At 40.8% G+C, this 122,032-nt stretch overlaps 6 protein-coding genes across 8 annotated transcripts; 3 read left to right on the plus strand and 3 right to left on the minus strand.

Annotated features, from left to right (window-relative positions):
* Positions 1-19,137: 19,137 nt before the first annotated feature.
* Positions 19,138-33,509, plus strand: LOC106133206 (glucose dehydrogenase [FAD, quinone]). The gene is made up of 11 exons (XM_013332852.2): positions 19,138-19,287; positions 21,289-21,409; positions 22,635-22,780; positions 23,317-23,575; positions 24,133-24,292; positions 25,755-25,856; positions 27,190-27,425; positions 27,894-28,137; positions 28,329-28,593; positions 32,563-32,703; positions 33,144-33,509. Exons 1-11 carry the CDS (start codon positions 19,138-19,140, stop codon positions 33,231-33,233), a joined length of 1,914 nt encoding a protein of 637 aa, XP_013188306.1. The 3' UTR covers positions 33,234-33,509.
* Positions 33,510-38,444: 4,935 nt separating this feature from the next.
* On the minus strand, positions 38,445-53,474 carry LOC106133255 (microprocessor complex subunit DGCR8). Its single transcript, XM_013332918.2, has 11 exons — positions 53,259-53,474; positions 50,612-50,848; positions 50,049-50,174; positions 49,423-49,565; positions 48,112-48,914; positions 47,572-47,690; positions 47,089-47,208; positions 45,872-46,080; positions 45,529-45,666; positions 40,621-40,740; positions 38,445-39,759 (listed from the first exon to the last, which is right to left on the minus strand). The coding sequence occupies exons 2-11, from the start codon at positions 50,832-50,834 to the stop codon at positions 39,478-39,480; spliced, it is 2,283 nt and encodes a 760-aa protein (XP_013188372.1). The 5' UTR covers positions 50,835-50,848; positions 53,259-53,474; the 3' UTR covers positions 38,445-39,477.
* Positions 41,097-43,772, plus strand: LOC132903217 (uncharacterized). 3 transcript variants are annotated; one of them, XM_060950872.1, is made up of 3 exons: positions 41,097-41,401; positions 42,843-43,057; positions 43,178-43,772. In XM_060950872.1, exons 1-3 carry the CDS (start codon positions 41,097-41,099, stop codon positions 43,729-43,731), a joined length of 1,074 nt encoding a protein of 357 aa, XP_060806855.1. In that variant the 3' UTR covers positions 43,732-43,772. The 3 variants fall into 3 exon arrangements, 2 of the variants coding, with proteins under 2 accessions (XP_060806855.1, XP_060806854.1); XR_009657345.1 differs by lacking the exon at positions 41,097-41,401 and adding an exon at positions 42,252-42,386 and having other exon boundaries at positions 43,178-43,315; XM_060950871.1 differs by having other exon boundaries at positions 42,843-43,772.
* Positions 41,591-44,076, minus strand: LOC132903218 (uncharacterized). Its single transcript, XM_060950873.1, has 2 exons — positions 43,778-44,076; positions 41,591-42,549 (listed from the first exon to the last, which is right to left on the minus strand). Exons 1-2 carry the CDS (start codon positions 43,905-43,907, stop codon positions 41,591-41,593), a joined length of 1,089 nt encoding a protein of 362 aa, XP_060806856.1. The 5' UTR covers positions 43,908-44,076.
* Positions 53,475-53,801: 327 nt separating the features above from the next.
* On the minus strand, positions 53,802-61,865 carry LOC106133211 (BRCA1-associated protein). The gene is made up of 11 exons (XM_013332856.2): positions 61,532-61,865; positions 61,029-61,263; positions 60,749-60,916; positions 59,740-59,915; positions 59,373-59,537; positions 58,766-58,901; positions 57,874-57,965; positions 56,413-56,590; positions 56,066-56,215; positions 55,624-55,729; positions 53,802-54,942 (listed from the first exon to the last, which is right to left on the minus strand). The coding sequence occupies exons 1-11, from the start codon at positions 61,608-61,610 to the stop codon at positions 54,778-54,780; spliced, it is 1,650 nt and encodes a 549-aa protein (XP_013188310.1). The 5' UTR covers positions 61,611-61,865; the 3' UTR covers positions 53,802-54,777.
* A 581-nt stretch (positions 61,866-62,446) lies between these two features.
* Positions 62,447-120,922, plus strand: LOC106133247 (ubiquitin carboxyl-terminal hydrolase 32). Its single transcript, XM_060950621.1, has 31 exons — positions 62,447-62,624; positions 62,703-62,937; positions 63,008-63,326; positions 68,464-68,692; positions 77,414-77,688; positions 78,192-78,372; positions 79,405-79,593; positions 80,237-80,397; positions 83,211-83,351; positions 84,137-84,221; positions 84,631-84,770; positions 85,598-85,794; positions 89,138-89,258; positions 91,567-91,692; positions 92,923-93,071; positions 93,805-93,868; positions 95,267-95,456; positions 97,130-97,244; positions 98,062-98,225; positions 98,795-98,877; positions 103,932-104,206; positions 105,120-105,249; positions 106,345-106,406; positions 107,066-107,184; positions 108,406-108,554; positions 109,165-109,296; positions 110,271-110,456; positions 112,935-113,201; positions 114,649-114,819; positions 116,324-116,476; positions 117,931-120,922. The coding sequence occupies exons 1-31, from the start codon at positions 62,567-62,569 to the stop codon at positions 118,036-118,038; spliced, it is 4,974 nt and encodes a 1,657-aa protein (XP_060806604.1). The 5' UTR covers positions 62,447-62,566; the 3' UTR covers positions 118,039-120,922.
* The last annotated feature ends 1,110 nt before the right edge of the window (positions 120,923-122,032 follow it).

Raw genomic sequence — 122,032 nt, forward strand, 5'->3', positions numbered from 1 at the left:
TATGGACTAGCTGTGCCCGCGACTTCGTCCGTGTGGAATAGTTCTTTTGGGCATCATTGAAGCCCTCAAAATGAAGGATGAATATTTGCCCCCGTTATATTCACAATTTTCATTATATCTTCGTTCCTAAAACTTACAGCGTGATGTTATATAGCCTAAAGCCTTCCTCGATAAATGGTCTATTCAACACAAAAGGAATCAATTCGAACCAGTAGTTCCTGAGATTAGCGTCTTCAAACAAACAATCTCTTCAGCTTTATAATATTAGTATAGATGTAAGCAGCAAATATTAATGCAAAATTACGCAATACAGTATGTATATCGGGTAATCTAATTATTTGTCTGTCCCTTTCGCACTTATCGTCTCAATGTATCGCCGTCTCTTACCCTCTAATGGTGATCACAATCTATGTTGCATAAGGCCCCGTTCACACGAGTGACAAAAACTCAGTGCGAATCGAGTATTTAGGAAAAAGCTATGTGGGTTTCTGGGTGACCTGCACATTTTAATACTAGCTTATGTCCTAAAATGTGCTTCTATTACGTATTAATTATCGTATATTAACGTATCTTGATCAAATTAAGGACGTCCTGGTAAAGGGTCAGGTCAAAAGTACCCGAAACCGCCGAGCTTGCATGAAGAGAGTTATGAATGTGGATGAAGCGAAGGAAATATGCAGAGATCGTGGCATGTGGAAAGAAGTAGTCTCTGCCTACCCATCCGGGAAAGAGGTGTGATTTTATGTATGTATGTATGTATGTGCTTCTATGGGAATGTCCAGATAAAGGTGGAATACTTCCGAAGGTTTTGTCCTTGGACGGGTGAGTGCGTTGACTTGCAACCAATAGCTTCTTCACTAATTTCTATTATACATATATGAGCCATATCGCTGAATATGGCCTTTGTATCTTGTAACTATTGGCTCTATCTAACCCGCAAGAGATAAAAGTGTGATATAGGTATGTATGTTCTCTGAATTTTTCTACATACATACATACATATGGTGACGTCTATATCCCTTGCGGGGTAGACAGAGCCAACAGTCTTGAAAAGGCCACGTTCAGCTATTTGGGATAAAGATAGAATTGAGATTCAAATAGTGACAGGTTGCTAATCCATCGCCTAAAAAAGAATCCCAAGTTTGTAAGCCTATCCCTTAGTCGCCTTTTACGACATCCATGGTAAAGAGATGGAGTGGTCCTATTCTTTTTTAAAACCTTTCATTTTTATCTTGACGTCCTCGAAAAGCGACTAAGGGGAAGGCTTATAAACTTAACCTGTCACTATTTGAATCTGAATTCTATCATTAAGCCAAAAAGCTGAACGTGGCCTATCAGTCTTTTTAGACTGTTAGCTCTGTCTTCCCCGCAAGGGATATAGACGTGACTATATGTATGTATGTATGTCTGTTTTTACCGACCAATACGTTAGCATTAAGCACTTAAAATGATCTTGAAAACCTCTCACTACCGGACGTAAGGGTATGCTGTCGACCGTGGTCTACACATCAAAGGGTCTTTAAACACCTACATAGCCCTTATCACCTTGACACAGAGACTATTTTCGAGTGCCGATGGCACACACGTCGTGACGCATGCTGTATTTAAAGTATCACGTTTGTTGCAAAAACCAAGGCCGCGTTATAATAACTAAAATGATAACTATTCAGTTCATGCTAATGCATTATTGGTAATTGAAAATTATTTTACAATCTCTTGAGGGGTGGACAAAGCCAATTTTTATACATACATTTTAGGTTTTGTACTAAAGTTAAATGTCTCATTTCTCCCATTCCCGTGACGAATGTAAGAAAAATACGTAATTTTGACCCCGGTTTGTTAACTATATTCAAACGAAATTTCATCAAAATCGGTTCAGCCAGTTTAATCGTGAAAGCGTAGCAAACAGACAAACTTTCGACATCTATAGAACTAATACAGCTGATATGACTGTTGTTTTTTTTTCTTCTGTTAAAAAAAAAAGATCTTTTACAAACAGAAAAGAGTTTCGCAAAATGGTTCCGTGGATTTCAATCCCCCGACCTTCCGGCCACAAGGCAAACTTCTAAACCACTCAACCACGGAGGTATTTTCTACTTTCAATTCGACCTTTATCTTAACTCGTTTGACAATTCGTCTATGCTAATAATCTTATCGAAAAAACAAAATGCCGTGTGGTTCCCGGTACTAATTAATAGTAGACCACTCCATACACTATAGTAGTTAGGTACTTTGATGCTGTAAGTATAAACTGTAAGTCTGTGTCATGTTTGGAGAAAAACAAAGAAATTAGAATTTGAATTGAATTTGAATATCTTTCCTACGTATGTCGTAAAAGGTGACTAAGGGATTGGCATATATAAATGTGGGAGGCGCGACGGGCTAGCAATTTGAGCCATACAGCTGAACGTGGCCTTCGGTCCTTTCAAGACTGTTGACTCTATCTACCCCGCAATGAACAGAAATGGAGTAGGTACTATACTTTTTTCTATTGGTGCCGGGAACCACAAGGCACATTTCCGTAAAAACTTATGAATAATTAAAATTTTAAAAAATGTCCATAGTAAAATCTTGAATCTACAATACGTTACTTAATATTTTCAAACTAGCTGTGCCCGCGACTCTGTCTGCGTGGAATAGTTATTTTGGACATCATTGGAAACCCTCAAGGAGGAATAATTTTCCCTGTTTTTACTTTTCATCATTTCTTCGCTCCTTATAGTTGCGGCGTGATGAAAAATAACCTTCCTCGATAAATGGTCTATTAAACACAAAAAGAATTTTTCAATTCGAACCAGTAGTTCCTGAGGTTAGCGCGTTCAAACAAACAAACAAACAAACAAATTCTTCAGCTTTATAATAATAGTATAGATAAGTAACTACTTACATCGACATGGCGTGCCATCCATTGTCTACGACCCCGCCCAATCAACACCAAACGGTGCAATAAATAAATAAATAAATAAATAAATATATATGGGACAAATTACACTGATTGAGTTAGCCTCGAAGTAAGTTCGAAACTTGTGTTACGAGATACTAACTCAACGATACTATATTTTATAATAAATACTTATATAGATAAACATCCAAGACCCAGGACAATCAGAAAAAGTTCTTTTCTCATCATGCCTTGACCGGGATTCGAACCCGGGACCTCCGGTGTCACAGACAAGCGTACTACCGCTGAGCCACAGAGGCCGCAATACCATCAAGAACTGTCATTGAAATCATCAATAACATCATCAGCGTTACATCACCGGCTTTCTCGATAATATCGATATCGACAAAAGCAGTTACGACACTATTGAGTATGACAGATATAGAAATAAATTAAGTTTGGGTGTACATAGGTACGATTCAAATCTTTGTGGAGTTCATTAAGATTGGATTGGAGATTTTGATAAATGTGTCGTGGAGTTGTTAAAGGTGGCACTTATTTTCACGTCTGCAGACTTCACGTGGTTGACAGAGCTTTGAATGGTATCAAGAGGCGATTGTAATTGACTGTCTGCTAGGAAATCAATAAGAATAGAATAGAATAGATTTATTTTCAAAATTGGATACAAGGTATCCAAAGCGCATGTGTAGAAGAAGCGGCGGAACAAACTATTTGATCCGTCCACAACTTTTTGAGATAAGCGCATTCAAACAGACAGAGAAAATAGTAAGAATATATAATATGCAGTGATGCACCAATTGTAAATTCACGTCCGATGACAATGCTGCAGTGTAGTTTGTTCCGCTGGTTCTTCTACGCATGCGCTTTGGAAGCAGTAGTAGTTATAATTAGATTTAAGTGATGTGACGTCAATTAGTGATACTTTGTATCCAATTTTGGAAATAAATCTGTTCTATTTTATTCTATTTTATTCTATGTATTCAATAAACTTGAGATTAGGCGATGGCCAAGCAATCTATCTATCACTATTCGAATCTCAACTCTATCATTAAGCCATACAGCTGAATGTGGCTTTTAAGTCTTTTCAAGACTGTTGGCTCTGTCTATCGCAAGGGATATAGACGTGATTATATGTATGTACAAGAGGCCGCCCGCAACTTCGTCCGCATGGAATACCTAACAATCCCGCGTGAACTCCGGGATGAAAAGCCTACATATTATTCTAGGTGTTCAGCTACCTACATACCAAATTTCATCGTGATCGGTTCAGTAGTTTTTGCGTGACAGTGTAACAAACATCCATACTGACATACAAACTTTCGCATTTATAATACATATTAGTAGAATGTTATAAATATTGTCAATATTTTGCGGAACTAACTTCTACTAATTTACTGTCACAAAAAAAACATATAATATGTACATTTTATGTCGCAGTGATTGAGTGCTTTGAGTTCGCAAGATATAGCGGGTTCGAATTTGTGCATTAGTCATGCTGTCTGACTTCTTGTAAGTAATGTAGAAGGACGCCAATATAGTATTTTCCAAATTTAATAAAAAAAAAATAAAAAAAATTGTATTGCCGTAAATGCCGTGTTCCCGGCACCAATACAAAAAAGAATAGGACCACTCCATTTCTTTCCAATAGATGTCGTAAAAGGCGACTAAGGGATAGGCTTACATACTTGTGATTCTTTTTTTAGGCGATGGGCTAGCAACCTGTCACTATTTGGATCTCAATTCCATCATTAAGCCGAGCAGCTGGATGTGGCCATTCAGTCTTTTCGGGACTATTGGCTCTGTCTACCCCGTAAGAGATATAGACGTGACTATATGTATGTATGTATTATTATGGGACATTTCGACATCACTCAACAATTGTCATCATATTTTGTTTTCACTACATTGGTTGTCGTCAAATGTCAAATATTTTTAACTTCTTACAGTAATACTATAAAAAAAGAAATTCTAACCATAATACTGTAAATGCGAAATTAAGTTTGTTTGTTTGTTGTCTCTTCACGCGTTATCTACTGAACCATTATCCTTGAAATTTAATTTATATAATTAAAAGTCTAATGAAGGACATAGGACACCTTTCATCCCTGTTAAAACTACAGTTCCCGCGGGATTTGCGAAAAACTTGTAGGTAGGTACTCCTTTGTAGCTGCGAGTGAAAGTTAGTATATACATACATATAATCACGTCTATATCCCTTGCAGGGTAGATAGAGCCAACAGTCTTGAAAATAATGATACGTTCAGCTATTTTCTTTCTTCAGCTATTTTATTAGTCTGGAAAGACTGGTAGGCCACGTTCAGTTGTTAGGCTAAGTGATAAAATTGATATTCAAATAGTGACAGGTCGCTAGTCCATCGCCTAAAAGAGGAATCCCAAATTTATAAGCCTATCCGTTAGTCGCCTTTTTACGACATCCATGGGAATGGGACGGAGTGGTCCTATTCTTTTTTTATTGGTGCCGGAAACCACACGGCAGTTAATATGTATATAAATTGAAATTGATATTTTCGTTATGATATTAATACTCGTAATTAACTGACCCACTGCACTCTATACTAGAAAACATCAGTCATTTCGACAGTTTCAAGTGTCAGTGTTAATTAAACTGTTTTTGTAATTAATAAATAAGTATCAAAGCTTTATGTAACCGGACATAAGCCATTCGTAATTGACATAAAAGAAAAGTGTTATAATTTTTCAATAGGTACTTCTCATCGCTACTTCACTATTTTATATTATAAACGCGAAAGTAACTTTGCTGTTACGCGTTCACGCCGAAACAACTGATCTAATAAATACATACATACATACATAAAATCACGCCTCTTTCCCGGAAGAGTAGGCAGAGACTACATCTTTCCACTTGCCACGATCTCTTCAAACTTCCTTCGCTTCGTCCACATTCATAACTCGCTTCATGCAAGCTCGGCGGTTTCGGGTATTCTTGACCTGACCCTTTGCCAGGACGTCCTTAATTTGATCAAGATACGTTCGTCTAGGCCTTCCCACTAGGACCTTTCCCTCCACACTCTCCATGTATATCTGCTTAGTCAACCTGCTTTCATTCATCCTCTCCACATGACCGAACCATCTTAACATACCTTTTTCTAATTCTGGTACTACATCTTCTTTCACAACATAACATCTGATCTGATTTTGATGAAATTTTCAACAGATATATAGTTGAATCTGAGAAAGAACGTATTTTTTTATTACGACAAAGAGAAACCACGCAGCCGATGTCGCGGGCAAAAGCTAGTATTTACATGCACTAGACATTCGACACAATCGTAGACCTAGCGAGTAATTGCAACGCCATACTTACATACATATATAATCACGTCTTTATACCTTACGAGGTAAACAGAGCCAACAGTCTCGCAAAAACTAAAAGGCTACGCTCAGCTGCATTGCTCAATGATGGAATTGAGTATCAAATAAACGCCTAAAGGGTGAATCCCAAAACTTAGTCGTCTTTTACGACATCGATGGGAAAGATATGTATTTTTACTGTACATAAGTAATTGGTCACGCCGTCACATCAAATGTAGATATTGGAATCTGATATAAGCATCAATACCCTTCTCTCTTCAAGAGCGAGTGAACGGCGCAGGAAGTATCTTCTTAATGCCAAGGATGCTGTAAAACCGGCAAAACAATGTTATCACGACACAACAATATTGTTTTATATACATATAGTCACGTCTATATCTCTTGCCGGGTAGACAGAGCCAGCACTCTTGAAAAGACTGATAGGCCACGTTAATTTGGCTTAATGATAGAGTTGACATCCAATTGGTGACAGGTTGCCAGCCCATCGCCTAAAAAAGAATCCCAAGTTTGTAAGCCCATCCCTTAGTCGCCTTTTACGACATCCATGGGAAAGAGATGGAGTGGTCCTATTCTTTTTTGTATTGGTGCTGGCAACTACGGCTTATTAACGGCACATCATTAAAATCTAATTATAACTACTACCGCTTCCAATGCGCATGTGTAAAAGAAGCGGCGGAACAAACTACACTGCAGCATGAATGTAGATGAATTGAGAAATGTTTGCAGAGATCGTGGCAAGTGGTAAGACGTAGGTCTGCCTACCCCTTCGGGAAAGTGGAGTGATTATATGTAGATATATATTTACTTCTGTAATGTATGGTTATAATTTGGAGCACAACCTTGCTTTAGACATACAAATTACATACTATGTCCAGCCCAGCAGCCATATGTTGGAATATGAGTGACATATGTCATGTCAGGTCACAATTTTGACCTGTATTTGACAGGAAAATCAGTCACACGACTGCACTGACCTCAGACCGCTGACCGAGTTGAATCTGTGACCTTGTAACTTATTACCAACCGTTACAAATTGTTAAAAATGGCCGTGTGGTTCCTGGCACTAAAGAATAGTACCAATCCATCTCTTTCCCATGGATGTCATGAAACGCGACTAAGGTATAGGCTTATAAACTTGGAATTCTTGAAACTAATGAGTTGCGTTCGAGTTGATCATATTGCGTGTTTTATTTTAGAAAAATAAATAGTTTTATTTTAAAAATAGTTACACAAGTTATCCCTTAATTATGTGAACATTATTACTAAGCAGATATACAACGAGAGTGTGGAGGGAAAGTTCCGAGTGGGAAGACCTAGACGAACGCATCTTGATCAAATTAAGGACGTCCTGGCAAAAGGTCAGGTCAAGAGTGGCCGAAACCGCCGAGCTTGCATGAAGAGAGTTATGAATGTGGATGAAGCGAAGGAAGCATGCAGAGATCGTGGCAAGTGGAAAGATGTAGTCTCTGCCTACCACTCCGGGAAAGAGGCGTGATTTTATGTATGTAAGATGCATAACCACAGTACAATTTGTACCGTGTACGTCACGCTATTTATTCGGACACCTTAACAGTTCGACCATTGACGCTCTCATCATATATTCAGCAATCATATAACCCAAATTACAAATCATGTAATGGCATGTAACGGCATGTAACTCTCTAAATCTCAAGATGTAATTACACGAGGTATCTTTTATAGGGTTAGATACTGTTATTAAGTCTCATCAACTGAGATTACGTTACGGAAAATGTGTATAAAACTGAATGCCATTTTTATACATTGTTGTTAGATCATTACCATACATACATATGGTCACGTCTATATCCCTTGTGGGGTGACAGAGCCAACAGTCTCGAAAAGTCTGAAAGGCCACGTTCAGCTATACGGCTTAGTGACAGAATCGAGATTCAAATAGTGACAGGTTGATAGCCCATCGCCTAAAAAAATCCCAAGTTGGTAAGAAAGATTCAAATTCATTATTATGGGACACTTCATGTCACTTAATAACATAACTCTTTTGGTTTCACAACATTAGATGACTTAGATTTAAAATGTAAAATTTTTAAGAAATCTTTTCCCTTGCGGGGTAGACAGAGCCAACAGTCTCGAAAAGTCTGAAAGGCCACGTTCAGCTGTAAAGCTTCATGATGGAATTTGAATTCAAATAGTGACAGGTTGCAAGCTCATCGCCTTTAAAAAGAATCCCAAGTTTATAAGCCTATCTCTTAGTCGCCTTTCACGACATCCATTGGAAAGTTATGGAGTGGTTCTATTCAAAAGTACCGAAAACCACACGGCATTGAGAAAACAATCAAGATAATTTAGCAATAACATATCACAACTCATTATATATTCAAATATCCTTACAATCTCTATGCACTAGTTATGTAGGTACGTAGAGATCAAATCTTACATAAGGTCTATACAAGATGGTATCTATTAATGGGTTCTTCGTGCGTGGCAACCACGAGCAGACCCCGGGGTTCGAATCCACGACCGTCCATGCGGATCAGATCGCTTTTTGTTGCAAATTCAAAATTGGTTGCGAATTGACTTGAATTGAATTGTGGTGCAAGTCATGAACATACATACATACATATGGTCACGTTTATATCCCTTGCGGGGTAGACGGAGCCAACAGGTGTTGAAAAGACTGATAGGCCACGTTCAGCTGTTTAGCTTAATGATAGAATTGAGATTCAAATAGTGAGAGGTTGCTAACCCATCGTCTAAAAAAGAATCCCAAGTTTGTAAGCCTATCCCTTAGCCTTTCAACGACATCCATGGGAAAGAGATGGAGTGGCCCTATTCTTTTTTGTATTGGTGCCGGGAACCACACGGCACACCTTTTTTACAATTAATGACATATTATTTAATTGACATATATCAATTAAAAGGAAAAATAATCCTGGCCAGTAATTCTAGAAATAGGATTTAATATAAGTACGGATTGACCGCAAAGATTGTCAACCCATTACTTCCCATTATTTTTGACGCAACTTGTTGTCAAGAAAGAATTTTAAATCATTTTTCACAACTGGTTGAGAAACTCAGTTGCCATGGTCGATAAAAATTTTCTTGGTTGGCAACTAGTTGCTTACAAAGAAAAAAAAATCCTTATTCGTAACTAGTTGCCGATAAGGAATTGAAATGTCTTTTTCTCAACCGGTTGCGAAGTTTGGTTGCCATGACGGCCGAAAGGAATACTTACTATACTTATATATTGTTTTCGACATAGGTCCGCTCCACGCTACCTCCTGTGCCTTGCACCGCACGCTTTTGCATTTCATTATCTGTCAACAACCGGTAGGTACTATGTGTGTAAGAAATTAAGTAATTATTTATCTCAAACGGGAGCGAAGTCGCTAACATTTCACAATCGATAAATGACGTCGTTTGAAGTTTTTAAAAGCGAAATTTTTTAATTTCTTATTGTTATAGGTGAATAAAAATTTATTATTACGAGTATTATGAAATTATGGTCGTGTTTTGTAATAATAACGAAAAAAGAGATTGTTGCGTTCAGATAAGTGTATATATGTATATGTATATTGCCGGCTAGACAGAGTCAACAGTCTTGAAAAGACTAATACTCGTAGACCACGTTCGACAGTTAGGATTATTGATACAACTGAGATTTAAATAGTGACAGGTTGCTAGCCCATCGCCTAAAAGAAGAATCCCAAGTTTATAAGCCCATGTCCCTTAGTCGCCTTTTACGATATCCATGGGTACGAGATGGTAGTAGTCCTATTCTTTTTTTTTATTGTTACTGGAAAGCACACGGCACTTGTTTTGAACTTTTGTAAAATGAGAACCGCCTTTAATCGATATCCTCCTTTTTTGGAGTCGGTTGAATTACAAAACGTTATCTTATGAAGGTAATTTTATGAAGGTCTCAAAGGGTTATAACTCTAGCCGTAACCCGATGCCGAGTGCCGTGTGGTTCCCGGCACCAGTACAAAAAAGAATAGTACCACTCCATCTCTTCATTCCCATGGATGTCGTAAAAGGCGACTAAGAGATAGGCTTACAAACTTGGAATTCTTTTTTAGGCGATGAAATCTATCATTAAGCCAAATAACAGAGCGTGACCTATCAGTCTTTTTAAGACTGTTAGCTCTGTCTACCCCACAAGGGATATAGACGAGACCATAATGTAAGTATGTATGTACGTAACCCGATCCAGGCTAATGGCCGCCGAATCTATTTCAATGGCGGATGTAATGTATCTTTTATGGTGTGTTGTGAACGCTTTTACATCAATCTTCCGGTTTTCGAAACTGCTGTTTGTGTGTTTGTATGTTCATGGCGATTACGAGCCCTTCGCTAATTGAAATAGTTTCTTTTTATGAGGTAAAAGTGAACGGGTAATTGCAATTCGGTTCACAACCTGTCATTGCTTGAATCTCGATTCAATCAATAAAACATAACAGCTGAAAGTGGCCTATCAGTCTTTTTAAGACTGTTGGCTCTGTCTACCCTGCAAGGGATAAAGATATGATTATATGAATGGATGGATTGAATAGAATAGAATAGATTTATTTTCAAAATTGGATACAAGGTAATACTTATTGACGTCACATCACTTAAATCTATTAAAACTAATACCACTTCCAAAGCGCATGTGTAAAAGAAGCGGCGGAACAAAACACTGCAGCATTTTCACCGGACGTCAATTTACAAATATAGTTTTCTTAAATCTAAATCGTGGACGAATGCACATTGTCTACATTTAAAAAAAAACATGATTTTTTATTCTTCTAACCTACCGCTGCGTTAACTCAGTGAAAAATTACTGAGTAGGTACTTCAAGTCTGAAACAGTTAAAAAAATCATATAGGTTTTCACGCTGGGGGTGAGTAAGGTACGTTTCTTTACGTAAAAGTTTTATTTTTTTTAATAATCTTCCTGACGTCGGTGGTCGAATCGATAAGGTGCCCGGATAAAATGCGTGATGCCTAGAAAAGCACAGGTTCGAACCCCACCTCGGCCATGTACCAATGACTATTGTCGAAGTTATGTACATTAGTTGGAATACTAACCGACACTATTACAGTGAGGGAAAACATTGCGAGGAAACAGGCACATTCAGGTAACTGGATGTGTAACCATGATCGATCCAATACGGGTTAAGTTCTCCTGCAAAGGTTGCGGAGGTCAGATGGGACATACGTTTTTTTTTTTGTAATGTATTTTTGTCAGTATGCATGTGCACTTTATCGCACCACCAACTTAAAGTTTTCTCTGTTTGGTCAACTGGTTGACTGGTAGAGAATGCCAAACGGCATTAAGTCCGCCTTTTGTACATTTTTTTTGTTTTTGTGCAATAAAGTTTAAATAAATAAATAGATAAATGGGAGTCGCTTCGTGTAAAAACCCTGACTCACCCAATCTAGGATCCATGGTCAATGGCATACCCCGGGCTCTTCTCCAGAGTGGTGAGGATGCGACCGGGACTAAAGCCAGGAAGCAGAAAAATCTTCCTGATGTCAACCGAGCACCGCTCGGTCAACCAGGTACTTTTTAATTAAACGCGTTTTAATTTCAGCAGGCGTAGTATAGTTAAGTATACCTACTTATATCTAATTTATATGACTCCATATAAAGGGCCGACGCGCCCATGTCGTGTGGTAATCAGCGTAAATACCCAGTAATTGTCGGAAATCCGTCCCTCATTAGCTTTACCTACAAATTTATTGCTCAATTAATCTTATGTATGTATGGAATAGGTTAAATCCTTATGGCGTAATGATTGACAAGTAAAAATAGTATTTGTAGTGCCGTGTGGTTCCCGGCAATGCTTTACTTACTAAGTTTATAAGTTTATCCCTTAGTCGCTTTTAACAACATCCTTGGAAAAGAAATGGAGTGGTCCTATTATGTTTTCTATTGGTGCCGGGAACCACAAGGCAGCAATGCAAAAATGTTTCTTTCATTCTAATGTTATTTTTGAATATTGTTTTGTTAGTGTCTCGTTTTGTCAGTGGAAAAATAAAGACCGTATTTTCGCAATCTCTGTATTTTATTTATTCCTGCCTCTATATAGGGGCATTTCTGGAACAAGGAGAGCCGCGGGTCTGCCGGGCATACATACATAAAATTACGCCTCTTTCCCGGAGGGGTAAGCAGAGACTACCTCTTTCCACTTGCCACGATCTCTGCATACTTCCTTCGCTTCATTACATTCATAACTCTCTTCATGCAAGCTCGGCGGTTTCGGGTACTCTTGACCTGACCCTGTACCAGGACGTCCTTAATTTGATCAAGATACGTTCGTCTAGGTCTTCCCACTCCGACCTTTCCCTCCACACTTGTATATCTGCGTAGGAATACGAATCTAAATTCTACGAATCCATAACACATAGGTAATTTGAATGCTACTCTGCAAATCTGTTTATATCTTCGTTTGTGTGAATGTCTGTTTCTATTTATAGCCATAACCGTGTAACCAATTTACATTCGCGAAGTTCTGTTTGAACTTTCACATTCAATGACTTCTGTGCAATGATTGATCACATTTTTTACTTATTGTTTTCATGTTAATTTTAAATGTACATACATACATGTCATCACGTCTATATCCCTTGCTACGTAGACAAAGAATGACAGGCCACGTTCAGCTGTTTGGCTTAATGAGAGAATTGACATTCAAATAGTGACAGGTTGCTAGAACATCGCCTAAAAGAAAAATACCAAGTGTATACTCCTATCCCTTAGTCGCCAATTACGAAATATAGGAAAAAGATAGGGTGGTCCTCTTTTTTTTCTATTGGTGCCAAAAACCACACGGCACCAAGTATTTTTAGTATACCTAATAAAGTATACCTAAAAATACCTATTAAAACAAAAAAAAAACTCTGATTTTAATACTCTTCCTAAGCTCCTAAGTCTGTATGCCTTTGACCATGGATCTGAATGTGCAGCTTTCCTCACGATGTTTTTTCCTCACCGTAAGAGTATCGTTTCTATCAAACTAATTGACCTTATGTTAATGTTGTCTTAAATAGTTGTTGGTACTGGGCGGAATCGGGATTCGAACCTGTGCCTTTATGCGCATCACGCATTTTAACCGGGCACCTTACCGATTAGACCACCTACGCTGTAGTATTGTATGAATAGAAGTATTTGATATTGTATGAATAGAAGTCTCTATGACACAACGTGACTTAACACGATTCAGACATCAATTCCATCTAATTTTAATTTTAATTATAAATAAAATTTTAATTTTTTTCCCGACAGTGCCGTGTGGTTCCCTGCACCAATACAAAAAAGAATAGGACCACTCCATCTCTTTCCCATGGATGTCGTAAAAAGCGACTAAGGGATAGGCTTACAAACTTGGGATTCTTTTTTAGGCAATGACCTAGCAACCAGTCACTATTTGAATCTCAATTCTATCATAAAGCCAAATAGCTGAACATGGCCATTCAGTATTTTCAAGACTGCTCTGCTCTGCCCACCCCGCAAGCGATATAGACGTGGCCGTATGTATGTTTAACTATGAATATTCACAATTTGAGTAAGTCGAAACTGGTTCAAAATAACTTACCAGTGATTATATAAATCTATACCTACCTTACAAACTTGCTTACTTGTTTGCAAAACCATCGCCAATTTGTAACACATACAAAATAAAACTATGTTATATGTTAGTTACGAAATTCATATAGAACAACTTTCTATTGGTCCGTTATATTATGTGTAATTATATGTTTATCTAATAACTGAAATATATGTAGATATATATTAATTTTTAACTGTTATTATCCAAATCGCATGCGGTCTGACAAGATAATTTAAACTGAGGAAACCGACATTAGCACCGATTAGATAGATAAGCGTAAAAATTAATTAATTAATTTTATTAAGGCGATGGGCTAGCAACCTGTCACTATTTGAATCTCAATTCTATCGTAAAGCCAAACAGCTGAACGTGGCCTATCAGTATTTCCAAGACTGTTGGCTCTGTCTACCCCGCAAGGGATATAAACGTGGTTTTACGTTTCTTTTTTTGTTTTTTTTTTATGTCTACCTCGTGACTAATATAAACGTAACATTTCATTGCGCAAAATTGCGCCTAATTCTTAAATAATTACTTAAAAATACAGATTTCAAAGCAATGAACTCAGTAGTTCTTTACATCATGTGGGTACTTATGTCATGTACCTATCGCAAAAAATCGCCCACTCAATAATTAAATACTAGTTTCGCTCATGTGTTCTAATATAGGCGTTTACTTTCAAATAAACAGCAACATGTGCCGTGTGGTTCATGGCACTTAAGACAAGAACCACTATCTTTCCCATGGATGTCGTAAAAGGCAAAGGCTTATAAACTTGGGATTCCTCTTGTAGGCGATATCTAGCAACCTGTCGTTATTTGAATCTTAAACGTGGCCTTTTAGTCTTTTCAAGGCTGCTGGCTCTGTCTACTCCGCGATATAGACGTGACTATATGTATGTATGTACTTTCATCTTCCTCCTGGCTGGAGAAGAGCCCGGGGTATGCCTTTGACCATAGATCCTGGATTGGGTGAGTCAGGTTTTTACACGAAGCGACTCCCATCTGACTTCCGCAACCTTTGCAGGTCAACCTAACCCGTATTGGATTCATGGTTACACATCCAGTTGCCTGAATGTGCAGGTTTCGGTTACTCTTCCAGAACTTTTGGTATACAACCACTCCATCCCTTTACCAGGGATTCCGGGTAGTCATTCATTTACAAGGGATGTCGTATAAGGCGATGTTCTCAATAATACTAACAGACCACAATTGAAGGAATCAGTATTCAACAGGCTGTTTAGATAGATAGATAGATAAAAGCTTTATTCACCATCACAATAAATTTGTTGGACACATACATAATTAACAGTAATAAACAATGTGAATGTGCAATGTGCATGAATGTACCACAAACAATGACGGACAGTGAAAAGGTCAGCATGGTGTAGACACCGCGACGCTGATGATTCTGCCAGAACTGTAGATGAGCTCAGCGAAGCCACACGAAGAGGAGATAAATGTACTAGTTATAGAGCAAGTGTCCTATAAAGTTTGTTAATGGCTCAGCAAAAAAAGAAATATGTTTGAATAACGATCTTTGGGAAACACTGTATGCAGGACCTTAATAATCTATACTAATACTATAAAACTGAAGAGTTTGTTTGTTTGTCTAAACGCGCTAATCTCAGGAACTACTAGTCCGAAAAGAAAAATTTTGCGTTGAATAGACCATTAATCGAGGAAAGCTTTAGGCTATATAACATCACGCTGCAACTATAAGGAGCGAAGAAATACTGTAAAATGTGAAAAAAACGGGGAAACTTATTCACCCTTGAGAGCTTTAATGATGCCCAAAATAACTATTCCACGCGGACGAAGTCACGGGCAAAGCTAGTTAATTATAATTAACTAATTGTTATCTCGTGTGACGTGACTCCATCTTTAGTAGATAATAACAGGTTGTTGTCGACAGTAGCACGAAAAAATTAATACTAAGTTAGTTACATGTATTATGCATATGTCTTTGATAATGGTATGTTATTAAATTCATTACGTTAATTATATGTAATTAATTTCAGAGTAATGGGAAAACATTTAAGGTTGTAACATTTAATTTGTATTTTCATACGTACCTACTTTATAAAATAAAATTATAACATACCTAAATATAAAAACCCAATCACGTTTATATCCCTTGCGTGGTAGACAGAGCCAACGGTCTTGAAAAAACGGAGAAGCCACGTCCAGCTTAATGATGGAATTGAGATTCAAATAGTGACAGGTTGCTAGTCCATCGCCAACAAGAAGATCCCCAAATTTATTAGCCATTCCCTTAGTCTCCTTTTACGACATCCATGGGAAAGACATGAAGTGGTCCTATTGGAAAGTGCCGGGTACCACACGACTATAAATTGGATTTCTTTATGTACCACTAGAGGCCGCCCGCGACTTCGTCCGCATGGAAACCCTATCAATCCCGCGGGAACTCCGTGAAAAAAGTAGCCAATATGTTATTCTGGGTCTTCAGCTACCTACATACCAAATTTCATCGTAATCGGTTCAGTAGTATTTGCGTGAAAGAGTAACAAACATCCATACTGACATCCTGACATACTCACAAACTTTCGCATGTATAATATCAGTAGGATTCATTAAAAAGTTCAAGGCGATCATTGTTTTGTTGTTAAGTAATTAATAATTAAGTAATTAATTATAAACAAAGCGCTAACAATCAATTATTAAAGTTACGCAAGCGATAACACCAGCTTATCAATTAGATAACCTTGGGCATTGTATATATGAATATATCTCACAATGTAATGTGCTGAATGAATAGTATGAAACAAACGGTTGAAGTTGGAAATCGAAGGTTCCGTATCCTAACTAATGTATACTAATATTATAAAGCTGAAGAGTTTGTTTGTTTGTTTGAACGCGCTAATCTCAGGAACTACTGGTTCGAATTGAAAAATTATTTTTGTGTTGCATAGACCATTTATCGAGGAAGGCTTTAGGCTATATAACATCACGCTGCAACTATTAGGAGCGATGAAATAATGGAAAATATGGACATAAGGTTTTCATCCCGGTAAAAATTTTAATTCTCGTGGGATTTGCGAAAAAAAACTTGTATAATTTTGTTGGTGGCGCTAAATTTGCGCGATTAGGTGCGGTTAAAAGCTAGACATCGATAGATATTAACTTAAATTTATTTCATATGCATGCATATGCTGAGTGGAAACCCTTTTGGTCGTACATGTTTTTTTTTAATTTTTATTATTATAAACAATGTAATTTCATCTTTGGCGCCAATAAATACTTTTCTTTCTTCTTTCTTTCTTTCAATGTATGCCAAGTATCAATTTTTTTTCTGGTAACAAAAATCTTCCTTCTTGCTTTAAGAAGTTACCAGAATAAAATCTTTAATTTTTCGAGTCATTACAATAATCTCTATAAAGGACTGAGAGTATACTCGTAACAAATAACTGGCGTTTAGCTTACAACTACTAAAGAACCCTAATAAAAGATCTAGCCGATCCGTCCCACCGCATTCATTGTACACATTGTTAGAGCTTAAATTGTATGCTTTGAAGTAGGCCAAAGACACCGCTTAACCGATTTTAAAGAGGGGTTCTTATAAGACAACACACGTACAAAAAATATTTATTTAAGACTGACCATTGCCCACGACTTCGTACGCACGTTTCGGCGTCCTCGGAATTAAGACCATTGGCTCTCAGGTCATCTTTAGGGACGTCCAGCTGATGATCTGTTTGGCCTGCCTTCCACCTGGGCTCAGCGAGAGCGACAGTCCTTTTTCTTTAAAAAAAATAGTGAAAAAGGAATCACTGACTTAGGTACTTATAAGGTTTTATAAAGGTCTCAAAAATATGATACGTACGAGTATGATTCTTTATTCTTAAATCTAATAAATTTATCCAAAGAGAAAATGCTGCAGTGCAGTTTGTTACCGCTTCTTCTGCACTGACGCTTTGGAAGCGGCAGTGAACTTAGTTTAAAGTAATCTATTTGACTTCAACCAATGTTGTGAAACCAAAAGATATCACAATTATTAAGTGATATTAAGTGTCTCAAAATAATGAATAAAAATTTTGAATTCGAATTTGATCCATTCTTTGATAAATAGACCATGGCAATTGACCACACCTGGACCAGATAAGGCTTGGCCTTCAACCAGTAATTAGTTGTATCGGTTATTCCGCCCTGGGCTGTGTTGCGAGAGGTGACAGATCATATCTTAGGTCATGGTGTGAAGACATGTGACGCAATGAAGTTGTTAGTTAGATGAGGGCAAAGAGTGGAACTAAAAGGCAAGGATAAATTTGTGCGTGTGTGTGTGTGTGTGAAATAATTTTGCGAATTTTGCGAATAAACAAGCGTAATTAAGAATTTTTATACCGATAATCTGATTTATATTGTTATTTATGACTTTGGAAGGTATTTTTTTGTTTTTGTATTTTCTAATTTTTAAATAAAAAAACTGTTTTGTAAAAGAATGCAATTAAAACTAACTAAGAGAAATACTAATAATGATGAGATTCTTCTTTTAGACGATGGGCTAGCAACCTGTCACTATTCTAGAATTCATTACTCCATAGATTGGCTTGTCAGTCCCACAAGCGATATAGCCGTGAATATATTATGTATTTATGTATGTATTAATAAAAATCTTCAGGATTATACTCTATAGCTTTAGTGCTTATAATTTAAACATACGTTTCCGAAAGTTTGTTTGTTTGTTTATACGTATACAGGTATACATACATATATATTATGTATGTATGTATACGTACATATATACATATAATCACGTCTATATCCCTTGCGGGGTAGACAACGCCAACAGTCTTGAAGGGACTGATAGGCCACGATCAGCTGTTTGGCTTAATGCTAGAATTGAGATTCAAATAGTGACAGGTTGCTAGTCTATTGCTTAAAAGAAGAATCTTAAATTTATGAGCCTATCCCTCAGTCGCCTTTTACGACATCCATGGAAACGAGATGGAGTGCTCCTATTCTCTTTTTTTTTATTAGTGCCGGGAGCCACACGGCACTAATAAAATTGTAAAATAGATGTAATTTAATGCCGTGTGGTTGCCGGCACCGATACAAAAAAGAATAGGTACATATATATATTATAGGCTTGCAAACTTGGGATTCTTTTTCAGGCGATGGGCTAGCAACCTGTCACTATTTGAATCTCAATTGTATCATTAAGCCAAATAGCTGAACGTGGCCATTCAGTCTTTTCAAGACTGTTGGCTCTGTCTACCCCGCAAGGGATATAGACGTGACCATATATATGTATGTATGTATGTAATTTAAAATTGAACAATTTTGTCCTGCAGATGGCGTTGACGTGCGACTGTCCAATGTCGCAGCCGGGGCCCACCCTGGCGGCCACGTGCGGAGGGGGGGCGTTCATGCTGTTCATGGGACTCCTGGAGGTGTTCCTGAGGAGCCAGTGCGACTTGGAGGACCCCTGTGGAAGAGCACAGGTAACCGTTCTCCTTCACTCCTCTTGTTACACCTTGTTGAAGAAACTACACTGCGGCATTTTTACCGGACGACAATTTTTCAAATATTTCAAATCTAAATCGTGTATATTGCCGTGTGGTTCCAAGTACCAAAAAAAAAGAATAGGACCACTCCATCTCTTTATATCATGGATGTCGTAAAAGGCGACTAAGGGACTTACAAACTTGGGATTCTTTTTTTAAGCGATGTGCTAGCAACCTGTCACTATTTGAATCTCAATGCTATCATTAAGCCAAACCGCTGAACGTGGCCTATCAGTATTTTCAAGACTGTTGACTCTGTCTACCCCGCAAGGGATATAGACGTAATTATATGTATGTATGTATGTATCGTTTAAAAATGCATATTGTGTACATTTAAAAAAAATAGTGAATAAGAATATAAAATTAATGATTTCTATAACGACTTTCTCTGCCCTTTAGAAACTTCATGATGTAGGCAACGTCGGAGGCTGTCGTATGTCGTGAGGTTGTGACACGGCACGCACTATCATCATCAAATCATTATCATTGCGGATGCAAATCATCTGCTCTAAAGGAAACTCACTTTCATTACGAAATTCTCTCGAGTTGATATCATTTTGTGGTGCATAGTGTATGAAAGCGAAGTGAATTTGGGTAGGTTGACGTTGCTGTTGACTCTGCATAGGTACTAATATTACATACCATAATAGTCACGCCTATATCCCTTGTGGGGTAGACAGAGCCAGCTGTCTTGAAAGACTGATAGGCCACGTTCAGCTGTTAGGCTTAATAAATATTATCTTTCTGAAGATTTCCCGGTTCTTTCCCGTCTACGGAGGGTTAATGATGTTTAAGTTTTTTTATTTATTTATTTAGCGTTCAGATTACAAACAATAAAAATAAACTGCTTATGCGCACACAAATAAACGTGATACAGTTTATAATAAAAAACTATAACAATTCGCTTAGGTATTTGATTTTATTTAACAATATGGACAACACTTTTATGGCAGCTCAAGAAAATATGCCTTGATTATTTTGTGGTTGACGATCTACTTACATAAGGTTATTTTGGTCTTGCGATGATTATGCAGAATCATTTGCGGTCAAATTTTGACGTTTATAATTCGAACAAGATTAGAATTGGAACCTTGATAGTGCAGTGCGCGTGCGCAGACATTTAAGCACGCCAAGCGGCAAAGCAGTATCGTGTGAATAATAGAAAAGTTTCGAGTCACGACTCTAATGTAGCTTCTAAGTTTATTAACTATAAAAAAATTGACCTATTAAAAAAAAGTATGTATAATTTCTGTATTTACTGTTGTATTGACTGTTAGTGAACTGAATAAATAAATTAATAGATAGACCATCTAAGCATAGAAGTGTCGGAAAACACACTACACACTGATAAATACCTAAATTAAAAACACTATAACCTAATAACAATGCGCACGAGATCAAAGAAAATTATGAAATTATAAGACAAAAACAACAATAGCGTTAAATTCACATCCTGACTGGCTGATATAAATCAAGACATTCTGATACCGAGGAAATGATAATCTTCACAATGCATTTGAGTTTAGATTGTTGCAAAAACATGTAAGTACTTACATTGTAATGTGCTTTGTTGAAGACCGACTCAAGTGAAGGTAATTTGTCTTCATAATTAAATCTATTATTGTGACTCTAATTTATTTATATATTTACATACATACATACATATAATCACGTCTATATCCCTTGCGGGGTACACAGAGCCAACAATCTTGAAGTCTAAATACCCACGTTCAGCTATTTGGCTTAACGATAGAATTGGGATTCAAATAGTGGCAGGTTGTTAACCCATCGCCTAAAAAAGGATGCCAAATGTGTAAGCCTATCCCTTAGTCGACTTTTACGACATCCATGGGAAAGAGATGGAGTGGTCCTATTCTTTTTGGTATTGGTGCCGGGAACCACACGGCGCTAATCCAATTTATAATTTTTTCTTTCCAGTACCGTCGCCACATGGACTCGGTTTACGACTTCATAGTTGTGGGGGGAGGGTCTGCAGGCTCTGTCGTGGCCGCACGTCTGTCTGAAGTACCCGAGTGGAGGGTGCTGCTGTTAGAAGCAGGTGAGCCGTGAGAAGAAAAACATTTGTTTTTTTTAATCACTTTATGACTCCACGTAAAGTGGGTTTACTTTTCATCGAAGGAACAAGACAGATGCATTACATAATAGGTCTCCATTGACGAAAAGAAGACCATTTTCATATCCCAAAGTCAATAATAGAATGGATTTATTTTCAAAATTGGATACAAGGTATCACTTATCGAAGTTACATCACTTAAATCTAATTATAACTGCTACCGCTTCCAAAGCGCATGTGTAGAAGAAGCGGCGGAACAAACTTTCTCTACAGTCAGTCTTACATGACTAGGGAACCGTAAAAAAATGTGACTGGTCTTATTCCTGGAATAATAATATCTGACAACAGTTAGTAAACGTTAAAAAGCATCTGTAACGGGAGCGATGATTCGGGCTCGACCGCCACCAAAGGCAAGATCTTCCAGGCTTATGTCATGCATAGGGAACCGCGCGACAGACGATGTTGAGTCAGAGTTTGTATTTTATGGTTCAATCTATAAAATCTTTGCTTGCGCGATTTAGACTCTTCGCGACTATTGGCTGAGCGCGTCACAGTCTTCGCTATGATTGACGGATGGCGTGTGACGTAAGTGATGTCGCTACACATCTTAATATAAAGCAGCAAGTAATTAACGATCTTTCATCTGTGACGGTAAAACGTGAGAGATAATTTCAAGATCTATAGAATAACTACAATCTTTATTAGGACTAGTTTTACAATATTTATGAGCAGTTTAGTTATAGACACGAGATTCAGCAGCCACCAGAGGATAGCCAGCTACTTAATTTGGTCAGCCCTGTACTAGTCCAAAGGCGCGCGCGCACCTATATACGGCTCCCAGGCCGTGAAGAAGGGGCCGCTCCGTGTAGAGCGGCCGAGCCGAGGCCGAAGTGGAAGCGGCCGCTGCTTCAGGAATATGAGCGAGGGCAGCTCACACTCCTGGCAACGAAGCGGTAGGCGATGGCACCGTGTGGTTTTAGAGGGTTCAAGCCCCACATAACCCGTCCGGCTTCCCTTAGCCGGCCGGGTAGGCAAAGGTCTTTCCACACGTAAAAAAAAGGCTGGGAAGAGGGGCGCAGAAGAGACTACAGCGTCGCGACCTCACACAGCGAAACAAAGGGTTGCACCTGCATTGTGGTTCCTATTGTCTCAATAACAAAGCGCTAATTACATCAAACTGTTACATTTAACGCCCATTCCTCATTTTCAGGTTTCGACGAGCCAACAGGAACCCAGGTGCCGTCCATGTTCCTGAACTTCATCGGGTCCAGCATCGACTGGGGGTACACCACGCAGCCGGAGCCTGCCGCCTGCCTGAGTGAGACGGACAGGAAATGCTACTGGCCGAGGGGAAAGGTAAAAAGAACAACTCCCTATTGATTTTATATATTAGGAGTTCAGGACTGTTTTTAGTTTTTTCCCCAGCCATGCTAGATTACTAGATTTGCGGAAATCGACAGGAAATTCTACTGGCCGAGAGGAAGTAAGAGAACAACTCCTCATTGAATGTCAGGACTTTTTAATTGTTATGCTAGCCCTGCTGGATTCCTTGTTTTCCATCTCGCTCAGGTTAAAAGCAGCTCAGTTGAGTCATGTTGCAGTGTTTGAAAGATTTCTTCCAATGTTTTAATATCTTTTGCAATTCTGGGTCGGGCTTCGAAATTCGAAGGCCGCATATATACAAACACGTCTACATACCTTGCGGTGTAGACAACGCCGACAGTCTTGAAAAGTCTGAAAGGCCACGTTTAACTGTTCGGCTTAAGATGTAATTGAGATTCAAATAGTGACAGGTTGCTAGCCCATCGCCTACGAGAAGAATTTGAGACTCAGATATCGAACAATCACAAATAATCCAATTGATCCAATGTATATTTCTTGTTCTCCTGCAGGTTCTCGGAGGCACATCTGTCATGAACGGCATGATGTACATGCGAGGATCCCGGACTGACTACGACTCCTGGGCGGCGGCGGGTAACGAGGGCTGGTCCTACGACGATGTCCTGCCCTACTTCCTGAAGTCTGAGGACAACAAGCAACTGGACGAGATGGACCAGGGCTACCACGGCACAGGAGGCCCTCTGACCGTCTCCCAGTTCCCGTACCATCCGCCGCTGAGCTCTAGTATTGTGAAGGCTGGAGAAGAATTAGGTTGGTTAAGTGCACTGTAAGCCAAGTCTATATGTCCAAACACTAATCTATGTTTGTTTATATGTGTATGCTGTCAACGATAAGAAATTCTCAAATTTGGAAGTAAGAACATGCTATACTTTCCACCTCAAACCCTTCAATTTAATTGTTATGCTGACTGGTGTGATTCGGAATACATACATACATATCATCACGTCTATATCCCTTACGGGGTAGACATAGCCAACAGTCTTTAAAAGACTGAAAGGCCACGTTCAGCTATTTGGCTTTTTGATAGAATTGAGATTCAAATAGTGGCAGGTTACTAGCCCATCGCCTTAAGGAAGAATTCCAAGTTTATAAACCAATCCCTTAGTCGCCTTTTACGACATCCGTGGGGAAGAGATGGAGTAGTCCTATTCTTTTTTTCTATTGGTTCCGGGAACCACACAGCACATTGTGATTCGGAATCTTTGACAGTTTTGTTACTGATCTCTTGGTGTTAACTGATAATACTGAACATAGATATCTCCCACTAACTCTTCCTTGCAATGGGCTAAAAAGTCTTCGAATTGCAGGCTACCAAAGCCGTGACCTCAACGGCCAGCAGCACACGGGCTTCATGATAGCTCAGACCACCAACCGGAACGGCTCCAGATTGTCAGTCGCGAGGGCGTTCCTCCGACCCGCCAAGAACCGCCCCAATCTTCATATCATGCTGAATGCTACTGTTACCAGGTACACTATCATTACAGTCTGGTCAAGACTGCCAGCAAGAATGGGGGAGAATTATCCGTGGTGAAGGCTTTCTTCCGCCCCACCAAGAACCGTCCTTATCTTCATATCATGCTGAACGCTACCGTTACCAGGTACACTATCATTACGAGTACAGTCTGATTCAGGACTACGAACAAGAATGGGAGAGGATTATTCGTGGTGAGAGCTTTCTTGCGCCCCGCTAAAAACCGTCCTAATCTTCATATCATGCTGAACGCTACTGTTACCAGGTACACTATCATTACAGTCTGATGAGGACTACGAATAAGAATGGGAGAGGATTATTCTTGGTGAGAGCTTTCTTGCGCCCCGCCAAGAACCGCCCCAATCTTCATATCATGCTGAACGCTACTGTTACCAGGTACACTATCATTACAGTCTGATGAGGACTACGAATAAGAATGGGAGAGGATTATTCTTGGTGAGAGCTTTCTTGCGCCCCGCCAAGAACCGCCCCAATCTTCATATCATGCTGAACGCTACTGTTACCAGGTACACTATCATTACAGTCTGATGAGGACTACGAATAAGAATGGGAGAGGATTATTCTTGGTGAGAGCTTTCTTGCGCCCCGCCAAGAACCGCCCCAATCTTCATATCATGCTGAACGCTACTGTTACCAGGTACACTATCATTACAGTCTGGTCAGGACTGCCAGCAAGAATGGGAGAGGATTATTCTTGGTGAAAGCTTTCTTGCGCCCCGCCAAGAACCGCCCCAATCTTCATATCATGCTGAACGCTACTGTTACCAGGTACACTATCATTACAGTCTGATGAGGACTACGAATAAGAATGGGAGAGGATTATTCTTGGTGAGAGCTTTCTTGCGCCCCGCCAAGAACCGCCCCAATCTTCATATCATGCTGAACGCTACTGTTACCAGGTACACTATCATTACAGTCTGGTCAGGACTGCCAGCAAGAATGGGAGAGGATTATTCTTGGTGAAAGCTTTCTTCCGCCCCGCCAAGAACCGCCCCAATCTTCATATCATGCTGAACGCTACTGTTACCAGGTACACTATCATTACAGTCTGGTCAGGACTGCCAGCAAGAATGGGAGAGGATTATTCTTGGTGAAAGCTTTCTTCCGCCCCGCTAAGAACCGCCCCAATCTTCATATCATGCTGAACGCTACTGTAACCAGGTACACTATCATTACAGTCTGGTTAGACCAACAAGAATGGGAGAGGATTATTCGTGGTGAGAGCTTTCTTCCGCCCCGCCAAGAACCGTCCTAATCTTCACATGATGCTCAAGGCTTCTGTCACCAGTTATGTGGAGATTATCGTCGAATAGAGCCATAATAATCAGATTGATATTATTTCTATGAATAAAAATACAGCCGGTGTCTTTTCGAATATCGTTGTTTCATGTATCGAAGATATTCCCTTTCGACAATCATCTCTTTTCTCCGTTTCAGAGTCCTCATCAATCAGACCACTAGGCAAGCGTACGCGGTGGAGGTCCTGAACAGCTTCGGAGGAACCGAGACCATATTTGCCAATAACGAGATCATTGTGAGGTAAAGACCTTGGACAATCAGTCCACAATGATTGTAATTTTGTTTTTATTTGTTTATCACGTGTTTTATCCCTTACGAGGTGGACAAAGCCAAAATTCTCAAAAAGTCTAAAAGGTCAAGTGTAGCTGGTTTATTTATTACTAGCGACCCGCCCCGGCTTCGCACGGGAGCAAAATTATAAATGTTATTATACATAAAAACCTTCCTCTTAAATCACTCTACCTGTTACAAAAAACCGCATCAAAATTCGTTGCGTAATTTTAAAGATTTAAGCATACAGACAAACAGACTAAAATAGCGACTTTGTTTTATACTATATGTAGTGATTGTTTTGTAACGGTCTGAGGCCTAAGAATCATGTGGTCCGAAGGTAAGCAGCTAAATAACTGGCAATTATGAATACGCAAAGCGAAGAAAGAAACAAAATCCCCCAAAAACAATTCAAAACTGCAGGTTGCTGAACTCAGCACGCGAATCTTAACATCATACACCAAGCTCTTGGCATCATCAATACCCGGCCACTTAAGCACATCGTGGTTTGAATCGAAATGGTGGTCAAGAGACCACATGGAATGACTTTGGTACCATGGACCTCCTGGTGTATTTCACTTAATAGGAGACCACAACCACAGTAAAATTATGTACAGAGATCGAATATTCGGATGCATATTTTATTTACCTAAAGTTGGGGTGTTGGGTTAGTATGGAACGTACTTCTGTACCTCAAAAATTCCGGGATTCGGCATTGATACACTTAATGTTCTAATTATGTGAAAGTTGTTCAGTTTAATGGTCTGAATAACCTCAGAAAGTTTTTGTACTGACTAAAAAATCACGCGGTATAGGTAATTCTGGAATCCCGGTAGGTAGGTAATTTTTTAATAAATATGATCATCCATCACTTATGTTTATAAAGGTGTTTTTTAAAGAAATAAATATATTTTGAATTTTTGAATGGAGGGCGGTGCAGCTGGTGTGGGGTGCTACTTGCGTCCATGGCAATGACCCCATATGACCACCAGGCAATCAGTAATTTACCATTTAAACTCGTCTCTTCCAGCGCCGTGTGGTTCCCGGCACCAATACAAAAGAAGAATAGGACCACTCCATCTCTTTTCTATGGATGTCGTTAATGACTAAGGGATAAGCCTATAAAATTGCGATCCTTTTTTTAGGCGATGGGCTAGCAACCTGTCACTATTTGGATCTCAATGCCATCATTAAGCCGAGCAGCTGAACGTGGCCCTTCAGTCTTTTCGGGACTATTGGCTCTGTCTAATAAAGTATCCCGTAAGGGATATAGACGTGACTATATGTATGTATGTTCTTCCAGCGCCGGCGCAGTAGCATCTCCCCAGCTTCTTCAGCTCAGCGGCATCGGAGACCCCGAAGTTCTGTCCCGTGCTGGGGTCAAACTGGTCCACCGGCTGCCAGCAGTGGGCAGGAACCTCCACAACCACGTGGCCCACTTCCTTAACTTCCAAGTCAATGACAATAATACCGCAGCGCTCAACTGGGCGACGGCGATGGAGTACCTGTTGTTCAGGGACGGGCTCATGTCTGGCACTGGTAAGTTCTTCTAAAGTCAGCAGGCTTTTCACTATTCTTCCTTACCTTGTCCAACAGCTGAACGTGGGCTATCAGTCTTTTCAAGGCTGTTGGCGCTTTTTACCCCGCAAGGGATATAGACGTGATTATAATGTATGTATGTATGTCCTTACCTTGTCGACTCTAACAGACAAATATCGCCACCAATATAGCTTTGAAACATGCATCATACAGATCTTTTAGTGTGCAGAAGTAGGACAATCGTCTGAGAAGAGACACCACAAAGGCAAGCACTAACACTTATAGTCTAAAAGACCCCAAATCAACCTCTCCCTCGATTTGACTCGTAATTGGAAGTTGGTGGTGAGATGAACAGACAGCAAGACAAGGTGCTGTGTGGTTGCCGACACTTTTTAACAGAACTGTTCCATTTTATTTCCATGGAAGGTATTTTTTATAGTTACAGGTATTCCCATTCCCATATTGCAGGTATATCGGAAGTGACAGCGTTCATCAACACCAAATACGCGAACCCAGATGAAGATAACCCAGACATCCAGCTGTTCTTCGGAGGGTTCCTCGCTGACTGCGCCAAGACCGGCATGGTGGGGGAACGCCTGGACAATGGCTCCAGAACCATCCAGATCATCCCAACTGTGCTGCACCCCAAGAGCAGGGGGCGTCTGGAGATAGCTAGTGCTGATCCGAAGACATACCCCAATATTTATGCCAAGTGAGTGGGCATTCAATGCTTAGTGGTATCAATGGTTTTGGGAAATTCTTGACTTAACCTCCACAAAGATCATGCGCCCAGCTCATTTTAAGGAACCGCGTTTTCTACGTTTTAGACAACGCGATTTTAAACCTCATTATGTAGTAATTTTACCTTAGACGACACGCTAAATTATTTCATATCAATTCCAGCTACTTAACCCACCCGGACGACGTCAAAACCCTCATCGAAGGCATCAAATTTGCCATCAAGCTCTCAGAGACCAAAGCTCTGAAGAGGTACGGGGTAAAACTAGACAAGACGCCAGTGCCTGGGTGCGAGAAGATCAAGTTTGGGTGCGACGCTTACTGGGAGTGCGCCGTGAGGATGCAGACGGCTCCGGAGAACCACCAGGCTGGTTCTTGCAAGATGGGACCTAGAGGAGATCCCAATGCTGTAGTGGATAATTTGCTTCAGGTAAGGATGCTTACCCTTGTGAAATGTCTGGTATTCGATTTATCCTTGTGAAATGTCTGGTATTCGATTTTACAAGTTACAAATATCATAATAGGTGGTGATCTTCTCTGATCCATTGCATTACCAAATTTAGAAAAGAGCCTGTCATTTGTGCCGTTCAACAACATACATACATACATACATAAAATCACGCCTCTTTCCCGGAGGGGTAGGCAGAGACTACCTCTTTCCACTTGCCACGATCTCTGCATACTTCTTTCGCTTCGTCCACATTCATAACTCTCTTCATACAAGCTCGGCGGTTTCGGGTACTTTTGACCTGACCCTTTACCAGGACGTCCTTAATTTGATCAAGATACGTTCGTCTAGGTCTTCCCACTCCGACCCTTCCCTCCACACTCTCCTTGTATATCTGCTTAGTCAACCTGCTTTCATTCATCCTCTCCACATGACCGAACCATCTTAACATACCCTTTTCTATTCCTGTAACTACATCTTCTTTCACATCACAACATTCCCTTATCACGCTGTTCCTTATCCTGTCACTCAATTTCACACCCATCATACTCCTTAACGCTCTCATTTCCACTGCATTTATTCTGCTTTCATGCTTCTTTTGCCATACCCAACTTTCACTCCCATACATTAATGTCGGGACCAACACGCCCCTGTGCACAGCCAGTCGAGCCTTTTTGGATAGTTTCTGACTGCTCATAAAGGCATGCAAAGCTCCATTCACCATGTTCCCCGCGTTCACTCTCCTTTCAATATCACTATCATACTTGCCATCTGATGTAAACTTTGATCCTAGATATACAAACTCTTTCACTTGCTCCACTCTTTCTCCTCCAATCAAAATATTACATGCTGTCATTTCTTTCTCCATTTCAAAAACCAGTGTTTTAGTTTTACTTACGTTCACTTTCATTCCTTTCTCTTTTAAAGCTTCATGCATACAGTTTACCATCTCCTGTAACTCCTCCGCTGATGACGCCAGTATAACCTGATCGTCGGCATAGAGCAGACATTTGACGAGTAACTCATTCATCCTTAATCCACTTTTAGACTCTTTCAAATCTGTCAAGCAGCTATCCATAAATAGGTTGAACAGCCACGGTGACGCAACACATCCTTGCCTAACGCCTTTCTCAATCTTAAACCACTCAGTGTGCGCTCCGTTTATCCTGACACAAGCACTCGAATCCTCATATAAGGATTTCAGTGCTCGTATTAAGAGACTGCTCACCCCATGCATAGAAAGTGCTGACCACAATTCATTCCTCTCAACTCTGTCATAGGCCTTTTCCAGATCTACGAATGTGCAATAGACTTTTTGACTCTTGGCCAAAAACTTTTCGGCTATGCACCGCAAGGAAAAGACCTGATCAGTACATCCCATTCCCTTTCGAAATCCCGCTTGAGCATCCCATATTTTGTCATCAGTTTCATTCCTGACTCTATTAATCAATACCTTAGCATACAATTTGCCGACGACGCTAAGCAGGCTTATACCACGATAATTTTTGCAGTCCAGCTGTGACCCTTTTCCTTTGTAAAGTGGCACGATAACAGCCTTACACCAATCTTTTGGTACTCGGCCGCTTCTCCAACACAAATTGAAAAGGCAGTACAACTGACTAGCTACTACGCCTTTTCCTGCTTTAAGCATCTCGACCGACACTCTATCACACCCAGCAGCCTTTCCCGCTTTCATACTCTTAAGTGCTTCCACAATTTCGAACATTTCAATTTCGCCTTCCATCTCATTCTCTTTTTCTTCGCTATAGCAGAAATCTTTCTTATTTCCTTCCTTTTTTTCAAATAAACTTTCAAAATAGTCCTTCCATATCTTTAGTACACATTCTTCTCCTTTCACAACGCTACCATCCTGGCATCTGATCCTAGTCAGCTCTCTGGTTATAGTATTTCCTCGGGCTGACCTTACGGATTTCCAGAATACTTTCAGATTTGACTGAAAGTCTTCTGATAGCCTTTTATCAAAATCCTCTTTATACTCTTCTTTCTTTCTAATCACAGCTTTCTTAACCAAATCTTTCATTTTCTTATATTCCTTACGTGCTTCATTCACATCTTCATCTATAACCTCTTGCATTCTTAAGTTAGCTTTTGCTGCTAACAAATCCAGCCATGCTTTCTTCTTTAATCGCACAAGTTCTTGCACATCTTTACTCATCCACGCATTTTTGTGATTTTTTCCTTTCCTTCTTCTACTTACACCACACACTTCAACAGCTACTTTCACAATTCTTTCTTTAAATTCCTTCCATCCATCTTCAATATCGCTCATTTCCTCTAAATCTTCAAATTCATCCTTCAGTCTATTAATATACTTCTTACCTACATCCATATCTTGCAAATTTTCTACTTTTACTCTTTCCAAAGCGCTGGTTTGCTCCCTTACCCTGTGCCGCCAGCGATTGAAGATACCCCTTATCCGGGATATCACCAGTAAATGGTCCGAGTCAATGCCAGCACCGCGATATGCACGGGTATCCAGCACTTTGTTCTTCAATCTTTCATCTACAATCACAAAGTCTATCATACTTTTTAAAATACCTTCCACTCTTGTGTAGGTGTGGATCTCTTTATGTTGAAACATTGAGTTCGACACAAAAAGATCCCACTCTAGACAAATTTCTAATACACTTCTTCCATTATCATTCACCTTTTCGTCACCAAACGCACCAAGCACCTTCTCATATCCATCACGCTTTACACCCACCCATCCATTAAAATCACCTAACATAATAATCTTCTCATTTGGCTTGGTAACTTTCAACACTTCTCTTACACTATTCCAGAACTCCTCGTTTTCGCTTTTTGCTGATGTTGTACCCCTCGAACCCACATCCCAAGGTGCATAAACACCTAGAACGAAGATCCGAGTGATTCCAACTTTCAGCCTAATCCATAGAAGACGAGGGCTGACACACTCATACTCATTCACGCACTCAGCCATTCGTGCAGAAAGAATTAGACCGACCCCTTGACAGCCTCGGCTGGTACTGGAAATTCCAGACCAATACGCCGTGTAAGGGCCGTGCTGCGTCGCGTCGCATCCTTTCCGCTTCGTTTCATTCACGCACAACACATCCAAACGTCTTTCATCCATCATCTGGCATACTTCCTCAATCTTATCCTTCATTCCTCCTCTTACATTCATCGTCGCAAAGCGGCTTTCAGCAGACCGCATACCAACATTCAACGTTCAACAACATTCAGATATTTTACAATTTTTAGTCTTATAGGTTATGTCTCTTGTTCTGTTTCTTATGCGAATAAAAATCTCGTGTTTTCTCTGTGGGCCAACCTGTCCCTTCATCTAAGGGCTGGCGACATAATGTAACCACTTACAATAGATTTGCGACGCCCTGTAGAACTCCCGAATCTCTTGTCCTACAGGCTGTCATTATAATTGCTAAAAAAAATATACATACATACAGACAATCACGCCTTTTTCCCGGAGGGGTAGGCAGAGATTACCTCTTTCCACTTGCCACGATCTCTGCATACTTCCTTCGCCTCATCCACATAAGGTATATGTGAATGAAGCTTCGCTTCGCCAAAAAAATATTTCAGTTGTAAATGTTACAAAGACGCGCCGATCATGGATAAACCCTGCGATGTTTCTTCAGTTCGATAGTTTTATGTGTAATTAACTAACCATTTCGAAAATAATTATAAAAAAATAATAATAAAAACAAAAAAATATACGTCCATACCTGATTGGATAACCTATCATACATACATACCTACATAAAATCACACCTCTTTCCCGGAGGGGTAGGCAGAGACTACCCCTTTCCACTTGCCACGATCTCTGCATACTTCCTTCGCTTCATCCACATTCATAACTCTCTTCATGCAAGCTCGGCGGTTTCGGGTACTTTTGACCTGGCCCTTTACCAGGACGTCCTTAACCTATCATTAACAAACAATTCACACCAGGTGCAAGGCATCGACCGTCTCCGCGTGGCGGACGCCAGCGTGATGCCGGCGGTGACGTCGGGCAACACCAACGCGCCCACGATCATGATCGCGGAGCGGCTCGCCGACTTCGTCAAGCAGCGCTGGCTGGGATCCACTCATGTGAGTCAATCAAGTGTAGTTTTACCTAATTGTGAGTTCAGGCTACCAACCGAATATTACCACTTTTAAAAGTAGACTCCAACAACAAACTTTTGAAACTGTATTACTGAATAAATTCTTTTTTATAAGTTACGCCAATGAACGGAGGTTTATTTATTGGCGCGAAAATATTTGAGCCAATCAGAGCGCGCCATTTGAACCCGCGAGCTGATGAGCGGGATAGTAGGAGACATTTTCTATGGATTTTGTTTTCGGATTTTAAATTTAATGTAGATACTTGTAATAAGAAATTTTAATGAGTTTTATTCGGTTTAATTTGCCGACGATCGATACGATTTGCGCCGGCGAACAACGTTCATGAATAGACCTTTGGTGCCTGAATACTAAAGCTGCTACTTCAATATCTATAAAATATCTAACCGTGTAAAATCTTGTTCCAGGCTCCTTATCCGCTGGGCAGTCACGGAGGCATCTCTAATGTGCTGCAGGCCAGCGAGACACAGTACCTGCCTTGGCAACGGTGGACATGAAACTGCCAGCGCCATTAGAATAAATGATACAATAAGCTGAAGAGTTACCAGAGACAAGTTCTAAATTTAAAATTAAGTGTTACCATTCCACAGGAAATCGAAATTTGAATATTGAAGTTATGCATTTGCAGTGCATATTATGGCATATTAAAAAGCTCGTAATGTATGTACCTTTTATATATTTTTAATAATGAAAAACAAGGCAACGCATGCTTGTGGGTTTCTTGTTTAAAACAACTTAAATATTTTTTTGTTCAGTGTTCCCTGCATCAGTAAAACAATATTTTTTTTATATACGAAGACATTTTAGCTACTAACATTTATAAAGTGTTGACATACCTAAAAATCTTGCCATATTTTATAATGACCAATTCTTGCCATGGTAATCGAAATTCCTTACAATATAAGATTAGATTCATTTTGTACCAGTTACAGTATTTTTTCTAGTAATTAAGATTAAATCTAGAAAATCCACGCAAACAGTGTGCAATGTGACTTAATGTCGACTTATAACGACTACCGTTGTACATACTAGTATTTATGACTTATGTTTCCTACGTATTAAGAATGTTTTTATTAATTTAGATTTAGTATTCAAGATTGATTTGATAAAATGTCTGATAGGACATCATCCTCTTCTACTATATTATCCATCCATCCATCTTATCTGGGGCACGGCAGAGCCCCACCAAGTCGAGCAAAAAAAAATTTAATTATCAGAAAAAGAAAAAAAAATTACAACATACCTATAGTCAAATTTTACACACATGCATGTAGTATGCATTTCTTTCGATTATAATCCTTTTTTAAAATTGTTTAAAAATTTTATAATTATATTTATTCATTATGTAACCAAGGTGTTATCTGTGAGTGCATCAAGCTTTTCACCAAATCTCGATGTCGTAGAAGGCGAGTTGAGAACAAAAGCACTAACAATAAAGCAACATGGAAATATTGTATAAACGACCGGACTTTGAAGATGAAATTCGAGATTATTTTGAGAAGATGGATGGAATTTAGTTATATAAAAAAAACCTAACTACCACGTGATTAGTGGAAGAGAATCAGCAGCAGTTATTTATAAATAAAACTATTTAAATACTCCATAAGTAACTTTTATTTCACGTATATATGATAAAACATTTTCCTTTTAAACTTAAAACTAAATATGTTGTTCCCTTACCTGCAAAAGTCTAATACATATGTAGGAGTTCCCAATTTCACTATAAATGATTAAAAATTAATATTTTCTTATAAATAACATAGCAGAATATGACCCAATGGATTGCAAAATTTTAAATACTTTTTTCTTATACAAAGCGAAAATACAATCTACAAACAAATATGAACCTTTGAAAAAAGTCCATCGCAAAAGGTTCTTTCTTATTGAGTTTTCTATATTAGGTAAGTATTTACCTAAGTATAACTTATCAAACGAATGGACTTAATGTTTAATAAAAAAAAAACAAACTATTTCTGGCATAATCATTGATTCGGATAAATTTTCATACGTCAATAATGTCTTGCAAAAAGAATGGCAAATCAGACATTTTTGTTTCAATTTCGCGCTCATCATTTGAATCTTGTATATCGAACAATCGAACGTTTGACGCCATTTCCACTAGCGGGGTCTAGCTTGAACTACATCTGTGTTCTGAGACTTAGATCAAATTTACATAGAGACTAGACCTTCGGGAGTAACATTAGGTTTCTTATCTTAATATACCTATAAAAAGAGAAAGTTAATAATCAAAACGCACAGCCCAAACCGCTGGATCTAGAGATATTTCTAAGGGTTCACTAAGAGAGGATTTCCCGAAATTCCCGCGGGAACAGGAATTATGGTGATTTTTCGTTTTACGCAGGCATCCTTTAGTATTTCCATAAATTTACAGTCTAGCATCCTAACTATGTAAATAAAAAACTAATTAACGTATTATACGTACATATAATCACGTCGATATTCCTTGCAGAGTAGACAGTGCCAACAGTTTCGAAAAGACCAATAGGTCACGTTCAGCTGTTTGGCATAACAATATAATTGAGATTGAAATAGTGACAGGTTGCTAGCCCATCGCCTCAAAGAAGAATCCCAAGTTTATAAGCCTATCCCGAACATGATTCACATATTATAATTAACAATAAATTGTATTGAACCCTGAAGTATGTAGTTAGAAATAGTGGCCCTTGCCTCATTTCCTAATCTAAGTAAAAATTCACGACTATACAATTAAACTACTGGCATTAAAAATATGTTGGTTATTTACTCACTCAAACTTTTCCTCACAACTTTTCCTATTAATCAACACAAATCTTATCTAAAATAGCCGATTCCTTACTTTGAAACAACATCTATAAACACAATACATAAGAGGCGCAACTTTGTTAATAACCACAGAGTTAGGAATAATGTAAGACTGTAGAAGTGGTCAGTCCAGGTGAATGTGAGTTAACCTCTGAGCTGCCGAACCAGCGATCCGCATCTGGCGCGGGAAATCGAAATTTTTTCGAGCTAGAAAGGAGTATTTCCAACCTTATAGTAATGCATCTAATACTCAAAATAAAATAAAAAAAATGTGACAGGTAGGGCGAGCGCTGGTCAGAGCTTAAGCAGTTGAGGCCAGTGCACTGATCAGGGCTTAGACAGCAGAGAGAGACACCACAATCAGTCACCATTACGTTTACATCCTACATCTAAAACCTGAGTTTTATTGGACAAGTTTACAAGCAATAAATAGCATTGTTTATTGCATAGCAAGACGAGACAAAGATACTATTCCTATTGTATGAAATTATTCTGGTGTATTTAATTACACAAAGCGACTCCCGTCTGACTTCTGTGACCTTGTTTAGAAGAGGAACGTCAATGAGCTTGGATTTTGATTGCTTTCATTTGAATCTAAAAAGTAAACTACATAACTTTTGATATTTATTTAAACCTTAAAATATAATAAAGACCATTTATTATCTCTAATTCGCATTAGTTTAATTTTAATATATTTTCTTTATTAAATTTTTTTTTTAATAACGCCACATTATGGTGTTTCAATTGTTGATTCCTTATTAAAAAAAAAATACAGTCCAATTGAGAAAACTCCTCCTTTTTTTGAACTCGGTTAATAAAAAAGAAGAAAATTTAAAATTTAAGATATTTATAGATATTTTGTTTCGCGCTAAGCGGATTTTAAAAATAATATATACGTCTAAATAAACTATCAAATACTCTTCAATAGCATAGTCTGCATACAACCAAATTTTTCAAAAATATATCTATGCACATCGAAAGCTAAAAAAGCGAAAATTTTATCCACACAAGTTAAACTTAGATACTAAATTTAATATCTTAAGTACTAACATTACTAGCACATTATGATTTAATTAATTTTATATAAATTAATGCCATGTAAGCTAAATACTAAATTGACTCGTTTTTGTCACCAGAGCGGCGCCACTTTCGCTCTTACGATGCAAAAACTTGATGAACCTCAATATTTCATAAAGTAGATTTACAATTCAAAGTATACTAATCAATACAAAAATAATATTTCATTCTAGACACATGCAAAATATCATTTTATAAAAAAATAAATTTGTTAGTTATATATACTTAGAATCATCATAAAATATTTGCCGACGTACAACTCATATATACATCACATCTTATCACGTCTCTTTCCCGGAGGGGTAGAAAGAGACATCTTCAAGTTTTGTAATTGATTGTTGAATGCGTTTGACCTCAATCTTCCTGATGGTAAGCAAAAAGGGTGGTTGGTGGATGATTGTTCTGAGGTGTTTAGCAAGCTCGGATAATGCCTATAAACTCTTACTTTGAAAATCCCCAAGTTTTGAATATCAGGCACACGATCTGCGCATACTTCTATTGTTTCATTCACATTCATTCGTTTCATGTAATTTTTATAATTTTCATTTCACACATACATATTATCACGTCTATATCCCTTGCGAGTAGACAGAGCCAACAGTCATGAAAAGACTGATGGGCCACGTTCAACTGTTGGCTTAATGATAGAATTGAGAATCGAATAGTGACAGGTTGCTAGCCCATCGCCTAAAAGAAAAGTTAAGGTTATGAGCTTTAAACGTTTTCACTAACTTCCAAATAATATGACTAGGTCTAAATGCAAAGCATATGTCCAAATCAACAAGATTTACAAAATAAACTCTATAAAATAAAATACAAGACAATATCCCTTGCAGGGTAGACAGAGCCCGCAGACTTGAACACTGATAGGCCACGTTCAGCTGTTTGGCTCAATAATAGAATCCATTTTTAATTCCATATTTTTTATTTCCATACATTACATAAAATCACGTCTTATTTCCAGAAGGGGTAGGGAGAGACTACATCTTTTCACTTGCCACGATCTCTGCATACTTCTTTCGCTTCATCCACATTCATTACTCTCTTCATTCTCTCTTCTGACCATTTGCCAGGACGTCCTTAATTTGATCAAGATGCGTTAATATTTAATTGGTCTTCATACTTCAAGATATATAAACGCATAAACATATGTAATATTATAATATAAGGATAGCATTTTATTAAAACGAATTTTCGCGTTTTGTTTTTATTTTATTTGAATTATTTTTATTTATTTGTTATTTCGCCAAAGAAGAGAAATTACATTTAGTTTTTCTTTTTTTATCGTTGAGCATATAACGAAATCTTGAACGGCCAAAAGGGGTGACGAAAGAAAAACATACATATGTTCACGATTTAAATATTATGTGTATAGGTGTTATGTCATTTCGGAGGGATTAGAACGGGTAACACTAAGAAATCATATTCAAATGTACTACCTAACTTATTAATAAAATATTTATACGTTATAGAAAATTATATGAATTCACAGAAGCAGCTTATGATCACGTATAAGTATTGCTTAATTTTCTTACAATAGATAGGACCACGTGGTTACGATTTTAAAGACATTTTGTTTCTATACTTACCCTAACTTAGACTAGCCATATATGAAAAACATTAATATAAACTTGACTTTACACTTAAATTTATTTACACTGTAAATTATACAAGTTTTTATACCTTGCTGTTGTCGCGTTTCAGTTGCTGTCGTCATGACATATAAAAGTCATGACCACGTCCTACCACGACCGTAGAAAGATTTTGTGTAATTTACACTTATAAATTCTTATAACCCTTAAAAAACTAAATAGTTTTGAAATAAAAAATAAAATTTTGAATACTTTATTTTAGTTTGCAGCTATCACATTAATTTATAAAAAGTTTATTTTAACCTTACAAATACGACTGTTCCAAAGGTAGAAATTGGAATAATACAAGACAATAGAAATTCCATATTATACTTGAGATTATAGAAAATGAGTTGCCATCTTGCATCGTATGTAATTTTCTGCGCAGTTATAAAGCTGTCAAATAAATCTCAGAATTAAGATGCAATCTGAATACGTTATGGTGTTATTATCATCATCATCATCTAATTTTTTGAAAATGATTGACGTCACATTCGCCTCACCAGTACCTTGCCACTTCTATAGTCTCATATTGTTCCGAATTCTATGTTTTTAATCCATATCATAAATTAGATGTATAACTTATTTTTTCAATTTGATTTACTGAAATGTAAAATGACGTGAAAAAGTGTCTGTGAAGGCCTATTTGCTAAATAAAGTATTGATTTTGATTTTAATCATCATCGTTAAAGTATTCCCGGTTGCGTCGTCAATAAGATTCATTTATTCATAGAATACAATACATATCTCTTTAATACACAAAACCACGTGCTTATTTCAACCCATCTATCTTCTATCTATCTACCCATTAGCCCCGTTTATATTGTTAAATAATCTATTAAAAAGTAACATTTCATTTCTCTCGTTAAGGAAAAACATCGTGAGGAAAATTTACAAATGTAGATATATAGCGTATCCACCAGTACGCTACGTACGTTACAACAATAGTAATAAAATAAATAAATACGGATTGGGTTCCCTGCAAAGGTCGCGGAGATAATACAGGTGTCGCTTCGTGCAAAAACACTTACCAAATCAACGATTTATAGTCAAAATGCGCACGCGCATCTCTTCTCATGTGGACGCAACCGGGACTAAAGCCTGTCGAAAGTAAATACCAAATCCATTATAATGACGTCTATATCCCTTGCGGGGTAGACAAAGCCCACGGTATTATATCAATACCGTGTCATTATGAAGACGAGTACTCACTCTCTTCTTTCAACATTGGTCACAGCTCCACGTTGTTCAGATTCGACCCCGAATGCGTCGGCAGATCGTCCTTGACAACTAATGTTCCTATCGGCACCACCGCCTCGTCTCTCTCCCTTAGTTTTCTCATCTCGTGGCGTAATTTCTCCAGAACTGCGTAATTGGGTTCGTTGTGTCTCGCTCTGTCTTGGAGCAGAGTGATCTGTTGCTCCTCCAACTTCTTCTCTTTGCAGCTTTTGACGGAGCGCGAGCCGTAGAGGCGGAGTAGGGAACCCCAGGAGCGCACATGCGGGTGGAGCGCCTAAAATTTCATAAGTAGAATATTTTATGGGATTATTTTAGGGTAGCGCTAGGGTAGCGCAGAAGTACATATTGAAGTATAATGAATATAATATTGAATATTAAATCTTTCTTTCTCATCTTTTCTCAACGGTTTCTTCTGCAAAGTTACATAAGACAGGAGTCGTTATATACACAGTTTTAAAGCTATTAAGAAAAATCAGAAAATTGAGATACAATATGAAAACGTTATGGTCGCAATGATTGCCACTTCTATAGTCTTACTTAATTCCGAATTCTATAAAAAAATATAAAAACTTGACTTTATATTAACTTATGATACTTGCATCTATATTTCCAATTTCCACGAAATAGAGCAGTTTACCCGAATCCTTCGGATATACACGAAGAGAGTTATGAATGTGGGTGAAGCGAAAGAAGTATGCAGAGATCGTGACAAGGCGTACTCTCTGCCTACCCTTCCGGGAAAAGGCGTAATTTTATTTATCTAAACTAATATTATGAAGCTGAAGAGTTTGTTTGTTTGAACGCGCTAATCTCAGGAACTACTGCTGCTACTACACACACACACACTCATTATTACATTTGCAGCGTGATGTTATATAGCCTTAAACCTTCCTCCATAAATGGTCTATTCAACAAAGAAAGAATTTTTCAATTCGTACCAGTAGTTCCTGAGATTAGCGCGTTTAAACAAACAAACTACATACATACATATGTACATAAAATCACGCCTCTTTCTCGAAGGGGTAGGCAGAGACTACCTCTTTCCACTTGCCACGATCTCTGCATACAAACAAACTCTTCAGCTTTATAATATTAGTATTATATATATACAAATATTGCTCGTTATAAACATTACCTGCAGAATGGCCTGGGACGCCCTCTGCTTAGCCGTCTTCTTGTTCTTGCAGACCACGGTGGCGGTGTGCTTGCCCACCTTCATCGTCAGCTCGATGTTCTGGAACTCCAGTTTCTTCATCTGTGTGAAATAATAAATAGACTAGAACAGATTTATTTTCAAAATTGGATACAAAGTATCACTTATTGACGTCACATCACTTCGATCTAATTTTATCTACTACGGGCCTACGCAGACCGGGACGTCATGGCAAGGGATTTTGCCGTGAGTCAGCGCACACCGGCTGCTTAGATACCGCGGCATACCAGCATTTTACCACGGCATGCCACGGCGTGCCGCGGCATTCCAGCACTTTGCCACGGCATGCCCCGGCATGCCCCGGGGTGCCGCGGCATGACAAAGCACGCCTCAGCGACTCCTGCTGCCTGCAGTCTTCAGTTGCGTTTGATTGAGTGTTGGTGTGCCTCAGTTTTACAATGGTAGATTGGGATTTAGTGTTGATATCGATTATTGCAGATGAAGAAGAAAGTGCACAGGCTAATAATAGGAATAGAAGAAGATTTTGGGTTGATAATTTATGGAAAGAAAGGGAATCAAAGGGTGAATTCAATAATTTATTTAATGACTTAAAATACGACGTGCAAAAATTTTATGACTATCATAGAATGGATTATGAGAAATTTCAAGCACTGTTGAATATATGTCGACCATATATCGAAAAACAGAGGACCAATTTTCGCAACCCCATTGAAGCCGATCAAAGATTATCCTTGTGTTTGAGGTGGGCAGTTAAATGATTGTATAAGTTTAATATTTTCTTCTTTTATTTAATTAAAAAAACAATTTTTTTTGCCAAATACAATCATGAATTGTAGACACATAATAACGATTTTTATGTTTTTGCACTGATAAATCTTCTCACTGATAATTCCTGGATCTTTATTTCTTTTTACTTAATTTAGAGTACCTACTACTTTAGATTAGTTTCGTATTCAGAAACTGCAGTTTTGTAGCCAGACCCTGAAGCAGCTTCATAGCCAGGGCCCGAGGCGGTTTCATAACCAGACCGTGAAGCAGGTTCATAGCCAGAACCTGAGGCGGTTCCAAAGCCAGACCCCGAAGCTGCTTCATAACCAGAGCCTGAGGCAGTTCCAAAGCCAGACCCCGAAGCTGCTTCATAACCAGAGCCTGAGGCAGTTCCAAAGCCAGACCCCGAAGCTGCTTCATAACCGGAGCCTGAGGCGGTTCCAAAGTCAGACCCCGAAGCTGCTTCATAGCCAGATCTTGAGGTGGTTTCATAGCCAGATCTTGAGGTGGTTTCATAGCCAGATCCTGATACAGCTTCATAGCCCAAGCCTGCCGCGGTTCCACAGCCAGATCTTGAAGTAAAAGCGGTACGGCATGGTCGTTGATGTTGCAAATTGGTAGAGACATCTTCAGATGTTGGAGCTGGAGTTCCCTCTATGTAGTTTAATTCGGCGTCAGTTACCATATTAAATATTTGTCTCTTTATTCGGACCTGCTCTCTTTTTGGTAGCTTTTTTACTGTGGCAGCCATTGTTTGAAAGAACGAATCAATGGCGTCCACCTCCTTTTTCGATTCAATATATTTATTTAGTATTTCAGCAGTTGTTGTAGGTTCTGGTATTATTGAGGAATGGTGTGAATCATTGGTCATTCGCGAAACTGAACGTTCATCGCTATCAACGACAGCGGATTCTGCAAAAGAAGTCTGCGTATCCTCTGAAGAGGAGTCCAAATTCGAGGTTTGTTTTCTGTGCTGAATGAATTTTTTCAAAAACTCCAGCTCTTTTTCAAACTTGATAGGGCGTCGCTTTGTGTACGGGTCACCACTCTTTGTTTTTCTGTTATTCAGAGCTTTCCTAAAATTATTACGTATATTACTCCATATTTTCTGACATTCTTCACCTAAAACAAAACATAAGCAGGTAAAATGGTATAGAATCAGAATAAGTAGGTAATGGGAAAAGGCCTTAGATAGTGACTAGGTGACTAGGTTAGCACCAGCTATGTTTATGGGATTATATTGAGCTAATTTTTTTTCTAAGTAAAAATTACCACTGGCTTTACGGTGAAGGAAAATATCGTGAGGAATTCATAATTATATATAAATAAATATATCGTATTATTTAATTGACTTTGTTTAACTGTACCCTGTCTTTCACTCTGCCTCACTTACCCCTCTTTATATTATCTTTCAGATTTTTGATCACGGGAAGTAGCTTCAAGTCTCTAGGTTACAGCTATCGTATGGGGTTTAGTACAGTGCGCTCTATAGTACATGAAACTTGCCAAGTCATTTGGAATGTCCTAAGGCCTAGTGTTATGCCAAAACCAACAAGGGAAAAATGGACGCGAATCGCGATGGAATTTGATGAAAAATGGAATTTCCCGAACTGCATCGGTGCAATAGATGGTAAACATTTTAGGATAAGGGCACCTCGCAATAGTGGAAGTCTCTACATGAACTATAAAAAGTTTTTTAGTATCGTGCTACTAGCGGTTGTGGATGCAAATTATAAATTTGTGATTGCAGATGTAGGATCATATGGACGAAATAGTGATGGAGGTATAATGCAAAACTCAATATTTGGAAAAAAATTGACTTCTAATGCCCTCGATATTCCCCCAAAAAAACGTTTACCGAGGACAGATCTTGAGTTGCCCTATGTTTTTATAGCAGACGAGGCTTTTCCGTTAACCACAAACATTATGAGACCATTTAGTAGCGACCGATTGACAGATGAAGCAATGAAAATATACAATTATCGTTTGAGTAGAGCCAGGCGTATCGTCGAAAATGCATTTGGTATACTTCAAGAACGTTTCGAATTATGTCAAAAAGGAATTCAGGTTCAACCAAAATATATTGATAATATCATTTTAGCATGTACTTGCTTACACAATTTCATCATAGGTGGTACAAGCACAGAAAGTCAAAGTATAGCAAGTGTAAGCATTAATTTAGAAAACGATAATAATATGAACAATGCATTAGATGGTACGACAGTACGGGAGATGTTTAAAGATTACTTTAACTCTGATGAGGGCTCGATTCCATGGCAAAACGATATTGTAAATAGACATTAATACCGTGTGAAGTATTAAAATATAATTATATTGCAAAAATATTTACCTGTTTTATTCATTTCTGTCCCAATTATTCTCCACGCATTGTTCTTCATTTGAGTGTTCATATAATGTTTTGATGACATATTATATAAATAATCATAGGCTTGAACTAATGTTATTAATTTTTCCTCCATGTTGGAATAAAAAACGTAAAAAACTGGTCTCCGAAAAAAACACGTAGGTACACAGTCGTCAAAGACGCGGGCGCAAATGGATGGTCAATGGTGTGCATTCCCCGCTTCTCTACCCCCACCGCCGCACCCCGCAGTATATTACTACGAGCGCTGGAGTCCGTGTCATGCCGTTGCCTACCGCAGTATGCCGCGGCATCCCGCCACGGGAGCCTGTGACGAGCGCCGGAGTCCGTGTCATGCCGTTGCCTACCGCAGTATGCCGCGGCATCCCGCCACGGGAGCCTGTGACGAGCGCCGGAGTCCGTGTCATGCCGTTGCCTACCGCAGTATGCCGCGGCATCCCGCCACGGGAGCCTGTGACGAGCGCCGGAGTCCGTGTCATGCCGTTGCCTACCGCAGTATGCCGCGGCATCCCGCCACGGGAGCCTGTGACGAGCGCCGGAGTCCGTGTCATGCCGTTGCCTACCGCAGTATGCCGCGGCATCCCGCCACGGGAGCCTGTGACGAGCGCCGGAGTCCGTGTCATGCCGTTGCCTACCGCAGTATGCCGCGGCATCCCGCCACGGGAGCCTGTGACGAGCGCCGGAGTCCGTGTCATGCCGTTGCCTACCGCAGTATGCCGCGGCATCCCGCCACGGGAGCCTGTGACGAGCGCCGGAGTCCGTGTCATGCCGTTGCCTACCGCAGTATGCCGCGGCATCCCGCCACGGGAGCCTGTGACGAGCGCCGGAGTCCGTGTCATGCCGTTGCCTACCGCAGTATGCCGCGGCATCCCGCCACGGGAGCCTGTGACGAGCGCCGGAGTCCGTGTCATGCCGTTGCCTACCGCAGTATGCCGCGGCATCCCGCCACGGGAGCCTGTGACGAGCGCCGGAGTCCGTGTCATGCCGTTGCCTACCGCAGTATGCCGCGGCATCCCGCCACGGGAGCCTGTGACGAGCGCCGGAGTCCGTGTCATGCCGTTGCCTACCGCAGTATGCCGCGGCATCCCGCCACGGGAGCCTGTGACGAGCGCCGGAGTCCGTGTCATGCCGTTGCCTACCGCAGTATGCCGCGGCATCCCGCCACGGGAGCCTGTGACGAGCGCCGGAGTCCGTGTCATGCCGTTGCCTACCGCAGTATGCCGCGGCATCCCGCCACGGGAGCCTGTGGCGTGTCTTTTCGATTAAATCCCTTTCAATGCCACGGCATCATTTTAAAGCATAGCAATTTATGTCGTATTTCTGTAACAGTACGGTTGAATGTCCATTAGTAAAAATTAAAATCCCTTGCCATTCCGTCCCGGTCTGCGTAGGCCTTACAGCGGTTGTCCAAAGCGCATGTGTAGAACAAGCGGTGGAAATATATATATATATATATATATATATATATATATATATATATATACTGTTGATTCTGTCTACCCCGCAAGGTATATAGACGTGAATATATGTATATACATACATTTTTTTATAATTTTACAACTTTTAGTATGGCTGGCTGTAGGTTGACTAACAAGTCAATCAACGTTAAATTTATGTTGTGAATGATACTCTCGAGGTGTTTTTAAAAGTCTTTTGACTAGATGTTCTTCAGTATGGCGTGGGGGGAGGGCTCGCAGGTGTTACATACAGACACACACCTCGGTGGCGATGTGGCGGTCTCCGGCCCCGAAGTTGCGGAGGAGGCAGGTCCTCAGGATGGCGTGGGGGGAGGGCTCGCAGGTGGCCGCGCAGAACTCCGTGATGCGGGGGTCCTCGATGCCAACGCAGTCGAAGAACTGTGGAACAATTATTTGTTATTAAAATCTGGGAATATCTTAGTGAACAAACTGGGCTACGGATAGAGCGTTAGAGCATAAACGAATGTATGTACAAGATTCGTCACGCGTAACAACGACAAACATAGAAAAAAGTGAGAGTCGAGGAAAACATGACTGTTAAAGAGCCTTGCTGAGATATCAGGAAATCCTTTTAAAGACTTACCGAGAAATCAGGATCATTAGCCTGTTCTGCGGCTTTAGCATCTTTCGGAGGGGCATCAGCGTCTAATTCTTCTCTCATCTCAGGTATGAGGATGTGTATGGAAGCCCTGGCGGCCGCAGACTTCGCCTGTCGTTTACTGGAGCCCTGGCCAACGCCGTACTGCATGCCTCCGATGTATACCGTCGCTTGGTATGGGGTTGACGCGTTTTCTGAGAAGAAGAAATGGATATGATTATTTTTATGTTGAACTAACGATAGAGAACTCACTGAACTATAGAGAACTCACCGAGCTATAGAGAACTCACCGAGCTATAGAGAACTCACCGAACTATAGAGAACTCACCGAGCTATAGAGAACTCACCGAACTATAGAGAACTCACCGAGCTATAGAGAACTCACTGAGCTATAGAGAACTCACCGAGCTATAGAGAACTCACCGAGCTATAGAGAACTCACCGAGCTATAGAGAACTCACCGAACTATAGAGAACTCACCGAACTATAGAGAACTCACCGAGCTATAGAGAACTCACCGAGCTATAGAGAACTCACGGAGCTATAGAGAACTCACCGAGCTATAGAGAACTCACTGGTCTATAGAGAACTAACCGAGCTATAGAGAACTAACCGAGCTATAGAGAACTCACCGAGCTATAGAGAACTCACTGATCTATAGAGAACTAACCGAGCTATAGACAACTCGCTGAGCTATAGAGAACTCACCGAGCTATAGAGAACTCACCGAGCTATAGAGAACTCAGCGAGCTATAGAGAACTCACCGAGCTATAGACAACTCGCCGAGCTATAGAGAACTCACCGAGCTATAGAGAACTCACCGAGCTATAGAGAACTCAGCGAGCTATAGAGAACTCAGCGAGCTATAGAGAACTCAGCGAGCTATAGAGAACTCAGCGAGCTATAGAGAACTCACCGAGCTATAGAGAACTCACCGAGCTATAGAGAACTCACTGAGCTATAGAGAACTCACCGAGCTATAGAGAACTCACCGAGCTATAGAGAACTCACTGAGCTATAGAGAACTCACTGAGCTATAGAGAACTCACTGAGCTATAGAGAACTCACCGAGCTATAGAGAACTCACTGAACTATAGAGAACTCACTGAACTATAGAGAACTAACCGAGCTATAGACAACTCGCTGAGCTATAGAGAACTCACCGAGCAATAGAGAACTCACCGAGCTTTAGAGAACTCACCGAGCTGCTTGAACTCGTAGACGGGCTGCTTCTGCAGCGCGCGGCGCACGTACTCGTGGAACACGGACAAGTAGCTGCGCCCGTTCATGTTCATAACGCAATCACGCTTTGCCGTCTTGCCTGGAAACAAAAGCATATTGAAGCCACATCAAAATTAAAAAGGGGATGTTGAGATGGTTTGGACTTAAGTATCAAGAGAATGGATGAAGAGAGACTAACGAAAGGAATTTATAACGCAGAGCTGACTGTACAAATGGGATAAGGCTTGCCTTGTCGAACTTTCAAGGACCAAATTTCGTATGTCTTAAAAAAGGGAGATGTTAAGAGTACCCGTAATCGTCGAATATGCACAAAAAAGAGTAATGAGATTAGAGGAAGCGGGAGAGGTCTGTAAGGATCGTTGCAAGTGGATATCCATAGTCTCATATGCCTACCCCAATGGGAGATAAGCGTGATGATATATAAGCATCGGTTGTAACTCACCATTCTCCTGTCCGTTGGCCGGCTGTGCTGGTATGGTGATGAGCTTTGTGCCTTCCGGTAACGCCGGATATTGTAACGCCTTGCGAGCCTTCGTATACTTCCGCCGGTCAGCCCAACGTCTAAAAAAGCATTACAGATTTAGATCAGGACTTGTTGGTCGAAAAGCACATAGAAAAATATGTACTGATAAATTTTGTGGTGTGTGGTTCCCGGCACCAAGAGAAAATAGAATAGGATCACTCCATCTCTTTCTCACGGATGTCGTAAAAGGGATAGGCTTATAAACTCGGGATTCTTCTTTTAGCCGATAGGTTTGCAACCTGCCTCTATTTAAATCTCAATTCTATCATTAAGCCTGACAGCTGAACATAGCCTATCAGTCTTTTCAAGACTGTTGGCTCTGTCTACCCCGCAAGGGAAATAGACGTGATTACATGTATGTTTGTATGTATAGTTATTTGTAGATTTGACCAGAAATTATATAATCAGTTAAATGTTTAAAACAAAGTAAGACGAGCGAGAAATTCTATAAATACTCACTTAAAATGCATAATATTAACAGTCTTGAATTTGAATAGATTCTTGCAATAATCGTTCACTTGCTCGTGAGTCAATTGCTGAGTCTTCCAACTCGTGCTAACAGTTTCTACCCTCGGAGGCGGCATTACTATACCGCCAGGTAGGACCACTGGCTGTCTGTTCAGAGGTATCTCTTCTTCGTTCTCATCATCTTCTCCATTATTCTCCTTATCAGCTTCTTGTTCTTTCACTGCAGTATTTTCATTCTCATTTTGAGCATCTTCGTTCTTATTGTGATTTGTTACGTTATCATGTTGAACATTTCCATCTTTATTTTGGACTTCTTCGTCCTTATTTTGAACTTCGTTCTTAGTTTCAACTTCTTTATTCTTATTTTGAACATCATCAGTAATTTTATCTATACTTTGTTGATTGCTATCGTTCACACTACAATTTTCGTCTTCGTGTTTATCTTTTGGTATATCATTGTTCTGTTCACTTTGGACATCATCATTTACGCTTTTGTTACCTTTAGTTTCATCATTGTTGATTGACGTTTCCCCTTTTTTACTAAATGGACATTTTCCTACCTTCGCTTGACTTGATTCTTTGTCATTATCATCAGTTTTTGATTGACTATTAGTATTTTTGTCATTATTTTCTTTATTTTTCTTGGATTTGTTGTTCTTCTTAATGTTATTCACCCATGTACCGTTTTTTATTTGTTCCTCTATTTTTCTATCAATTTCCTTCTGCTTCTCCTCTTCTTTCAACGCTGTTCTATATGCTAAGCAAGGGATAGCGCTGATTGGTATGTCGTGTCTCTGTAAAAGCAATTGTTCTACCATTTAAGTCATTTATTCATTAATTTATTTAAAATTTAAGCACGTAAATGTACAACAAGTGAACTAAATGCCATAAGACATTATCTGCCGTTCGAACCTTTGGACCAAATTGAGATGGGTAAAACGTCGGACAATTTTTTCTAACATTTATTTCACAATGTCATAAAATTATTTCTTACAAATACACATTTCGATAATCTTACTAGTGCAAAAAAATAATAATTAAAAAACCCTCTACTAGAAAGATATCTTAGGAGTTCTGATGATAAAAGCTACAATTCAAATTAACAGGCACCACTTTAGTACTACCTGTTTTACACTAAGATTGTTGGTATACTCATAATACAATTGTAAAATAACCATCACCGCACAAACCAAGAGGGGTGTGCCCCAAGGTTCAACTCTAGGACCGATGTAATTTATAAATGGTTTTCTAACAACACAAATGTATTGTAAAATCTATAGAAGTCCGTAAGTATCAACATACCCTGGTGTTCCCCTTGCCCAGACTGTAAGGTTTGGACAGCGTGCAGACACGCGTGCCCCTGTGCATGTACACCGGCATGCCGCTGTAGTGGCGCACCATCATCCAGTCCAGAGGTAGGACTTCGAAGAGGTTGATACCCTTTTCTGATACATATGAAAATTGACAAGGTTTCTTAGGAAGGCGTCTACAAATTGTACATTTCAATATGATAGATAGATATATAAAATGTTTATTTGACAGTGATACAGACACAAAATAAATATAACAAAACAAATCCTTAAAACTAACACAGGTGTGCTGTAGCAAGTCGAAATGATCATAGCTTAGCGATCTTTTTGCATTGAAAGAGTACAAAAACGCTGATTTTCACTTAAAAACAAAAAATAAATATTACTAAATAAGTTGAATTGAAATATAATTAAGTGGCCTTCATGAGTGCTACTAGGAGCCACTTATATTTATTGTTGTAAAGTATAAAAGTGTTGTTTTTGCACATTAAAACTTTTCACATTCACTCAAAATTTCTGACAATAAATTTAATTACTGCCTACCCCTCCGGAAGAGAGGAGTGATTTTATGTATGTATGTATGTTTGTATATATTAAATGCTAACATCAAAACTATACCTTCAAGGACGATCTTCTGCCTGGTGACAAATGGTTTCTCCTTGGGCTTGGGGGCTCCCTTGAAGTTCTCCGGAAGGTTTTCTTCCAACATCTGCTCGATCTCCTCTTCGGGAACCTCGGTTGTGCCTGAGAGTAGAAATAGGAGAACTTAATATTGGTACAAATACAAATGTACTGTAATTTTTATACAAACTTTTTAATAACACAGGTTTTATGGTCTATTGTTTAACCGCCTTCAGAAAAGTTAGAAGTCAGGTTAGAAATTTGACATGTATATTTTTATGTATATTTGTCTGCGATTATCCCGCGTTTCGCTGACCGATTTTGATGTGATTTTCAGAAAGTGTATGACACAGTTAAGAGAAGCTTTTAGAAATTTAACCGACTTCATAAAAGTAGGATATCGACAGGAGGCGGTCCTCTATCGTTACGTTAAAAGTTATTTAATTCTCTGTTATGTTCAAATGTGTATAATATTTATATTAAAAATAAATACAATGAAAATTTTGGTAAAAACTTTTTTTTTGATATGTTACGAGAAGAATTCAATCAAATGACGTTACCCTCAGAGCTGTCGGAGTCCTCATCATTGCTGTCCTCATCATTGGAGTGCACCTCGTCCAGCACCTTGAACTCCCGGAGCCTCTCCAGCTCTTCCTGGTTCACGTAGTTGCCAAACTGCTCAAAAGCATTCCCCGTCTCTGTCGTGTCCACAGAGAAGTCTATCTCTGCATCTTTGTCTAACCGTGCCCGCTTCGTCGGTGGAAGTTCAGAGTCTTCACTCATTTTGCTTTTCCTACCTAAAAATATTTATTAGCTTAACATGTTTGGGATCTGGTGCATGGGTTAAAAGCTGCAAGAATATAATGTGTAAAAAGATCCATGGATGACAACAATATTATTTTATGGTCTTTCTAATTAATTTTAAATGGATGTAACAAGTGCCGTGTAGTGTCCAACACATAAGAATAGAATCACTTCATATATTTGGCAATAATGTCGTAAAAGGCGACTAGGAATAGGCTTATAAACCTGGGATACCTTGTGTAGGCAATGGGCTGGCAACTTGTCACTATTTTAATCTCAATTCCATCATAAAGCCTTATGAATGTGGCCTTACAGTCTTTTCAAGACTTCTGGCTTTTGTCTACCCCACAAGAGTTATAAAAGTCACTATGTGTAGGTATGTTCGGATGTACAAAACAATTTTTCCTTCTTTCTTTCAATAAGTACCAAACTAAGTAGATATAAAATAAATGGAGGAATAGTATCAAATTATTTAATTATTTTACAAAATAAAACACCGGGCTACCCGTTAACAATAATTTGTCTTTCTGGCCACAAAAGGCTAGGTACATACATTAGCCATAACTAAAAATTTTGTTTACAAATCATAGACCATAGAGAAAATTAAAAGGAAATTATAAAACAAGCCTAAAGACATTGTATTACTGATAGGCAAGGCCTCTGATTTGATTTCGAAAGTGGCTGAGGAGCTCTCCCCATTATTGACTTCAAATGACCTAGTTGAAATATCTCATAATCTATACTAATATTATAAAGCTGAAGAGTTTGTTTGAATGCGCTTATCTGAGGAACTACTCGGGTTTGAATTGAAAAGTTTTTGTGTTTAATAGACCATTTATCGAGGAAGGCTATAGGCTATTTATCATCAAGCTGCAACTATTTGGAGTGAAGATATAATGGAAAACGTGAAGAAAATGGGGGATGCTCAAAATAACTATTACAATTAGACAAAGTCGCGGGCACAGCTAGTGATATGATATATTAAATTGACGGCCTCAGTGGCTCAGCGGTAGTACGCTTGTCTGTGACACCGGAGGTCCCGGGTTCGAATCCCGGCCAGGTCATGATGAGAAAAGAACTTTCTCTGATTGGCCTGGGTCTTGGATGTTTATCTATGTAAGTATTTATTATAAAATATAGTATCGTTGAGTTAGTATCTCATAACAGTTCAGTGAAGCCCAGTTTCCAATCCATTTAAGGTTATTGTAGATTTATATAATCACATCTTTATAACTTACAGGGTAGACAGAGGCTATAGTCTCGCAGAACTGAAAGTTCACGTTCTGGTGTATCAAATCTAATGATGGAATTGACATTCCAATAGTGATTGCTTACTAGCCCATTATTTAAAAAGAATGAGATGGCAATAGGGAATGCAGTGTGATGAAAGACAAGGAGATAAGCTATATCTGGATACAAAGTTTTTCTGTTTGGTCAGCTGGTAGACTTGAAGAGAATGCCAAACAGCATTAAGTCCGCCCTTTGTAATTTTTCTTTGGGTAATAATGTTTTTATAAATAAATAAAAATAAAAATAAGATAGAAGCGATACACTTTTGATTATTATAGTATTGAAATGCAGTCAGTTTTACAAAGTAAAATAATGTATTTACTAATGTATAAAGGTAAAATTGTAATACATTTTTGTTTAGAAATATAATGAACATGTTAAGAAAATTTATTTATTACAAGACAAATTGTTGTTCCTAATTGTTGTTCTTTGTAACTTTTTTGTGATACATAAAATAAGAACTATCCTATAGTGTAACTATAAACTTAATACTCACTTGCAGATAAATACTTAGAAATACAGAAATTATCTATAAAATCTGTGTGTAATACATAAATAATTAGACATTATTTACATCAGGAAATAAGCAAAAAATTTAAACTTTATCATAACAAAATATTGATGGATTCCTCAAAGGTGTTTACCTCAAAGGCTCACAACAAAACTAAACCCAAAAGCCGAAGAAAGATCGTCCACAAATAGCGATAGCAATAAAATTCCAATGCTTTATAACAGTTGGATTTTATCCATCGCTCGCTGTAGACTTTCGTAAGGTGAATCACCGCATTATAGAAGCGCAATGTACCCGCGAGGACAGGGCAGAGTTGCCAAAGGCTAGAAGCTCTGACAATAGTGATACAGAGTCTAGTGTTTAGCAAAACTGCTGTAAGACACGAGATACGCCTGCAGTGGTGCACAGTCCAATGCTGAGTCTGGAAAGATAACTCTTAAATGTCACTTGCATCATGGTCTTATTCTCACTGTTTTCATTTGAAGTTTGCATAAAATTTTTAATTTATTTACCTGTGATAACATTTTAAATTATTTCATGGATGTACAAGATATAAAACCATGGCGCAAGCACGAAGTCTGCAGTTTATCGAGGTTACTTACGTGACCTATTTGCCTCCGTGAGTTTGATCAATACAGCAATTTCATCAGTTGTATTCGACAACTCACAATACCTATTTTCTCACATGAATTAGTTGCCTGTTACCAAAAGCCGCCCACCGCAAGGTTAATTCCACGGGAAAAAATAAATCAAAACCGACAAAAAAATGTAAGGATGATTCGTGGCTGTAATTTTTGTGAAGCATTCAAAATTCCAATTTAAAGTAGGATGTTATTTGGACGAAATGACACAGACGTTAACATCTACATGACATTTTTGACACTTGACAGATGAGTATATTTTTTATGAAATTAGGCGAGATAAATATGGAAAGATTGATCTTTGACCATGGATCCTGGATTGGGCGAGTCAGGCTTTTGAGCGAAGTAACTCCCATTAAATCTCTTCAACCTTTGCAGGGGCATCTAACCCGTATTAGATCGGTCATGGTTACCCATTATTGGCTGATGTGCACGTTTCCTCACAATGGTCACTCCCTAATAGTAAGAGTGAAAAACATGATTGAATGAAACAAGAGTTTGAGTTTATTTTCAGTTTCAGAATACAATAAGTTACAATACAATAATCCTAATAAACCAACATCAAATATAGATTGATTTTTCCTCCTGGCTTGTGTCTCGGTTGCATCCTCACCACTCTGGGGAAGAGCCCCTTTCGCCCTTGACCATGGATCCTAGATTATGTGACTTCGGTTTTAACACGATGCGACTTCCATCTGACCTCCGCAACCTTTGCAGCGACAGCGACAGCGACAACTCTTAAAAGATCGTACACATTTCGTTGCATGAATGTGCAAATTTCCCCACGACGTTTTCCCTCATCGTAATAGCAACTTCAATATCTATTGTAACCTTTTCTTAATCCTAAATGACATATCACAGTAACTTTAAGAATTGAAAAACAAATATTACTAATATATAAAATCACATCTTATATCTTAACCTTGTTTTTTCTAAAACCATGACATAAATTTACATAAATTAAAAAAAAACAACACAATACTGTTTCTTTAAGACTTATTATATATTATATAACCATTTAATTCGTTAAATTATTTTTTATTGATTGACTTTCGGCAGTATAAAAGTTAATGTTGGGACCACACCATCAGGTATCGTTACACTGAGACCCAAATTAATATGCCAGGCATCTCTCAGAGGCGTGGCCCTTAATGTTGGATCTAATCTTGTTTATAAGCATCAATATAAAATCAAGTCGGCAGTCCCCTTTCATTTCTTAGTCTTTACAACGAAAGACATCAAAATTAATGCCTTCCATACTGGAAGTGTTGACTCTTCCAAGATCCATTCCCTCATTATGATCCCCGGGTTCTTTCAGTCCAGGAACAGATGGTAACTTGCCGATGATATCACAACTTCCTGGATCCATTCTATATGGCCAGGGTCTTGGCGTGTTCTGTTCTGGGTCCCGTCCAGCCGATCCGTTCTATATGGCTGGTAACCAGGGTCTTCTGTCCTGGGTTACCCAGCTGCTGCAGGTCTACCGGCGCCTCCTGCGAGCGGGGCGGGCGGCGGGCGGCACGCTGAGCCCGGCGCCCGCCACCTCGTCCGCGGAGACCGCGCCCGCGGCCGCCGCCTGCTGCAGCTGGGATCGCGCTTCCACGAAGAACATCACGTCGCGAAGCTGCTCCTTCAGATCCGCGACCTGGTGGAGAAAAACAAGAGTATTTTTTGTACATACATACATATGGTCACGTCTATATCCCTTGCGGGGTAGACAGAGCCAACAGTCTTGAAAAGACTGAATGGCCACGTTCGGCTATTTGGCTTAATGATAGAATTGAGATTCAAATAGTGACAGGTAAGTTTTAAAACTTTAAAATATAAAACTAACAGACTTATTCATTAAAAAAATAAATCCTAATTAGTCACTTAAGAACGTCTTAACTAAAACGTTAATTAAGACTTGAGCAGTGTCTTAAATTTTGTTAAATCATAAAACCAGTTAAGTCGTGTCTTAGTCAAACATCTCTTATTTTGTTATAACCTGGCAACACCGTGGTAGTTTTTAAATTTAGTGGTAGCTATCTGGCTGTAGAAGTATTGTTTGTACAAAAAGAAAGAAATAATGCATGTCACTGACACTTTGTTTGACTACAATACTTAATTTTTTTACCAAACATTTATACAGGTAAGTAAGTTTCTTGGTTGCGTTTATTTTGAACATAATCTGATGAGTAGTAGCTAGCAACTCTCAATACCATCATTAAGCCGTACAGCGGAACGTGACCTTTCAGTCTTCAAGATTATTGACTCTGTCTGCCCCGTAAGGGACGAAGACGTGATTAATGTATATTTCAGAGTCAGCAAGCTGAAATATTCTCACCTCCCTGGTCAAAGCCTCCTCTCTGGACTGCCACTCGGACTGACTCCTGGCCAGAGCCGTAGATAGACTTCGCTGTTCTGACAGCTCCCCTTGAAGAGTTGACAGCCTGACACAAGAAATAATACATTATCTAAATATATAAAATAGGTCCTGATTACATCCTCACCACTCTGGAGAGGGTATGCCTTTAACCGTAGTTCCTGGATTGGGTGAGTCAGGTTTCTACACGAAGCGACTCCCATCTGACCTCCGCAACCTCTACAAAGGAACCTCACTCGTATTGGATCGTACATTCCGTTGCCTGAATGTGCAGATTTCCTCACGATATTTTCCCTCACCGTGAAACCAACGGTTAGTATTCAAACTAATGTAAATAACTTCAAAAATAGTTTTATTAAAAAGGCCTTCAAAAGACCAGCCAACAACAGGATGCTGTACTAACTTGGCAGTGAGATGCGTCATCTTCCTCTCCACCTGTTTGTTCCCCTTGCTGAGAGTAGACACCTCATCCTTCAGTCTCACGTTCTCTTCTTCAGCAGTCTTCGCTCGTGCGCTCAGCTCTGCCACTTCTGACGAATGCGCTTGCGCAATGCTGTTGAACGTAAAGTATGGCTTTATGATGGAATTGATGGATTCAATTAATGACAGGTTGCTAGCCCAAGGGGAATCCATCTATCCAGGAAGTTATATATATACATATATAACTTCCTATGAAATATCTTTAGGATGTCGTAAAAGTCGACTAAGGGATAAAACTCGGGATTCATACATGACTCCTGTTTTACATACCTAGCTATCTTGTCCTCGTAGAAGGCACGCTGACTGTCCAACTGCGCCGTCAGTATATAGGTGAACTCTAATTGTGCGGAGTCTAATTTCTCCCCGCAGGGCTCCGCGGCGGCGCCCTCGGACGCCACCAGCTTCCCGTCAGCCTTGTTCTGCACCAGACGGTGCACGAAGTTATCGCCTGATGCCACAAAAAATTATAAATACATACATATGTACATATAATTGCCGTGTGGTTCCCGGCACCATTACCAAAAAGAAGAGAAGGACCACTCTAACTCTTTCCCACGGATGTCGTAAAAGGCGACTAAGGGATGGGCTTATAAACTTTGGGATTCCTCTTTTAGGCGATGGGCTAGCAACCTGTCACTATTTGAATCACAATTCTATCACTAAGCCAAACAGCTGAGCGTGGCCTGTCAGTCTTTTCAAAGACTGGTGGCTCTGTCTACCCCGCTAGGGATATAGACGTGATCATATGTATGTATGTATGTACATAAATCTCAATTCTATCATTAAGATAGCACGTAATTATATGTATGATACATATAATTACGTGCTATCTTAATGATAGAATTGAGATTCAAATAGAGACAGGATTTTAGCCCATCGCCTACATGAAGAATCACACGTTGATTAGACTTTCTCTTAGACGCCATTTTCGACATCCATGGGAAAGAGAGAGAGTGGTCCTATTTCAAAGTGCTGGAACCACACGACGTCAAAATTATAATTAAACTAGAGGCCGCCCGCGACTTCGTCCGCATGGAAACCCTATCAATCCCGCGGGAACTCTGGGATAAAAAGTAGCCTATGTGTTATTCTGGGTCTTCAGCTACCTACATACCAAATTTCATGGTAATCGGTTCAGTAGTTTTTGCGTGAAAGAGTAACAAACATCCATACAAACTTTCGCCTTTATAATAGTAGTAGGATTAAGGCGTTGACCTTATTTTTTCGGGACAAATTACACAGATTGAGTTAGCCTCGAAGTAAGTTCGAGACTTGTGTAACGAGATACTAACTCAACGATACTATATTTTATAATAAATACTTATATACATAAACATCCAAGACTCAGGCCAATCAGAAAAAGTTCTATTCTCATCATGTCCTGGCCGGGATTCTAACCCGGGACCTCCGGTGTCACAGACAAGCGTACTACCGCTGCGTCAAACTTTGATTTTGACTGACATACATACATACATATGGTCATATCCCTTGTGGAGTAGACAGAGCATCGGCCACGTTCAGCTAATTGGCTTAATGATAGAATTGAGATCCATACAGTTACAGGTTGCTAGCCCATCGCCTAAAAAAACAATCCCAAGTTTGTAAGCCTATCCCTTAGTCGCCTTTTAAGACATCCATGGGAAAAAGATGGAGTTGTCCTATTCTTTTTCGTATTGGTGCCGGGAACCACACGGCACTGCTGGAAACCACACGGCGGTGATTTTGACTTACCCGCATAATCCCAGACTCGATTGGACCCTAACTGCAGAGCGTACGTGTGGTTTGAAGCCAGGAAGTGCTTAGCTGCGTGACCATTTTTATACCTGAAACAAGGGGATACTTCTTCAAACACTCCACGATGTCAGCTGCCGGCGTATCATGGCGTGAGCTGTTTTTATCGCGCGAAAAACTATTGCTGTCTCGCTTTTTATTATGTCGTGAAACGAGACAGCGATATTTATAAATAATCCAGGTGTTAATCGCGGTACTCTTTGCCTACCCCTCCGGGAAACAGGCGTGATTTTAATGTATGTATGTATGTATGTTAAACGAGCACGTAACATACCTACCTTTATTTTATCCTGGACGTTTCGAATCATGTTACAATGATCTGTGGTCATCGAGCGATTGAAACGACTGCTTCGCTTTGTGTAAAAACCTGACTTACTGACTTACCCAATCCAGGCTGCATGGTCAAATGCATACCCCGGGCTCCTCTCCAGAGTGATGAGGATACAACTGGAACTAAAGCCAGGAGAAAGAAGGTGGCCATAGACATTAAGGTTCATGCTGATGAGCACTTAAGTTTTATAAATGACCAGAACTAAATTTTTATGGTTTTAACTTGATTATTATATAGCTGAAGAGTTTGTTTGTTTGAACGCGCTAATCTCAGGAATAACTGGTTCGAATTGAAAAATTCTTTTTGCGTTGGATAGACTATTTATCGAGGTAGGCTTTAGGCTATACAACATCACGCTGCAACTATAAGGAGCAAAGAAATAATGGAATATGTGAAAAAAACGGGGAAAATTAGCCATCCTTGAGAGCTTCAATGATGCCCAAAATAACTATTCCACGCGGTTGAAGTCACGGGCACAGCTAGTAAATAATAAGATCTCACCTCCCACAGCCCACATGACCACAGATGAGACATATCCACAGCGAGCCTGACTCCGCCCCGTCCGGGAGGCCTTCAGCCACTCCGCTTAGATTCTGGATGTCTCGGGGCTCCTCGCCTTCACCTTCCTCTTCTTCTTCTGTCGGAAGAAGGAAAATTTAATTAAGAGGCTTCTGGTTTTGTGTAGAAATAAATATATGGGTGTCGCTTGTGTATAAAAAAATATTTAATATTATATTATTTTCTTCGGAAAAAAATTACGTTCAGTCATGATAGTGAACGTTGATTAAACGACTTGACGATGTACTTTAGTCATTCAATTGAACACTGTCATTCAATGAACGAACTAGTCATTCAATGAAATACAGATATGACCAAATGACTGTGACACATTACATCAATCCCAGTTTAATTAAGTTGCCTCCTTTACTACATGAGGATTCTGCCAGAACTAGGAAGTTGTAGTGTGGTGTTAGCAAGTAGTGTCAAGTTCGGGACTGTATCCATGTCGCTGGGTTATATCCGGCTCGAAGGACCACAAAAATTTACAGTCCCGGACTGAATTAGTTCTTAGTTTCTGTGTGTGTGTGTGTGTTGTCCCACCGCTCACCGTGAGCGCGGCAGTGCGCGCAGCTGGCGGCGCCGCGGGGCTCGGGCGTCTGCGCGGCGCGGCACACGGGGCACGCGGCGCCGCGCCAGCGCGCCAGGCACGCCGCGTGGAACGCGTGCGCGCATTGCACGCTCAGCACGCCCGCCACGCTCTCGTCCATGCGCTCTGCAACACAAATTCAATCCCACTTTGTATCCGGCTCGGAGGACCAAAAATATTTCTCCGGCTCGAAGGACCAACTACTTTTATCCATCTTTAATTCTATTGGCTCAGCTTTAGGATTTCTATGACCTGCTTTTACCAAGAAATGAATGTATCTTTTGATATCAATAAAATTAATTATCTAACTCCTTCTCATCACACATACCCAGGCACACAGGGCACGTGGGGAGCTCCGTGTGCTTGTTCGGCGGAGTCCCGTCGCGCGCCCACTCCACGCGGGAGACCCACGCCATGTGGCACACGGCATTGGGCTCCAAACTACTGTACGGAACCCCGTCGAATACTTCGTAGAACTCGCGCGCCGCTTGGCTTGTTCGAAATCTGAAAGAAGACATTATAACAAACATATATTGAATGTGGCCTTTCAGTATTTTCAAGATTGTTGGCTCTGTCTACCCCGCAAGGGATATAGACGTGATGATATTTATGTATGTATATATTAAAGAACAGTGGCGTGTGGTTCCCGGCACCAATACAAAAAAGAATAGGATCACTCCATCTCTTTCCCATGGATGTCGTAAAAGGCGACTTAGGGATAGGCTTACAAACTTGGGATTCTTTTTAAGGCGATGGGCTAGCAACCTGTCACTATTTGAATCTCAATTTTATCTTAAAGCCAAATAGCTGAATGTGGCCTATCAGTCTTTGCAAGACTGTTGGCTCTGTCTACCCCGCAAGGGATATACACCTGATTATATGTATGTATATTGAAGAAGGACATATCACAGGACATATGCCTTGTGGGTGAGACTCACAAGGAACCAGAAAAAATGGAAAGATCTGGAGTCTTGTGTCAACACGACAAAGGCCAAACCCTCCCTCAGTGAACTCCTACACTAAATAAGGATCTTACATTCTTAATTTCCAGACTTTAGACCTAGCTCTGATTTCATGTTTAAGAAACTGCAAAAATTGCATGAAAATATTGATGAATGTGGATGAAGCAAAAGAACTAAGTACCCCTAATGGAATGCAGCATTACGTATTATGGCAACAATCTATATTTACACATAAGTTTACAGAGAATAGATTCATGTTTGTTTGTCAATGAATGAATGTGTTTTTTTTTCTTGGACCCTGTATGAGATAAAGACGTGATTATAAGTATGTTTCAAGGAATAAACTCAAAAAATGACAACCAATTTTGTACTTACGACAGCAGAGCCATGTAGTGGTCTAGAGAACCATCCCTGAGCACGCGTACGTGGGCTATGTCTTGTTGGCAGGCCGCGGCGAATGCCAGTAGATCCGAAGCCCCCAGGGCTCCCGGCACGGCTAGGAGGCATAGCGTTTTCGCCTCCTCTGCTGCTTCTTTTAGTTCACTGTTAAGAAAAGTTGGACTTGTAGACAATTTTTACTTTACAAAATGAAAACAATCTTTAATTTATTTGCTGCCAGATATGGAAGTTTTAAAAATTACAAATGCATACTTACTTCTCCTTGTACAAGTGTAGCACACCCTTGGTGACCTCAACAAGGGGGTTTCCATAAAAGAAGCTGATGGTCTCGTCCTCTTCCGAGACGCTGCCTTCAGGAGGAGAGCGACGGGAACTGGTGGGAAGGATGCCCGGAACATTGGGACCTGTTAGCACACTTGCGTAAGTCTCCACGGTGATGGTCTTAGCTTCTCGGGCTCCGCGGTCCCTTCTCTTCTGTTCCTTTGCCGCTTCTATTGAATAAATACACATTTTATAATCAAATTACACATATGGATGGACATACAGTAAATTTCGATAGTTTTAATTAACACAAAAATAAATCACACTGTAAAAATTTAGTAAAGTTACAATGATACAAATTCAAGAACAATAAGTAATAATGAAGATAAATTGTTCTTTTTAGTTTCACTGAAATAAAGGAAACGATGGAACGTTTGGATTCTAGTTAATTAAATACTAGTGTTAATATAGTTTTTTCAAGACACTGTATTTGCTCACCTGAATCAGCTGGATTGTCACCCATCTCAGGTAGATCTTCGTCAATCTCGACTCGCAAAACGCACAGGGAGACAGACATTTAATTCGACAAGGATGAAAATTATTTATTTACATTACAATACAACAAAATATATTGACACCATAACATGAAATGCTTTTAAACAGAGTACCTAGTATCAAAATATCGCAATATTTGCAACGCAAAGAGAGTAATTGCCACTTTTGGCAACAGTAATTAATTTTCTCGAACGCAAATAAAAAATAAACAAAGTCTGATGGAAACTGGAAAATGTAGTACCTAATAGAAAATATCGGAACACGAACGAAACGAACAACAATGGATGAGCGGGATGGCAATATTCGAATCGTTCACATATGATAGAGATAGACGTCTCTTTGTTTTTTTTTTTCTTTTTCATAGGTCTTTTTTGTCTGTCATAGCTTTGTCGTCTGACAGTGACAGCTGATATATTTCATGATCATGTTGATGTTCAAAAATTCTGCAGTCAATAAATTGGTCATCACATCATATTTATTGCTTTTTAGTTTTAAATAATTAAAAAAGTTTTATTAATTAATGTAACGGTATTAATAAGAAAAGAGTATCTTTGATAGATAAACATAAATAGATGATAATTGTAGGCGGAAGTGTAGTTGTCAGCTGTAAGGTTTTGTTTGGATACACATTTTGCGTTTTAACTTAAAGTAAAAAATAAAAACGACGCCTCTTTCCTTGACGAGGTTTCCTCTTCTTTCCATTTACATACCTTTAACCGCTGCCCTTTACTAAAACGAAGCCTAGAACACGTTGTTCTGATTTAAAAACTATAACAACTTAATTAATTAAAATATTTAAGAAAATGTTTTTTGTAGGTACGCAAAATCGAACATAAATTGCAATAAAAAAAAAATAAACTTCAAATTCAAAATGGCTACAAATCATAATACGACGTGAACTGTCAGCTGTGTAGTAATTTTTGTTTCTTTGTGTTTTTTAAACTTAAAAATGTTATAATTTCGATGTAAATAACGAATATGGGTGCAAAAGACTCAAAACCTTGTTTTATATCTTATGAAGATGCAGAGAAACGAGGTACTTATGAGTGCAATAGTTAAAAGTGCGTTGTTAGATTAGGAGTATCTTTCAGCTAATGTGTCGTTTTATTTGCAGTGTCTGAGAGTGAATTGAGACGTATTCGCGAGGCGTTCAAAAGATGTGCTGGTGCGAACGGGACGGCCTTGAGCTTGGACGTGTTTGTCCATGAAGTGTTGTGCGACGGTGTGCCATACGAGGTGGCAGAATGGCTTTACCAGGCTTGTGGGGGCACTAAGCGAGGCATTGGCTTCCGAGACCTGCTGCGTGGTATCGTGGTACTGACTAAAGGCAGCCTTGAAGAGAAAATCAAGTAAGTTTCGGCACAAATTCCTATTTGATTTCTTATTGGATTGTTGTTCAAACTTATTGTTACTTTGTAGGTTTTTATGGACACTGTATGTAAACAATCAGAGTGATAATGGCACATATATATACAAGAAGGATTTCGCACGCGCCCTGCACCTGGAGAACACATCATTGCCAGTCACAGGGGCACAGAAGAGTGCCGAGATACTTCTTGGTCTATTTGGAACTGGAGAAAAAGTGACATTTGAGCAGTTCCGGTCCTGGTTACTGATACATAAAGATGCCACTGTTCTATCGAAATGGTTGTTGGCAGACAGAGGGCATGTGGCACAGGAACTGGAGACCCCAACATTCTATCAAAGTTTGGCAGGAGTCACCCACTTGGAAGAAAGGGTAAGTGTTTGTTGAATTTTCTTTATAACTTTCGATTCATTACAAACTAATTGTTTACATAAACATACCTAAAGTGTCTGGTGTAGACTTTATTATCAATATGTTATGAAAACTGAAAAAAAATTTTTGAATTTACTCTAAATGCTTTCATAAACTTTAATACATTAGTATTGGGGCCAATATGCCTTCTCTCTTCATTTTTTGCCAGGTTTAAGGCAACTTGTATAACATAGACCTGACCCTCCCTTGCTTTGTTACATGGCCATCTAAGGTGTCCGTCAATGGCTCATTCTGTAACCTAAGTAAGTTGCACAGATGTGGTCATTACAGATCACTCCTGACCATTTGAGTATCCTTATGGCAGATATATGAAATTGAGTTTAAAAATTTTATTTGGATGTCTAGAGTATTTAGAGATCTTTTTTTTAAAATATTTAATGGCAATATTATATCTAAAATGTTCGTTCCACATCTTCCTACAATCATGGAAAGCTATCAGTGTCCCATGCCATGCTATAATAAGAAGCAAAACCGCAATAGGTTATCCCGGTGATGTTAGTCCCAGTAACATCCTCACATACATACATATTGTCACGTCTATATCCCTTGCGGGGTAGACAGAGCCAACAGTCTTGAAAAGACTGAATGGCCACGTTCAGCTATTTGGCTTTATGATAGAATTGAGATTCAAATAGTGACAGGTTGCTAGCCCATCGCCTAAAAAAAAAGAATCCCAATTTTGTAAGCCTATCCCTTAGTCGCCTTTTACGACATCCATGGGAAAGAGATGGAGTGGTCCTATTCTTTTTTTCATTGGTGCCGGGAACCACACGGCACACCTCACCTCTCTGAAAATTATCCTAGGTGTGCCATGTTTACGTGTATTATAATGTTTGATATGCCAAATTAACTGATTAGATTGATATCTGATCAGGTCACCAGATTATCAAAGGAAAATCCAATGATTAAATTAAAAGTTATCTGCTTTATTTTGATATGTAAAATTTATTTATTGGTAAGTACTTTGACTTGGTCATGAAGCGCACCATACATTCCCATCTCAATATCATTCATAGCTGTGCCCGCAACTCCGTCCGCGCTGAATAGTTATTTTCTCGTTTTTTCACATTTTCCCTTATTTCTTCGCTCTTAATAGTTGCACCGTGATTTTATATAGCCTAAAGCCTTCTTATCTCCTTCTATAAATGGTCTATTTGACTTCTACTCAAAATTAAGTTAACTGCTTATTTAAATTGACTGAAAGGCCACATACAGCTTTTTGGCTTGATGATAGAATTGAGAAAGTGAATTCAAATAATGACAGGTTGCTAGCCCATTGCCTAAAAGAAGAATCCCAAGTGTATAAGCCTTTCCCTTAGTCGCCTTTTACGACATCAACAAAGAGGAGGAGTGGTACTATTATGTTTTCTATTGGTGCCGGGAACCACACGGCACATACGTTCTGTTTGCATACGTACATTAAACCCCGCTTTTTTTAAATTAACAAACATCTTAAATTTTTATCTTAGGTGTGTAGAGTTCATGTAGAAACTTTGATATCACAATATTAGTAGGTACAGGAATATAAAAGGGTATGTTAAGATGGTATGGTCATATGGAGAGGATGAATGGAAGCAGGTTGACTAAGCAGATATACAAGGAGAGTGTGGAGGGAAAGGTCGGAGTGGGAAGGCCTAGACAAAAGTATCATGATCAAATAAAGGACGTCCTGGAAAAGGGTCAGGTCAAGAGTACCCGAAACCGCCGAGCTTGCATGAATGTGGATGAAGCGAAGGAAGTATGCAGAGATCTTGGAAAGATGTAGTCTCTGCCTACCCCTCCGGGAAAAAGGCGTGATTTTATGTATGTATGTAGTTGATAGAAGTGTTAGACGCCGCGACTTCGTCCCTGACAAGACATCAAGCGTTGTCGGCGTTATTTCCGTCTATTCATAAAACCATGACCTTAGAGAGTTAGAACAATGAAGCACCCGATTTAGACTTCTACAATGACTTGGTTAAATATCATTTGTCTAGTAAATTAATTAATTTTTAATATAACTTGTTCTTTGTAATGTATAAAAGGATTAAAAAATTTACATGCATTTAATTTATGAAGAATCCCGAGCTTGTGAGCCTATCCCTTAGTCGCCTTTTACGACATCCATTGGATCGAGATGAGAGTGGTCCTATACTTTTTAAACTACACTGCAACAAGTATAAGTTTAGGAGTACTGAAAAGGACGTAGAGAAGGACTAAGTAGGACGTTGTAAGGAGTATCCCAAAAAATAAAATTTGCTTGACATTGGCGACAACGATTTTGTACGCGTAATGATGACATTTAGCTGGAGTTTGTTTTTGTGTCAAAAGCGATAGCTACTCGACATTTTCTACAAGATTGCAACGGTACTGTCTCACTTGAAACATGTTTAATTTAATTATCTATCGGTGTCGTAACTTGGCACACTTCTGGCCTTATCGAGATCCACCTGAATCGGAACTTTGCACCACTAGTTACAATGTTATAATTGACTAGCTGTGCCCGCGACTTCGTCCGCGTGGAATAGTTGTTTTGGGCATCATTGAAGCCCTCAAAGATGAATAATTTTCTCCGATTGTCGAAAAACACACAAACAAAGTATTTGCATTATTATAATTCGCAGTCACGTTTACCACGAGCGACAGTTCCAATATCTCTGTCTTGTCTGTCTGTCTGTACCTGTCGGGCTTAATGATAGTAGACGGAAGGACTTTTCCATTTTTGATGAACTATTTTTTAATACATAGTAACTACAAACAATCACGTCGTTTTCGCTTACGGAGCAGACAGAGAGAACAGTTTCGATACATCATATTCAGCTGTATGGCGTTAATAAATCCATCTATCAATATTATCACGTCTGTATCCTTTGCGGGGTAGACGGAGCCAGCAGTCTTGAAAGTCTGACAGGCTGTCATCAGCTGTTTGGTCTAATGATAGAATTAAGATTCAAATAGTGACAGGTTGCTAGCCCATCGCCTATAAGAAGAATCCCATGTTTTAAGCTTATCCCTTTGTCGCCTTTTACGACATCCATGGGAAAGAGATGGAGTAGTACTAATTTTTTTTTTATATTGGAACCGGAAACAACTCAGCTTTAAAAAAAAATTAATATAAATTCAAATTATCAAATTAGTTTTTAGTACCCCTATATAATATTGGCTTTCTAATCTAGAATATCTATAAGAAAAGATGGAGTGCCTCTTGTATTCTTGCAAATATACTTACATATAAGGAAAATAATAGAAGATAACAAATTATTACAACACATGTAAGTACTAGCATGCGTCATGTGTCTTAGAAATACGAAACATCACCAAACAATTGTTGTTTATTGCTGGTTTGCGGCATTTACTTATTGAAATTATGTTATGTACTCGAATATAATGTCAATAGAATAGAATAGATAATCACGTATAATCACGTCTATATCCCTTGCGGGGTAGACAGAGCCAACAGTCTTGAAAAGACTGCTAGGTCACGTTCAGCTGTTTCGCTTTATGCTGGAATTGAGATTCAAATAGTGACAGGTTGCTAGCCCATCGCCTAAAAGAAGAATCCCATGTTTATAAGCCTATCCCTTATTCGCCTTTTACGACATCCATGGGAACGAGATGGAGTGGTCCTATTCTTTTTTTTTATTGGTGCCGGGAACCACACGGCACATAGAATAGATTTATTAAAAAAAAAAAAAATCTATTCTATGTGCCGTGTGGTTCCCGGCATAGAAAAGATTTATTTTCAAAATTGGATACAAGGTATCACTTATTGACGTCACATCACTTGAATTCAATTGTAACTACTACCGCTTCCAAAGCGCATGTGTAGAAGAAGTGGCGGAATGAACTACACTGCAGCATTTCCATCGGACGTCATTATACAAATAATAGATCTCTTAAAGCTAAATCATGGACGAATGACAATTTACATAAACTCATGTACATATGTATGTACATTTTAAAACATTTATTTCACTCATGTAGCGAATTTATATGGGCTCCATATATTTCTTTACTAGCTGTGAGTGTGACTTCGTCCGCGTGGAATAGTTACTTTGGGCATCATTAAAGCCCTCAAAAGGTGAATAATTTTCCCCGTTTTTTTTTCGCATTTTCGAATATTTATTTGCTCCAAATAGTTGACGCGTGTTGTTATACGAGTATAAAGCCTTCCTCGATAAATGGTCTATTCAACACAAAAATAATTTTTCAATTTGAACCAGTAGTTCCTGAGATTATCGCGTTCAAACAAACAAACTCTTCAGCTTTATCATATTAGTATAGATTATGTGGGCGAATTTATGGAATCGCTGTATTTAAAAATACTGCTTGAACCATAATCGACTTATTTTGTTCTAAAGCTTAACAGGGCCTTTTATAAAATACTAGCGGCCCGCCCCGGCTTCGCACGGGTGGACATATTTTTGTGTTTTATATTTTGAAATAAATTTATTTCAAAACAAATTTATGCCTATGTCACTTTTGAAGGTCTATTCTATATCTGTGCCAAATTTTATCAAAATCGGACCAGTAGTTTTTGAGTTTATTCCACACAAACATACAAAAATACAAATCTTTCCTCTTTATTATTAGTGTGGATAGAATTTTAAGACTACTGGTTCTGTCTACCCCACAATGGATATAGACGTGATTGAATGAATTATTTTAAAACAAAGTCTGCACTATGTCTGTTTTTTTTTGTATTCGTAAACCTTTAACCTTATTTTGTTACGGATTTTATTTTTTATAGTAAGACTAGCTGTCCCGGCAAACGTTGTTTTGCCATATAAATAATACTTAAGTAATTTCTAGTTAAAAAAATTGTTAAGGATGGACAACCCTTATCACTAAGGGTTATCCCTTATCACTAAGGGTTATGAAAAATAGATGTTGGCCGATTCTTAGACCTACTGAATATGCTCACAAAATTTCATGAAAATCGGTCAAGCCGAAACGAACATTGTGACACGAGAATTTTATATTTAAGATTGATTCAAGAAGATGGTCTATATAACTTCAGCATTGCACTCGTGCGCAGCCGAGGCGGCTCGCTAGTTATCAAAAAAATTAATACATAAATGTGAAATCTTTTGCACAGGACATCATAGAGCTGGAGAAGTTCTTCTGGTCTCTCCGCAACAGCGCGCCCACTGGCCAACTGGACGCTGAGAGTCTGAGTCCTCTTCTATCACCTCCTCTGCCGAGATCTGCTGTCACCGGGTTCTTCCTGGCCTTCGACGAGAATCGAGATGACCATGTGGACTTCAAGGAGCTCTGCTGTGGCCTCAGCGCGGCCTGTCGTGGTCCGAGGACGGAGAGACTGAAGTGTGAGTACTAGGATACCATGGTAGTTAAAGAGTATGTAAGAGGGAGGTGCTGAAAGTCAGGATTTGAGTTAATTGACCAATGTACTGTGTGGACTCATCTCGCCTGAGAGACTGTAGTGTAAGTACCAGGCTAGCTTTTTACTTATATATACATACATATGGTCACGTCTATATCCCTTGCGGGGTAGACAGAGTTACCAATCCTGAAAAGACTGAATGGCCACGTTCAGCTATTTGGCTTAATGATAGAATTGAGATTCATATAGTGACAGGTTGCTAGCCCATCGCCTAAAAAAGAATCCCAAGTTTGTAAGCCTATCTCTCAGTCGCCTTTTACGACATCCATGGGAAAGAGATGGAGTGGTCCTATTCTTTTTTGTATTGGTGCCGGGAACCACACTGCACTTTTTACTTTAGAGAATAAAAGAAGGTGTTTAAAGCTCAAAGGGACGCTGAGAGTCTCAGTCCGCTTCTATCACCTCCTTGTGTGAGTGTGAGTACTAGGCTACCATGATTGTTAAGGAGTGACGTAAGAGGGAGGTGCTGAGCCAATGACACGTGATTGTAATTCGAGTACCAGGCTGGCATAGTTATTGAGAAGTTTCAAAGAAGGTGGTAAAAATCTTGTTTGGCTTTAACTCTACGTGAATATTGGTCTTAGACCGTTTCTATCACCGCGTTTACCAAGGTCTGCAGTCACCGGGTTCTTCCTGGCCTTCGACGAGAATCGAGATGACCATGTGGACTTCAAGGAGCTGTGCTGTGGCCTCAGCGCGGCCTGTCGTGGCCCGAGGACGGAGAGACTGAAGTGTGAGTACTAGGCTACCATGATTGTTAAAGAGTATGTAAGAGGGAGGTGCTGAAAGTCAGGATTTGAGTTAATTGACCAATGTACTGTGTGGACTCATCTCGCCTGAGAGACTGTAGTGTAAGTACCAGGCTAGCTTTTTACTTATATATACATACATATGGTCACGTCTATATCCCTTGCGGGGTAGACAGAGTTACCAATCCTGAAAAGACTGAATGGCCACGTTCAGCTATTTGGCTTAATGATAGAATTGAGATTCATATAGTGACAGGTTGCTAGCCCATCGCCTAAAAAAGAATCCCAAGTTTGTAAGCCTATCTCTCAGTCGCCTTTTACGACATCCATGGGAAAGAGATGGAGTGGTCCTATTCTTTTTTGTATTGGTGCCGGGAACCACACGGCACTTTTTACTTTAGAGAATAAAAGAAGGTGTTTAAAGCTCAAAGGGACGCTGAGAGTCTCAGTCCGCTTCTATCACCTCCTTGTGTGAGTGTGAGTACTAGGCTACCATGATTGTTAAGGAGTTACGTAAGAGGGAGGTGCTCAGTCAATGACACGTGGTTGTAATTCGAGTACCAGGCTAGCATAGTTATTGAGAAGTTTCAAAGAATGTGCTAAAAATCTTGTTCGGCTTTAACTCTACGTGAAGAATGGTCTTAGACCGTTTCTATCACCTCGTTTACCAAGGTCTGCTGTCATCGGGTTCTTTCTGGTCTTCGACGAGAATCGAGATGACCATGTGGACTTCAAGGAGCTGTGCTGTGGCCTCAGCGCGGCCGGTCGTGGCCCGAGAACGGAGAGACTGAAGTGTGAGTACTAGGCTACCATGATTGTTAAGGAGTTTATAAGACTGAGGCGCTGAAAGTCAGGATTTGGGTTAATTGACCAGTGTACTGTGTGGGCTCGCCTGAGAGACTGAAGTGTAAGTACCAGGCTAGCTTTTTACTTTAGAGAATAAAAGAAGGTGTTTAAAGCTCAAAGGGACGCTGAGAGTCTCAGTTCGCATCTATCACCTCCTTGTGTCAGTGTACTAGGCTACCATGATTGTTAAGGAGTAACGTAAGAGGGAGGTGCTGAGCCAATGACACGTGATTGTAATTCGAGTACCAGGCTGGCATAGTTATTGAGAAGTTTCAAAGAAGGTGGTAAAAATCTTGTTTGGCTTTAACTCTACGTGAATATTGGTCTTAGACCGTTTCTATCACCTCGTTTACCAAGATCTGCTGTCATCGGGTTCTTTCTGGTCTTCGACGAGAATCAGGATGACCATGTGGACTTCAAGGAGTTGTGCTGTGGTCTCAGCGCATAAAAGAGTGACCACAAAAGTATAATTTTGATTTTTTTTACACCAATACTCCGAAATTATCTGAATCAGTATCAAAATTAAACCAATTTATTAAACTATTTAATACTAGTTCAATCATAGCGATCAGTTTTGGCTGTTGATAAAGTGCTAATTATAGAAATATATTTTTAACCTATAACGTATCGGTCTTATCTGGAGGAAACGAGAAAATGGACCAAGTGGATGTATGATTGTATGTTTCACATACATATGGTCACGTCTATATCCCTTGCGGGGTAGACAGGGCCAACAGTCCCGAAAAGACTGAATGGCCACGTTCAGCTATTTGGCTTAACGATAGATGTATGTTTCACACTCAATTATAAATTATAAACTTTTGTCCGCAACTTCGCTTCACGAATTAAACGCCACTTACAAAAAGCGATGAATATATATATACGCGCCAACGACACGCGCGAATATGGGTTGCCTACAAAAGAATACAGGTCTTCCGCAAATCCCACGGGAGCTATAGTTTTGCCCGGGATTACAAATTATCCTTTGTCCTTCTCCAGACTCTTAATTATATACCTATACTTACGCAAAATTTCAAGAATATCGGTTCAGTAGATAACGCGTGAAGGGGTAACAAACAAACAAACAAACTCTCGAATTTATGATATTAGTACGGATTCACACGTCGAGCGTCTGTTATCGCAATTACGTAAAAAATGTTCGCTAGGAAAAGGTGTTTTTCAACAAAGTTCAAAGTCGCATAACATGTGTGAATTAATTATATGTATATACAAACACTCACACAATCCCAACATATAAATGAATGCGAAAGTGACTTGTACATTTTGTTTGTGTTCACAAACCTTTATAACATGTTACGCATTAGAAGTTTAGGACTCACTAATTTCATCACTATGCCAGACAGAGGTTCTTAATGGAACTGCTCGTAAAAGCCAGTATCTACGTTAATACGTATATACATACATATAATCACGTTTATATCCCTTGCGGGGTAGACAGAGCCGACATTGAAAAGACTGATAGGCCACGTTCAGCTATTTGGCTTTAAGATAGAATTGAGATTCAAATAGTGACAGGTTGCTAGCCCATCGCCTAAAATAAGAATCCCAAGTTTATAAGCCTACCCCTTAGTCGCCTTTTACGACATCCATGGGAGAGAGATGGAGTGGTCGTATTCTTTTTTTCCTATTGACGCCGGGAACCACACGGCGCTATATAGAAACAAGTATTTAGTAGCTAGTATTTAGCGCGCCGCGTGAATTTAGCGCCATCTACAAAAAGAGAAGAATTTAAATTAAACACCGTCTAACAAAAAAGCGACTAAAATAGCAACACCTAAAAAAATAATCTAATTTAACGCAACCTACGAAAACCGACGAATTTAGCGCCGCCTACAAAAGTTTACAGTGTTTTCAGATCTCAAAACTCACAGGAACTAAAGTTTTTACTGTGACGAAAGGTGCGCTATGTCCTTGTCCAGACTCTTAATTATACTTATACTAGCGACCCGCCCCGGCTTCGCACGGGTGCAAAATTATAAATGTTATTATACATAAAAACCTTCCTCTTGAATCACTCTACCTGTTACAAAAAACCGCATCAAAATCCGTTGCGTAATTTTAAAGATTTAAGCATACAGACAAACAGACTAAAATAGCGACTTTGTTTTATACTATGTAGTGATACGTAAATTTTCGAGAAGATTGGTTCAATAGTTAACCCGTGAAGTGGTAACAAACAAATAAACTAACATAATATTTGTTGTGATGTGAGCGATACCGCTGGCAAAAAGCTGGTGGTGTGTTTGTATCGTGTAAAGAAATAACATTTATTTGCATAAGGCCTCAAATCGTTGCATATTAATAGCGCGCAGGCGCACTTGACCGATTTTCATGAAAGATAACAGAATAAGAAGTTATTCAATGCACTAGAAATACAATATGTTACGGCTTAGAAAGCCGCGCGCTCTATCATTCATCAAGAGCAAACAATATCAGCCAATAACAGGGAGAAGTCTAAATCGCGCAAGCAAAGATTTTTCGGATTGGCGCATATACATCACCTAGCCCGGCGGAAGATCTTTCCTTTGGTGGCGGTCGGGGCCGGATCATCGCTCCGGAGACAGTGTAGACCTAGTGGTGATTGGAAGCATCACCTCCTTCATCACCAACTCCCAAAGTTCCATAAAGACCTTTCGAATGATTATGATTTCGAGTGAAATACGGACAAACACATGTACACTTTCATATTTATACTTTTAGATACATACATACATATAGTTGCGGGATAGACAGAGCCAACAGTCTCAAAAAGACTGAAAGACCACTTTTAGCTGGTATGGCTTCGTAATGGAATTGAGATTCAAATAATTATAGATTCATACGAAAATAGCTGTACGAGGCCTATCGGCCTTCAAGACTGTTCAAGGCACTGTCTACCCCGCAAGAGATATAAACGTGAATATATGTATATATATGTGTATGTAGTGCCTCCGTGCAATACGCGAATAGTCTGGGAATTTATTGGTCGTTTAGAGATAACGTATCGCGTGCTAATCGTCCGATAACTTTAATTGTTCTTACCGATGTTTGTAATTACAATTGTTTGTTGTTCGTACCAATTATGAAAATCAGATTCAACCGGCTTGAATAAAAGGTCATGTTCAATATTGGTACATACATACATACAGTCACGTTCATATCCCGGCGAAAGCGGAACTAACAGTCTTGAAAAGGCTTGGAAGGCCACGTTCAGCTGGCTATGGTAGAATAGAAAAAATAATTCTAAAATACATCGTTTGAGGATATAAAAACACATGACTTTAAATGAGTAATATATGTATATAACGATCCATCTCTTTCCCATGGATGTCGTAAAAGGCGACTAAGGGATAGGCTTATAAACTTGGGATTATTTTTTTAGGCAGGACAGGCAGACAGGCTAGCAACCTGTCACTACATATTTAAATCTCAAGTCTATCATTAAGCCAAACAGCAGTCTTTTTAAGATTGTTGGCTCTGTCTACCCCGCAAGGGATATGGACGTGATTATATGTATGTATGTATTATAAAATGTAATTGGAAGCAAGACTACGAATTTGAGAAAACGTGATGTATTGAAATTAATACTGCGAACTGATAGAGGTCATATTGCAATCAATGCTGCGAACCTGAGAGAACACGACGTATTGGAATCAAGACTACGAATTAGAGAAAACATGATGTATTGGAATTAATGCTGCGAACTGATGGAAATCAGCATCATCAAACGAGAGATATAGAATCAATACTAAGAACCTGATGAAACACGGGCATAGGAGGCGAAAACAAGATCTGGAAAATACGGCGGCGAACCAGAGTAAATGAAATCGGAATCTATGCTACGAGCTGGAAAAACACGACGCATTGGGGCTAATGCTGCAACTGGAAGTGTACAAGAAACACGTCACTTTAGAAACAACACTACAAACGAAACGTGTGACATCAATATCTCAAACTGGAAGTACTCACATTAGAAACAACGCGGCCAACTTCAGAGAAAGCCACAGGTTGAAGGCAAATTTGCATGACAAGAATAAAGATCTGAAACAGCCGACCGACCAACCACAAAAATAATCGAAACGGGGATAAAATTCCTACATAATAACGAAGGCCTAATGAAATCCTACACTACAAATTCTTTAGAATGGGCAGACATCGCGACTAATAACAAAAATCATCTCAGCAGCACGAGATTCCTACGAAATAAATGAAACTGATAACGAACCGTTAAAACAAGAATTAGAAAACAAGGAAGAAGGAAACACGCAACACATCAACGCTCTCCTCCGTCGCAATACCCGTCTTCCTTAATTCCTATATTGGCTATAGGCTGTATAGTCGGTCGATTGTGGTCGACTGGTTGCGGCTGGTCGGCCTTCCTCTCCCATCCCCGAGCGTGTCACTCCCTATAAAATCTGTGCCCCCTGGTGTATCCAGCTAGACTGGGTCAGGCTTTGCTTGGCTGGGTGTGGTACCAATGTTCATGTTCATGTTCATGTATTATAAAATGTAATTCATGAAATAATATTTGGCCGTGAACTTGTAAAATGTTTCCAAACAACTTGTCAAAACCGTGAAGGTGATGGGTTAGCAACCTGTCACTATTGAATCTCAATTCCATTATAAAACCGTACAGCTGAAAGTGACACTTCAGTATTTTCGAGACTGTGGGCTCTGCCTACCCCGTATGGGGTATAGACGTGATAATATGTGTGATAAAATCACAGACATTCAATGTCAGTTGAGATTCGTTCCTGACCTAGATAAATGTTATTGGGATATGTCCCCCCGAGGGAATTTGTTATTCCGAATCGGATAACGGGACTTGCGCCGGATAAATTTGTTTTATTCATGACTTGCAAGGACCATATACATTTATATACGCGGGTGAAGTCAGCCGTCGCCCACGTGTTCATACAATTTTCTTTTCTTTATCTATCTTCTTTTGTATAAAAGAGAGTACTGGCTGAAAAAGTGAAAAGTTAAAAGAACTTATTCGTAAAATACCTTTTACGACATCTACGATATCCATGGGAACGTGATGTCCTATTCTTTTTTTTATTGGTGCCGGGAACCGCACGGCGCCAAATAAGTGAAAACATACAAATAAAAACACTTGTATCTATTCCTTGTATTTTACATTCAAATAAAGAGTGATTTTTATCAGAGATCGGTACTGTAATGATAACAGCATTGCATCACAAGTTATAATTAAAATTAGCATTTTCCATTGTACTGATGATGGGTGGCCACACGTTTAAGATATACTCGGATGTTTTATATAAAAAAAAATATTATTCATATTCAAAGTTTTTATTCATTTATATTGGACATTTGAGCAACTCTAAATAATTTAATTATCATATCTTTTGGTTTTTCACAACATAGGTTGACGATAGCTTGAAACTAAGTTTACTGCCACTTCCAAAGCGTTAGTGCAGAAGAAGCGGTAACAAACTGCACTGCAGCATTTTCTTCAATAACTTCAATATCACAATTATCCAAATTTATATATATGTAGACGATAGAATGCATTGTTATGGTTAATTGGTTTATACGAAATTTGATAAAAACTTTACAATATAAAGAAGTTAAAGATTAATAGTATACAATTTGCAGAATTCTAAACCTTTCTGCTAGTATAGCACATATTCTACATGTTAAAGTTACTTGTCTAGTGATCCAAAGCAGTGATACAATTTTTGCGTCATTCAATTAAGAAAAAATATCTATCTTTAATGGAAATGTATTTATTTTTTTCGTACATAAGAAAGAATTTATTTCTTTCTTATTGGTTCATAGTTTTTTATATTAGTTCATACAAATGGGTTTGGCTGAAGCTAGCAACACGGAAACACTTTAACTTTAGACTTACAAATATTTTGAGTAACCCTTTAATGTAAAAATAAATGAAGCGAATAAAAAATATATATTATTCGTCTACGTTTCAATGTGGTTACCCTAAATGTAAGAGTATTTATGGAGTGACTGATGTTTACTCAGCAAATAATCTCGTCGGCTGATTATTATGGTGTTGTATTAGATCATACTTACTATTATTATTGTTAGCTCAGCGGCGATGTCAACGTTGATAAAAAGTAAGAGTATAGAGATGGTAATGTGGAACTGAAATAGGAGAGATGTTTTTGTTCGTTTTTGTTTTTTTTTTTTTTTTTACATATAATACTGATTTGAGTTAGCCTCGAAGTAAGTGCGAGACTTGTGTTACGAGATACTAACTCAACGATACTATATCTTATAATAATAAATACTTATATAGATAAACATCCAAGACCTAGGCCAATCAGAAAAAGTTCTTTTCTCATCATGCCCTGACCGGGATTCGAACCCGGGACCTCCCGTGTCACAGACAAGCGTACTTACCGCTGCGCCACAGAGGCCGTCAAAGATGTGAGGAAGAAGACTGTGGAGTCTTCCTCCTCTTCAGGCCATCGCTTAACGTGAGACTCTATCTTTCTGTGGAGAAAGATAGGGTCTCACGTCAAGAGATGGCCTTAATAAATCGAAGAATGGCTACCACGTTATCCAGTATAAAACTGGACATAAATTGTCGAATGGATTTCTGGAGAAATTGTTTACAAAATACCTATTAAATGTCCGCATTGAATCGGGTCTTGTAGAAAGCTTAAGTAGCATGTTGAATTAAAATCGTTAATTATAATAAATATGAATTGCGGTGAATTAGTTCACTGTCCACTGTTAAGAAGATTCTTTAATTCCCAGAGGTTTCATTCTTCTTCCTCCTTGGGTTAGTCCTGGTTACATTCTCCTCCTCCTCCTCATCCTCTCTAAAAAGAGGAGCCCGTCGCGCGCCTTTTACGACCATAATTTTGGGTTGGTTGAACGGAGAGGTGAGGATGCATCCGAGACTGAAGCCAGGAGGACCCTGGATTGGATGAGTCAGGTTTTAACACGAAGCGACTCCCATCTTACCTTAGCAACCTTGCCGCCATTTTAGTAATTTTCAAAGATAGTTTCCAAGAGGACGTTAGATAATTTATTTACACAATTTTATTTTTTCTTCGCAGTCTGCTTCAAGATCTTCGACCTGGACCGAGACGGGGTGCTCAACAAGAAGGAGCTTATAGACATGGTCGGAATTCTTTGTACCGTCGCGAACGAGAGCCTCAAGCAACAGGGCTCCAGGGCGTCCACCCCGGACGGAGACTCCGACGGGGACAAGACCTTCGACCCTGAAGTGGTGCTGCTGAACTTGAAGGAGAAGCTGATCTCTGTCAGCAAGGATGGGAAGCCTGTGTTTCAATTGGGCCCGGGTGCTGAGCAAGATATTGTTATTTTAAAGGTATTTTTGCTATGATCCAAACTATACTAATTATAAAGAGAAATGGTTTGTGTTTTATGTTTGTTTGTGAGGAATAGACTCAAGAACTACTCAAGCAATTTTGATGAAATTTGACACACAGATAGTAAACTATTTTACTGGGAATTCCGACCGGAGCGAAGCCCCGCGCTAACGTTAGTAAGTTATATTCGAACTGCAACACACGCAGCTGTTTCGCTTTTTATTATGAGGTGGAAAGAGACAGCGATAGTTTGTCGCGCGATAAAAACGGCATCGTGCGTCCCGTGCTACGATGGCAAGTCAGAGCTGTAACAAACTGTATGTATTCGGTACTGAGTAACGAAACGTTACTCTCGAATGTATTTCGTTAATCGCACGATTTCGTTCCTCGCAACGAGTACTCATTTTTATAGTAACGAATACATACGGGTTTGCTTTTTCTCGTTACTTTTACACCTCTACAAGTCAATCACCTGAATCTTATCCATCTTTACCTCCAACAGGACCCCCCGGAGAACGAAGGCGTGATCCCATCAGACACGGCCCTAGCCCTGGAGGACTTCCTGATCTGGAGCGTGGAGTCGGCGGACTCGCTGGTGACTCCGTTCCTGGAGCTGGTGTTCGAGGTGTGCCACATAGTGCTGGGCCTGAGGCCGCAGTGCAAGCATCGGGAGAGGGACATTGGTGAGTTTGTACGAGTGTTTTGTTGAATTGAATACCCAGGAGTACATACATACATACATACATAAAATCACACCTCTTTCCCGGAGGGGTAGGCAGAGGCTACCTCTTTCCACTTGCCACGATCTCTGCATACTTCCTTCGCTTCATCCACATTCATAACTCTCTTCATGCGGTTTCGGGTACTTTTGACCTGACCCTTTACCAGGACGTCCTTAATTTGATCAAGATACGTTCGTCTAGGTCTTCCCACTCCGACCTTTCCCTCCACACTCTCCTTGTATAGTACCTACTCCCGGGGATATTACGTTTTACGTGGGAATTTTGGCAATTGCGGCTTTAAGATTGTTGGCTCTGTCTACTCCGCAAGGGATATAGACGTAATTATATGTATGTATGTTTCATTAAATAATAGCATATTACTCTGATCACGCGCAAACAAATCGTAACAACGTTGAAGGTTTTCTAAATGAGACGTGTTTAATTAACGCTTTGTTCTATAAATGTTGCGTCACTTATTAGATAAAGGTGGTTGATGATCGATGATGTATTTGTTTCAACATACATACATATCTATATGCCCCGCAAGGGATATAGACGTGACCATATGTATGTTAAAAACCACGTCTTTATCTATTACTGGGTAGACAGAGTCTTCATCAACTTTTCTACTGTTAAGGAATATTTTAACATACATATCGTCCCTATCCCTTACGAGGTAGACAAAGCTAACAATCCCGAAAAGTCTGGAAGGCCACGCTCAGCAGTATCGCAGTGTTACAACAAGGTTAATCTTAGGTTCGAGGGCAGCTCACACTCCTGGCAACGAAGCGGTAGGCGATGGCACCGTGTGGTTTTAGTGGGTTCAAGCCCCACATAACCCGTCCGGCTTCCCGTAGCCGGCCGGGTAGACGAAAGTCTTTCCACACGTAAAAAAAAAGGTTAAGGTCTTAGGTTAAATATTTTATGGTTGGTGTAACCTTTGATATCATTGGAGTTTCAAGCTTACAAATTCAAATGCCGACTTATTTTCAGTTCTCGGCTGGCTCCGTCGCGAGGTTCAACGCGGTTACTCCGTGGGCCAGTTCTGGTACCTGGTGGGGGCAGAATGGTGGGGGAACTGGTTGGCTTACACCGCAGCCGGATCGGAAGGCTGCTGTCGAAGCCAACCTCGTTTGGACGAGGCTATCGTTTGCGATGAGAGCTTCACGAGTAATTCCACCGGTGAGTCCTGAATCGCGCTATTGAGATTTTCTCCTCAGGGTATATAGGTCAAAGTGGAGGTTTGTTACTTGGCACGTTGGATCGACGTGCTTACACTATTGGTAAAATGACAATTCGTTATTCTGCCATTTGGCTTGGTAGCCTCTTCACTGGAGAGGAACATTGGCTCCCCCTATAAATACGCTACTATCCAAGACTCCAGAAGTAGGTAAATGAATCAGGTAATGTTAATAAAGGTTAAGGAAGCCAACTTCGTTTGGACGAAGCTATATTATGCGATGAGAGCTTTACTAGTAATTCTAAGGGTGAGTCCTGAATCGCGCTATTGAGATTTTCTCCTCAGGGTATATAGGTCAAAGTTAATGTAGGTAAGGTAGCACGTTGGATCGACGTGCTTGCACTAATAACTAGACTTCATGGTTGCGTTTTCTCCTTTGAGAGAAGCGCGGGGTCTGCCTATGAAAGCCATGTAATTACCTGACTCGTCCCAGAGTGGATAAGTCGGTAACTATCATTATTAGGAAATAATGAAGTCAAACATTCAAGTGTTCTGAAGTTCCACATTTAGACAACTCTTTTTGATTTTATTTAGGTCACTTTTCCGATTTTGATATATTTCTTCTGAATTGTTTTTTTTCTACAGCCGTGTCGGTTACGGAATCAATGGGCTCTCTGCTATGGCGGGACACAGCTTCAGTGTGCTCCGCCAGCAGCAGCGGCGTCAGCAGCGCCGCCAACCACCGCAACGCTGCGCACCCCGGGCCCGTCGACAACAAGCGGCTGCTCGCCGAAGACACTCTCAAGGTGAGTGTGCTCAGCTCTGTGTGACGTCACCACCACCGCAACGCGGCGCACCCCGGGCCCGTCGACAACAAGCGGCTGCTCGCCGAAGACACTCTCAAGGTGAGTGTGCTCAGCTCTGTGTGACGTCACGACCACCGCAACGCGGCGCACCCCGGGCCCGTCGACAACAAGCGGCTGCTCGCCGAAGACACTCTCAAGGTGAGTGTGCTCAGCTCTGTGTGACGTCACGACCACCGCAACGCGGCGCACCCCGGGCCCGTCGACAACAAGCGGCTGCTCGCCGAAGACACTCTCAAGGTGAGTGTGCTCAGCTCTGTGTGACGTCACGACCACCGCAACGCGGCGCACCCCGGGCCCGTCGACAACAAGCGGCTGCTCGCCGAAGACACTCTCAAGGTGAGTGTGCTCAGCTCTGTGTGACGTCACCACCACCGCAACGCGGCGCACCCCGGGCCCGTCGACAACAAGCGGCTGCTCGCCGAAGACACTCTCAAGGTGAGTGTGCTCAGCTCTGTGTGACGTCACGACCACCGCAACGCGGCGCACCCCGGGCCCGTCGACAACAAGCGGCTGCTCGCCGAAGACACTCTCAAGGTGAGTGTGCTCAGCTCTGTGTGACGTCACCACCACCGCAACGCGGCGCACCCCGGGCCCGTCGACAACAAGCGGCTGCTCGCCGAAGACACTCTCAAGGTGAGTGTGCTCAGCTCTGTGTGACGTCACCACCACCGCAACGCGGCGCACCCCGGGCCCGTCGACAACAAGCGGCTGCTCGCCGAAGACACTCTCAAGGTGAGTGTGCTCAGCTCTGTGTGACGTCACGACCACCGCAACGCGGCGCACCCCGGGCCCGTCGACAACAAGCGGCTGCTCGCCGAAGACACTCTCAAGGTGAGTGTGCTCAGCTCTGTGTGACGTCACCACCACCGCAACGCGGCGCACCCCGGGCCCGTCGACAACAAGCGGCTGCTCGCCGAAGACACTCTCAAGGTGAGTGTGCTCAGCTCTGTGTGACGTCACGACCACCGCAACGCGGCGCACCCCGGGCCCGTCGACAACAAGCGGCTGCTCGCCGAAGACACTCTCAAGGTGAGTGTGCTCAGCTCTGTGTGACGTCACCACCACCGCAACGCGGCGCACCCCGGGCCCGTCGACAACAAGCGGCTGCTCGCCGAAGACACTCTCAAGGTGAGTGTGCTCAGCTCTGTGTGACGTCACCACCACCGCAACGCGGCGCACCCCGGGCCCGTCGACAACAAGCGGCTGCTCGCCGAAGACACTCTCAAGGTGAGTGTGCTCAGCTCTGTGTGACGTCACGACCACCGCAACGCGGCGCACCCCGGGCCCGTCGACAACAAGCGGCTGCTCGCCGAAGACACTCTCAAGGTGAGTGTGCTCAGCTCTGTGTGACGTCACGACCACCGCAACGCGGCGCACCCCGGGCCCGTCGACAACAAGCGGCTGCTCGCCGAAGACACTCTCAAGGTGAGTGTGCTCAGCTCTGTGTGACGTCACGACCACCGCAACGCGGCGCACCCCGGGCCCGTCGACAACAAGCGGCTGCTCGCCGAAGACACTCTCAAGGTGAGTGTGCTCAGCTCTGTGTGACGTCACGACCACCGCAACGCGGCGCACCCCGGGCCCGTCGACAACAAGCGGCTGCTCGCCGAAGACACTCTCAAGGTGAGTGTGCTCAGCTCTGTGTGACGTCACCACCACCGCAACGCGGCGCACCCCGGGCCCGTCGACAACAAGCGGCTGCTCGCCGAAGACACTCTCAAGGTGAGTGTGCTCAGCTCTGTGTGACGTCACGACCACCGCAACGCGGCGCACCCCGGGCCCGTCGACAACAAGCGGCTGCTCGCCGAAGACACTCTCAAGGTGAGTGTGCTCAGCTCTGTGTGACGTCACGACCACCGCAACGCGGCGCACCCCGGGCCCGTCGACAACAAGCGGCTGCTCGCCGAAGACACTCTCAAGGTGAGTGTGCTCAGCTCTGTGTGACGTCACCACCACCGCAACGCGGCGCACCCCGGGCCCGTCGACAACAAGCGGCTGCTCGCCGAAGACACTCTCAAGGTGAGTGTGCTCAGCTCTGTGTGACGTCACCACCACCGCAACGCGGCGCACCCCGGGCCCGTCGACAACAAGCGGCTGCTCGCCGAAGACACTCTCAAGGTGAGTGTGCTCAGCTCTGTGTGACGTCACCACCACCGCAACGCGGCGCACCCCGGGCCCGTCGACAACAAGCGGCTGCTCGCCGAAGACACTCTCAAGGTGAGTGTGCTCAGCTCTGTGTGACGTCACCACCACCGCAACGCGGCGCACCCCGGGCCCGTCGACAACAAGCGGCTGCTCGCCGAAGACACTCTCAAGGTGAGTGTGCTCAGCTCTGTGTGACGTCACGACCACCGCAACGCGGCGCACCCCGGGCCCGTCGACAACAAGCGGCTGCTCGCCGAAGACACTCTCAAGGTGAGTGTGCTCAGCTCTGTGTGACGTCACGACCACCGCAACGCGGCGCACCCCGGGCCCGTCATATATTATATACATCCTATTACACCTGATAATGAACAATAAGCAGTTTTTGGTTGAGGACTATGTTGAGTTTGGTTATGATTATGTATTATTAAATGCTCAAACAAAACTCTTTCGATTTGAAGCCTAAAAATAGTTTCATACGTTTTAAGATAACGTCATCTAATTTGGCGTCCTTTTTCAAGTTGCTCTGTCGTAACAAGAAATAAACCTTCCGGGAAGGGTATTTATTTTTTCGAGAGACATGTAATAATAATATGATTGACTCTCCCCAGGTTCGCACGCTGACAGGTGAAGGGGGTCACCTCCGGCGGGACGTGGCTCTGTCCCAGAGCCTGGACTTCGAGCTCATCCCGGACAAGCTGTGGCGCGCCCTCGCCAACTGGTACTCCGGCCCGCACCCGCTGCCCAGGCAGGTCCGTCACACACACAGCGACACGGCGCACACACAGTCACACTCGCACACACACTATACTCACCGCAGCCTGGACTTCGAGCTCATCCCGGACAAGCTGTGGCGCGCCCTCGCCAACTGGTACTCCGGCCCGCACCCGCTGCCCAGGCAGGTCCGTCACACACACAGCGACACGGCGCACACACAGTCACACTCGCACACACACTATACTCACCGCAGCCTGGACTTCGAGCTCATCCCGGACAAGCTGTGGCGCGCCCTCGCCAACTGGTACTCCGGCCCGCACCCGCTGCCCAGGCAGGTCCGTCACACACACAGCGACACGGCGCACACACAGTCACACTCGCACACACACTATACTCACCGCAGCCTGGACTTCGAGCTCATCGCGGGCAAGAGCTTTATTCTAGTGTATAATGCACTTTTAATTGATGAAATTTTAATTAAAAAAAAGAAAAACCCTTAAAATAAAACTTACATAAGTGACATATGAATAAAGAGATCTATATTTGTAAATTGACGTGCGGTGAAAATGCTACGGTGTAGTTTGTTCCGCCGCTTCTTCTACACATGCGCTTTGGAAATGGCAGTAGTTATAATTATATTTAAGTGATGTGACATCAATACTTGATACCTTGTATCCAATTTTGTAAATAAATCTATTCTATTCTAATGAAATTGTTCTATTCTATACTTAGCCGTGTATATTTACACGGCATGTGATGAGTGACATTCAACCACATTTTTTCTCAGCAGGAGAATACAAAAAAATTCGTCCTGTTACAGGTGATTCGACCGCCTAATTCTGACGTGGAATTGGAATTGTACCCCCTACAGTTGAAGATATACCGGCACATATCCAACACGCAAAGTAAGTGAATAACTGGACTATATAAGATTTTTACCAAAAACAAGCGTAAGACGTTTGCATTAAAAAAATTCGTGTAACTAATCTACCCAACAGAACAAGATGGAACTTGTCATAGGAAGTAAAGAAAAGTTTGTCCAGATGGGAAAAATATAATAAATATATGGGACAAATTACACAGATAGAGTTAGCCTCGAAGTAAGTTCGAGACTTGTGTTACGAGATACTAATTCAACGATACTATATTTTATAATAAATACTTATACAGACTTTTTTAAATGTCACCCTGTATACATAAACATCCAGAACCCAGGTCAATAACCAAATCAGAAAAATGTATGTATACATACATAAAATCACGCTATATGTAGAATAGTATATAGTATATATATATATTTTCCATGTGTGTCAGGATCGCAGCCCGCCACGCTGGGCGGCGTGGCGGCGCTGGGCGGGGCGTCGCTGTACAGCAGCGTGCCGCTGGCGCCCGCGCCGCCCGACACGCGCCTCGCCTACACCGCCGCCTTCTCGCGCCTCGCCACCGTGCGGCAGGTAGGTGTGGTGGGCAGCCGGCTGTGTTGTGGGCAGTCAGCTGTGTTGTAGGCGGCCGGCTGTGTTGTAGGCAGTCAGCTGTGTTGTAGGCAGTAAGCTGTGTTGTAGGCAGTAAGCTGTGTTGTAGGCAGCCGGCTGTGTTGTGGGCAGCCGGCTGTGTTGTGGGCAGCCGGCTGTTTGTGGGCAGCCGGTTGTGTTGTGGGCAGCTGGCTGTGTTGTGGGCAGCCGGCTGTGTTGTGGGCAGCCGGCTGTGTTGTGGGCAGCCGGCTGTTTGTGGGCAGCCGGTTGTGTTGTGGGCAGCTGGCTGTGTTGTGGGCAGCCGGCTGTGTTGTAGGCAGCCAGCTTATTAATTACTGTAATACCGTGTGTGGGGACAAAGATATAATCACTCTCATTTTTAACTCATATTCTTTTATACTCAAAAACTACGTCACACGCTTTATTAAAGAGCAATACTACAAAATGAAATTAAAACTAAACATGTAAATAAATGTCTGAAAAATTAATTATTTTTCTAGTATCAAGATCAAGTAAAGGACAGAGTTGTCGAGATCGCTCAGCTGAATGAATTGTGTCGTGAACCTCTGAATCTTACGCGTCGCTTTTTCGCCGGCCGGGGTGATATGACGTATTTAGGATCGTGGATTTTGATACTTTAATTTTTTTCGTACTTTCTGAAATATGCACCGATAATTTTCTTTTCACGTTTTTAAATATCCTTTAGATGAGTACACTTAACTGTTAAATTTATGCAGTTGAATTAAAAGTCACCCTGTATAATTTCTGCTTAAAATACAATTGTGTAAGAATATGAAAAAAATTGTCAGGTGAGCGAATTCCTGTGCGCGTCCCTGGGATTAGCGCGGGAGGACATGCGGCTGTGGCTGCTGGGCGAGGACGGCAGCGTGCTGCTGGACGACGACAGGCCCTCGCTGCAGGCGCTGCGGCTGCGGGCCGGCAGCCGGCTGCTGCTGGAGGTGCGCGCCGGCGACCTCACGTGGCCCGAGGAGATCGGCGCTCTGAGGTACCGCACACACACACACACACACGTCTACATCCCCGCGGGGGGGACAGGCGCTGCGGCTGCGGGCCGGCAGCCGGCTGCTGCTGGAGGTGCGCGCCGGCGACCTCACGTGGCCCGAGGAGATCGGCGCTCTGAGGTACCGCACACACACACACACACACGTCTACATCCCCGCGGGGGGGACAGGCGCTGCGGCTGCGGGCCGGCAGCCGGCTGCTGCTGGAGGTGCGCGCCGGCGACCTCACGTGGCCCGAGGAGATCGGCGCTCTGAGGTACCGCACACACACACACACACACGTCTACATCCCCGCGGGGGGGACAGGCGCTGCGGCTGCGGGCCGGCAGCCGGCTGCTGCTGGAGGTGCGCGCCGGCGACCTCACGTGGCCCGAGGAGATCGGCGCTCTGAGGTACCGCACACACACACACACACACGTCTACATCCCCGCGGGGGGGACAGGCGCTGCGGCTGCGGGCCGGCAGCCGGCTGCTGCTGGAGGTGCGCGCCGGCGACCTCACGTGGCCCGAGGAGATCGGCGCTCTGAGGTACCGCACACACACACACACACGTCTACATCCCCGCGGGGGGGACAGAGCTAAGTCTCGAAAAGACTGAAAGGCCAACTTCGGCTGAATGTTCTACCTACCCTATGTTCTTCCCCGGACTCTTAATTATATGTTCATTCATTCGTTCATACAATCACGTCTATATCCATTGCGGGGTACACAGAACCAGCAGACTTGAAAGCTTAGCCCATCGCCTAAAAGTGAAATCCTAAGTATATAATCATATCCCTTAGTCGCCTTTTACGACTACTAATGAATAGAAATTGTGTGTGCTTTTTTTCTCGAGTTACGTTTTGTACGAGTGCGATAGCTAGCAACCTGTCACTATTTGAATCTCAATTCTATCTTATAAGCTTAACAGCTGAACGTGGCCTGTCAGTCTTTCATGACTGCTGGCTCTGTCTACTACGCCAAGGATATAGACGTGATTATATCTATCTATCTAATCTAATATATTTAAACGAGCAATTCTTGTTTATATATAATCAGGATCTCGGAAACGGCTCCAACGATTTTCATGAGAGTTACAGATTAGGGGCTTTTCAGCTCAAGGAATCGATTTATCAAGGTCCTATGTTCGAGAAAAGCTCGGTTCCCAAGATACATATATAAACATTTTAAAAACCGCGTTTTAAGAAACTATAGAGTAAGATCCCAGAGCCGTAAGACACAACTTATTTTCTAAAGAATGGCTCTTTCGATTCTCAGTAGTCTTTCATGTACTTTTAATACCTGCATGTTTGTGAGACTTGCCCGGTGACACCTGCGCAGGTACCAGGCGAGAAAGGTAACTAAAAATCACAGTTACTTAACTTAAATTTTTATGACTGATTTTTATATATATTTTATAGACTATTACTCTGAAGTCATATCAGAAAAGTCAGACGCTTTCCATGCGCCAGAACTTTTGTCAGACGCTTTAAAGCTCTATCAAAAAAAAATTAACTTAATTTATTTTTAAATGTCTTACTTTCATATATGTTATTCAGATAACTATTACAAAGTTGTATTAAATCAGTCAGACAGTTTGTAATGACCAAACACCCCTTAAACACAAGAATTACTCAGCCTCGAGTATGAGCGCGATAGCACAATGCGCATGCGCGTCAGAGTAAAATATCTAATATTTGAAAAGTACTTACTGTTTTCAATTTCATATTTTTGCATATCTATTCAAATACGATGAAATTTATAATTAAAATAATAATAATGATTTTTAAAATTATATAACATATTGCATATAAATAGGGGAAAATGAATTTTTTGTAGCAATAGCCTTTCAAAAAGAATGATTTTTATTTTATTTAAAAAAATATATCTATTATAATAATTTCAATAAAAAAATAATTAATTATGATTAATCAATTGAATAATTATTTTATTGTCTCTTTATCATCTTCATCATCAGTTAGATTGTCGTTGCTGGCAGAATTTTCCGTAAAAATAAAATCATAAACAATTAAAAAATAGTATAGTAATAGTAAACCTATAACATATAAATATAAGTGAAAGGCGACTAAGGGATAGGCTTACAAACTTGGGATTCTTTTTTAGGCGATGGGCGAGCAACCTATCACTATTTGAATCTCAATTCTATCATTAAGCCAAATAGCTGAACGTGGCCATTTAGTCTTTTCAAGACTGTTGGCTCTGTCTACCCCGCAAGGGATATAGACGTGACCATATGTATGTAGTCTACTTTAATTTCGACACCACCGCAACGGCTTCGATGGTCCAGTGGTTAGCGCGTGAGACTGTGAAGTTGGCGGTCCGAGTTCGAGTCCCAACAATAATAAGATATATATTAATTTTTATTAAAAATATTTTTTTTTGTGTTGTTTGAGTATTTATTAAAAAAACTGAAAATCAAAATACTACATATAATCATACGGTAAAACTATTTTGTCTGTACATTTAATATTTTGACTGAAACAAATAGAGAATTTTTTTTACATTTTTGTCTGTCTGTCTGTATCAGACTGTATGATTAAGATTCAACTCGAACTTTACGCGGACGACGTCGCGGGCAACAGCTAGTATGCAATATATTATATTATTTTAAAAATGATTAATTATTATTTTAATTATAAATTTCATCGTATTTGAATAGATATGCAAAAATATGAAATTGAAAACAGTACATAAGTACTTTTCAAATATTAGATATTTTACTCTGACGCGCATGCGCATTGTGCTATCGCGCTCATGCTCGAGGCTGAGTAATTCTTGTGTTTAAGGGGTGTTTGGTCATTACAAACTGTCTGACTGATTTATTACAACTTTGTAATAGTTATCTGAATAACATATATAAAAGTCAGACATTTAAAAATAAATTAAGTTAATTTTTTTTTGATAGAGCTTTAAAGCGTCTGACAAAAGTTCTGGCGCATGGAAAGCGTCTGACTTCTCTGATATGACTTCAGAGTAATAGTCTATAAAATATATATAAAAATCAGTCATAAAAATTTAAGTTAAGTAACTGTGATTTTTAGTTACCTTTCTCGCCTGGTACCTGCGCAGGTGTCACCGGGCAAGTCTCACAAACATGCAGGTATTAAAAGTACATGAAAGACTACTGAGAATCGAAAGAGCCATTCTTTAGAAAATAAGTTGTGTCTTACGGCTCTGGGATCTTGGACTACTATATCAGCGCCATCTCTGGTAGACCGAGCAAAGCTCGGTCAACCGGGTACTGAATTATTATATTATAAAATTATATGAATAAATGAAAAGGTGCATGTTTAAAATCTTTGAAAATTCCCATTTGTTCATTACCAGCCTTGAAGGCGGTTCCCGCGCCACGGAGAGGCGGGAGACGCTGACGACGGCGGAGCTGGCGGGCGCCACCGGCCTCCACAACCTGGGCAACACGTGCTTCATGAACGCCGCCATGCAGGCGGTGAGTCACCCCCCCCCCCCCCCCCAAATTTGTAAATAAATAAATAAATGACGGCGATTTATTTATTTATTTCTTTCTTTCCTAAGTATATAATGGCTTCCACCGGACTTCTGTGATTCTGCCAATATCATGGTTTGAAGAGACACGAAGTTACAAAAATGGACGGTATACAATCTGAAAGGAGAAGGTTAACAAATGTACAAACACAAAAAGACAAACACAACAAGTAGGTATTGTTAGTACAAGAGAAGACAAGTTAATGGTTATGATGTGGTCATTTATTTATTTATTTACTACTAGCTGTTGCCCGCGACTTCGTCCGCGTAAATTTCGAGTTGAATCTTTGATCATACAGTCAGATACAGACGGACAGACAGAAAATGTAAAAAAAAAATTCTCTGTCCGTTTCCGTCAAAATATTAAATGTACAGACAAAATATTTTTACCGTTTTATTATATGTAGTATTTTGATTTTCAGTTTCACTACATAGTATAAAACAAAGTCGCTATTTTAGTCTGTTTATCTGTATGCTTAAATCTTTAAAATTACGCAACGGATTTTGATGCGGTTTTTTGTAACAGGTAGAGTGATTCAAGAGAAAGGTTTTTATGTATAATAACATTTATAATTTTGCACCCGTGCGAAGCCGGGGCGGGTCGCTAGTATTTTATACAAGGTGTGTCACTTGACGGCTCTGTGGCGCAGCGGTAGCTAGCTTGTCTGTGACATTGGAAGTCCCGGGTTCGAATCCCGGTCAGGGCATGATGAGAAATATACATACATACATACATACATAAAATCACGCCTCTTTCCCGGAGGGGTAGGCAGAGACTACCTCTTTACACTTGCCACGATCTCTGCATACTTCCTTCGCTTCATCCACATTCATAACTCTCTTCATGCAAACTCGGCGGTTTCGGGTACTCTTGACCTGACCCTTTACCTTATTTTGATCAAGATACGTTCGTCTAGGTCTTCCCATTCCGACCTTGAAAAATATATAAGAATTTATTATTATTACAAAATATAGTGTCATTGAGTTAGTATCTCGTTATACAAGTTTGGAACTTACTACAAGGCTAGCTCATTCTATGTAATTTGACCCGTATATATTTATATATTTATTTACTTGACGTCACATCACTTTAATCTAATTATATCCACTGCCGCTTCCAAAGCGCATGTGTAGAAAAAGCAGCGGTACGAACTACACTGCAGCATTTGAACTAACTGCACTTCAGCTTTTTTACCGGGTGTCATATCTCAAATGTAGATCTCTTAAATATAAATCGTGGACAAATGCACTACTGTCTCACTCCCAAGTTATACCTCATCGATCACTATGAAGACTACTTGAGGAACAGTTTTCTAGTTTAAGAGAGGGAGAGAGAAAGAAAAGCGAAAAACTATCGCCGTTTCGCTTTTCAATATGACGCGAAAGTTACAGGTTCAAATCCACCAACGACTCTTTTCAGAGTTATGTACATTAGTTTGAATACTAACCGATGCTCTTACGGTGAGGGAAAACAGGCTAAAGCCAGGAGGAAGAAGCCTCTTGCGTGCCATACTACGGGGGTTGGATAAATCATATCTTTATTTTTTATTTTACTGAACTGTGGCTGCGATGAAGTATTTAAGATTATTACATTTTTTTAAAATAAATTATACCAGTGAACGTCTTGCGGCTGAGATGAATGGATTAACATACAAACATATAATCACGTCTATACCCTTTGTGGGGTAAACAGAGCCAACAGTCTTGAAAAGACTGAATCAGCTATTTGGTACCGGCCATGTTTAAAAAGTTAAAAGAGACATTCGGAATCCACCATCAATCCATGCCACGTGGTTTAGGATAGGCTTATAAACTTGTGATTCTACTTTTAGGCGATGAGCTAGCGACCTGTCACTATTTGAATCTCAATTCTATCATTAAGCCGAACAGCTGAACGTGGCCTATCAGTGTTTTCAAGACTGTTGGCTCTGCCTACCCCACAAGGGATATAGACGTGACCATATGTATGTATGTATAATGCCCCGTTTGGTGGCGTGTGATTCCCGGCAGCAAACAAAATATGAATAAGGCCACTCCATTTAGTTCCAATGGATGTCGTAAAACGCGACCAAGGAATAGGCTTAAAAAATCGTGATTCTTCTTTTAGGCTTTGGGCTAGCAACATGTCACTCCGAACAGTTGAACGTGGCCTATCTTTTCAACACTGTTAGCTCTGTCTACGCCGTGAGTGATATAAACGTGATTATATGTATATATATGTATGTGATATATAAGTATGTATTTCGCATTAGGTATGGAACACAACCGCCCTGCGTCGCTATTTCAACTCCGGCATGCATTTGTACGAGGTGAACACCGACAACCCGCTCGGTACCAAAGGCGCCCTCGCGCTCAGATACGGAGAGCTGTGCAAAGAGGTGAGCAGTACCTGCAGTCTACAGTGTGCCGTGTGGTTCCCGGCACCAATTAAAAAAAGATAGGACTACATGAACCACACGGCAATGCCGGGAACAACAGGGCACCATGGAGTGGTCCTAAAAAAAATAGTATCACTCCATGGTGCCGTGTAGCACAAATACAAAAAAACAATAGGACCCACTCCATCTCGTTGCCATGGATGTTGTTAAAAGCGACTGAGGGATAGGCTTGCAAAGTTGGGATTCCTCTTTTAGGCGACGGGCTAGCAACCTGTCACTGTTTGAATCTCAATTCTATCGTTAAGCCAAATAGCTCAATGTGGCCTATTAGTCTTTTAACTTAGATTGATGGCTCTGTCTACCCCGCAAGGGATATAGACGTGATTATATGTATGTATATTTTATTAATAATAAAAGTATTTACTTAGAAAATGACACTCAATATTCCTTTAATGTTCTAGACGTGTGATTTTTACAATTTTTCATTGAGCACTGCGCCATGTTTATACTTGGAACGGACGAATGCTATTAAATGAAAAGGCAACTAAAAACGTCTGAAAGTGGACGGTCATTTGGCGAGGACACTTTTCTTTTTGTTTGTCTGTTTGTAATATATTTATTGCATAGAAATTTACACAGTCACAAGAAAATAGTAAGTATACAGTTATAAAAGAAACAAATCACTTGCAATGGCGGACTTATCCCATCAAGGGATCTCTTCCAGTCAACCAGAAAACAATTTCTGCTGTGGATTATGTATGTATCTAGTTTTTTATACTTAATCGAAGCTTTAGACAGATATTTTGACCATCATTGTCAAAATATAATTAGACTAGCTGTGTACCCGCGACTTCGTCAGCGTACTTGCGGAGTTTGTTACTCGTTCACGTAAAAATTACTGGACAGATTTTGATGAAATTTAGTACATGGACGCGATTCTTAAACTATATACATATCTATCAAATTTCATCAAAATCGGTTCAGCGTGTCAGGCGTGAAAGCGGAACGATGATTTTCATACAAACTTTCACCCCCCCATTTGACAATTTTGGGGGTCGATTTTTGAAAAAAAATTAGCCTATGTTTGAACGCGGGTCTTAAACTATATACATTATACATACCAAATTTCATCAAAATCGGTTCAGTGGTTCGGCTGTGAAAGAGGAACAGACAGACAGACTTTCGCATTTATAATATTAGTACGGATGAATTTGTAACGCGGACACGCAGGTGTGGTCGCGCGCGGCGCGCTCGGTGGCGCCGCTGCGCGTGCGCTGGGTGGTGGCGCGGCACGCGCGCGCGCTGGGCGGCGGCGGCCAGCACGACGCGCAGGAGCTGCTGGCCTGGCTGCTGGACACGCTGCACGAGGACCTCAACCGGTACCCCCCCCCCCATATATATATTGTCACGCGAGGAATATACACGGGATTATACGAATGAATGAATGATAATGAGAAAACAACTGTCATAACAACCAAGACTAATGTTGCCTCCTGATAATATTGCATTTGAACTACATACATATATATAGTCATGTCTATACCCCTTGCGGGGTAGACAGAGACAACTGTGTTGTAAAGTGTGATTGCATTTGAACTAATTAAATAAATTATGCAGAAATAATACCCAAGTGAGAGAACACTACCTGTCCTTGTCGTTGTGACGCATCAACTATTTATTTATAGTACATACATGTACTGTATACGATTAGTTTTCCACTTTTTACACTAGATGGCGTGCTTCCATATTAAAACGCGCTATGGTCGCGTTTATTATTTTTTATATAGTGTTTCAATTTTTAAAACCGTCAGTAATAATACAGATAACTTCTCATCCCGTGTTTTAATTTTTTGGACCCAGTACGACAGTATCTAACGTTACGACAGTATTATGTTTTAGGTTTTATAATATCAGTAAATTTATATCATATTAATTATTAATTATGTACACAAGCCAATGCCTTTCTTTACACTCTCTTGTCGTGGGGCTACTGGAAGAAATTTCACTAGAAATAAGTAGTGCCCTTGTATTATACTGAATTAGTTTAAGTTCTATTCTTACTTTTTCCTTGATGTACATAAATATATAAAAAAATAAATTTGATTTCCACAGAGCGACCGGTGAAGACAAAATGGAATCCCGACCGCATCGAGACTCAGACGGGAGGCCTGACCAAGTAAGATTTCCATCATGGTAATTATTGCCATGTGGTTCCCGGCACCAATAAAAAAAAGAATAGTACCACCCCATCTTTTTCCCATGGATGTCGTAAAAGGCGTCTCAGGGACAGGCTTATGAACCGCGGCCGTTCAGCCTACGTGGACAGATAGAGACATTGACTTGACATTTAGATGAACAAAACTGAGTGACTTAATCTTATATATTATGTTTCTCGTGTCACAATGTTCGTACTCCTCCGAAACGGCTTGACCGATTCTCATGAAATTTTGTGAGCATATTGAGTGGGTCTGAGAATCGGCCAACATCTATTTCCCATACCCCTTATTGATAAAGGTCGTGCACCCTAAACTTTTTTTTTAAACTAGAAATTACTTAAAAATTATTTATATGGCAAAACAACGTTTGCCGGGACGCCTTGAACCATCCGAAATCTGGTGTTTTATTGTGACTGACCCACCATACCCCATAAATAAATATATACGGGACAAATTACACAAATCGAGATAGCCTCGAAGTAAGTTCGAGACGAATTACTTTCAAAATTGGATACAAGGTAATTGGATTCAAAATTGGATACAAGGTACGATTTATTTTCAAAATTGGATACAACGTATCACTTATTGGACGTCACATCACTTAAATCTAATTACGAGTTACTTGTGTTACTAGAGATACTAGAGTAGAGTTACTAGAGATACTAACTCAACGATACGTTTTAAGTAATTCATTTGACGTCAACCAATGTTGTTAAACCATACGTTTTGACAATTATTAAGCGATATGAAGCGATATCCTATAATAATGAATAAAAATTTTGAATTTTGATATAATAACAACGACATGTACAGCTGCCATCAAACGATTTTATAATAAATCATAAGATTTTATAATAAATTACCAAAAAGTGTTCTTGAAATGAATGAAAGAAAATTCAAAAAGTATATTAAAGTTGAGCTTAGGAAAGCCTATTACAGCACGGATGATTATATTAATGATAAACATGTGTGGCCCGAACTGGACATAATGGCCTCTTAAATGCTTGTGTATTTTTGACATGATCTTGACATAATTTGTACAGTATGTAGGTACATATTTTATATTTATTTTATTTGACGAGATATTCGTATTGACATAATCAGTTCTACATTCATACATGTTTTTTAATGTAGACAATGTGCAATCATCCACGATTTAGATTTAAGAGATCTATATTTGTAAATTGACGTCCTATGAAAATGCTGCAGTGTAGTTTGTTCCGCCGCTTCTTCTACACATGCGCTTTGGAAGCGGTAGTAGTTATAATTAGATTTAAGTTATGTGACGTCAATAAGTGATACCTTGTATCCAACTTTGAAAATAAATCTATTCTATTCTATTCTAAACCCCCCCACAGGTGGTAGCAGCCGAAGCGTGGGAGCAGTACGCGGCCCGCAACCAGTCCATCATGACGGACCTGTTCTACGGCCAGCTGAAGTCCAGGGTGCGTTGCGACACGTGCGGACACGAGTCGGTGCGATTCGACGCGTTCAACATGCTGAGTCTGCCCCTGCCCATGGAGTGTTATGTGCACTGTGAAGTTAGAGGTAAACTGTGGTTCTTCCACCTGGTTACATCCTAAACTTTCTGAAGAGGAGCCCAGGGTGCGACTGTTGACCGTGGGCATGGATTTTGTATGTCCTGGTTACATCCTAAACTATCTGAAGAGGAGGCCAGGGTGCGACTTTTGACCATGGTCTTGGATTTTGTATGTCCTGGTTATATCCTCATCACCTCGCTGGAGAACCCCGGATGCTTAGTCTGGATATTACACGAAGCGACTCCCGTCTGACCTCCGCAACATTTGCTTAGGAACCCTAACATAAAGGGTAAAAGCATCATGAGTTGTTCTACGTCCAAAGTTGCGTTGCGACACGATCACGAGTCGGTGCGGTTCGACGCTTTCAACATGCTGAGTCTGCCCCTGCCCATGGAGTGTTATGTGCACTGTGAAGTTAGAGGTTAGAGGTTCTTCCACCTGGTTTTAATCCTGATTACATCCTAAACTATCTGAAGAGGAGGCCAGGGTGCGACTGTTGACCATGGTCATGGATTTTGTATGTCCTGGTTATATCCTCATCACCTCGCTCCAGAACCCCGGATGCTTAGTCTGGATATTACACGAAGCGACTCCCGTCTGACCTCCGCAACATTTGCTTCTTCTTCTTAGTGGTGTCACTCTTGACAGAGTGGTCGTGGTCATCATGTAGTGTTGGAGGCGGGCGCCAATGTGCGCCTTACGATGTCCCGCCATTTCTCCCTGCTGGAAGTCATCCTGCTGCACTCGTTAAGTGAACCGCCAATCACAGACTTTATTTGGTCGGTCCATCGCATGGGTGACCTCCCGCGCGGTCGAGTTGTGGTTCTTCCACCTGGTTACAGCCTATACTTCTGAAGAGGAGGCCAGGGTGCGACTATAGACCATGGTCATGGATTTTGTATGTCCTGGTTTTAATCCTGGTTACATCCTCACCTCCCTGGAGTGCCCCGGATGTGGATCCTGGATTTCGTTAGTCTGGTTATTACATGAAGCGACTCCCGTCTGACCTCCGCAACATTTGCTTAGGAACCCTTACATAAAAGGTAAAAGCATCATGATGGAGTTGTTCTACGACCATCTGAAGTACAAAATTCAATCTCTCGTTTGAAGGGAATGTGGAACAGAATGAAGTAGGTATGCAGTTATCGTGGTTAATGGGATAACAGTCTCTGCCTACCCCTCTGGGAAAGAGGTGATTGTATGTGTGTTATGTAGTTCATTGCTCTACGGCCAGTTGAAGTCCCAAAGTCCGTTGCGACACGACACGATTCAGATACGAGTCGGTGCGATTCGACGCGCTCAACAAAAAAGCAGACTCAGAGAGTCTGCTTTTCGATGAAGTGCGTACGTGCCGCTGTGAAGTTAGAGGTAAACTTTTAAAAAGATGAATGAAAGAATGAAATAAATAAATGAATGAATGAAAGATTTATTTGAAATAAGATGAGAGTAAATTTACTTTATAGAAAGTGAAGCGCAGTCGGAAGAGGAGTAGATGGAAAAGAATGATGGCTAAGTCTACCCCGCGATGTACACGTGATTTTAGTAGGGTACGATTATTTCACCAATATTTTAGTTGTTGTGAAGCACTTTTTTCAAGACTGTTGGCTCTGTCTACCCCACAAGGGATATAGACGTGACCATAATGTATGTATGTATGTAACAAAAACTTTTAAATTACAGTGATGCTGCTAGACGGCTCAGTGCCGGTGAAGTACGGCGTCCGAGTGAACTCCGAGGGCACTTACCTGGACCTGAAGACCAGGCTCAGCGAGTTGTGTGGGCTGCCTGTTCACTCGTGAGTGTTTTGATTTTCAGCTGGTTTAAAAAAAAAATTCAAAAAAAAAAATCATGTCTTGCTCTTAATTTTTACTGTTCAATTTAAAAACTTATAAACCTATTTTTTAGGCGCCTTTTACGATATCTATGGGTGAGAGATGGAGTGATTTTATTATTTTTTATATTGATATCTAGAACCACTTATAGATAGAGCGTATATCAAGATCATCCTGTTGTTTTTTTATTATATATATATTATTATTATCTTTTTAGTCTCTAAATGTAGACATTTACTTACAACTAGCTGTGCTCGCGAATTCGACTACATGGAATAGTTATTTTGGGCAACCCTAGTCAAAAGCAAATAAATATTCTATTCTATTCATCGTTGAAGCCCTCAAGGATGAATAATTTTCCCCGTGTTTTTTCACACTCTCCATTATTTCTTTGCTTCTTATAGTTGCAATGTGATGTTATCCAGCCTAGAGCCTTTCTCGATAAATTCTAATATAGGAGGGAATGCGTGTAAATTAAACAAAAGCTGAATCGATACTGATTTATTGATCATCAAGTATATAGTAGGTCCATTCAACGCGAAAAGAATTGTCATCAATTGGAACCAGTAGTTCTTGAGATTAGTGCGTTCAAACAAACAAACAAACTCTTCAGCTTTACAATATGAGAATATAAATAAATATATACGGGACAAATAACACAGATCGAGTTAGCCTCGATGTAAGTTCGAGACTGTTACGTAATCACTAACTCAACGATACTATATTTTTGTAATAAATAATTAGACTGAAATAGATAAAACAAAATGTTTCATGTTGCAGCATGCTCCTAGTGGAGCTGGCGGGCGCCACCATCGGGCGGGTGCTGGACGAGCGCGCCAAGGTGTCCCCCAGCAGCGCCACCGCGCTGTACGCGTACGAGACGCCGCCGCCCGAGCCTGCGCACGCGCACGACCATGAGCACGCCGACACGCACGCGCAAGACGGTCGGTTTGCACGCGCGCTGACATTTATTTATATATATATATAACATTTATATCTTACTTACATACATACATAATCACGTCTATATCCCTTGCGGGGTAGGCAGAGCTTCAGCTGTTTGGCTTTAAGATAGAATTGAGATTCAAATAGTGACAAGTTGCTAGACCGTCGCCTAAAAGTGGAATTCCAAGTTTGTAAGCCTATCCCTTAGTCGCCTTTTACAAAATCAATGGGAACGAGATGGAGTGGTCGTATTCTTTTTTTTTTTATTGGTGCCGAGAACCACACGGCACTTTTTTTATCTACAGTATATTATATAAATAAATATATACGGGACAAATTACACAGATTGAGTTCGATTCGAAGTAAGTTCGAAACTTGTGTTATGAGATACTAATTCAACGATACTACATATATTTTAGAATAAATTAACTTATATAGATAAACATCTAAGAACCAGGCCAATCAGAGAACGTTCTTTACTCATCACGCCCCGGCCGGGATTCGAACTCGGGACCCCCGCTGCGCCACAGAGGCCTATATTAAATATGTGTGTGTCCCCCCCCCGCAGGCTGGCGCCCCCCCGCGGAGGTGAGTGTCCCGCGCGCTGAGCATTCCTCCTCACTGTGCATGCCCGCACTCTTCTGCTTCAAGGTTAGCTCGCACACTCACACACGCACACTCACACACTCACACACGCACACTCACACACTCATACACACGTCACTCTTACATCATTCAGTGGATATGTCACTGGAATCTTGTGAAAACGATTTTGTTCTCTTATGTAGGGTGATAGAAAAAGCGTAACTAATAAAGTTAGGGTATTTTTTTTAAAGTACATACATATTATCACGTGTATAACCCTTGCGGGGTAGTATAAGCCAACAGTCTTGAAAATACCTAACTGTTTGGCTTAATAATTGAATTGAAATTATTAAGTCAAACAGTTAGTGACAGGCAAAAAGAATACCAAGTTTATAAGCCTACATCTTAGACGACTTTTACGACATCCATGCGAAAGAGATGTAGTGGTATTTTTATGCCAGAAAGCACACGGCACTCAAATAATCACTCTCTTTTTCAATCTGAATTTAGCCATACAACTGAATGTGGCCTTTCAGTCTGTTGGCTCTGTCTACCCCGCAAGGGATAAAGACGTGACTATATGTATGTATGTGTTTTATGAGAACTTTAACGACAATTTTACCAATTTAGATTAGAGATTTTGTTACTGTAATATTATCCATGGTTTCTGGTACTTCTCACGATATGGCAATACTGTAAAAGGCATTTTAAAAAATACCCTCAATATATATTTTTTTCACAAATTCACAATGACATATTCATGCATACATTCATCGTCAATATCATTTTTAACAAAGTAAATTAACTAAATTCAAATCCACGTAATTTTTCCGCTTCAAATGTGCACAAGTAATAAATATCAGGTATAGGTAAATAATAATTATAAATAAAAAAAAACATTTGATATGAGTTAGAATAATGAATATTAATAGGTACAGTAAATGAATAATTCAATTAATTTTACAGCGGTGTTTTATTACTAACTGTATGGACGAGTTGTAAATATATTGTATAAATTGTTTCAACCATATTGAAAGTTTGGAAGTATCTGTCAAACGGGCTTTATGTATTGGTATCTTTGTCTAACAACTTTTTAAAACACTAGTTGGTGTTGTCAGCCTGAAATTTACAATTATATCTATGGATGCTTTAGAAGGCGACTAAGGGATAAAAACACTATCAGGTTCCCGGTACAAATAGAAAAAAGAAAACGGTCGCTCCATCTCTTTGCAATGGATGTCGTAAAAGGCGACTAAGGGAAAGGCAAATGCTTTTATGCTTGACATTTCTGGCTAGCGACCTGTCACTATTTGAATCTCAGTTCTATCATTAAGCCAAACAGCTGAACGTGACCTTTCTGTATTTATATGATTGTTGGCTCTGTCTACACCGTAACTGATATAGACGTGACTATATGTATGTATGTATCAGGATTTGTCTTACCTACCCCGGTACACGTTGTGACCAAAAAGTTAGAAGGAGATAGTCGAAAGCAAAAGCCGTTTGACAGTTAATATTTTTTTCTATGTTTGAGAAAATTATTATTGTCTGTAATGTAGAGTTTTGTTACGCTAGAGTGTGGAAGTAGTGTGTAATGTAGCTATTATTGTCATACATAATATATTAGTAAGTTTCTCAACTCCTTTTTTTTAGTTATCGCGTGTACCTAATACGATAATCCATAAAAACATCTTTTATTATTTTGAAATTGAATATCACATCTGTGTTTTAGAAGTTTACATATTATCACGTCTATACACCTTACGGGATAGACAGAGTCAACAGTCTTGAAAAGACTGATATTCCACGTTCAGCTATTTGATTTAATGATAGAATTGAGATTCACATAGTGACAGGTTGCTAGCCCATCGCCTACAAGAGGAATCCCAAGTTTATCAGCACATCCCTTAGTCGCCGTTTACGACATCCACACGAAACATATGGAGCGGTTCAATTCTGAAATACCGGAGACCAAACGGCACACACGTGTAACCATTATTGCCATATATAATCTTTTCAAGTGCTTTTGTTGAGTTATCGCGTGTATTGTATTTTTTAAAAAATAATTTTTGATTTTGAAATCGATAATTACATCCGTGTTTTAGAATATAGAAGAATATATAGAAGAAGGAAAGGAAAAAATCACAAAAATGCGTGGATGAGTAAAGATGTGCAAGAACTTGTGCGATTAAAGAAGAAAGCATGGCTGGATTTGTTAGCAGCAAAAGCTAACTTAAGAATGCAAGAGGTTATAGATGAAGATGTGAATGAAGCACGTAAGGAATATAAGAAAATGAAAGATTTGGTTAAGAAAGCTGTGATTAGAAAGAAAGAAGAGTATAAAGAGGATTTTGATAAAAGGCTATCAGAAGACTTTCAGTCAAATCTGAAAGTATTCTGGAAATCCGTAAGGTCAGCCCGAGGAAATACTATAACCAGAGAGCTGACTAGGATCAGATGCCAGGATGGTAGCGTTGTGAAAGGAGAAGAATGTGTACTAAAGATATGGAAGGACTATTTTGAAAGTTTATTTGAAAAAAAGGAAGGAAATAAGAAAGATTTCTGCTATAGCGAAGAAAAAGAGAATGAGATGGAAGGCGAAATTGAAATGTTCGAAATTGTGGAAGCACTTAAGAGTATGAAAGCGGGAAAGGCTGCTGGGTGTGATAGAGTGTCGGTCGAGATGCTTAAAGCAGGAAAAGGCGTAGTAGCTAGTCAGTTGTACTGCCTTTTCAATTTGTGTTGGAGAAGCGGCCGAGTACCAAAAGATTGGTGTAAGGCTGTTATCGTGCCACTTTACAAAGGAAAAGGGTCACAGCTGGACTGCAAAAATTATCGTGGTATAAGCCTGCTTAGCGTCGTCGGCAAATTGTATGCTAAGGTATTGATTAATAGAGTCAGGAATGAAACTGATGACAAAATATGGGATGCTCAAGCGGGATTTCGAAAGGGAATGGGATGTACTGATCAGGTCTTTTCCTTGCGGTGCATAGCCGAAAAGTTTTTGGCCAAGAGTCAAAAAGTCTATTGCACATTCGTAGATCTGGAAAAGGCCTATGACAGAGTTGAGAGGAATGAATTGTGGTCAGCACTTTCTATGCATGGGGTGAGCAGTCTCTTAATACGAGCACTGAAATCCTTATATGAGGATTCGAGTGCTTGTGTCAGGATAAACGGAGCGCACACTGAGTGGTTTAAGATTGAGAAAGGCGTTAGGCAAGGATGTGTTGCGTCACCGTGGCTGTTCAACCTATTTATGGATAGCTGTTTGACAGATTTGAAAGAGTCTAAAAGTGGATTAAGGATGAATGAGTTACTCGTCAAATGTCTGCTCTATGCCGACGATCAGGTTATACTGGCGTCATCAGCGGAGGAGTTACAGGAGATGGTAAACTGTATGCATGAAGCTTTAAAAGAGAAAGGAATGAAAGTGAACGTAAGTAAAACTAAAACACTGGTTTTTGAAATGGAGAAAGAAATGACAGCATGTAATATTTTGATTGGAGGAGAAAAAGTGGAGCAAGTGAAAGAGTTTGTATATCTAGGATCAAAGTTTACATCAGATGGCAAGTATGATAGTGATATTGAAAGGAGAGTGAACGCGGGGAACATGGTGAATGGAGCTTTGCATGCCTTTATGAGCAGTCAGAAACTATCCAAAAAGGCTCGACTGGCTGTGCACAGGGGAGTGTTGGTCCCGACATTAATGTATGGGAGTGAAAGTTGGGTATGGCAAAAGAAGCATGAAAGCAGAATAAATGCAGTGGAAATGAGAGCGTTAAGGAGTATGATGGGTGTGAAATTGAGTGACAGGATAAGGAACAGCGTGATAAGGGAATGTTGTGATGTGAAAGAAGATGTAGTTACAGGAATAGAAAAGGGTATGTTAAGATGGTTCGGTCATGTGGAGAGGATGAATGAAAGCAGGTTGACTAAGCAGATATACAAGGAGAGTGTGGAGGGAAAGGTCGGAGTGGGAAGACCTAGACGAACGTATCTTGATCAAATTAAGGACGTCCTGGTAAAGGGTCAGGTCAAAAGTACCCGAAACCGCCGAGCTTGTATGAAGAGAGTTATGAATGTGGACGAAGCGAAAGAAGTATGCAGAGATCGTGGCAAGTGGAAAGAGGTAGTCTCTGCCTACCCCTCCGGGAAAGAGGCGTGATTTTATGTATGTATGTATGTATGTATGTTTTAGAATATTATAGTTTTTTTTTACAGTTTAAATTTACAGAGTTAATTTTTGAATAGGCAATTATGATGTTGCCAAGCTTTTCTGCTGTTCGTTACGTGTAAAATTGTTATTGATGTGTCTGTTTTTTCATATATATGCTTTTGTTTTTTTACTTTACAAAATAATTATGCGATCACAAATTTTTGCTATAACAGCCATTGTTTTTTTATCATTCTTCCGTTATTTTTGTGACGATGAAAATAAAAAAATACCTGTTTCTTTTATTTACTTTACAAAATAATATTGCGATGACATATAAAAAGAAACGTATTGGTGCCTTGTGACTCCCAGCACAAACACAAAAAAGAATTGGACCACTTTCCCATGGATGTCGTAAAAGGCGACCAACGGATAGGCTTATATACTTGGGATTTTTCTTTTAAGCGATAGGTTTGTAACCTGTCACTATTTGAATCTCAATTCTATCATTATAATTCGACTCTGTCTACCCCGCAGAGGAAACAAACATGATTATGTGTATGTAAAAAGAAACGTGGCCTTTTAGAATTTTAAAGTAAATATAACTAATGTTTTAAATCTCCTTATTTCTCCTGTCTGTGCCAAATATATAATTTCTTTTGTCGTTGTTTTAATATATGTATGTGGACGTAGTAAGTTAAAACATGATGTGAGATCACGTCTCTCATCTTTGCGGGGAAGACAGAGCCAACAGTCTTGAAAAGACTGATAGACCACTTTTTAATTTACTTAGTCTTTTGTTTTTATACTTACGATGTTCCAATCCCCCTTTTTTAAAGGGTCTAAACACATATTTATAGTATTTTTTAATTATTATTTTTTTCTAACCTTATCCTTTTCACTATAAAAGGCCCATCGTTCGCACTTGCAATTCGCATTATCAAAAATAATCGCTCGTCAATTCCAGCGGTCGAGATCGGAAATTGTTATGTCTCAGAGTCCGTCAGAGGGCGCTCACTTCGCTCACTACTCCGACCAACCGGAGAGGAGCAACACGCTGCCGAAGCAGCTCCGGCGGGCGGCGAGCGTGTCCCCCGCGCTGGGGGCGGGGCCTCGGGGGGTGGGGGGAGCGGGGGGCGGTGCGGGGGACTTCGGCTCCTCGCCCTCGGCGGTGGGGGTCACCGGCGAGGATGTGAACGGCCCGCCCGCTGGGGAGATTCGGTATCTTATGGCGGTGCATCGGTGAGTCGAGTTTTTTTTGGTTTGTTAATATATTTGTTGACAGGGATAGGCTTATTAATTTGGGATTCCTCTTTTAGGTGATGATATAGCAACCTGTCACTATTTGAATCTTATTTTTAGGATTGAACCAAGCGGTTGGGCGTGGCCGTTGGATGAACGATGTACATGTAGTATTTTATATATGCCGGGAACCCGGCACCAATATGAAAAAGAATAGGACCACTTCATCTCGTTGCCCATGGATGTCTTAAAATGCGACTAAGGGATAGGCTTATAAACTTTTTTAGCAACCTGTCACTATTAAAATTTCAATTCTATCATAAAGCCAAACAGCTGAACGTGGCCTGTCAGGTCTCTTCAACGCTGTTGTCTCTGTGTACCCCACAAGGGATATAGACGTGACCATAAGTATGTATGTATGTATGAACGTGGCCTATCGGGTTTCTTGAAAACTGTTGTCTCAGTCTACGTATATAGACGTGACTATATGACTGACGTGACTATTTGATGGCCTCTGTGGCGCAGCGGCAGTACGCTTGTCTGTGACACCGGAGGTCCCGGGTTCGATTCCCGGCCAGGGCATGATGAGAAAAGAACTTTTTCTGATTGGCCTGGGTCTTGGATGTTTATCTATATAAGTATTTATTATAAAATATATTATCGTTGAGTTAGTATCTCGTTACACAAGTTTCGAACTTACTTCGAGGCTAACTCAATCTGTGCAATTTGTCCCGTATATATTTAAAAAAAAAAATCTCGGAAGTTTTGAATCATGTTACTATGAACCGTGGTCACCAAGCGACCCGGTCGCACATTTAATACCTGTATTGTGCCTTGCCGTGTAGTTCCCGGCACCATTACAAAAGAGAATAGGGCCATACCTATACCACTGTCTATACCCCCCCCCCCCCAGCAAGCAGAGCCGCGCGGACGCGTACTTCCTGCCGTGGCAGCGCAGCAAGCCCGCGCTGTTCGGCGTGCCCGTGCTGGTGCCCGTGCGCGGCGCGGGCGCCCGCCAGCTGTACGCGGCCGTGTGGACGCAGGTGACCACCGCATCTATACTCACTTATAATAATAATAATCCTTTATTTATTTTCCTCCACAATAACAATACCTTTACATGTAAAACAATAGTATAACTTCTGTTACATTATTATATGTATTGTGGAGAACTGGCGCCTATACTAGGTCCTAGAAGAACCTGTGTTACAAGTCACCAGGTCTCCCCCATTAATAGATAGCTTAGATGTAATAATATAGTGATATTATAAATTCGGTGCCGTGTGGTTGCTGGCACCAATATAAATAAGAATAGGACCACTCCATCTCGTTCTCATGGATGTCGTAAAAGGCGACTAAGGGATAGGCTTATAAACTTGATAATTATCATTATTTTAGGCGATGGGCTAGCAACCTGTCACTATATGAATCTCAATTCTATCGTTAACCCGAATAGCTGAACGTAGCCATTAAATCTTTTCAAGACTGATGGCTCTGTCTACCCCGCAAGGGAGATAGACGTGACCATATGTATGTATGTATTAATAAAAAGTGAAGTTGACGTTGTTGAAGAAAATGCTACAGTGCAGTTTGTTACCGCTTCTGCACTGACGCCTTGGAAGCGGCAGTAAACTTAGTTTTAAGTAATTCATTTGACGTCAACCAATGTTGTGAAACCAAACGTTTTGACAATTATTAAGCGACATGAAGTAAGTAATGTTCCACTTTTACATCATCGTTTTTGTACGTGGAACGTGAACAAACAGTTTTTCCGGTGTTTTAATAATTGTACTTTTACACTGCGGCACCGCACAATGTTTATAAAATGTAGAATCCATATTATTATCACATAACTACGAAATAACTATTCATAACATACAACTTCGTCAATTTTTTGTAACGCGTGACGTCACAGCGGGCGTTTGACAGTTATCCGCGTTTTGGCGTAAAATTTTAAATGGAATTTTAATAGATTATTTTATTGGTATTACTTGTAATAAAAAAATAATAATAAATAGTTTGGGTTATATTTGGTACTTATGCATGGTTTTAAACACTTTCCCGAAAATAGTCCACTTCCCTATTATTGCGCTTTGGAAGCGGTAGTAGTTAATATAAATCTATTCTATTCATCGTAGGTATCAAGATTGCTGAGCGCACGGCCGCCTTCACATGACCAGTCCAATCACGCGACAGATTGGTAAGTGTCACATTTTTTAATTAATAATTACATAAATATAATCACGTCTTCATCTATACTAATATTATAAAGCTGAAGAGTTTGTTTGTTTGAACGCGCTAACCTCAGGAACTACCTACTGGTTCAAATTAAAAAAATCTCTTTGTGTTGAATATACCATTTATCGAGGAAGGCTATATAAAATCAATCTGCAACTATAAGGAGCGAAGAAATAATGGAAAATATGAAAAAAAACGGGGCAAATTATTGATCCTTGAGGGCTTCAATGATGCCCAAAATAACTAATCCACGCGGACGAAGTCGCGGGCACAGCTAGTCCCTTATATGGTGGACAGAGCCAACAGTCTCGCAAATACTGACAGGTTTCTAGCCCATCGCCGAAAAAAAGGATACCTGTCGTGGGCCTACTGGAAGAAATTTCTCTACAAATTAGTAGTGCCCTTGTACTGAATTTCTCTTTAGTTAAAGTTAATTTTTTTTTCCTTGATATACATGAATATATAAATAAACTAGCTGTGTCCGCATTGAATGATTCCAAAGTGCTGGAAACCATTCGACACTTTAACTCGTACTCCATAAGTTTTGACCCCTCCAGGCGAAGATACTCGTGATATACCTAGACAAGAGAGACCTATCTGACGCCCCCGTAATTGTTCCAGCGACGACAGCCTCGGCTACTCGTTCCCGTTCACGCTGCGGCTGGTGTCGGCGGCGGGCGGCGGCGCGCGCTGCGCCGTGTGCGCCTGGCCCGCGCTCTGCTCCGGCTGCTCGCTCGCCTGTGAGTAGCTCTCTACAGCAGTTTGTAGCGCGGCACACGCTCTCTACAGCTGTGTGTAGCGCGGCACACGCTCTCTACAGCAGTTTGTAGCACGTCACACGCTCTCTACAGCAGTTTGTAGCACGTCACACGCTCTCTACAGCTGTGTGTAGCGCGTCACACGCTCTCTACAGCTGTGTGTAGCACGTCACACGCTCTCTACAGCAGTTTGTAGCACGTCACACGCTCTCTACAGCTGTTTGTAGCACGTCACACGCTCTCTACAGCAGTTTGTAGCACGTCACACGCTCTCTACAGCTGTGTGTAGCGCGGCACGCTCTCAGCGGCTGTGTGTAGCGTAGCGCGGCACACGCTCTCAGCGGCTGTGTGGAGCGCGTTACTACGAACACAAAAGTTTTATTGCATGTGGATTTTGTAAATCTCTCGAATTTTTTTAAAACAAATCCAAGACGCCTGAAATATTTCTTTAAACAAAAATGAAATATGGCTGTGAAAAGTTAATTTGGTGTCAAATGTTACACCAAGGTCTTTAATAGCATCAACACGTCTGATTTCATTGTTGTTAATAATTTATTAATAACCAAAATGTGTTTTTATAATTTTTCTACTAAATGTCATAACACTGCATTTACCGATATTAAAGGCCATTTTATCTTTAGACTGCATCAATATCATCTTGAAGCCAGTGAAAGTCTGAGTCAGTCTTAATTTTTATAGCTAGCTTAAGATCATCATCATATATAACACATTCGGCATGTTTAACAACTTTAGTTAAATCGTAAACCATTATAAGAAACAGTAAAGGTCCTAATATGGATCCTTGACTGACCCCAGAGCGTGTTGGATAAGGTTCTGAAATATACACATCAAATTTCACATAGTTTGCAGTCTCAGAAATAATCAGAAAATAGTTTAAGCATACGTGAAGAAAAGCCTTAAGCTTTAAGTTTAGTTAACAGTTTGTCGTTGTCCACTTTATCAAAGGCTTTGGTGTAATCGAAATAAATTACATAAACTTCATGTCCTTTATCTAAGCTACTTGAAATATAGTTTACTATTGTTAATAAATTAGTATCTACTGATCTCTCTCTACAACTATATGTAGCACATCACACGCTCTCTACAGCTATATATAGCACATCACCCGCTCTCTACAATGGTTCGTATACACAAATAGTGCCTATTTACTCTAGCCTTGAAGATTGATATTGTTGTGGACAGGTACGAACTCGAGCGACAAACAGCGGCCAAGCGTGATCCGCTCGGAGGAGTCCCGGCCGGAGTCCCCCATAGACGCGGCGTGCGCCTCCCCCGCCGTCCGCGCCAAGCTGCAGCGGCAGGCCAGTGCGAGGCTCACGGGCTATGACGAGGTAAGTTAACACAGCTTTACAGAATTGTCTTCTTTGATGAAAGATTTCAGTGTGCTTGACCTCAATCTGCCTCGTGGTAAGCGAGATGAGGCCTAAATTGCTATACGCAAAGTCAAATAGTGCCTATTCACTACATACATAAAATCACGCCTCTTTCCCGGAAGTGTAGGCAGAGACTACCTCTTTCCACTTGCCATGATCTCTGCATACTTCCTTCGCTTCATCCACATTCATAACTCTCTTCATGCAAGCTCGGCGGTTTCGGGAACTTCAGGTTCACCTATTCACTCTTGCCTTGAAAATCAAATGCTCAAATGAAACTGATGTTAAAAAAAATGTGTTCACTGAAATTTAGCCTCGATAATATTTTGGGAACGATCTTTGGAGTTCTGTATCTCGAATTTTAATTATATGTGTTTTAAATAAATTCGATAACTTTCAGTCATGAAAAATAAAACTATTGCAACGAAAGATCAAACCGTATGAATTGTAATTTTTCGAGAATCATGCCAATCAAGTGAATATTTGAATACATTTTACAAAATCCAATACCTTACAGCATTTGTCGATGAATGGAATGAAACAGGTTTAATTTAATTCTGAAAAAAAGGCCCGCACGGAGAATGGCGAGCTGAAATACTTGGACCCGAGCATGCTGCGGGGCGGCTGGCGGAGCGTGCTGCTGGCCATCGACTGGGACCCCACGGCGCTGCACCTGCGGTACCAGTCCACCAGGGAGAAGGTAGGGTTCCACCCAGTGTAGCTGATGTATTCAAACCGATAGAGTTATTTTTTTTTTAATTTGTATATTCCTGAGAGATTGCGACGAACGAAATATGTTTGTTTATAAACTCTTTATTGCACGTAAAAAGGATAATAACTAATTTTGACATCATAAATGCATTTTTTGGCAAATAAATTTATCTTACAAATATCGCCTACATATAATTTCTAATGAATTAATGATAAACATTAATTCTAAGATGCATCAGAATACAGTTTTTTCAATAGTGTTTTAAAAGTACTTAGGTTAAGAGCAGATCTCGTATCTTGAGGAAGGTTATTCCAAAGCTGAGCAGAACGAACAACAAAAGATAAGCCATAAGTCCGAAGGAATAACGAGGAATAAGTAATTTATGATTGTTACGAGACTGCAAGCGACAATCCGGAACAAGATATTTTCATGAAGATAGTTGGGAAATGTAAAAAACTTTAGACAAAAAAAAGATAGTGAGTGAAGATAACGTCTAATTCGAATTGGGAGTCAATTAAATAGTTAAATTGTCTACAAAACATATTTTTAAGTTTAATTTGCAATTTATATTGTTTATATTACAAACTACATTGGCTCAATTAAAATTCCTTGCGGAACTCCGCTTAAATTCGGCTTTACATACTTAGTAACTTTTCATGATCATAGCTTGGGAGTGTGCAATTGTCTTTATTTTATTTTCTCTTTTTTCTGGTTAATGACTATAACGCTATTTATATGATTTGTCCAAATGAATTCAAAATTACGGTTGAGTCAGATGCCACAGTTAATTCCACTATGTGGTGTATTCCAACAGGTGGTTTATCGTATGTACGTAACCGTAGATACTATAGTGTTTTTGTTTTTTTTTTTTTTTCTCCTGTTCTCGATTAACACCTGTTTGTAATTTTTGAGTTTTTATTTTTTGATCACATCCGTAAGTTATATCCAACGATTGTGTCCAGGCGTGGCGCTCCCACCCTTCCGTGGCGGAGTGCCTGTCGCAAGCGAGCGCCGGCGTGTCGCTGTCCGCGTGCCTGCGCACCTTCACGCAGGCCGAGCGGCTCGACGCGCGCTACTCGTGCGCCGCCTGCCGCAGCGCGCAGCCCGCCACCAAGACGCTGCAGATCTGGCGGCTGCCGCCCGTGCTGGTGAGCCTGCCTCCCCCCCCAGCTAGCGAGGCTCTGTCCACCTCCACGCTACTCGTGCGCCGCCTGCCGCAGCGCGCAGCCCGCCACCAAGACGCTGCAGATCTGGCGGCTGCCGCCCGTGCTGGTGAGCCTGCCTCCCCCCCCAGCTAGCGAGGCTCTGTCCACCTCCACGCTACTCGTGCGCCGCCTGCCGCAGCGCGCAGCCCGCCACCAAGACGCTGCAGATCTGGCGGCTGCCGCCCGTGCTGGTGAGCCTGCCTCCCCCCCCAGCTAGCGAGGCTCTGTCCACCTCCACGCTACTCGTGCGCCGCCTGCCGCAGCGCGCAGCCCGCCACCAAGACGCTGCAGATCTGGCGGCTGCCGCCCGTGCTGGTGAGCCTGCCTCCCCCCCCAGCTAGCGAGGCTCTGTCCACCTCCACGCTACTCGTGCGCCGCCTGCCGCAGCGCGCAGCCCGCCACCAAGACGCTGCAGATCTGGCGGCTGCCGCCCGTGCTGGTGAGCCTGCCTCCCCCCCCAGCTAGCGAGGCTCTGTCCACCTCCACGCTACTCGTGCGCCGCCTGCCGCAGCGCGCAGCCCGCCACCAAGACGCTGCAGATCTGGCGGCTGCCGCCCGTGCTGGTGAGCCTGCCTCCCCCCCCAGCTAGCGAGGCTCTGTCCACCTCCACGCTACTCGTGCGCCGCCTGCCGCAGCGCGCAGCCCGCCACCAAGACGCTGCAGATCTGGCGGCTGCCGCCCGTGCTGGTGAGCCTGCCTCCCCCCCCAGCTAGCGAGGCTCTGTCCACCTCCACGCTACTCGTGCGCCGCCTGCCGCAGCGCGCAGCCCGCCACCAAGACGCTGCAGATCTGGCGGCTGCCGCCCGTGCTGGTGAGCCTGCCTCCCCCCCCAGCTAGCGAGGCTCTGTCCACCTCCACGCTACTCGTGCGCCGCCTGCCGCAGCGCGCAGCCCGCCACCAAGACGCTGCAGATCTGGCGGCTGCCGCCCGTGCTGGTGAGCCTGCCTCCCCCCCCAGCTAGCGAGGCTCTGTCCACCTCCACGCTACTCGTGCGCCGCCTGCCGCAGCGCGCAGCCCGCCACCAAGACGCTGCAGATCTGGCGGCTGCCGCCCGTGCTGGTGAGCCTGCCTCCCCCCCCAGCTAGCGAGGCTCTGTCCACCTCCACGCTACTCGTGCGCCGCCTGCCGCAGCGCGCAGCCCGCCACCAAGACGCTGCAGATCTGGCGGCTGCCGCCCGTGCTGGTGAGCCTGCCTCCCCCCCCAGCTAGCGAGGCTCTGTCCACCTCCACGCTACTCGTGCGCCGCCTGCCGCAGCGCGCAGCCCGCCACCAAGACGCTGCAGATCTGGCGGCTGCCGCCCGTGCTGGTGAGCCTGTCTCCCCCCCCAGCTAGCGAGGCTCTGTCCACCTCCACGCTACTCGTGCGCCGCCTGCCGCAGCGCGCAGCCCGCCACCAAGACGCTGCAGATCTGGCGGCTGCCGCCCGTGCTGGTGAGCCTGTCTCCCCCCCCAGCTAGCGAGGCTCTGTCCACCTCCACGCTACTCGTGCGCCGCCTGCCGCAGCGCGCAGCCCGCCACCAAGACGCTGCAGATCTGGCGGCTGCCGCCCGTGCTGGTGAGCCTGCCTCCCCCCCCAGCTAGCGAGGCTCTGTCCACCTCCACGCTACTCGTGCGCCGCCTGCCGCAGCGCGCAGCCCGCCACCAAGACGCTGCAGATCTGGCGGCTGCCGCCCGTGCTGGTGAGCCTGTCTCCCCCCCCAGCTAGCGAGGCTCTGTCCACCTCCACGCTACTCGTGCGCCGCCTGCCGCAGCGCGCAGCCCGCCACCAAGACGCTGCAGATCTGGCGGCTGCCGCCCGTGCTGGTGAGCCTGCCTCCCCCCCCAGCTAGCGAGGCTCTGTCCACCTCCACGCTACTCGTGCGCCGCCTGCCGCAGCGCGCAGCCCGCCACCAAGACGCTGCAGATCTGGCGGCTGCCGCCCGTGCTGGTGAGCCTGTCTCCCCCCCCAGCTAGCGAGGCTCTGTCCACCTCCACGCTACTCGTGCGCCGCCTGCCGCAGCGCGCAGCCCGCCACCAAGACGCTGCAGATCTGGCGGCTGCCGCCCGTGCTGGTGAGCCTGTCTCCCCCCCCAGCTAGCGAGGCTCTGTCCACCTCCACGCTACTCGTGCGCCGCCTGCCTATATGCCTTGCGGGGTAGACAGAGCCAGCAGTCTTAAAAGACTGATAGGCCACGTTCAGCTGTTAGCCTTAATAATAGAATTGAGATTCAAATATTGACAGGTTGTTAGCTAAATTTATAAGCCTTCTATTCTTAGTCGCATTTTACCGACTTCCATGAGAAAGGGGCAGAGTGTTTTAAGTTGAGTGAGTAATTTTTTTTTTGCATTGGTGCCAGGAACCATTATAGTACAATTGTCATTACATTATAGTATAATTGTCTAAAATTATTCTGTTTTTGTACGAATCGTGTTATATTTCAGATAATCCACTTGAAACGTTTCCAATACGTCAACAACAAATGGATTAAATCCTTGAAGGTGGTCAACTTCCCGTTCACGGACTTCGATCCGACTGAGTTCTTGGCTTCAGTGCCGAAGGAGACCATTCTGAGGCATCACGAGCTGAAAAACATGCACAAGAGGAGGGAGTCGCTATTCCTGGACCTCAGCGACCATATATCGGAGAGTGGGAGTGATGACGACGCAGTCAAAGAGGTGCCGGGGACTGCTAGGAAGGTTAGAGCTAAGGTGAGTGTCGTAGACGGTAAAGCACTCTATGAAATGTAGAACTTAGATATGGAAATAAACTGGGGATGATCTTGGGATGAAGTAAATCTGCACTTTGGTTTAACTTTAAATATGCACTGCAATAAACCGCTGAATTGTTCTTTGTGAATTATTGATACAATAGTTTTGAAACAATTCGATGTGTACGAGATTGTACAATGTTATCATTGTAAAAAAGAATCGAAAGCACACTTAAAAATTTTCTATTTCTTTTTTTGTAACTGGCCAGTTATGACACATTCTGAACGAAACAGAAAAGAGGTTGCACAATACAAGTTATATTAAACAGTGCGTGTATTTTATTTGGTGGTTATTTGAAGATCAAGCGATTTTCTATATCTTTTATAGAAAATTGTCGTGTCACAATGTTCGTTCCCGTACTCCTCCGGAACGGCTTGACCGATTCTCATGATATTTTGTGAGCATATTGAGTAGGTCTGACAATCGGCCATATATGAATTTCAATTCTATCAGTAAGCTAAACAGCTGAACGAACGCCGAACTGTTGGCTCTGTCTGCCCCGCAAGGGATATAAACGTGATTATATGTATGTATAAAGCAAACTGGGTTGACACACTTTTTTTTTGTTGTTTCTTGTTAAGTGAATGAATGAATGTTGAATGAATGAATGAAAGATTTATTTCAACAATTCAACGTACACGTGCTTGTTCACTGAGCGTGTTAAAAAAGACGGCTTTGTTTTTTTCTAAGTTAAAATTGTGATAGTTATTCGTTTATCGCATTGGTTTTTAACTGTAAAGATAGACTAAGTTTTGGATAAATAGATGAAGCTTCATTAGCACATAACTTAAAAAAATAAATAAAATAAAACTAAGCAGGTGTGTTTTATATCTACATAATTAGATATTTTTTTATGTAAGACTAAGGGATAGGCTTTTAAACTTGGGATTTTTCTCTTAGGCGATGGCCTAGCAACCTGTCACTATTTGAATTTCAATTCTATCATTAAGCCAAACAGCACATTTAGCTGTGCGTGAAGATTTGGTATTTTGCGTGAAAGAGTAACAAACATCCATTCTGACATACTCACAAACTTTCGCATTTATAATATTAGTAAGATTACAAACATCACTTAATATTTTTCATATACATACATAAATACAATCACATCTATATCCCTTGCTGGGTAGACAGAGCCAACAGTCTTGTAAAAACTAGAATTGAGATTCAAATAGTGACAGGTTGCTAGCCCATCGCCTAAAAGAAGAATCCCATGTTTATAAGCCTATCCCTTATTCGCCTTTTACGACATCCATAGGAACGAGATGGAGTGGTCATATTCCTTTATTTTTATTGGTGCCGGGAACCACACGACACTTTCATATCTTTTAAGTTTCACAACATACTTTTACTATACAGCTGAACTCTCTCTTAATCTGTTAACCAGACTGAAAGGCGGAAACGCGAGTCGGTGGAGGTGAGAACCCGCGAGAGGCTGGAGTCCACCAGCCTGGCCGCCACGCCGGTGACGGACGACAACCTGCTGGACTACCACCAGCACCGGCTGCTGGAGCACCAGGACCCCTTCGACCTCAAGTACAGGCTGTATGCAGTGGTGGTGAGTTGTGTTTGAAGGTGTAATTATTTCTTAACTCGATCACCTTTTGTATTATTTATACCTAACGATACATAACTAAGTAAAATTTGCCATGTCAACCTAACGATACATAACTAAGTAAAATTTGCCATGTCAACCTAACGATACATAACTAAGTGAAATTTGCCATAACGATACATAACTAAGTGAAATTTGCCATGTCAACCTAACGATACATAACTAAGTAAAATTTGCTATGTCAACCTAACGATACATAACTAAGTGAAATTTGCCATGTCAACCTAACGATACATAACTAAGTAAAATTTGCCATGTCAACCTAACGATACATAACTAAGTGAAATTTGCCATAACGATACATAACTAAGTGAAATTTGCCATGTCAACCTAACGATACATAACTAAGTCAAATTTGCTATGTCAACCTAACGATACATAACTAAGTAAAAATTGCCATGTCAACCTAACGATACATAACTAAGTAAAAATTGCCATGTCAAATTTTACTTAGTTAGGTATTGTTAGGTGTGAGAGAGCCTGGTGACTTGTAATACATCCAATCCTACCTAGCTCAAGCACCAGTTCTCTCCACTATTAGTTTTACAACAGAAATCTGTACTTACCTATATTCACCTACGTGGAGATAAAATAAACAAATTTTTGATTTTTAATTTTTAAATAATAGTTATATTTATGTCCATCAAGGAAAATAAGAATGAAACTTAAAATAAAGAGAAATTCAGTACAAGCACACTACATATTTCTAGAGAAATTTGTGCCAGCAGGCCCACTTCAGAATTTTTGAAACAATAACTCAAATAGAATGGATTTATTTACAAAATTGGATACAAGGTATCCGAATTGACGTCACATCACTTAAATCTAATTATGACTACTACTGCTTCCAAAGCGCGTGTAGAAGAAGCGGCGGAACAAACTACACTGGTCAAATCGTGGACGCTCGTACATACGTTGTAAGGGAAAGGCTATTATGAACTTGGACTTCTTTTAGGCGATTCTTATTTCTATAGGCTTGACTATATGTTTGTGTATTTATACACATTTTTTTTAATGAATAAAAATTTTTATCATCAATTGTCAAGATATATTAATGTTTGTAAGATGCAAAAGCCTATTAAAAAAACTGAAAGGAAATATTTGTTCGTTATAAATCTAACTGAGTAATCCCACATATAGTATATGTATGTGCACAGCTAGTAATGTGCCCGCGACTACGTCCGAGTGGAATATTTATTATGGGCATCATTGAAGCCCTCGACGATGAATAATTCTCCTCGTTTCTTTTCATATTTTCCATTATTTCTTTGCTACTTATAGCGTGATTATATAGCCTAAAATCCTCCACGATAAATGGTTTTTTCGACGCAAAAAGATATTTTTTTTCAATTCAGACCGTTAGTTTCTGAGATTAGCGCGTTCTAACAAACAAACTCTTCAGCTTTATAATATGAGTATAGATAGATAATGTTGTATGTGCCCCCAGTCCCACAGCGGGCAGCTGAGCGGCGGGCACTACGTGGCGTACGCGCGCAACCCGAGCGGCGCCTGGCTCTGCTACAACGACAGCTCGTGCCGCGAGCTGGCCGCGCCCGAGCTGGACCCCGCCGCCGCCTACCTGCTGTTCTACGAGAGGCAGGTGCGTGCTGATAGTGGGGGGTGACAGGGCCTGCTACAACGACAGCTCGTGCCGCGAGCTGGCCGCGCCCGAGCTGGACCCCGCCGCCGCCTACCTGCTGTTCTACGAGAGGCAGGTGCGTGCTGATAGTGGGGGGTGACAGGGCCTGCTACAACGACAGCTCGTGCCGCGAGCTGGCCGCGCCCGAGCTGGACCCCGCCGCCGCCTACCTGCTGTTCTACGAGAGGCAGGTGCGTGCTGATAGTGGGGGGTGACAGGGCCTGCTACAACGACAGCTCGTGCCGCGAGCTGGCCGCGCCCGAGCTGGACCCCGCCGCCGCCTACCTGCTGTTCTACGAGAGGCAGGTGCGTGCCAGTGCTCGGAGAGAACAGAGACCGAACCTGCACGTTTAGGCAGATGGACGTGTCACTATGATCCAATATGATTGACGGCCTCTGTGGTGCAGCGGTAGCGCGCTTGTCTGTGACACCGGATGTCCCGGGTTCGAATCCCGGCCAGGGCATGATGAGAAAAAAACTTTCTCTGATTGGCCTGGGTCTTGGATGATTATCTATATAAGTATTTATTATAAAATATAGTATCGTTGAGTTATTATCTCGTAACACAAGTTTCGAACTTACTTCGAGGCTAACTCAATCAGTGTAATTTGTCCCGTATATATTTATTTATAGTCCAGCGTCAATGGTGGTAAGGATGTAACCGGGTCTCGACATCCAAGAATAATTTTCAGGAACTATAGAAACTATCATTAAGCCAAACTGCTTAATTTGGCCTATCAATTTTTTCAAGACTGTTGGCTCTGTCTTCCCTGGAATGGATGAAGACGTGATTATATGTAGAAACAAAATAAATTAATTCAAAACTTTTATTCAAAGAACACTTCATATCACTTAGTTGTCATATCTTTTGGTTTCACAACATTGGTTGACGTCAGAATAAATTACTTAAAACAAAGTTTACCGCCGCTACCAAAGCCTCAGTCGGTTCAGAAGAAGCGGTAATAAACAGTACGATGCACTAACAAGTGTTTGTTTTGTTAGCGCACTGGCAGCTTATAAAAAAAGTTAATTTTAAGAGATGAGTGTCAATCGTTTTTTTTTTCACATTACCTACACAAAAGTTAAGACAAGTTAGAATTCACGTTTTTATTTTATGTTCATTTCAATGTTTTCAGTTTTATTTTACAATATATTACCTTTAAGGTCGGAGTGAGAAGACCTAGACGAACAGGTCAGGGTCAGGTCAAAAGTACCCGAAACCGCCGAGCTTGTATGAAGAGAGTTATGAATGTGGATGAAGCAAAGGAAGTATGCAGGGATCGTGGCAAGTGGAAAGAGGTAGTCTCTGCCTACCCCTCCGGGAAAGAGGCGTGATTTTATGTATGTACGTATATTACCTTTACAAAATTTAGTGAGTTTTTAATTAACCAACAATCACGTCGCGCGTCACCCAGGGCCTGGACTGCGCGGCGTACCTGCCCGACGTGGCGGGGCGCGCGCCGCCGCCCGCCGCGCTGGAGCCCGACGAGGGCGACCTCAAGAAGATGTGCAGCCTCATGTAGGTCGGCGGGGGGACAAGGGTCACACGGCCCGTTTGACGTCAGTCCACCAGTTTGGTCCGGACAAGATTGATGCTAGAAGTGAGTGATGAAAAATACGGTTACACGCTCAGATTGACAGCAGACTGGTATAACTTAGGTTTTGGATAAAGGTTACACGGTCAGTTCAGTCCATCATTTTGAGCGATCTGATGGACTGTACTGACGCCAAAACTTATCGTGTTAACCTTGTCTTACAGTTAGCGTACCCAATCCATTATCAAAGAGGTAAGTCTGTAAGGAATTAACGTTAAAATTATAATGATATAGTAATTCTCTGAAAAAATTATATTTCATAGAATAAAAAAAGTACTGGACCGATTTTCGTAAAGTTTATCAAAAGCTTTACTTTTACTCTGGAACTCTACACGTGGGCAAAGATTTTATAAAAAATACAGTGTTACAAATTCAAGCAGGCTGTCGTCAATTAGCCTTCTGCGTAAAATAATGCTCGTCATTTGATATTGACACGATATTTGTAAATATATACTTACTTTTGTCTTCACATTTCACAAAAATCTTTATATAACAATTAATTTATGTACTCTTTATAGCCACACATACAATATCCTAAAAATTTCTTACTTAATTTTTTTAAATAGTATTTATTTATATTTTTAATAAATATAATATCTTGATCTAAAACTGAGTTTTGTGATGTCCAATGTCACAAAAGTATATAATTAAAATGTAAATGAATATTTCTGATACAATGAATGTAACGTTAGACATATGTTCCCCTCACTTACAGACATCTGTTGAGAATATGTTTTATTGTAATAATTTAATTCGTAAATTTTATTTTATTCAAAATGTTGCTATACATTCCTCGCGTAATGTATGGGTTATTTAATCATTTGTAAGTTATTAATTAGTTTTAAATTGTATTTATAGGATTTCAGTGATATTTATTTTTCACCGGGACGCCATAAGAATAAAAATTCAACGTCCCCAACCGTAAAAAAAAAATCGATTCATGATCGTTATTCAAGTATTTAATTATAATATTTACATAATTTAATAGCTTTTGGTGCAAAAACTGTCGGGGTGTCCCAGTGAAAAAGTGCAATGGTTAAAGTGCTCGGTAATACGAATTTTAAGGGCTGTTGGAAAACAATAGGATAGGAATCATTATTTGTGGTACGTACCAGTGTACGGCTGCGATATTTTTGACGGAACATTTATTTTTATTAAATTTTAATGATACCAATAATGTATTTATTATTTTATCAGTATGACGGGAAAGTGGATATTTTTTTGGAGAGTCAATAAATAAAGAGCAATACATTATAATATCCCATCCCTAATAGGGATCAATATTATTTTGTGTCGATGTGATGACAAGAGCTATCATCAGTTAAACTATAATTTGTTAAGGAATCATGTTCTGAAATTAGTACGTGTACACTATTTTTTGAATTTGTTCCTTTCATAGCAGGGGAGCAGGCGGAGATTTGGATATGGACGATATTTTTTTAAGAGAAGTTGTAAATTATAAATAATTAGTACATACCAATGGAGTTATTTGCATGGTGGAGGATTCATTTTATAAATCATTTATTTGTAACTTACTCTACTCATTTATTTATAAATATAGTTTATATCTAAACGGGCCCCTGAAAATGCGTGAATCGACGCGTTTGATCGCACGCCTTGATTTGTATCGAGACTGACGTGATGTAAAAAATGTAATGTGCTATATTAACTCATTGATCTATTTTGTATTTAACTATAGTCATAGCACCGATGCCGGGGATACTCCGCGCCCACGCACTTTTACGACTTATTTTTAGTGAATTTATGTAGTACATGTTGTTAAGTGCCGACGCGCAGTATCTGCGGCGTCAGTTAATATATATTCTTATAGGCTGCATTGCGCAGGATTAGTTGATATAATATGTTATTAAGTTGAATTTAACAACGATCGGTGTTACTAGCTGCTGAGCGCGTCTAGCGCCACTATTTTGAAAAATCCGTACGCTTGTTGCGCTATCTTTCGCGAGATGTCGACACTGAAACTGGAAAGTCGCTAGCGGTGAACGCAGGGCTCTGGGAATGGTATACCTATTCAGACTTGAATTCCCTTTTCTTATTTTCGTTCTGTAATATAATTTTCATTAAAAAAATCAATACAATATTTTATTATGGTTTTCGCGTTGACTGTTCTCTCGGTACGATACAAGTTTTTGGAAAATTTTCTCACTTTTGTTATGAAGATTGAAAGAAATCTATTAAACACGTTTCAGAGCCCAGTTCCGTCTCAGAGTATACCGACTAAGCATATGGATTCAACACAGCTTATGGCGGCAAAATGTCGTAACGCTTTGTAAATTTTAGTGAGAATTCGTGTTATAAGAATTAGCGCATAATGTAACTTTAGTGATATGTTGCTGATATTATAGACCACCAGCTTGGAAGCATCTATTTTAACCGGCTTCTAAACAGGAGGTTCTCATTGTCTATAACACCCAGCTGTGAGATATTTCAAGGAGCGAAAAAGGCAGGGGAATGTATCCATATAATAAGCGTGTATGTATATTTTTTTACGTTGTAATCAAGAAGCGCCGTGCCATCGATTTTCTCAAAAACCCTTATGCCAAAGCTATGATTAAATTCTAAATTTTGTTTCTGATATCTCGTGGTACCATGATAAAATCACTAAGATGTAAATTATACAAAATACTTGTTTATTCGATTTATGGTACCACCTTCTTCTTCTTCCCTACTTATGTCGGCCTGGCCGCGTGATATTTAGACCAATCTTTCCCCTTTTTATGTTATATTTCAATTTCAAATTGTTATTCTGTGTTAAGTATTGATCCCTGTGCAATAAATTTTTATATGTAAAGTTTTGTTTTATTTCAACGTTGGACATTTATCAGCTCTACAAACATGGCTACACAAACTACTACTATAAAAAACATCTTAACCGAAGTTTCTAAATCTTAGATTTTTAATGACCGAACGAATAGAAGGAACAAAGTGATCCGTTTCGTTTACATTTTTAGATGCGACGTTTTACTTTAAGGTAAAAGAGCAAGATTTTTTTTCAAATTTATTTATGGGCACAGCCTCGCGGATTGGACCAAAACCAAACTTGCCCCAATATGAGCGAACATTAGGATAATTATATATTGACATAAAGGTTAGAATTCCTAAATATTTACGTAAATCTTCTTATGTAAATTTTTCCTGGCGATTACGTTGTTGCTGGGTTGCATATGGTATATTAGTTTTTTGAACAATAGATTCCATGATATTGCCAGTAAAAAAATAATTGAAAAATTGGTATGGCGTACTGAGCTCCATAATATCGGAAGACAATTCTTCGGATCCTAGGAAATCAATTTTGTCTTCCGAAAATATGAGACTTCGTTTCTTCCACAGTAGATTTCTACCCCCAATAGGAATATAACTACTACTTTGTATGTGATCAGAGTCGACTTCATTCACCAAAGGAGGAACTTGATCAGAAATAGCTAATACATCATCAATTGCCAACGATGGATCACTAATACCACGAGGATTCAAGTCATCAGCAAGAGATGGATCCTCATCATTTACAAGGTCACCTTCCTCTAACGCATCTATGAGAGCCTGACGATTTGGGTAATAGTCCAGCTCCTCTCCATCAGACTCCATATCGTCGTCCGATATCTCGCCATTTTCAAGCATACGAAGTATATATCCTCTATCTTTTTTTCATTCCTAGCAGTAAAACAAAACAAAAGCATGCCACAACCAAACCCACACCACAAAAAACCATAAAATAAAAGATCGTTATCATGCATGAGAGAAACAAGTAAGGTAGGCAAAAATTATAATCATACAAGTATGATTATAATTTTTGAAACGACCCTTCATGCAAGCATGAAGGGTCGTTTTCGGCACAAGAACATTTATGCATTTGTAAACAATTGATAAAATATTAATAAAATACTTATAATAATATATATTT

Source organism: Amyelois transitella, chromosome 22 (assembly GCF_032362555.1).
Source record: "Amyelois transitella isolate CPQ chromosome 22, ilAmyTran1.1, whole genome shotgun sequence".
Classification (NCBI taxonomy): Eukaryota; Metazoa; Arthropoda; class Insecta; order Lepidoptera; family Pyralidae; genus Amyelois; species Amyelois transitella.

Bases quoted from the DNA above. Each gene is read 5' to 3' on its own strand.
- LOC106133206 (XM_013332852.2), top strand. From the start codon at position 19,138: ATGGCGTTGACGTGCGACTGTCCAATGTCGCAGCCGGGGCCCACCCTG. The intron at 19,288-21,288 runs GTAACCGTTCTC...TTTTCTTTCCAG, and splicing joins ACCCCTGTGGAAGAGCACAG to TACCGTCGCCACATGGACTC. The intron at 32,704-33,143 runs GTGAGTCAATCA...ATCTTGTTCCAG, and splicing joins GCTGGCTGGGATCCACTCAT to GCTCCTTATCCGCTGGGCAG.
- LOC132903218 (XM_060950873.1), bottom strand. From the start codon at position 43,907: ATGGAGGAAAAATTAATAACATTAGTTCAAGCCTATGATTATTTATAT. The intron at 42,550-43,777 runs GTAAATATTTTT...GTTTTGTTTTAG, and splicing joins GACAGAAATGAATAAAACAG to GTGAAGAATGTCAGAAAATA.
- LOC132903217 (XM_060950871.1), top strand. From the start codon at position 41,097: ATGGTAGATTGGGATTTAGTGTTGATATCGATTATTGCAGATGAAGAA. The intron at 41,402-42,842 runs GTGGGCAGTTAA...ATTATCTTTCAG, and splicing joins AGATTATCCTTGTGTTTGAG to ATTTTTGATCACGGGAAGTA.
- LOC106133255 (XM_013332918.2), bottom strand. From the start codon at position 50,834: ATGAGTGAAGACTCTGAACTTCCACCGACGAAGCGGGCACGGTTAGAC. The intron at 47,209-47,571 runs GTGAGTTACAAC...TTTTGTTTCCAG, and splicing joins GGCCAACGGACAGGAGAATG to GCAAGACGGCAAAGCGTGAT. The intron at 45,667-45,871 runs GTAAGTCTTTAA...ATTGTTCCACAG, and splicing joins CTAATGATCCTGATTTCTCG to TTCTTCGACTGCGTTGGCAT.
- LOC106133211 (XM_013332856.2), bottom strand. From the start codon at position 61,610: ATGTCTGTCTCCCTGTGCGTTTTGCGAGTCGAGATTGACGAAGATCTA. The intron at 59,916-60,748 runs GTAAGTACAAAA...GTCTTCTTTCAG, and splicing joins CACTACATGGCTCTGCTGTC to ATTTCGAACAAGCCAAGCGG. The intron at 57,966-58,765 runs GTGAGATCTTAT...CCCTTGTTTCAG, and splicing joins GGTCATGTGGGCTGTGGGAG to GTATAAAAATGGTCACGCAG.
- LOC106133247 (XM_060950621.1), top strand. From the start codon at position 62,567: ATGGGTGCAAAAGACTCAAAACCTTGTTTTATATCTTATGAAGATGCA. The intron at 78,373-79,404 runs GTGAGTTTGTAC...ACTTATTTTCAG, and splicing joins GCATCGGGAGAGGGACATTG to TTCTCGGCTGGCTCCGTCGC. The intron at 93,072-93,804 runs GTACCCCCCCCC...TGATTTCCACAG, and splicing joins CTGCACGAGGACCTCAACCG to AGCGACCGGTGAAGACAAAA.